At 37.3% G+C, this 144179-nt stretch overlaps 8 protein-coding genes across 21 annotated transcripts in view; 3 read left to right on the forward strand and 5 right to left on the reverse strand.

Moving 5' to 3' along the window:
* LOC148819413 (ferritin, heavy subunit) overlaps nt 1–650 on the forward strand; it is a 5067-nt gene extending 4417 nt beyond the window's left edge. Inside the window, exon 3 of the mRNA XM_088935142.1 lies at nt 1–650. This exon is cut by the window's left edge and continues 1097 nt beyond it. The gene's annotated coding sequence lies outside the window, so the exon portion shown is untranslated.
* A 4632-nt stretch (nt 651–5282) lies between these two features.
* On the forward strand, nt 5283–7503 carry myod1 (myogenic differentiation 1). Its single transcript, XM_088935224.1, has 3 exons — nt 5283–6026; nt 6163–6241; nt 6542–7503. Exons 1-3 carry the CDS (start codon nt 5517–5519, stop codon nt 6778–6780), a joined length of 828 nt encoding a protein of 275 aa, XP_088791350.1. The 5' UTR covers nt 5283–5516; the 3' UTR covers nt 6781–7503.
* Nucleotides 7504–15124: 7621 nt separating this feature from the next.
* tnnt3a (troponin T type 3a (skeletal, fast)) lies at nt 15125–31963 on the reverse strand. 10 transcript variants are annotated; one of them, XM_088935028.1, is made up of 15 exons: nt 31873–31957; nt 29158–29197; nt 28471–28484; nt 27163–27177; nt 25728–25760; nt 23535–23555; nt 22859–22877; nt 22549–22594; nt 22268–22384; nt 21010–21087; nt 20450–20563; nt 19993–20102; nt 19568–19658; nt 18832–18872; nt 15125–15438 (listed from the first exon to the last, which is right to left on the reverse strand). In XM_088935028.1, the coding sequence occupies exons 2-15, from the start codon at nt 29175–29177 to the stop codon at nt 15402–15404; spliced, it is 756 nt and encodes a 251-aa protein (XP_088791154.1). In that variant the 5' UTR covers nt 29178–29197; nt 31873–31957; the 3' UTR covers nt 15125–15401. The 10 variants fall into 10 exon arrangements, with proteins under 10 accessions (XP_088791154.1, XP_088791153.1, XP_088791155.1 ...); XM_088935027.1 differs by lacking the exon at nt 18832–18872 and adding an exon at nt 17685–17725 and having other exon boundaries at nt 31873–31949; XM_088935029.1 differs by lacking the exons at nt 18832–18872; nt 27163–27177 and adding an exon at nt 17685–17725.
* A 1003-nt stretch (nt 31964–32966) lies between these two features.
* Nucleotides 32967–42785, forward strand: prr33 (proline rich 33). Of its 4 annotated transcripts, XM_088934733.1 has the most exons (4): nt 32967–33133; nt 33602–33648; nt 34730–34832; nt 39614–42785. In XM_088934733.1, exon 4 carries the CDS (start codon nt 39623–39625, stop codon nt 42506–42508), a length of 2886 nt encoding a protein of 961 aa, XP_088790859.1. In that variant the 5' UTR covers nt 32967–33133; nt 33602–33648; nt 34730–34832; nt 39614–39622; the 3' UTR covers nt 42509–42785. The 4 variants fall into 4 exon arrangements, with proteins under 4 accessions (XP_088790859.1, XP_088790858.1, XP_088790860.1 ...); XM_088934732.1 differs by lacking the exon at nt 34730–34832; XM_088934734.1 differs by lacking the exons at nt 33602–33648; nt 34730–34832.
* lsp1a (lymphocyte specific protein 1 a) lies at nt 37374–82762 on the reverse strand. 2 transcript variants are annotated; one of them, XM_088934736.1, is made up of 14 exons: nt 82376–82761; nt 71788–71928; nt 66939–67299; nt 66179–66321; nt 62870–63122; nt 62146–62286; nt 60007–60048; nt 58613–58656; nt 55384–55465; nt 53543–53683; nt 52551–52649; nt 50515–50607; nt 50027–50135; nt 37374–38402 (listed from the first exon to the last, which is right to left on the reverse strand). In XM_088934736.1, exons 1-14 carry the CDS (start codon nt 82432–82434, stop codon nt 38377–38379), a joined length of 1734 nt encoding a protein of 577 aa, XP_088790862.1. In that variant the 5' UTR covers nt 82435–82761; the 3' UTR covers nt 37374–38376. The 2 variants fall into 2 exon arrangements, with proteins under 2 accessions (XP_088790862.1, XP_088790863.1); XM_088934737.1 differs by lacking the exon at nt 60007–60048 and having other exon boundaries at nt 82376–82762.
* A 25340-nt stretch (nt 82763–108102) lies between these two features.
* Nucleotides 108103–113219, reverse strand: LOC148819418 (troponin I, fast skeletal muscle-like). Its single transcript, XM_088935056.1, has 7 exons — nt 113107–113219; nt 112048–112080; nt 111253–111289; nt 110115–110243; nt 109633–109722; nt 109055–109228; nt 108103–108536 (listed from the first exon to the last, which is right to left on the reverse strand). Exons 2-7 carry the CDS (start codon nt 112053–112055, stop codon nt 108444–108446), a joined length of 531 nt encoding a protein of 176 aa, XP_088791182.1. The 5' UTR covers nt 112056–112080; nt 113107–113219; the 3' UTR covers nt 108103–108443.
* Nucleotides 113220–117000: 3781 nt separating this feature from the next.
* Nucleotides 117001–122954, reverse strand: LOC148819419 (uncharacterized). Its single transcript, XM_088935057.1, has 4 exons — nt 122861–122954; nt 121896–121979; nt 118757–118941; nt 117001–117849 (listed from the first exon to the last, which is right to left on the reverse strand). The coding sequence occupies exons 1-4, from the start codon at nt 122946–122948 to the stop codon at nt 117001–117003; spliced, it is 1206 nt and encodes a 401-aa protein (XP_088791183.1). The 5' UTR covers nt 122949–122954.
* Nucleotides 122955–132628: 9674 nt separating this feature from the next.
* syt8 (synaptotagmin VIII) lies at nt 132629–137297 on the reverse strand. The gene is made up of 8 exons (XM_088934919.1): nt 137168–137297; nt 136781–136953; nt 135846–135941; nt 135412–135579; nt 134138–134305; nt 133554–133671; nt 133036–133169; nt 132629–132868 (listed from the first exon to the last, which is right to left on the reverse strand). Exons 1-8 carry the CDS (start codon nt 137295–137297, stop codon nt 132629–132631), a joined length of 1227 nt encoding a protein of 408 aa, XP_088791045.1.
* Between the last annotated feature and the right edge of the window lie 6882 nt (nt 137298–144179).

Below are 144179 nucleotides of genomic sequence, written 5' to 3' on the forward strand. Positions count from 1 at the left end.
TGATTTTATTGAGTTGATATTTCAGTATAAGCTTTTGAAAAAAAAACAAGTGTTCGTATTCTTTTCCGACATGGTAGGGAACAGTGAAAACCTGACCAAAGAAACCCTTTCAGGGGACATTCCCGGCTCCTTTTAAGAAATATTTTTGTACGTATTACTTAAGAAATCTTATAATAAAAGTCTAGATACTCAGATCAATGAGCTACCAATACCAAATGTTCTCTGACTTGTAACACTCATAAAGGTTTTCTGCTCTGAAAACTACAGTTTACAGCATGTGTTGTGTGTGGGTTGTGGTGCATAAGAGGTGGAAGGGAAAACTTTTTATATCTTTCTTGTTTCAAGCATTTTTGTCATTTTCTGCCTTTGATGCAAGCATTATCAATCACATTTTTAAGCAAAAAGCAAACTTTTAAATTATTTTTGTTATTGATCGGGGAAGAATTCCTCATTTTACAGGGCTGGATTAAACTATTATATGTTAAAACACCATATTGTTTTGATCTGCAAATAAGCAGATTTCCTACCTCTGAGCACGATACAATGGTACAGTTGTGTTTGGAACAGGAAAACAGATGGTCATCTTTTCAAGTCTTGTTCATCTTTCACTTTTTAAAAAAAAATAAAAAGGATATGAAAGTACTTTAAAACCTGGTGTGGTTGTAGGATCTTGCTTTAACTTTTATTTATTTCTGTACTATCATTCACATACTTACAGTCCTATGTGTGTATGAAGCTTCTTGTATTTTGATGCTACTAACTAGAGTAAAGGAGATGGAGATTTACTATAAGTACACGCCTGAAGAGGAGTTGGAGACATAAAGCAACGTATATTACCAGCACAAACATTTAAGGACAGTCTAGTTTTGGATAAAAGCATTTCATACCCATGAAAGAAGTGAAGTATTCCAAGTATTTTATCTGGGATTAATCTGAAAGTACAGTAGTAGCTTCAGAATACTGAATTGTTGCACTTTAATGAGAGATGAAGAAAATGACGTTTAAGTTTTTAAACAGATTTTCAAAGATTTTAAAACATCTGTCTAAATTTCACATGGTACCCCCTGTCCCAAGAACACTGATCATTCCCCTCAGATCATCCTGTGCTCCTAGGACAATGGGCTTCTTGGTAAAAAAACAAGGTTTATCACAATATAGTGATTTTAGAACAGAACCTTTGTGTCAAAACTGTGAAGTGGAAAAAGTCGGACTCTTTCTTAATCATCCACCCATTTCTTTAACTATCAGGGTCACGAGGAGCTGGAGTCTATCCCGGCAAGCAATGGGCATGTCCCGATCATATTACACACAAAATTAGCATATTGATGTTAGGGACAAACTTTACAATTCCCATAGGATGGCAAATTGAATTTAATTAGGCTGTTAATAGGTCAATAGGCTGTGAGTGTAAAAACTGCCACTTAAGGTGAATACTTTGTTACACCTGGTAGAATAGCTACTTTTAGTGAAAAATATCTAGCCTATATCTACAGCCTGTAAAATCATACTTTCTTTTCAGAAAGGGTTTAAGTACTTCTAAAACAGGGAGCAGGAAGTGCTCCTTTAGACAAAGGGGTGTGGGAGTATGGAACAAACTACCCAGCTATGTTGATGGAGCCGATGCTCCGTCTTATTTTAAGAGACGGGTGAATGAAATTCTTGGATCAACAACTAATTTATAGCCCAACCAATACGTCATTTTTAGTTCTAACCGAAAACTGAAAAGCAATCCTAAAACAGATTAATTTCTGTTGATTTTTTTATGTAGGATTATGACGGACAGATAGACAAGGATGACCAAGACTAAAAATATTGCATAGGTGCAACCGCGTGAAAGAAAGCTTGGGTCTTTGATAAAGCAATGGTGATTAAATGCAATAGCTAGTATTAAATCTATTTAAATATGTAAAAAAAAACAATCAGAGACTGGATAAACAGTGGAATGCTAGTCTTTTTAAATGCTTTTATGTTATAAAGTGGGTTCAGTACAAAAGACAGCTCTATGGGTTTTATTCGCTCACTGACAATGCGATATAAACATTAACAGAACATGAGTATATGGCTTCTATTGCCGTAGACGTAAAGGTATTGACTAGGCGCACTGTCGTGTTTTACTAAAGTCAGATGTGATTTTCCTGAAATCTTGCATTCGACACAATTATAGTGATAAAAAAGTATCAAATAATCCGAATGCTCCTTAATCCAGGCGATGTTAATGACATCGAGCGAGTGGGTTATTGCATTTTAATACCGTTTAAATCAAAAGTTCCTTGTTCTTTATCTAGTTTTCTTTAGTGAGAATCTCACAACAGCTTTTATTCATTCGCATTTAAAAAAAATAATTTTGGGGTGTAATAACATTATAATAAAACTGCTTTATTCATTGAGGTGGTACTGATAAATTTATTGTTAATGAGCTTGTTTGTATCTTCTGTTTAAAAGTCCTTATTTCCTCTGCAGAACCAATTACACTGAATTCTGTTATTACTACTAATAATTAAATTTTCAAAGCGCTAAACTATTATAGAGGGGTTAATTAAAAAAATAATACCAATAAGTGTCATCAAGTGCTTTAAGTACTACTTGATGCCAAACTATGGGACTTGAGACTGAACTATACAGCAGACTCTTTCCTGTCCTCTGTTCACTGTGATATCCGTTTGTATACCGGGTCCGCGCGTTTAAGTCGGAAGAAGTTGTTGACTGCCCCTACCTAGACAGTTCTCCTTGTTTTCTAATTAAATTTCCCAGCTCTTATTAATTAATAATAATTCCTTACTCTTACGTTCCCAGACATTAGTGTGTTAACGTATGTGTTCCTGTAGAAACGGATTATTGCGAACACGAACACTAATAAACAGATCTAATTGCATATTTGTAGATGACCAGGTGCCTTTTGTTTAAAATAACACCCGACACACATGAATATGATTGTGCCAGGAAATATTAAGCAGCAACGTTTTGATTAAAACTTTCCTTCAAGCAGTTAATCGTTACATGACATTAAACGCTCACCGGCTTCAGATAAATATTAAACCTTTTTAAAATTTTACTGAATTGGGTTTGTATTGTTGAATCGCTGTAAAGTTTTAAATTTTTTATAAAGAACTTTGTAGATCTTGTATTTTTTTTCTTCATTTGTAGATTGGATAATTATTGGGTTATTAATGCTTAACAACTACTTAACTAAGCTGTTTCGTATTTAAAACGAATATTAGGAACCCCGTCTTTTGTCCTGAATTAAAAATGTCCACAATGAAAATAAATCCTTACTCATATATAAACTGTTGGACTTTGTCTTTTTATTATTGCTCTTTTATTTTTGCTCTATTATTTACGTTAAATCGTTTATCATTTTTTCTAGACGTAATATGTAAAGAAATGAACCCAAAAATGTATAGAATTAAAGGTGTGTATTTCCTAAGGAAATCTAATACAACGAAAAAATACATTGTTCTACATACATTGGTGCATTCGTTAAGCTGTGGCGATACACCCGAGATCTTGCATTTTTTTAGGATTCTATAAATTGCCTGCCTGGCTTTTAAACCTGTACATAAGAGAACCCTGACAGAATCAGGAAAAGAAACTTAAACCCAATTTAGCTCATGGATTTGTACTCTGAATGGTGTATGAGCTAATTAGCTAAACTCGATTTACATTCTAATGTTTGATGATAGAGTATTCTACAATAAAGCTACCTTTAACGAAATATAAATCACATATTCATTTTTAGAGTGATTTTGTGCTGGTTTATTCACGGGACCTTGCACTTTCTAACAGGCCAACAAATAAAAAAAAAATCGCATCGTGGTAAACTTTTAAATGAAAATAGGACCTTTGAAATAACTTAGGTTTCTCTGTCTGTTTTCAATGAGACAGTATATGGTGCTAAAACAAGTAAACTTAGGGGACAAATTTACTTTCCCAGATTTTTTTAATACGTATATACAAATACTATAAGTGAGGCTTGAGCTGTGCGGTAAGTGCGAACGATCTATTCGCTTTACGTCGACTCTTTACTGCCATCTAGTGGCGCATGATAAAACTCACTACCTGAGAGCAGAAAGGTGCTGGTCATGGGAAACTTCAAGGCTACAGTTGTTGTATCTGGTGATGTGGCATCTTTCTTCACAATAAAACATCATACAGAAATAACTTCGTTAAAATTTATTAAAATAATTAAGCTTTTAATAAAAAATGTAATCCAATAGGGTTTATATATCCAACTATTTATGGAATGTTATTTTGAAATTTAAAACCTCAAGAACCGTTCAGAAACGACACGCTTATGAGAATTAAATCTGAAGAGTTATAAATAAGAAGGCACCGTGAAAAATGTATGATCAATCTTGTAAAAAATATGAAGTGTCGATTTAAAATGAAGTAATGTAGTCGTTTAGCATATTTTATAACCCATGGGTGCTTGTGGTTATGAGAACACTTTTTTAAAAACCTTTCGAATGAAACATTTTAGTTCAAACATTCACGATTAAACCAGTCAGCAAGTTGATACTGTATATTACCTATTTGACGATATATGAGAGGGTGAGATCAACATTGCAAATAAGTAAAAAAACTACTCCCTTCTGAGAAATCTAGTTAGCTGTTAAAAGCTGAAATTAGGAAAAACACTGAAGGAGAAAACCATCTAAAACGATAAAGGACGACATCAAAACGTTCATGTTTTCCAGTATCGAAATAAATCCGTTAGTGAGATAAGCCCGGTCTGACGGTAAGAAAGAAAAGCTGTTCAGTGATTTACTTCAAATATTAAAAAGTATCCCTGAGCATTTCTAAGGTTAGTTTGTGAACTTTTAAACTTGATAATGTAGAAAAAGATTTTTTTGAAAGAACCTTCAATAAAAAAGGCGTAATGGCCAGTTCAACAAGTGTACAGAAGCTTATGCGAGCCGCAAAATAATTAGTGTATCTAAACACATCAGCGGTCTATTCTGCTTTATGTATTATTTTCTCGGGGGTGAGTTGAATAGATGGTTAACAAAAATGCGCTCCCTAAAACATGAGAAAAATGATGTTTTTATTATGAAATTCAAAAGTTTTGCGTGATCCCTTCATTACCCGCGGTGTTTTCTCTTTCCTGAACATTCTCTCAGGATGATACCGGAGAGGAGGGGAGCAGTAAACTCCTCCCAAGAGGCTCGACCGTGCCCTGCCTCTCTCCGTGCTCATTGGTCACCGCAGAGAGGTGTCCGACAGCCAAGATACGCCCAAGAGCTGCAAGTCCTCATAAATAGAGCAAAAAACACATGCTCAGCAACAGGTACCCAAAGGGTGCTTTAAGCAGGCAGTCCTGGAGACAAGCACTCACCATCCTTGGTTTTAAAGTCACGTCAAGTTCTACATTTAAGACGCGTTCGGGTTTTTTTTTGTAACATTTGAAGAACTGAAGTTAAACTTTACCCTTAGAAGAGAAAGGCAAAAGCCAAAGTAAACTTTTTCGTTGTTGTTTTTTTTTTGTTTTGTTTTCTGGAGGCAGAAATCAGCCCTTCACCATGGAGTTATCGGATATCACTTTTCCCATCACCAGCGCAGACGACTTCTACGATGACCCGTGCTTTAACACCAGCGACATGCACTTTTTCGAGGACCTGGACCCCAGGCTGGTTCACGTGGGCTTGCTGAAGGCGGACGATCACCATCACAACGAAGACGAACACATTCGGGCTCCCAGCGGGCACCACCAGGCGGGCCGGTGCCTGCTCTGGGCTTGCAAAGCCTGCAAGAGAAAGACCACCAACGCCGACCGCCGGAAAGCGGCCACTATGAGGGAGAGGAGGAGGCTGAGCAAAGTTAACGAGGCGTTCGAGACCCTGAAGAGGTGCACATCCACGAACCCCAACCAGAGGCTACCCAAGGTTGAAATTCTCAGAAACGCCATCAGCTACATTGAGTCCCTACAATCCCTACTCCGAGGTCAGGATGAAAACTACTACCCAGTACTGGAGCACTATAGCGGGGACTCCGACGCGTCCAGCCCCCGGTCCAACTGCTCGGATGGAATGGTGAGACGATTTTAACAATTTTAACATTGTGAGATTTGCCATCGTAACTTAGTGGCGCGTTGGTTTAACTGTAAACTTCGTGCGATTCATGTGCGTTTTACCGCAAGCCGAACATTTCGAAATTTCTGTCTTCCAGATGGATTTCGGCGGCCCAACATGCACTTCGAGGAGAAGAAACAGTTATGACAGCGCTTACTTTTCCGAAACTCCAAATGGTAAGTGTCAGGCTAGATCCAACTGACTGCAGCTGTTTGTTTTTCCTTTAGAAGGAGGGGATAGCAGGCTTGGGAATCATACAGTATCGTCTGACATTAGTTGAGATGTTTTATTGTGGCCTTCTAGCAAGTGTTGTAACGGGAATGCTGGTCTCAAGAATGACCATCTCAACACATAGGTATACACATATGTAAAGCACGAACTTAATCAGAAGGATGTTTATGCATGAGTACGTTTCAGATCACGTTAAATCAGTTCCGTTAGCAGCACAACGTCACAATTATTTCTTATATTTTCAGATTCCAGGACTAGTAAGAACTCGGTCATTTCCAGCTTGGATTGTCTGTCCAGCATCGTGGAGCGCATTTCAACAGACACCTCGACGTGCCCGGCGCTGCCCGCGCAGGAGGGGGGCGAAGGCAGCCCCTCGTCACCCCGAGAGGGATCCATCTTGAGTGAAGCCGGGGCGCCCGTCCAGTCCCCCACCAACTGCACTCAGCTGGCCCACGACCCCAACCCCATCTACCAAGTGTTATAAATGCGCCGGGTTTCTCCCGAAATGACTGACGAACAAACTATACATTCTTTAACGAACGATTATTCCTCTAAAGACGGTGGACAAAATTACCACATTTCTGACTAAACCGGGGAATGGTTGCCATTCTCTTCCTATAAATAGAAAGGTGTTCCAATGCCTTAAAGGCGACATATCCCTTTTCATGCCATTTCAGTATTAATTGATTTACAGTATTATATCAGATGCACTGTCAAAAATTAACAAGAAAATGTGAAAACTTACGTCAGAAAACTCTGGCGAAGAGAAATGTATTTGTGTCAACAAACAGTATTTATAGAACAGCATGTTTTTCCTAAAGGAGATTCGGGTCATGTGGTACAGATCCGTATCAGGGCTGATATGATAAGGGGTGCCATTTATTAATGCCATTATAAAGTGGTACCGCTCTAGATCATTTCATCTCGGAAACAAAGTCGTCTCCGCAAAGTATTTCCACTTTTTAAAAAAAACAAAACAAAACAAAAAGCCAAAACGAAACTCATCTGGAGAATGTGGACCATTTTTGTAATGTATACTTGTAAATAAGAGCTGCTTTGCTTAAAATGTTTAAATATTTAATGTTGCTTGTTTATAGAGTCGCTTGGTTTGTTGTGTCAAATCTTTAACTTTATATTTATATATCTTAAAATCTGGGTGAATGTCACAGTTTAAATAAAGAAACCAACACGGATATTTATATATAAATGATGTGGTCTGTTTTATCGTTTTTATCTTGTGAATTCTTTGTTGACAAAATCACAATTTAGGCAATAATAATAATTTAGGCAGTATAAAGATGAAGAACGAATAAAAGGTAATTGTTAGTACGGAACAAACGACAGTATATTCGTTATCTGTTGCAAATGCAAGGTGATATATTGCTTTTACATTATTCTAATTGAAATAATATCTAAACGTTTAGATTGGGGATACTCTGTCATGTACATAAAACATCAGAAGTAATATCAATTTTATTTTAAAGACACTGTACTGCTAACTGTGTTTATATGATTATATAAGTAACATTTTACACGCCATTCTTTTAATAGGTCGCCTGTTATTTTGGTGAACATGCACAACAATATTTTTCATTTTTTGCGAGAAGACAAATTTTTATCTTCACATCCGGTTTACAAGAATAAGTGGTCTTTAAGCTATGTGTCCGTTAAACTCCGTAGGATTTATCAACGATTCGTTTGCATGTAGCAAAAACTTTTATACTGTCCGAATATTTTGAGCAAATAACTTTAAAACACAGGGATATAGAAAGCAGAAAATGTTCAAATTATTTCGATTTTAGCTTAAATACGAATAAACTCCAATTATGATACAAAATAGCTCAATAGGTAACCTTCTTTGGAAAAGAGCAGTCATTAATGGCAAGAATATTCCCTTGAAATCGGTACATTTTGAGAGGGGTGATAGCAACAGTTCTGTCGAAAATCAGCTGTTTGACAGAAGACAGAACTATTTTGGAGAAAAAAAACTACTGAACGTTTTCAAGACAACTCGTATAGACTCTCGTATGCAATTCATATTCTAATCATTTAATATAATTTAAATATTAAAATTAAATATTCCACATAATTGTAATCCTGTATACACTAATTATACAACATAATTCTGACATTCGAAGCGTTCGTGAACAAACTGAGAAACAAAAACTATTTTGATCGGACACAAGGGTTAAACCGGTCCTCTCTGTCCATCTCATTTCAAGTTGCCCATATTAAAAGCATTAACTGAAATACAGTTCTGTGCCGATTTCCTGTGGTGTAGAATATGTTTGCATTTATTCAATAAATAACGTTTATCTAATTCTAAAATACTGAAACGGATACAATTATACATTTATTTAAACCACTATGTTTATGTATTAAGTTTTCCCTTACAAGGTTTATTTGCGCCTATAAATTTTAATATTTTAGAAATACCTTTAGGTTTTATAGAATTGACACAAGAAATAAATACATCGAATTAAATAATGTGTTCATTTATATAAATACTTTACTATATTATTAATATTTTAGCTGACGCCCTTATCCAGAGGGGAAACAGCACAATCTCAGCAAAATACTTAATCAACTACCATTACTGTAACGCACCGTAAAGTGAAAAGAAGGATTTAATGTCATAGGGCATAAAAGGCAAGGAATCGAATATAAAACCTTCACTAAAACGCTGTATACACCCATTGGAAACACACTGTAAAACGATAAACTTTAATATCTGTTTCGCGGAATGCTCTGTTAGCAGTGAGAGGGTGCTATTTTAAACATCGCCATTAAAAGATCTATAATTAGAACAGAATGCACTGCATGCTTTCGCAACTTCATTACAGCACTATATTCATATAGTGAGATATTCATCACTATACGAAAGAAAAGCCGTCCACGGAAGAAGAAAGGAAGCAGAAGGTTCATCAAATAATATAGTTGTGCATACATAAATTCCTTAAAACGATGGTAAGGTAATGCATATCAATTTATATCATATCTATATATGCAACTAAGTAATAGGATAGTCTAACCGAAGGGGTTCAAGTGGGTAGCAAGGTAGTTCAAGTCGGTCAGACTAGTCTAACCGAAGCTGCTTCACATCTTTGCAATATAACCTCAGCGTTTCTGTGTGAATTTGTATGGGCAACTCAGACAAATTAAGTGTTCAGTGAAGAATTGCTCTTATCTGATACAAAGTACAATACTGCATACCGTTGCAGGACTGACAGTAGATGAGGTTTTGCAGTCGTAGGGAATGTTGACACCGATATTGGTGAGGGACAGCGCCGCCTCGTGTCAGAACAAGAGATTGCCATTCCAACTGTTTTACTTGGAACATGAAGTGTATTAACAAGATTTCCAGAATAGTTACTATTGCAGGGAAGGTGATCGGCAAGCCACAGAAACAGCTGGGGGACATTTTTGATAGTGCGGTGCATAGGTGCATACACCACAACCTGGGCTTGAGCCAAAATGCAAGGTTCCTACAGAAGCCTTCTAGGGACACTACAACATTGCTTTAATACATTTTCCTTGAACAGTATTAGAAGTGTGTTGTTTCTAAACCTTTCAGCATACCCAGCCTGTTGATGTATCGGAACAGAGAAAGTCAGTGCTGCAGTCCCATTATAAAAACATTGCTTTGCTAATAGAGGCCTCTGTACTTATTTTAAAAATAGTGATGTTCCCCAGCAGGCTATGAGGGGTGTGTCTGGAGTGTAACACAAGGGCCACCAAAAGGGCTACAAGGATCAAATACTGTCCTCTCATGTGAACTTTCTCATGTTCTTGTAACACATCACCTGCATGAATAATAAGAAGTACAAAGGTGGGAAATTGAATGATAAGTGTTCATGAATGGAAAATCTGATTTCTTGGTGCAACATTAAGATAAATCAGGTTATAGATCAGTAAGTGCACTGCAAAGAACTATAAACCCCACAGCTTGCCAACATATTTCTAAATTCCATGCTGAAAACAGAAGGAAAGAAACACAACGTTTTGGCTGTGGAGCCTTCTTTAGGTGTGTGACCTGAGAAGGCTGACACAACTGAAGAAGGCTCCACAGCAGAAACGTTGTTTCTTTTCAACTCTTTTCAGCATGGAATAAACCTTTACTTGTTCCCTTGCAGCCTACGCACGCTGACGAAGCGACCTACTCGAACTATTTCTAAATTCTTTCATTCACATTCCTGTGACTCTCAAATACTCATAAGGAGTAAATATACTAACTGCGATTACACATATTGCCTTGTGGGGGAAAAAAAGAATCTTGTAACTCACTGGGGCTTCTGAAAACGTGCTCGAATTCTTCCACGTGTTCAGGTGGAACCAAGAAAAAAAACAACCTGGACCGTCAGTCTGTAGCCACGCTCACTCGAATGACGTCCTTGCAGGCCACGCCCTGCGCACCTGTCCGCCGGGCTCTGCGGGAGAGTTTATTCCGCGTCTTATGATTATTTCCTTTATTTTAATGTAGATTAAATTATAATTATGTTGTCTAAGCCTCGCAGGGGGAAGGGGGTAAAACGTACTTATGTTGAGAGAAAAATAGCATTTTTTCCATGTGTTTTCTTTTCCAACGCGATGGAAACGTAACTTGTGTTCCTTTTACATCTTATATAAACATCTTATTCATTTCTTCACACGTATCTTTATTGACATTTATTTTTCGTTTAAATAAATGTTCGTCTAAATTCATCTGTTCTTGCGTTTCCAGTTTGGTGTCTTCTGGCAGGCCATGCTTGGCTCAGCTGCTGGAATTATCCAAGTATAAACCTTTTTATTCGTTTACGTGTATCATATTGAAGTACAATATATACTGAATGTGATGCACCTTGTCAAAAAAGAGTCAAACTAGGCGATACTAGATTTCTCCACGGTAGAAATGGTTTTGACTCGACAACACTGTAGGCGTGCAGTTTATAGAAATCATTTTCGGCTAAAACTGCGATCAGTTTTTTTTTAATGCGCATAATACAGATTCAGAAGAAACCGTTTTGCACCACAACAATTAAACCCACGTAGCCTATAGAGATTTAGATTAATTATTCATGTGTTAACTAAGTTGTTTTGGAAGAATATGCTAATCAACATGGGAATTGTAAAACAAAAAAAAGTACAATGTGGTAATTTCCATATAATCGATACACTGTAGCTGTATTGATTGTGGTGTCTTCGGTAATCACACTTTAAATGTAAGTCTGAGTACTTCAATACCCTGTTGATCAGAAACATTTTCTGTTACAGCAGGCTAAGCGCTTTTTTCCAGCTGTAACTCTTTTAAAACTGTTTCATCTTCTGAACGTGTCCGTCAATACAGTTTGATCTAACCAGCTGGAATAAATTTCGATGCCCTGTGTTCGTAACAGAAACCGCAGCTAATATCGATGATTTCTGTTGTTTTGCAGGAAGTAGAGATGCGTTGGAGAAACAGTAACGTGCTCTGTGTTTTTCCATGTAGTTGCTTGCAAATCGTTTCGTACTCTGTTTACTTGTAAAAAAAAAATAGTAGTGTTAATGTAGCCGTACTTGAACTCTTTGCAATTCAAGTGCATATTGATTTTCACTTCAAAACCTGTGCATCTGTCGTACTGGAGTGCCTTGTTTTATATACGATTTTCGCTCAATAAATTAATGGAAGTTTGATTTTATTTCCTTTCTCATGCAGAGACACTCCACCCCCCGTACCCCCGTGGTCCAGAAAAATGTTGGTGAGTTTTTTGGCGGAGAGATTGTGCGAACAGTTTCTGAGAAGCGAGGCGATGGGTGGGCTCTCTTATCCTTGGAGTCACCGACTGAAAGGGGACACCCTATCGCATTTTGAGTTGGAAACTGCAGAGGCCACCCCCGTTCCAGATTTTCCTGCCAAAAAACTTGCATATCTCGGGTATTTTTCTGGGCGTTATCTCCATCCATCAATCAAACCTAGCCTAGCCAAACACGCTCGAATTCAATAAGAAACCAATAGGTCATTTAATAAGAAATCAGACACATTCCTGTCCCACTACTCTAATATTTAGAATATACGTTCAGCCACATAGGAATTCAATGCTACCTATAAATTTAAGAGCACGTACCACTTACAGCGTGTATCATACACGACTTAACTCCCTGCTTTGAACACCATTGTTACAATTATTTCCCCCTCATATTTACCCAATAGATGAATAAAAGAACCAGCGCCTTAGAGTTTCCTGTTTCTATTCAACAAAAGCACAACGAAAATAAGTTATATAGTTTGTATAAATCCTGCTGTTCTGGCGTTGAAATGCTGGGAAAGACGTGTTGTCTTATCGAGTTACACAAATATACATACATGTAGTATAGCGGGAGGTAATATAACTTAACCAGGAAGAAACCCTTTTTCATAACTGGGGGCCCGATTTTAAATTCATTTTGCCACCTGGAGACATAAAAAATTTAAGAATTAGTCAATTTAATTTTGACAATATTTTATAATTTCGGAGCGGAAAGCGTTATGATAACCTGAATCCGAAAGGGAGAAATTAAACATCTATTGACTTTATAAAGCAAATGTTTGAAGGTAAACTACAGCTTTTTTTCGTTAAAGGACCTAGAGATACAATATGTAAAAAAAAAACACTTAAATGAAAGATAGTATAAGAACGCTTAATGCAGATCTTTAAAACTTCAGAGAGCACGACCAAACGGACAGAACATTAATGCCGGCGTCCTAAAACACAAATTAAACCGAAAACAAATATTATTAACAAAAGTAGCAACGGCAGTGCATTTTGTCTCGCTTTCCTCGAACTGAGATTTTATTTTTTGCATTTAAAATAAGAAAAATAGAAATAAAACGCAAACGCACCTAAAGCCGCAGAAACTCGCCCCGCCGCCATCTTGCCGGGCGCACCTGTGGAACAGGTAGAAGGGGCGTGTCCGCTGAGGAAGGTCACTCTGGAAGCGGGCTCGACTCCCGAATTACAGCTGTGGATTCAGCTACAAGGCTTCAGCACTGACTTTATTGAAGATAAATAGATACTTTAACTCAACAAAGCATACATAAAGTATATAACGGCTAAGGATTAAGGATTGTATTAGACAACCTAATACAGTGACAGTAGTTCAAGTAGGTCGCTGCGTAGGCAGCAAAGGAACATGGTAGCGGGTTTATTCCGTGCTGAAAAGAGAAGAAAGTTAACACAACGTTTCGGCTGTGGAGCCTTCTTCAGTTGTCAGAAAGACGTCTCTCCCCCGAGATGGTTTAGCTTACCGCTGGTTGATCGTATCAGGAGAAATGTGCTGGCGAGAGACCCCTGTCTCTCCTACCTAGGACTACACCTCTCTTTCACTGCTTGTGCCACACCTGTCCTGAAGGTTTCTCAGTGGTATAAGGAGCTGCTTGTTAGAATCGAATTAAGAACTATTCATTTCTTAAGGACTTTCTTAAAGGAAAATGGAGCCCCCCAAAACGGCCGGCGTGGTAGAGCACAGCCACCTCTACAAACTCACCCCGACAGCGTAAGAGCTAAATCCGGGGTTTAGCTCTCAGACTGACGGGGAGCCTCGGGGCCCGTGTTCAACTCACGAAATTCACAGGGAGTCGATCCTTAGAAGTGTCCGATGCTTCAGCCCGCGGAGCCATCAGGCCGGCCACGCAAAGGATGCAGTAAATCTCTTAGTCAAGCCACGTTTCAGTTCCGTGACTAGGCTGTTCCCCCTGTTTGCTCGCTTTTCAAGCATTAATGCTACTGAGACGCTTTGTAAAGCGCTTTTCGAGCCTTTTTTGTGACTGCACATGACTTGTTTATCTTTTCGGATGACAGTGGAAAAAATAAAGTATCAAATTCGCAGGAGAGTTTAGGGTGCCTGTACTGTATGCCACTTGTCAGACGTGAATTCTGGGGGGTTAAAATGTTGATGTTTTTTATTTATTATACAAAATATCTGGAATTATTCTAAAGACAATTTAAAACTACATGAACGATTAAATTCATGTAAATGTTGCATACCCTAGCTGGTGTCTGGGCAGAGTATCCCTTTAATTCCTTTATAGTAGGTGTCATGACATGATATACTGTATTTCCATGGACGTTTGACAAGGTTTCCAAATAGAAGTTTAATCCTTCAGATTAAAGATTTGAAAATCAAAAGCAATACATGGAAATAGAATGTGAACTGGTGTATGGATAGGAAATGTTTCAAAAAAATAAATTACACCTTGTCCCCTTAAGGGCTCCGTAATAATGAACCATTTAATGAATAAAAAAACATGTTAGTAAAACCATTTGCTGTGCTCATTCTCAGTACGTTTTAACAAACCGTTATTTTTTAGAATAATTTCTTTCCTTTTCCTTCTCCAACATTGTTAAAACACGGTCCATCTCCAGTACAAAAAGTGTTACTCCAGTCTCGGCAAGCTACTATCCATCGCAGGGCACAAACAGACACGCACACACACTCGCACCAGGGCTAATCTACCAGTATGTCTTTGGACCGTGGGAGGAAACCGGAGCCCCCTGACCAAACTCACGCAAGCACGGATCCTTTGAGACGAAAAGAGCTAAGTTATTTTATCTTTAAAAATGTATATAAAAACATCTGCTTGTTTGTTTCTGGTGTTTACATGTATACATGATAGCATAGTAACTTTATTTCCAGCTAAGTTCAGTATTTCATAGAATGTGATGCCCACCTGACCATTTTATTCTTTTAACGCATAAAATCTCGGGCTTCTCCTAGGTTGCCACCAGGATCTGATCTTCTCCACCTATTCATTTCCTTCTTAGCAAAACAACAGAGCTTTCGATTGACTGTTTTTTTTATTGAGATGCAAACAATCATAGGGCTACAGACAGTAATGTAGAACAGTTACGCTTTTATTTACAAAAATGAGAACCATGCCAGTCCAGGATGGGAAGGTACAATGGCAGCTATTCTAAGACAAGAAATAATGGTTCTGCTGGACCTGTCACAACACCAAACAGAGAGTAAGACAAGAGTGTGAGCTGTTGCCATGCCATTGTTCTAGTTGTAATCTGGATTGCTGCGGCAGGCAGGTGTCCTCTACTGAAGTAGTCCAAGCTCCAAGCAGTGGGGTGGGTGCGGTCTGGGATTGAAGGCTGCTGGTCAGGCTGCTTACTTCCTGCGACGGACAGCAGCACCCTTCTTGCTGCTGTAATACGACAAGGAAGACGAGAGAGAAAAGCACTTTAATTTTCCTGTCCCCACTGCTGACAGACAGGATTCGCTCCCGAGAAACAGAATGGAACAGAAGGCTCACGAATTCATGGACACAAGAGGAGTGACACACTGAGCTCTAGACTTCCTTTGATCTCTGGCTTTTGATCTAATTTATAAGGGATAGAGTAAGGTCTAATTCCTTTAAAACCTTCACAGGATTTGCTGTCATTTTATTTTTCTTCTGAATTAAACATCTGCCATTCATGTGATAAAAACATAACCCACTCCACCGTTCTTGTACTATAAACAGAAGATATTCTGCAGTGATAAATGTATATCAGGAACATCAGCAATTTGCTCAAAGCCACCACTACAGTTTTCTACAATTAAAATAGAGTTTAGACTGTTATTACGTGATTTGTTCCTCTGTTCACATCCATAAATCTAAAGGGTTACCTTTTGTACTACAAAATATAGATCTAGAAAGATTAATGGATACCTTGGAACTAAACAAAGAAATAAAGATGTGGGTGAAAAAATAGAACAGTGAAAAAGACCTTTGTACAGCTGTGTGAGTCTAGAAAGGTCTGAAAATAATAGAATATGCCTGTAAAAGTAAATAATATGTACAAGACAGCCTCTAGTATCACCACAGAAAATCCAAATGTATAATTTATTATGGAAGTGCAATGCAAGGTGTACTTTTTGTTCGCTACTACACCTTTTAAGCGATGATATACTGTACTGTATGTGGTCCATTACCAATTCATAATACATATATAAATGAGATCTGCTTAGCTTATGATCCAAACATTTTATTATTTAGTTAAAACGATGCAAATTAATTGAACACTTTTCACATGGTAAAATGAATGAATATTTTTTTCTGTTTTTGTTCTGTATTTTTGCTGCTTTACTCCATTCTCCCTATGGCTTGATTGATCTATTACTTTTGTAACGTACAGTATTGATTACAATACTGTACAGTACAGTATTGATTACAGTTTTGATTACATGTTATGTTATTACACTGTTATTGTTATTGTGTTACTGTCTATTGTCTTATCTTCTGTTCTATTTATATACTGCACCTGAGTGACTAATTTTCACTATACTATGCACCTGTGTAAGTATAATGACAAATAAAGTTGAATTAAATGATCAATGCTTCACATAACAAACACGTACAGAGATTTGATAATGATTTACTGCATTAAAGACATAGTGAAGTCTCATACAACATGCTTGCAACCACTGAGGAATGAAAGGAACAGAAAATCATAAAAGTAAGCATGCTCCTTTATCTCAAACCATGCAGTACTTACTTTTTGTTTTACAGAAAGGGGTATTAAATACACCAAAACAAATTGTTGCATGGATCTGCCACTGACCTGTTGAATAGACTGCTTAATGTTAAGCAGTTTATTGTGATGGAGATTCATGCAATGTTTTTCTTCTGTGAAGAAAGAATATTCGCAACACGCAACTTGGCTACTGATCACATACCTTCTTGAAATCCCTTGTAGAAGCAGTCAAACACTTAACACTAACAGAGCCACCGGAGTTGGCAAAGAAAATGCATTTATGTCCAGTAGATAGGGGAATTCATAATGCAGGATTGTGGATAACAATTTATAACTTGATAAAAGCCAGCAGTTTTTTTTTATTACACATTTTTGTTCTAGATGTCCAAGTATTCAAATTGGAATACCACATTTTCTTATTTAAGATTTTAAGAGCTTTGCATACACAGACATTTCTCTTGATGTTTCACACAAGCTTACAAATAACAGACAGTGATATTACAGGCAATTTCCCAGATAAATTGCTGTATGCATTTTCTTTGACTGTATCCGTGAAAACACTGAAGCAAACACAAAACCACAAGACATCATAACAAAAAACATGGGCTACTACATTGTGTATGATTGTAATGCGATCTCTGTTGTACTGTGAGGTACAAAAGAGTACAATTCAGATTCTTCTGTACAGTCTTCCTAAATCTGCATTGGTAATTTAGTCTTTGTTTGTAGTCTTAAGAGATGTTTTATTGGTCGTGATATGCAGTATGCTTATTCAGACTCTTATCTCTAATAATCCAGATGCTAATTCAGCACTGAAGGATTTTGCTGTGTGTTTGTTTCATGTTCGTTGGGATGATGAAGATCTGTTAGAAATGTACCAGAGTCCCATGATGCTGTCAGATGAAACTGAATGGAATGGGGAGGCTCTACTTACTGTTTCTCCAGCTCATCAATTCGGTTTCTGAGTGAGATGACCTGAAAACAACATACGATTGCATTTACTCAGGAGAAAGCTTGGCTCCATGTGTGGGCTGGGCCAGGGAACATTACCTTATCACAGCAGCAACCATGTCCTTTCTGAAGACCACTTTCCACAGAGTACATCCTGCAAGTTGAGGTGGAAAACAAGTGCCCAGCCCTAAGCACAATGTATTTCCGAGATGAAACTTGTTAGTTTCTCATTATTATTGATACCTAACTTAAAATTAACCAGATACAGCAGTTAAGTGCAAAATTAGTCAGCGATGATTTAGACCCAACTGCCTTGTTTCTTATGAATATTAAAAAGTATAAGAAATCCATATAAAAAAAGACTCAGAAATGTCCAAAAAGTGTCTTTTGCTGTAGTACTCCTTACAGTGAGCTTTGTATTATTACTTAAAAATAAAAAGGAAGATCACAGCTATTAGTGGTCTCTCTTTTTAGCCAGTTTCTAAATGGATGTCCAGAGGGTTTATTAGGCAGATGTTTTCCACCTCTTAAAATAAAACACCTGGAACATGAGAATCCAGTTACTTACAGCTTCCTGTGGAGCCTCCTTAATGCTAGAGGAAGAGGGGCAAAAATTTTAGTCCGACCCCGTGGCTAACCAAAGAGCTCACTTACCGTAGGAGGAGCTGTGCCTAAACCTTATATACATGGGGCAAGAGGTTCAGAGGTCTATTATAAGGATGGGATCGAAGGAGAGAAGAGGAGAAATGGAAGTGGTAGTACAGAATTTGAACTGTTATCCTATAAGCCGGGGTCTTGAAGTTTAAAACCTCATGTCTGAATATGCAGGAACCTGGTCTGCTACTTTGAAGAACAAAGAAAATTCAGACATTGGAATACTTTTTATATGGGAAGTGTTTATACAATCGGAAGAGCATTGTCTTTCACCCCTTTCATTTTAGATGTTGATGTCTGTGGGACAAACGGGGTGAATTTCTTATCAAGGCTTCAGTTGCATGATCCTTGAAAGACCTCTTGGTGAACACTGACCTAATGCCCCATTTCCATGGTCACCTTGAAGTGGCCCATGCAGGCAGACCATGCGTTGCTGGCTGAGCCTGGTAGCTTTGTCACAGGCACTCTGTACTTACAATTTACTCAGCTCTTCCACCCTCTTACGTAGTGTTACCACCTGAGGGAGATTAAAGCAAAACTGGTTTTCACCACAACACTGGTTTGTGTCCCGACAACATTCTATTTTAGTTTGGCTCTCGGCATAAATTAGCACATAATTTGTGAATTGCGTTGCAATTAATTAGGTAATTAGTTGTTCTTCAGTCAACTCTCTCTTTTAAAGGTATAAAATTCCATCTTTTTAGTTAACCAGGGTCTTGCCAATGTATTACACTGCAGAATTACCATGAACATATTCTTTGTCCTATAGATCCACCAATCTCCAGCAAGGTGATTCCAGAAATTCAGCAGGCTGTCTTAGAAAAAACCCTTCCATGAAACGAACATAACAGACCATAAGTAAAAACCGTTGCACCATTGATGCTACTAATATTATTGTAGAGGTTTTAAAACCTCAGAGCCTCTAAGACTGGGGCGGCATAGTTTGTTGCTACTAATAGTTATCTGCCTTCGGTACCCACGGATCTTCTATCTTCATCATGGAATTTCAACTGTTAATTTGCTTTAAAAACACAGACTTCTGAAATCATCCAGGCGCTACATTAAAAAGCTGAAAGAAGCTGGGGAAAGAAAAGCAAACTTCAGGTCTTCATACAGTAAACCACGTGTAGAAAGGTCATGAAAAAAGAAAATACAGTCACATTTGCCTTTTCCTTCGGGAGTGTTAGAGCTCTGGAAAGCAGAAACACTCACCTCATACTTCTGTCTCTTCAGCTTCTCCGTAAAGTCAAATTTCTCAGACTCCAGGGAGTGCATCCAGTCCCACAGCTCCTTAGCTTTCTCTCTGTAGCAGAAATACAGCCATAGGAATGAGCCAGTCTGGTTTCATAGAGCTCCAAGAATGCTCTTTACAAGGAACGTGTGCCTGGAAAACCTGTTGTTTTCTATGCCATTCCTCTGCTTATGCAGCTGTTGCTTGATTTTAATATGATTTCTCTTCCTAAGTAGAAGTCACTTTCACTAAAGAAATGAATAGGAAAATAAACAGAAATGCTCAAGTTTTATATTAATCACTAAAATCCAGGACATTTTACATGGGGATAAACAAACAATGTAAACCATGCCTTTGTGAATTTTCCATATTTGCAAATCTGTTTGATCATTTTAGCGATTCTTACCTCAGCTTGTCCTCACTCAGATGGTCAATGTTCAGAGGCTTGCGTCTGTCTGCCAGGATCTTCTTCTTCTTTTCTCTCTCGGTCTGCTTTTTGCCTCTCTTCTGATCAGCCTAAATTTCCAAGAACAGTAAAGGTCGATGACGCTACCACGATGACGGTACCACGCTACCGCCAGCAGATGCACATGGCACAGAAACATTGTAAAACAAGAAACCCATGTGTGCCAAACTGTAATAGAACGGTTCTAGTCAGAGATATCCTGTTTCCTTGTGAAACTACTAATGAAACAATGAAGACCAATGATTTTAAAGTCACTAAAAATTATAATGTCATGGGGAAAAAATAGCTGCACATACTGCATTGTTGTTATCTAGTTCAACCCTGAAACTCGTCTCCAGTAACACTGAGGCCCACTGATGGCATGCTCAGTCTCTGTGCAGCGTGCGGGAACTCTTACCTTAGCAAGGTAGCTGCTGTACTGAGAGCCCATGTTGGTGAGGGCCTTCTTCTTCTTGGCATCCTCTTCAGCCCTCTTCTTCTGATCTTCCTCCTCTTTCCTGAGCCTCTCCTCCTGTTGGGACAAAGCACACACACATGCACAGTTCAATCAAACAGGCCGGAGGAAGGTCAAGATCCCCTTGTCAGTTCATTCTCAGGTTTTGGAAATGGCGCTGTATGCAAGATGACATCAGTATGTGCATGATTGGCTGCAAACAAAAGCTTAGATTTGGACCTTTCTTTGCAGTTTATGCTGGCGTTTTACTTGTTTCATCAAACGTTCAACTTCAGCATTCACTTTGAATACATGCGTATAGAACATTAGGAATACAACACAATAAGACATCACTGGAATTAATACATCATCATTGTATCATTATAAAAGACACTGCCTGATTTGTGCAAGCCACTGTATTATACAACAATAGATGTGCAAGTTGCTGTTAATTTGTAATGATAGGGATAATGCAGCAGCCCATATCAATTTCAGTAAGTGATTCCTATAGGCTTGTCATTCACCTCTCGTCTCGCCTGGCGCTCTTTATCCTTCTCAGCTCTTTCTCTCTGTTGTTCGGCTCTCTCTGTTCTGCGCTTCTCCTGTTTGAAAAGAAACACAGCAGGGTGATGTGATGTAGAACTGTGATGCCTCTGATTATTACAGTGATATTTACTAGACTGAAATGATGCAACATAAATTCAACATAGGAAAGAAAAATTCATGTTCATTTTAAAGCATTTTCTATTGTCAAAGGTAGTTAGAAGAGAAATGTATATGCCCGTGTCTGCCTGATTAAAGGACTGCATTTGTAGTCTGACTGACAGATGTGTGACTAAGAGAAATGACACGGTCTTCTGACCACCTGTGTCTTGTAGGCACCTATAGGCAGAGAACATGCATTTATGAGTCTGTTTAAACTTTGTACTGTACATAAGAGTAATCACTCAATTTAGTTTTGAAGTATATGATTTTATCTTTATTAAATGACTTTTTGTCTAGCCACCAAGCTCTCATTTCAATGTTCATTTTGTACAACAGTTCCAAGTCCATCCTGCTCTGTCTAGGTTTCTTCCTACAGTTTTTTGCCCTTGCTATATGTACTGTACTGTATATTGGAAACCTTGTTAATGAGTATATGTATGACTAGCTTGTTTATAACTACGGCAAACTTATTCTATGAATCTGCACAATGTTTTGACATATGAACATTGTTTCCCCATTTTGCCCCTTTTACATGAAGCTTATTAATCGTATTATGCCAAACATATCCCCCTTTCTTGTGCCAGAACTGAATTTCACCTGAACTTCTGAATACAGTGATAGATCCAGATTGTCTGTTCACATGGCTAAGGCAACCACTGTCCTCTAAACCAGGGGTGCAAATCCAAGTCCTGGAGAGACCCTGTGCTTTCTGCTTTTCCATCCAAAGAAGCTTTTAATCAGTTACTCCAACTCAACTTTTTAAAGGTGCTCCATATATAATTATACCCTTTTCACCTTTTCTACACATACTCTTTGGTATCAGAAATTACACTACAGAGGTTTTTGTTCTCCGAAACTCAGTAGAAACTCAGTAGAATCAGAATCAGTAGAAATTAGTCAGCCTCTGTAATTAAGAGCTCAGCTGGAAGGAAAACCTGAAGATGCAGGAGTCTTCCATAACCAGAATGGCAAACTAAATCAAATTAAAACATGAGGGAAGTGGGGCGAAATGGAACACAAACTAGGCAAAGTCATAACAAAAACATTTATACGGCACTGGATATCTGAGTCACTCACAATTCTCTCCTTCAAGGCAATAAGCTCCTCCTCTTCCTTCTTCCTGTGCTCAAAGTGAGCATCAATCAGACCCTGCAGCTCCATAAGGTCCTTGTTCTGACGCTTCTTCTGGATGTCCTGTGAGAGAGTGAGACAAATGTGATTAGATATTGCATTTCGCCATGGCTCATGCACTCTACATTTGGGTAACATAAATTCAGCTAAATGCATTCATGGGCAATGTATTCTACAAATGATGAAAAAGCTACACATAAGAAATGAAAACATTTAAATTTACTCACATCAAAGTCCACCTTCTCCCCCTCAGGGATCTTAGGGGCAGTAGGTCTGAGAAGTATTGATAAGAGTTCAGTTGAGTTTGGTCAAATACAACACAATTATAATAAATATAATAACACAAATATAACACAATTGCTGACAGTTAAGGAGAATCAGGCTTTATAGATGTTACTCAGATGGTAGTAAATGATGTAAATAAATGATGTAGTTTATTTTACTGTTTCATTAATTAATGTCAATAATGCAAATTGTACTTTCTTAAAGGAAAACATTTTTCCAGAAACCTAGATTTTAAGTTACGTATTTACTTACTTGTACTTTGGTTTCTCTTCTGTTAGATAAAAAAAACAGAAAAGGGACAAGAGCATTTCACAAAGTTATAAATCCACAGACTGACGACATGAATGTTGAGACTGCACATCCAAACCTTACATTTAGTGAGTAAATGCTATTTTGTGATAACTGAATGGTTTTAAAATAAAATGGCGAACTCTAAGACAAGTCATTTACAAAACTAATACACAACTAGTGTATCCTTTCATTAGGATAAAGTGTTAATTTATGTGTTTGGGTAAATTAATTGAAAACAAGATATATATTTGATATACTAATATACATATATTACAAAATCACACAAAGGGTGTCATATACTATATTTATATATTTCTATATATATAATTTTACCCAAATTGTAATCAATTAAAATACTACAAAACAGGAGGAAAACACTATGTCATAATTAGATATACCTTCAGTAACACATCTGTCTCATTGAGTAATTTGTGCCACAGAATTATCCACAGACAAAATAAAAATGGCTCCATTGTTCAGACAAGTATTACAGAACAGATACTGTACGGATGAGTATGGATGGATCTACCAGCATTTTACAGTATATGCTTTTGGCTTGACCCTCCCACCCACTTCCACTTGTCAGAAACGCAAGCACAGAGCAGCAAAGGATAACAATTATTGTGCCGCAAAATACCATCGTGTTCTTCGTCTTCGGCTGGTGTGCCGCATGTCATGCGAAGCCAGAAAAGAAAAGAAGCAAAGCAAGGAATAAGCAAAGTGATAACGCATTGTGAAGCAATGACAGCATTTCATATTCCTTCACCCTTTTCACTGCATGACAGCTGACCAAACCCTTCTGCTGATTTGAAGCTGTCGATCTTTATTTTCTCAGCATCAATTTTACTGGGCCACTGATTTGAACTTTTTTTTAACTCCCAATTATCCCAAAACATGTTGGCTTTCTAGCATAAGATACCTATTCGGCAACGAGCCGGTCCAATAGCTACATAAACCAGTGGGTTTGTAAGGATCTCTATTTTGTGTTAAGTCCTCTTTTATTATTGCTAGAAGATTCAGAAATAGGTCAACATACCTTCCTCTTCATAGGTCTCTGGATAATGCATGCAGCAAGCAATCAAAGCAGAAAGCAAAAAAAGACATCATTGGCGATAGGAAAGTCATTTGCACATTGCTCTTAAGACACACATGTTCACAAGCTAAACAATTGCAAAGGATAGCAAAACTGATTAAGCACTGACTGGGGCTGAGAGATATTTTAGCAAAATACATTTTGGAAAGAAATCTTTATCAGTCAAGCATATACAAATCATCAAACTGAATTTTTAACATCCCAAAAAGGATTGAATAAAGAACCATCTAGTTTAGAATTTAATACGGTAAATATAATGTTTGTTTTGTGTGCACATTAAAAAAGGCTATTTTTAAAAAGTAATGTATTACAGTTGCAAGTTCCCTACTCTTTTTGAATTCCTAAGAATATGTGGTAAAACATTTTTAGAGAATGTGTATTACATTACATAGTCACTATACACACAACATAATGTAGATCACTGTGGTTGATTGATTCTCAAAATTGATTCATATTATTAATTATACTAAATAATATATATATATTTAAATAAAGCTGTTTGTTCTAAAAATTAATCATTTACTTGGAACTGTAATGTCGTGCTTTTCAAAAATAACATTCCCCACTACTTGGTAGATTTGCTTATCCCAGTTCAGTCACAAATTTCTTTCTAATTAAATTTTTTAATTTAAACTGTTTGTGGTATTTGTCTTTGAAAAAGGAAAAGCAACGGAGACACCACAGTGACTGAAGGGGACAGAAATGCTTCCTGTCCCTGTTACGTTTCCCAGACGTGCAGGAAGAAATCAGGCTTAAGGGTTTTGACAGACCTCCTGCAGCACAAAATCAGGGACCATAGAATTATGCCTTCAGCCAGCTATGAGCCACAGTACAGACCCGCATTTTGAAAAGGAGTTCAAAGACAGAAATATGCTTTCCAAAAAGAAACTGAACAATTATAATGGAAAAGCCAGAATTAGCCATGGCAGATGCTAATGTTTGATCTTTGCCCTGTAACTCAAGTTTTTAAAATGGGGTCAAAAGCAGAGTGAATGAAAAATTTCAATTCACTGAAATTAAAAAAGGCTCAGGTGTGTGTTAATATGCAGTATATACATACAGTAAGGGATCTTGGAACATTTGTAAGCCAAATTAAATAATGTTTATGTGGTTTAAAGAATGGATTTTTTTGTCCCTCAAGCTGCTTATATTAAATCAGTGCAAAACATGCACATAATCAGAAGGTAAACATCACCAGGGATCACAAATAATCCACTGATGTAAATCTCTGCCCATATTTCTAATGATCCTTTAGTCAAGAAAAAAATAGCAGAAGAACATCGATAGATCTCCCTTTTTCTGGAGTTGAAAATGAACATTTCGTGTGGTAAAAGAAAGTGACGCCAGCAGCTGCTTATTAGAACTGTGGGTGACAGGCTGCTTTTGTGGCTTGGAACCTATTAGAATGAATATGGCCGTAGGGGCAAGCCACTTAATCATAAGGGAAAGTGCTGAAAGCAAGATTAATTTGCTTTAAAACTAAGTAAGTGTTTCAAAGTAAGCAGAAAGCATTATGGCATGCTGCTCTGGCAAACTGACTCACACTGTATGTAATACATATATATATTATTGATTTTTTTCTTCATAATCGGTTATGAAGAGGAGGTACTTCTGAACTTAAATTATTCAAAGAATAGAGTCGAGACATTAAGCTGACAGGATGGTACAGCTAATGGGTTCTAACAGTATGGATTCATTGTGGATCTCATGAAGGATGAATGAATACAGATCACATACCTTCATCAGCATGCACCTCCTCGTGGTGCGCTTCTTCAGCAGGTATAGAACATGCAGCAAGCAGTCAGGAGCAAAAATTAAAAAAAAGTTTTGTTTTTTTTAATGTGAGGGCAAACTAGATTTATAACACGATCACCTATCAAAAAGCTCGTTCACCAAAAAGTACAACCAGGGAAAGAAAATGCATCAGGCAACAAGGAGAAGGGGGTGAATACCCACTAGACACAAAAACGAAGAAACAAGGTCAGTAGAGACAGAGGGAAGATATTTAAAAAAATGAAGTACAGTTTCTTATGCACCGGGGATACGTGAGTCAAAAAGTTGCATCTTGCATCACATGCAAAAATGTGCTTTGGAGAGAAAAGAAAACATTGTAAAGTTTGTGGTTGTTGCTTCATGAAGGCATGAAGGTCATCCAGTCAGTGGTCACCCTTAACTAGCTTGTGTTTGACAGACACAAAAGTCACGAGTCAGGTGATTTCAAAGCAAGCAACTGTTCATCCGACACACTTTAGAACACACACCGACAAATACACAAATAAGCACACACAGGAACGAAAACTTGGGAAGAAACATGTCATGGACGGTTCCTGTGGAAGACAGAACAATGCAGCTATGATCCAAAAACACAATTGTTTTAGCGCTGTTATTTCCCTAACGTTATTTCTCTCTTGAGCTGAGCAGAGGTGGGGTGTGTGTGCGGAGCGCGGGTGAATTTTAAGTGGTGTGGGCTGTTCGGTCATCTTGGATACTCAGTGATTTTGCAGCACATGTCAATATGCTGCAGAAATCACAAAGGAAGATCTGAGATTACCTGAACATAGCAGAACACAAAGAGCGTGTAAACGGGCAATTTAACTTACTGTATAGCTATTAACAGTGCTTAATGAGCCAACGATGGTGTAAAACAATAAAAAATGTTGCAAAATTACTGTGGAGCTAATACTTAAACAACTTTCGATTATTACAAATATTTGTTTTATAATGCATTGCATTTTTTTTCTTATTGTACCGCAAAAACCAGCCTTGGATAATGCTGTAAGGCACATACCTAAATCTAGATTTGCAAGACGTATTTCTTGTGTGACAACATCTTTTGGGAAAGAGAAACTCCCTTTACTTCAGAGTTTAATTAAATCTCTTTTAAATTACGTCAGCGTAACTTTGTATCAAGTGTGTCTCCAAAAGCAGCATCACACATGAAATGCCATTTACTTTTGTACACCTTTGGCACACCGCTGCAGCACATGATGATACATCAACACCGGACGAAAGACGTCTTTTCCCCGACATGCCAACGTGACAGCGACAGAACACGATGCGTCACAAACAAGCAGGCTTTGTCAAACACGTCGAAAATTAAGGGTGAAAAAAAAAAGGGCAACAAATTAGTGTCAGTAGGAAAAGTAGAAATCACGGGTGTGTGTTCTTTTACCTTCCTCTTCATATTCTTCATTTTCCGCAAAAAAGCAGCAAAATAGGAAAATTAAAAAGACGGCACCTCTGTACACAATGTACCAAATAATGTCATACAACTTTTTACAAAAGCATGTTAAGCGTACTGTATATAAGCCTTGACATTCTGTTAAAAAAACACACTTGGAAGAAGACAAAAATAAATGTACTTTTATTTCTATTTTTTTTAAATCAAACCCTGTGGACTACAAGGCCTTAACGATAAAACCAACAGACACTCACAAAGAAGAAAGGCGCCTGCAAGCTTTAACGTTGAATCAGAAATGAATTGCTAGCGTGCAGTGAGGACTGTATACCAGCAAAGCCTTGGGATGTCTTAATGTAGAGGTGCAGGACAGAAAGAGAACAAGACAGAGACAGGAAATGTATGTAAATATATTCTAATTTCACTGCTGTCAAAACGGTTCCGTTTCAGAATGTGCCCCCTTGTTTCTGAAAGTCAAGGTAAACTGTACATAATACAGATTTTTATAAAATGAAAATGCGCTGCTCTGTTTCAAGTTTTGCTCTTTTGGTGTTTCAAAAACATGGGAGTCACTTCCTTTACACAGAACAATACTGCAAAATATACTGTACATCATAAATGAACAACTTTCTTCAAGCTATCAACAATATTCAGAGGAATTGCTCTCTCTAATTTTGTTCCATTTAAGTATTTATGTGGTTTCTTAAACAAAAAACTTTTAGCAATAAAAAATAACAACAGATAAATGTACTTTTTTAATAGTTCCACATGAGGCACAGTATATATTTATGTCTGGTTACTTACTTCAGTACCTGCAACTGTACACTGGCAAAAGTAAGGGCATATTTTATGATTTGCTGCAGAACCATTTTAAAAAAAGCTGAAATGAGCTAAAAAGCTTTTCTTTCAGAAACAGCAGCAATCTATGAAACGATTTCAACCCCATTCAAGTCAAGCCAAACCCGAAAAGAATATTTGTCCATCACCTTAAACCTTTATTTGTTCAGGAAACAGATGAATAAAACAATAATTAGATCAAATTATTCTGGGAAATATGCATTTGATAGAACACAGTATGTTAACTAAAGGTTATTGTTGCACTACATTTATTGTGCCACTAGGTGGAAACAGCGAACCTACAGTTCGTCAAAGGCTGTTCACAATTACAAAGTACTGTAGATGACCCATGGCTTTAAAAATAACTTAGGAATAGTTAGTATCACATTTCACTTCGGATATATAAGATTTAATTAAATGTATAAAAATCAAATTTTTATTCAAGACCTTGTGATGGTTACTTACCCTCCACGTGTTCACTGAAAGATAAAAGAACAAAACGTCATAAAGCGTCATACTAAAATTATTCAGTTTTAAAATTACTGAATTACAGTTTTAAAAGTGCAATAAGATCAATAATGTTGCATACAATATTAATATTTCATTTCAACAGTTTTTCAGAGAGGCTTAGTGTCTCAAGTTTGCACAAATGACTTGCAAACTAGTTTTAAAATAACCCAAAATATAAAATCGATTGGTATAATGCGTTTTTTCACCCAGTAATTAGTTTTGAGGAATAATCATTCCATTATAAAAACACTGCTTTCAAAAACAACCCTAGTGCATAAATAACAAATATGATCATTTTTATTAATTGGCTTCCAAGGTAAATTAAAAATAAGGCAGAACCTGATTGATTTAGGAAGCTTTGTCCACAGGAGATTTAATATTGTCATTAAAATATTAAACATGCAAGATTTAGAGTTTATATTTGCATTTACTACTGCACAAATCTAGTTATTTAGTTGATTCATAACTGTCTGTTTGCTATGTCGCTGGGCCACGAGACTGCAAATGTATTTTCTTACATTAGGATATTACAAAGTTATAGAATCTTATGTGGAGACCCATCCTGGTAGGACTATTGGAAAGACACATTTTTGTTGTTTCATATAATTTTTCTTTCTTTAAAAAAAATAAGACCATACTCACACTTCCTCTGTGTCAGACATGTTGACAGTGGACCTTACACCTGATAAGAGCAAGAGAGAGAGAAAGTTCAACTACAGAGAGCAGAGCTGTACTCGCCAGTCCTTCATTTATAGCCACAGGGATGCTGTCACCCCCAAAATTATCTCCTCCCTTTTTCAAGAGGAACGTGATAGGCTAATAACTGTAGCATCACGGAGTGAGTCCCAGAGGAAAAAAGAAAAGGGGGATCAATATAATCATATTCTCGGAAATTAAGATTAACATTTAATTTAATTGGGTTTAAAAGATTAAAAGAGTGGTATTCATTGTGTGTGTTTTTTCAGTGTTTCGGGGAAAACGATGTTATTCAACAAAACTTCAAAGCATAGATATGGTATCTCCATGCCAGCAAGTTAACATCAATACTCTAGAATACCCAAGTTAAGTAGATTCCTGTTTGGAAAATGCCACACAGATTGCACTAATGAAAATGCAATTATTAGGACATTGTTTATACTCAAGGCAAGAGTCTTTCAATGTGCATTGTAAAACCATTTTTGCTGGTAAAATGGTTCTAGGTCAATTTGACCAAAATTGGGTTTCAGCCTTGTAGTTATATTATTTCGCATTGAAATTTAACACCCTCCCTAATATGCCTATTTGATGACACATGAGAAGGAGCAGCTCCTTACATTTACAGTATCTTAAATGTGTGTATGATTCTTTGAGATGCAACTCCCACCAAGAACCCAGAGATCAAGGTCTGTGTTGTCAGATCTGAACATGTTTCTTGGCTAAATCTCATCCAGCAGATTTATGATATGAGTTCAAATATTCATATTACCTGCCAAGCTCATATAAATGAAGTATGGAAAAGTTAAAGGAGCCTTTTGTATGGATATTTTTAGGAGACCTGAAATAATTTGTATTGGGAGATAATCAAAATACAACTTTTACCTTAGACCCAAAGTTCATAAATTAATATAATGACTGCACCTAAGAGACTGACTTTACAAGCATTCAAACCCACAGACAGCTGTGGATGTATTTCAGAATTAGTCCTTGGATCATATTTCTCACCCTCAGCTTGGGTTCTTTCTGTTGGAATAGCTCTCATAATTCCCATTCCGTTTCCTTATCTGGAAACTGCTGCTCACAGCAAGAAGAGATGTGAAAGCCAGCAGAGACGATGCTTTCACTCGGCACGTTTTAAAAAAAATATTTGTCCTACATGAGGCTAGACATCTCTGTTGAAAACGTGATGTGAGCAAATGTGTGTAACAACAGGGCACAACTGTCACATAAAGAGCTCATCAAAGCCAGTGATAATGGAAAATGTATTGTAACATGGAAAAAAAATCAATGTGCAATTGAACCAATAAGGCATTTATGTCAAAGAAATCAAGATACTGATGAAGTGATTATAGTTACCCTTTGATTGCTTTGGAATTGTGAAATCAATGAGAAATAATGCTTTCATGCATTATTATATTAATTTGTTATTTACTACTAATATACAAAAATACAGTTTTTGTGGATCTGAATGTCTTAAAATGATACTTATTTTACTAAGTGTTACTCTTACCTGCTGTTTGAACACTTTAGTAGACATTTCTCATGTGAACATTGTACTGCATAACCCAAAAGAATACCTGTACAGATGTTCACCCCCATGCATTCCTTGGATTTATTACAAAACACATAGCAAGAAAGGTATTAATACATTATTTAGTAGCTGAATCACAGGAGAATTCTATACACCCCATTGTTATTAGCCCTTATTCTACAGTCATTATAATTGTATTATCAGGTGCTCTCTACTAAGCCTTCATTGTCATTGCAAACATAGATCCAAAGTCTGAAAAATAGCGACAAGTTCAAGGAAGTGATTTGTAAATCCTAGGCTTAAATACACCACTGATATACTGACAGGAGTTTTGGAACCAGTACAAATAAACTGATCTACAGAATGTGTTCTGTGACCTTGTAACATCATACCCAAGGGTTGGAAATAAATGTGTCCACCAAATGACATGAAGAATTTGATCCAGCAGTGACCATATACCATCTGTTTACTGTTTTCAGTTACTCCTTAACTTACACACACATCCATAAAACAAAACACGTATTCACCTAACCTTGTCTCAAGATAAAATGATATCGTACAATACGGACTGAATATATCGTGCCAAATGTACTGTATATACTGACCGCATGCAGAAAACATTTCCTCTTTCTAGCATTTCTGATTCTTATGTATTAAATGCAAAAACAATATTTCTCCATTTTTAGGCAGAACACATTTAAATAGTCAAATTTGGATTGTCGTTAAATTTATCAAATTTCAAACAATTCCTTGTCATAATGTTGAACATGCAGACATGTTAAAACAGGATCCTCTCCAAGGTGCTTGTTAAACAAAACAAAAATATAACTTTGCATCTAAATAGGCTCCTGTGGTGAACCAGAACAAGCAATCTTTTCATTTACACAAATCCAACTTGTCTTTGTGTTCCAGATGACACATTTGGATGATAACAAGGCACTTAGAGAATTGGTTTGCTCTGGGCCTGTTAATTGGAAAGTAGGTGCATCGTGAACCAGCCCCATTTTGAAACGAGTGGTCACAGATACAAGTGCATATTACAGGTTATTGGGAAAACAAGTATTTTATTATCTCCTGCCTACTAAGTGTGTTGCACAGAACCCCCAGACTATACAGGCTCTTTCTCTTACCTCCAACAAGCTGAAAGAAGTGAGCTCCCTGTTGGCGGAGACTGGCTGTAGGTCTGCAAACTTCCCAAGGTGATTAAGTCCTCCTGTTATAGTGATATTTGATCTCTTGAGGATCCTTATTGGCTGCAACTCCTTGAGACCCTGTGAGCTTGGGAGGGTGAGAGTGTCTTCGCAGGGCCACTGAATAAGGGAAGGAATAGATTATGCAAAAGAGGGAAGGAACATGTTTGGAGAAAAGCACCCGAGACTCCTGTTGCTATATTTGAATCAAACTAGGCAAGCAGAAAATTATGAAGGGTTTTGTTTTAGGGACCCGATGAATGCACTATGAGGGAGGTAGAGAATAGCTTGGCATAATTCTTGCCATCTGAACTTCATCAGAACTGGAAAATAATAATAACAACACACTTGATATAAATTCAGAATAAAATGACACCAGACTCTGAAAGCAACAAGGACAGTATTGTGTTTATGAACAAAAAGAATTTTTTTTTCATTTTTACACTTTGTTGTTGCATAAAACTGGAAGGTACTTGCAGAAAACCCTCAGGACCTTTGGGATAAATCCTTACAGATTTCCAGTGGTTGGCAAAAATCCTTTGTTTTTGTGGTGTACTCATTGTGAGGCTCTCAAAAGAGCCCTCTGGTATTCTTAAAGCAGTTTATATACATTTTGGCTTTTAAGATCTGTGCAGGCATTGCTTGTGGGGAAATCTACAGAACTGAGGCTCCTATAAATGTAACTGATATGACTTGAAAAATGGAATACAAATAACTAAAATGTTTTTTAATGTGAGTAAAACAGGAAAATGAAAAGGCTCCATTCATACAGGTGAAGCTTCACTAAAGTTCAAACAAACAAAGGGATTTGTTTCCCTTGTGATCCTGGTTAAATGGTTACAGGGCTGGTCTGCCTGAGGAAGCAGAACTTTCGGGGCAGAAAAGTCTTGGGAAAAGTCTCACAGCCACCTGTAGGGGCTGCTGCACTTAGAAATGAAAGTGGATGCAGGGGCTAGAATACCAGGTTAGCTAATGTGCTTAAACCTCCCCCTGTTGTAGCTGACAGTTCCTGTAACTCTGTCATAGTGGAACTTGTATTGAGCATGGGCTCTGGCAGTTTTTATTTTTGGAGTGACTCGGAGATTGTCCCTTCCATTTGTAGGAAGGGTGTAGTAAAGATCATGATGAGATTCCCCTTCTGACACTCAAGGCTGGGACTTGCAGACAGCAGCTAGTAACCCCCCAACCAACACTCACTCAGGTAAACAGAATGCAACTCAGACTTTCTGATTTCATTGCTTACTGCAGGTATTGATGATCTGGAGAAAGTGCAACCCCTACCTACCTACCTGATGCAACCTTACCAGCTGTTAGAATCTGACCCCCATCTGGGCTTTACTTGTGTGGGAGGTGCACTTGTTATACCTTTTTTTAAAATGAATCTGTTGGTGAAATGTTAGAAATTCAGTAAAATAGAACATGAAGGTGTTGGCTTTGTCTTACTGAGTGAATGCATGTTAAATGTTATTGGATAATTTGAATTGCATTGACCATGTTCTGTATTGGAACACTATATGCATACAATATGTTATGCATTTATCAAACTCACTTTAAAAAAATATGTAGTATATGAAATATGATTATTTCTTTAAAAATAAGTTTAGTACAGTATGTTTAGATCATGGCTTTATTTTTATTTGCAAATTGTTTCTTTGCTTTCTGTTTGAAGGGTTTTAAGTCCAAAGTGAGTTTATCATCAGTAATAATCACTTCTTGGTAAGTCATTTATCTTATCTAAATATAATCCTGTTAAATAATTGGCCTTATAAGTTGCATTTTAAATGACCTCTGTAGTTTATTTTCACTCAAAATGTTCTTTTTTACCTGCATTTCACAAAACTCCAACAGCCTAGTCGCTATTGTACTGAGTTTTATTGTTAGACTATTATTAATCTTTCCTCATTTGAATTTGTTTCCTGGACGTGAACCAGAATGTCGAACCTAGCAGTACCTTAAATGGATCGCCTCTCCTCATATATCAGGGAGTCATATTCTTTGCGGTTCTGTTGCTGTGGGGACTGACTCTTTAAAGCATTTGCAAAGGTGGCCTATCCTACAAACTTGAAATAGAAAACAGAAACATAAAGGGATGAAACAGAAAGAAAAGCACGTTCATATAAAGTGGTTGTGTCAGTTTATCATCTTCTATTCACAATTGGTCAGAAAGTGCAAGGTGGAAGTTTAAGATGGATTTTATGGGCAATTGCACTACTGTGCAGATATCAGTAAAACATGCAAAGTACTGTAATATAACTTGCATTTGAATTTAGTAGTATTAGTATTTCTGTACTTTTATGGTTAAAAACAGCTTTTCCAGAGTCCACTTTTTTACTGCATTTTATCTTCAAGACCTTTCTGGAACAATCAATGCATGCAGATAACTACATCGAAAGTCAGACTGCTAAATCGAATGATGTCATACTTCAGCTTAGGGATGATGTCATATTGTAGCTTGGTGAACTTTATTAAAAAGTAATAAACATAATAATAATAATAATAATAATAATAATAATAATAATAATCTATATTCTTACAATAATGTAAAACTCTCACAAATGTAGATTGCAGAAAGATAAATCATGACATTTGTTTTAAATCTGAATTAGATGGTTTATAAATGTTCAAAACAGTTTTGTGTAAGATTTCCAGGCTATTGCAAGGCACACAATAATGATCAGTTAAGAATAATAACTGTATGCAATTACTGACAGAGTTCCTGAGTGGCCCAGCCAGTCAAATTCTCCTTTCGGAGTGCAGGATGAGCTCTAAAGTCTACATATCTTTGGTTCAAATCCAGGCTATGCAATTACCTGATCAGGCGGCGCCCAGGTTTCATGTAGCTTCAGTGATGTGACACCATCAGGGGACTGCACATATCCCCTTTCACTGGTTGGGTTCCTGTGAGTGTCCAGTCTTGTAGAGGAATAATTGCTTGAATATTTTTGAATTTTGCACAAAGGCTGTTTTCTGCTTTCCTTCTTGATGGTACAGTAAAAATTTAAGAACCATAAAACCATAAACAAATGTCATCAGTCAGCTATATACAATAGGCTGCCTTTTTTTTCCATGTCCTTTAACAAAATGAGAAGTTTTTCACTTTACTGCAACAGTAAAACAATGCATCAGCATAATAAATTTACAACGTATACTTTCATGTCATTGTATAATGAGACATAAGGGGACACATTTGGACACTATGTGGAAATGCATTTAAAATTGAGAACAGGAGGCACTTTTTTACACAATGGCTTCTGGGAGAAGGAAAAAAACCTACTCAGCCATGATCATGTTGTTGAAGCTGGTACCCTGGCTTCTTTCGAGAAACGGCTTGTGAAGATCTTTGAGTCAATTAGCTACTAGCAAACAAATGAGCTACTGTAGGTGACCCAAATGGACCCCTTAAGTTGTGTTGCAAAAAGTTCTGTAACCTGCAGAACCTGCAGTCTTTCTTGTCCAATGGATTCAAATTAATCAATTCAAATGTATCCAATTTCATTTCGAATTGTGATATCGGACTCATTTGCAACTGACATTTGAGAGCAAACTGTTTAGATTACTGAAAAGAAATAAAATATCATTAGAAAAATCTGTACGAAGTTTCTGTAACCTGCTTTTCTCACGCAGTGGGTTCAACTGCAAGAAAAACTACTGCCACTGGCTCACTGCTCTGTTGATTACTTACTGTATAATGGCTAATTCTGAAGACAGATCAGTGATAGCTGAAATAGTGAAAACCAAAATACAATGTGGAAATATTCCAGGTGCATAGAACACTTCACAATAGATTGGTAAGTTAAAGTGATTGTCTACAAAATCTTTTGATCATTTAGATTATGATCTGAGAGTTTCCTGTGTGATTTACAAGAGACAGAAAACGATGCACCAAGTATAGGGCAGTTCATAGCAGTGAGGAACAGGTGATAGAGTCACATGATAACCCAAGGCTTTTTTCCATCTAAATTTAGGCTAAGGAACTTTCCAGCTACCCAGGAGACATTCACTTCTGCAAGTGATAAACATAACTGCTGCCTTGATTTTCCAATCTAGCAAACTATATGAGCTTTTCACTTTGTTAAAGGAAGGATAAACTGGGCACAGCTCAGTACAACTTATTGGTAAAATACAGTACATATAATTTGAATAACTGTAACTTTTATACAGTATATCAATATATTTAAGTGTATGGTTGATATGTGGTAGAAATCATATTGTAAATACACATATACTGGGCTGTTTTAGGTTATTTTTCATTGTGAAATCCAGTTTATGTTAATAAAGTTTGAAAAAGAAGGTTTTTAATCTCAGCTGAAACAGAAATCCCATCTGGGGGGATTTCTAGAGCTGCACCACACTTGTACACTTGAACTGTAACAGGAGGAGGATACACCATCTCAGCTCAGTCCCACTCACTAAGACCTAAAGATAATGTCATAAGGTGGATTTAGGACCCCTGGAACTCTTCAATCTCATTTCCCTTGGGGGAGAGGAGTATTGAGAATTTTCTATCCCTTACAATATTAATCAGTATGGAAGAAAAATCTTTGCCATCAACAAATACAATAATTCAAAATAGGAGACACCAGTAAGGCAAGTATTACTGCTCCATTATTGAAACTCAGTTTGTTGAGTACTTGTAAATTCCTAACACAAGCCTTATTAATCAAACATGAATGGCAATGAATTAGTCATTTATTACTGATGAAAAGTATAACACACCTAATCAGCCTTGTGTTTGTCCAGCATGTGCTGAGTACTAGTATATCTCATTGTATACACCAATACACCTTATTAACAAGGTTTTTCCACTGTGTAAATACTTTAATGCATTTTAGAAAGTTGTTTTCATAAAGCTCTATTAATGCAAAACAATGGAGGCTCCAATGAAAACCCAATACAGTCTGTTTTTCTGTTATTTAAAATACCAGAAAAAAACAAACATTTTCTATTAATTCCATGGTCCTGTGTTAAATATTTTGTATGAAAAGGTTTATAGTTTTTACATATTTATTTCAATTTAAAGCAAGTCCAGCACAGAACTGTCTTAATATTCATAACTCCAGTGTAAGTCTTGTAAAGCAAGATTATGTAAATAACAGAATGAAAGAAGTGTTATCACATTTTTCATTTAAATTTATCCCAATGTTCTAATGATTTTTTTTCATTTTCTTTGAGCATCAGTACCAACAGTGACACATAGAAATATATTGTACAATTAACAGGTACTTTTAAGAGCTGGAAGAAGTGAGCCAACTCAATGATTTGCTACATTCCCTCTCCAGCTCACAGATTGTATAATGGTTTCATTAATAGCTCATACGTTTGTGTTACAATCACCCATACACAGATCCAGAGCTGTGATTTCCTGAGAACCTACAGCTAAGGTCTGGCAAATGAATCTTTTCCACTACATCAGGTCAGAGAAAGAAATAAAAATGCTAAAATTGTGACAAACATTATTTTATTTCAAACAAGCTCCCAACTGTCTTATTGCAAAAGAAAAAAAAAAAACATGAGATAATGTGCACTTCAGTAAGAATGAAACAGCAGCCAGAGCTCTGTTTCAGCTTATAATAAGCAACATGCAAAGCAAGTCATAAATTTAAACGAAGAGTAGAACCAGAGAACATGAGTGAAAAACAAGAGCATTTAAAACTGAGAAACCAATAAGGGTTTGGGGGCTCTGGAACAAGTTATCCAGCCATACGATTGAAGTTGGAACACAAACGTCTTTCAGGGAATGGCTTGATGATATCTTTGGATCATTCTGCTAGAAACCAGACAAGCTAGGTGGAATAAATGAATGGTCTCCTCTTGTTTATGCCTTCATGTTCTTATGATTTACTTGATTTTTTAAAAAAATGTATGTTTAGTTTAACACTGCTTCCCACTTATCAGTCACTTGTTTAATAGGCTATAGATTTATTACATGGATAAACTATTGGTCTTACGAGGGCTTAGGGAATGAAATTCAGGGTTATTAATCAAACTGTAGTTGCTTGGGGAACAATTCACTAAAGCAAAAAAAATCTGTTACATGGTAGAAATACCATATATATACAAACATTTCCAACTATCCAGTTAACATGACATTCTCAATAAAAATACAAAACAAGACAATTTTACTAAGTGTTTTTTTTTCATTTTAGTAAATTATTTTAAAAACAACATATTCTCAGTCATAGCTTGTAAATACAGAATGAACAAACTCCTTTTTTGATTATGCTGGAAAAGTACAGAGCACTTTTGTAAATTGTATCTTGTAGACATTATTTTAATTCCTTAAAATCACTACTGTTTAATGTTAATATGACCTGACAGCAGAAAAGACAGTAGTAAACGAAACTGTACGGAGAGTAATACAAATTTGTTTTGTGAATCAATACAATTCATAAATTAAGAAAGACTTCCAATGCTTTTTAGGGTTCTGTACTAGTCTTCAAATTTTCACAAATCTTCTTGGCTTAATCCAGCTGAAACAAATTATGGAAAAAAGAGAACTATTAGATGATCAATTCAGTACTAAAAAAAAATCAACAAGACACTTCAAATCTTCCTTTATTGCCTTAATCCTTGTAACCACATTTTGCTTTATTTTCCCTCCTATAGAATATGTTGTTCTAAAAGCATGTTTGTAACAGGGATGATTTGGTAATTAACCTATTATGGTGACATCCCTTCACGGGGTTTTCAAGTGTATAACCATCTTGTGGCTTTTGGTGGAATAGCACTGGTGGCTTGGATTGAGCAGACCTGCTGTATTCAGTGGTAAACAGAGACCTCTTTTAAACAATTTCCATCCTCAGAAACTACACATACTCTATCTACTGTACATTCAGCTTAGCACAGTTATGGCTATGTTGGACCAGAGCACAAATTAGAGGTCATTGAACATTCACTTTGGCAAGGAGCAAAAACTGTTTTGAGAGCTCATGTTGGTTTGCATGTCACGTCCTCCTTTAGTGGAATGAACTAAGAGTGCTGAACCTTGGAGGCACCTGTATGGTGTAATTAGGGAAAACCTCTTTATTACTGTGGCTTGTGCAAATTTCACAAAATATTTCAGTTTGTTCAAAGATGCCTGATTTGTTTAACAGACCATATAAACTCAAAATGAAGTGCCAGCTTAAATTGCTTAAATTGTATCTGTCTGACTCATACAGATAGTGCATAAGAGTTAGTTCTAAACCTGTTTGTATATTATTAAATTTAATGAACAACATACAGCAATCTTACATTTGAAACCTTTTTAACAGAAGTATCTTTTGCAAATCAAATTTAAGAAACAGAATTTTCCATTTTAAATTGATTTAACCTCACCAACCACAGGCTAAATATTCATTCAGGACAGACTTGGCGTGATGCGCTGCTATACAGTTTCTGAAAGCTGATGTAGACTACTAACCATAGAGCCCTATATTTAGCTCCACTTGAGAGCATAAGAGTGCACCTAGTAAACTTTCACACTGCATGGCCTTAATAAATATCAAGAAATCATTAACGAAGCCTTTGTTAATTATAGCAGAGCTCTACGATTTTTAAAACAAACTGAATGACTCCTTTCTTTCATTGCCTATACTAATTCTGGAAATTCCTTGGTAATTGCAGCCTTACTTTGTGACACATTTATTAGGAAATGAGGGCGCAACCAGCAGGTGCCAATGAACTATCTTTTCTGTTTCAGGGGGGTAAAATGCTAATGGCTGTCACTTTAACAAATGTTAACCAACCAGGACTCCCTCAGCACTATCCTCCCCCTCTGCTGCCGAAGCCCAGCAAGGACAATGCCAGGCTCCAGAAACTGCTGAAGAAAGCTGCCAAAAAGAAGGTGGCCCCTCCAACATCGCAGACCCCTATCCCTTTCCGTTCCAGTCTTTCCCCTGTGAGTGAAGCTAGTCCTGACCTTGAGCACAGTGATCACTCAACACCACCTAAGACGCCAGAAACACCAGCCTATACTGGAGCCCTGCAACCCCCCAGATTTTTTGTCAAACCAGTGATTCAGCATGCACCTTCTCCTTACCCAAATCAAAGACCTTTCAGCTACAGCAAGCTGGGAAGATTTTCCCCACAACCTTTTACAACTCCAGGTCGTGCCTTAGACCCTCAAATCTCACTTCACAAACATGTAACAGCACCTGTCATTCAGTCACAGAGCACTATAACTCCAGGTCAGCAGCAGCACGCAGAAGCCATTGACACCAGAGCAGGAGGGGTAGCTCCAGCTCTGAGTTCAGCAATACCACCATATCCAAAGCCCCCAGACAGTCAGCCAAATGCAGAAGACAGCACTCCAAGTCTTGTGGATCCAAATGTTCAACCATATGTTGAAGCAGTACCAACTATCAATGAAAATATTAATAGACTAACATCTGTCAGTACAGCTACAAAAACTAAAACCCACTTATTTGAGGTTCCCCAGATAAAAGTATATACTGCTAAAAGTTCAACTTATGAGACAGCTAAACCACCACTATATGAAATTTCTGGATTTAAAACAACTTCCTATGGAACAACCAGAAGCAAAACACCCACTTTTGAAATTAAGAGAACTACAACACCTATATATGAAGCTTCCATAGCTAATATCCCATCAAATGAAGGACCCAGACCAAAGACACCTGTATATCAAGTCCCCAGGCCAAAAACACCTGTATATGCACCTTCATATGGAACCTCTCCAGCTGCTCACGAGGTCACCACAGTTAAAACAAGTGTTTATCAGGTTTCCACTGCAAGTGTACCTCCTTATGAAGCATCAAGACCTAAAACACCTTCTTATAGTGTCTCATCAACTGTAACGCCTTGCACTGAAGCATTAAACTTGAAACCACCTAAATCTGAAGTCCCCCAAAATAATACTGCCTCATATGAAACTTCTAAAATTTTGTCACATGATGCTTTGAGTCTTAAAACTCAAAATGGATTACCAGCGCCAAATCTACCCCCATTTGATATGGCAAGATCTAAATCACCTTCAAACGATGTGTCAACACCCAAGACTCTGGTAAATGACTCACCCAAGACTCCTTCACATGAAGTTCCAGGATCCAAGACAACTTCTCATGAAGTTCAGAGACCCAAGACCCCTTCATATGAACTGCAGAGACCCAAGACCCCTTCATATGACGCTCCTAGATCTAAACCCCAATATTATGGCATGACTCCAGCTTCAGTTCCTCCTTACAATGGCACCAGAGCTACCACACCCTATGGCATTTCAAGACCTAAAACCCCAACATATGAGGCATCCAGATCCAAACCGCATTTAAATGAACCACCCAGAACTAAAACACCTTCTTATGGATTCTCTCAAACAACAACCTCTTTGCATGATGTCCCGCAATCTGAAATGCCCTCTCAATCAGAACTAGAGAGGCCTAGAGCACCTTCCAGTGAAATGGCCAGATCTACAACTACTACAATTGATTCATCTACTTCCCAGACATGGACATATGGCTTATCTGCAACTACAACACCTTGTCACGAAGGCCCAAGACCAAAAACACCTTCTAATGATACATCCAGACCTAAAACACCTTCTTACGAAGCGCCAACAGCTAAAACACCAATGTATGAAGGACACAGAGCTAAAACACCAACACATGAAGTAGTTGGCCCAAAGCTGCCAATATATTCGGTGTCCAGAGCTAAAACTCCCACTTATGAATTCAGTAGAGCAAAAACACCATCAAATGAAGTAATTGAACAAGAAAAAACATCAATAGATGAATCTTCAAGACTGAAAACATCTACTTTTCAAACTACCGGGGAAAAACCCCCCATACCTGAAGTTTCAAGTGCAGGTACCTTCTCAGAGGTGAATGGTCTAAATAAAGTGCTCCAGTTGCAGTCAACATCTCAAGAAGGTGATGTGCTTAAAGATGAGGAGCAAAAACCAAAAGCTGAAAGCACAGATAAAAAGGGCACTGCTTCTGAAGAAAAAACTACATCATCAGAGACTGAACTCTCAAGTTTAAACAAGAATGGTCAAGAAAGCAACTCATTTCCAAAAGCAGAATCTCTGCTGAAGGTACCACAAAAGCCAAAAGGCCTAAAGTCCAAGATCAGTGGCTGGTCTCGGCTTAAGAAGCACATGGTGGTGGAACCAGAAGAGCCAAAATTTCCTGAGCCTGAATCTGAACCCAAAAAGGAAAATGCAGATGATAAAGAAGGAAAGAAAGAGGACAAACCCCCAACATCAGAAAACAGCAACGAGGCAGGAAGTCAGGAAGTGGAAAAACACAAAGACTCCCGGGCAACTAAAATGTGGGATGCTGTCCTCTTTCAAATGTTTTCTGCCAAAGAATGCATTATGCAGCACATAAACAACACCAAGAGTGAACCTGAGAAAAGAGCTTCAGAAAAGGAGGAGAAAAAGAACCTGCCATCATTTATCTATCATCTGCCTCTGCTCCTGTACAAACCACGCTTTGATGCCAGAAAGTTAAAAGAAGCTGCTTCAAGACCACTGACAAAAATCACTTCTGTGTTTGAGATGGGCTTGATAAATCGCAAACAAACAGATGAAGAACCTAAAGACTTTAACAGAAAGGCAAAAGGGTGGGATCATAAATAAAAAAGCTGTGAGCAGCTCTGACTTAAACCACTGAATTAGACACTATCAATGGAGGTCCTTCATATACAATGAGGCAAACACAGACTTTGGCATATTACTGATTAATTCTTGCTTGGAAAATCATAGCTGTTAAAATATTTAAAAGACAACCTTTTTTAAAATATCCTGTTCAAAAAACCCAAAATGAATAATTGTACAATTATCCCTCAAAGAGGCATAAAATAAACACTTGCAGCACTGAATATTTCAAATAAATGCCAAAAAGTATGTCAAATCAGATTTTTGTCATATCATTTACAACTGATGAGACCACCCATGCATTGGCAAGTGTCTCATATACTAACAGATACAGATATCTGCTGTTATAGACAGCTATTACGACAATTATTGTTTAGAATTGTCTACCAAGCCAACTGGTCTTCGGAAAAATGCCAGAAAAGTTGTTGAAATGAGAAAGATGAGAAAAAGGTTGAACTAATTCAATAAATAGCTCCTGGTTTCCATTCTAAACTTTTTCTTGTATTTACATCATGAAGAATTATTCTACTACAAGCATTAAAATTATGAAAGACAACAGGAACCACCCAAAAGAAACTTCACTGTTTTTGGCATTGTAAAATAAACTTATTTGTAGAAGAAATGTTTTATTGGGGATTTCAGATTTACCTTTCATATTGACTGTGTAATTATTTGGTGATGGATGACATTTATTCCATTAATAGGTTCCTGTACCCCATGAGCTCATAAAATAGCTCATAAAATATGGATACCCTGATGCCATTCTGGATCAAGATGCTAATTATAATTCAAATTCTGTTTCTGCTGATGAATAACTCTAAAAAACCCTTGATTTACTGTAAGATGACATCTTGCATTTTGTCTAAACCAAACTTCTCTACTGTCAGAAAAATAGTAACAAAAATCTAATTTATTACTGCAATACATCCTAAATGTTTTTTTTATCGGGGAAATATCATTTTTTTTTCCTGTAGCAGGAAATTCATTATAATGATGAACATTTATCATCAACTGTGTTGATCAACAAGGGGTTTACTGTGCAAGTCAGGGACTCGTAGCAGGTGTGGTTGAAACAATACAAACTGTACATCTGCATGCATTGCACTGCATTGGTAATAATGTCTTGAGGGACTCTCTCCCATTCCTCTCATAGAACCTGTACAAACATTTATAATTCACTGGTCTCTGAGCTCAAGATGCCAAATGATGTCCCAAATCATTCCACAGATGTTCAGTGGGGCTCAGGTCTGGCAAGTAGGACCTACTTGATTTAACTGGTACATTTTCATCTTCCCAGAAACCTTTTGTTTGAAGATGTGTACTCTCATACTGAAATACTGTCACATCAGGAAAATCCTGAAGCAAATGAGGTTTGAAGACTAAGTCAATGTAGTGCCATGCAGACAGGTATCTATCTCTACAAGCGGTGTGCTACAGTATACCAAATGGAAACTCCTGCCTTGACTATAACTCTTGATTCACCTCATTGATCTGTTGATTCTTCGCTGAAGTGGACTTCACTGCATTACTGGCAAGTCCACTGAGGTGGTGCTCAAAACACCTCATTCTGATGCACAAATGAATTTCGGTGACTACAGGGCCCTGTGTGGCTACTTGGACTGCAAATGTTAACATTTTAACGGACCCCTTACAGATTATACACAAGTTATTGTAACCTAGTGTTCCTGATGCAGGGGAATGGAAGTGTGAAATATGAAGGTAGAGCCTGAGAATTGTTAATCTTGGTGAGATTTGTGACTCACAGTCTCCCAGATGTCACTGACAAACTATTTGGCTGTAACATGTTTTCAGGTTAGAAATTTCTAACTCGTGACACATGGCACAGTAACAGTGCGCTGATTTAGTCCAGCATCCAAAATACCAATGGCATTAAGAGTTGTCTCTTGATAACTGGAGCATACTGGTTCTTTTCTGTGTTTACTATTCTTGATTTTCAGCAGGATTGACATTCTACAGTTTAAATCACCTCATCAATGAGCTCTTTCATTATTGAGATGATTATTAAATGGTAAATGCTACAAAGTTAATCAACTGTATCACAGTCAGTGAGGAAAAATCAATCAAAAGTATGCCAAAACATTTAATTAATACCATAAATCTGCACACTTTATCTGTTCTAAAAAGATACATACAGGAATAGAGTGATAAGTTTCTTTTGATGCTCAGTATGCATGTCATTATGTTAAGAAATATTTTCTACTCTTTATAAGTGTATTATAGACAGTAAAATTGTGGTGTTGATTACAAATTCAGCACCACAAAGGAAAATAACAGACCTTTATTGTTTCATGGATTGCATTTTAAGGGAAGATGAAGTCTCATGTCCAGCAGTAGTTAGCATTGCTGGCTAGCATTGGGCCCTGGGTTCAGTTCCTGGGGTGCTATATGCTTGGAGTTTGTATGTTCTCCCCATGTGTGCATGGGCCTCCTCTGGGTGCTCCTGTTTCCACCCACAGTCCAAAGACATGCTGTTAGATGAACTGGCGTCTGGTGAAATTGGCCCTGGTGTGAGTGTGTGCTTGTTTTGTGTCTGTCCGCGCTGTGATGGACTGGAATCCCATCCAGGGTGTAGCCTGCCTTGTGCTCTTTGCTTGCAGGCTAAAGCCCTGGCTCCCCTGTGATCCTGTATTGGACGAAGTGGTTAGACACTGGATGGATAGATGGAGTATCAGAAAATCAAATTCAAGTTAGTGAGAAGTGGATAAGGTTAGGGTTTGACCACTTCCTGGACATTTGTTTTAAAATGCCATTTCACTGTACACTTACACTCACTTGTTTTTTTTTAATAATATAAATTAAAGAAACTCGGCCAATTAATTATTTTTAGCATTATTTTATCTGTGAAATCGCATGAGGAACTAAAACAAATCAACCTCTCCTACTGAATGAAGCCTTCAGAGTCCACTAGTTAATACAGGTTCAAGGTTAGTCTAGATTGGACTCAACCCAAGAAAACAACTGAGTTTTCATGCATTATACCCTCTACACTGGTGAGAAACATTACATATTCTTATTTTTAAAGACTTGTTTTTTAAATTTGTTGAGAAACTCTTCATTAAGCTTGCTAAATTTAATACATTTCTTGCTTTACTCAGAGAGGTGTGTCATATAGCAATGTCTAATCCACAATGGAGATCACAGAACACTTTGGAAAGGTTCATATTGGTGTTGTAGATGTCTTTTAAATAAGAAGAAAGTGTTAATGTTGGCAGTCCTGGAATGACTGATTTTGAATTGCAGGTATAGGGAAGTGCAGTGTTGCAGGACAAGGTCTGAGATCAGAAAAACTGAAGCATATCGGGTGAAAAATGTATTGAGCCTCTGCATGCTCAATAAGGTGTGGATCTGCACAGAGCAATTGACAAATAATTGTTTTGCCTCTGGAAATTTAGAATGAAGAGAGACACACGATATATGTGTACATAAGATGGAAAGGCTCCTGTGAGTTATGGATTAAAGTCATTGTATGGACTCTAGATTGCTTTTCACAAGAAAGGCCTGATGGAACAGGAGAGCAAAGGATGTCAGTTTTAAATGAACGCTGCCTGAACACTCCTGTCTGTTGTTGAAAAGAAATGCTTTTTAACAGTTGAGGTTGAGTAATGTTAGAAGGTAGAATGAGATCCAGCACTGTAGAGACCAAAAAGAATTCACTGATAAAGACCTTGCACCAAAATTAAAAGCACTTTAAATCATATCTACATAGTGTAGAGCTAAGTTGGCTTAGGGAAAAAGGTGAATTGTTTCCTGGTGGTAATGTGTACAATTTTCTGGAACTTGGAATTAGGGTTGCACTATTTTACATATGTCTATTTTTCACATCACAAAATAACCAATATTCTTAGAGGACCTTTAAGGAACAGACACCGCTGTTGTACCTTGAGTGAGGTACTTTACCCCTGTTGCTCCAGTCCACCCAGCCTATAAAAATAGAAATCAGCGCTGGTGGGCATGATTCCCATGATAGAATGGCAGGATCATGTGCTCTCTGATGGCTTCACAGCTTGAAAACTGGGTAAACTCTGGCCTAATGCACCAGCGTCTCCTGTATGTGGCTCAAATGGATTTACCTTCCTACCTTAAGGAATATCATTTTTTGAATTGGGCAAGTTTAAAATCTATTATCAATGTAACATTTGAAAACAGGGTAAACTGCGTACATAAGGGACAAGGCCCAAAGATCAAATTTGTGATCTGCAGTCAGTATTGCAAATGTAATATGCCCTTCTATCAGATTAGATCTGATTCAGTTACAGATTTCCATTGACTAAAAATTAATCTAATCCTCAGAAGTGTAATAATTATTAGAAGAGTGAGAAAAAAGCATTTGTTAATTGTTCAATGATATACATCCTTTAGTTCAACAGGACAACAAAATTCCTTAAAGAGGAAACCAAGTACCATAGAATAATTAGTAGGTAGGTAGGTCCCTTTTCAGGCCATAAAAGCCCAGGGGGGAAGGGGGGGACAAGGGCCACTGTTTTTCTTTGATCATCCAACACTGGAGGTGGAGGTGATGTGGTCGGCATCACACTCCAGCCAGTCTATTACCCCTGGAAGGATTAACCCCCAGAGCTCATTTGGAAATAATAATAAAAAATCCCAACATTGGGAATTTGAGTTGAAACTTAGTTGTTAGATGAAGGTTTGTTACTCTTAAGTGTTAGATTGAAGACTATATTAAGTGTGGTTGGTAATAGCAAGATAAAATATCTCTATTGCAGAAGTAGACTTGGGCTTGTTGAAGGCAACAAATATATAACACTGTACCATTAAAGGTATAATGAATAAGGACTTAAATATAGCATAGTATAAGAACATAATTTAGCAATAAAGTATTTTAAATATTTTTTCCAATTTTACTTCAAAGCTATCTAAAATAAACTTAAATCCTTCACATCATAAGACAAAGTCAACTTCTATTCACAGGTCAGGTTAATCAGTTGTCAAAGTTGTGAAGGAAATTGATTTGGTTACCCATTTATTTATAATTATTTACATTTATTTATTCTATTTAAGAAGCTCATCATTTCACTTACACTAATAAGTGAGGTTTTTTTACCTGTCACTGTATACATTGTTTTCTTTAAGAAAAGGAATCTGAATACATTAGGGAAGATCTAATTTGCATCTTCAGGCCTGTCCCCATACATGTGTAAATCTGTAAGTAGTATTACCTTCAAGAACAGATTTTTTTGTCAGTTGTATATAAATCTGTATAGAAATATATGTATGGATATACTGTATGTTGTCTGCTGTATGTATGTAGTCTGCGTAAATTTCTGCAAAGCTACAAAAAGTGCACATTTTATGTGACTTGTATTTTTGCACAAAACTTAAATTGCTGCTCTCTGCCAAACTGTATTGTGGTGTCTTTTGTATCCTTTGAGACAGCTGATCAAGTTGGACAAGAAGGAGCAAGGTGTTTAGATCATATCCACATTCTGCCTGAGATCATTCAAATCTGCTGTGTTTCAAACTGCAGACCTCTGGAATTATAAAATGTCACCTCAGTCCACTAATGCCAACACAACGAAGGTCAAACAAAACTGCAAAACATTTACAATACATCAGTCTTAACCTCAGAAAAGATGCTGGCAGATATACTAAAAAATAATAGACTCAGATGAGGAGCAACTGAAACAGTGGAGTAATTTTATCATTACTGAACTGCTTTTCTGTTTCTAGTGCTTTGATATTCTAACAGTTTCCTGATTATACAGATATAAATGTGGTTAAAACATGTGACTTAAATTACATCTGAGAAATAGTTCACCAAGAATACCCAAAGCACCAAAGTTCAGTATAATATATTGGGGATATTTCATTTAGTACAAAATACATTCTGATCATTGATCAATTAGATAAGACTTTATTGATCCCGAAGGGAGATTGAGATGTTATTGAGATCCATCCTTTAAAACAACAGGACAGCTATATGTTGTCCTGCAATAGATGTTTTTCAAATTTTCCAATGCAAATTTCACAACAAGGTGCAAAACATTAAGATAAATTCTTAAGAGAGGCCTTGTAAGGACAGCAGAGAAGATATTGGACAGGAAGCAAAGTCAGTTTAATCTGCCACCGATTTAGATAAGCATTTTGAGATGAAACCAAGGGCAAATATATGAATGAAGCACATCTACTCCATCGTGATTCTACATCAATAATGTATCCTCCTTTCTGTAACACTCACAATTACTGACCTTGTCAAGATGAATGTTTTGTCTTTAAAGATATTATGACATTGTGAGAATACCTCTTCCTAAAAATAGCTTTTCTATAAACCAAAAATAATTTCTGCGAAAGGAGGTTAAGAAAACGGCCACGGTGTTTCTGGAACTGTGATATTACTGCTCATTATTACGTAACTGAGCAGTTGGAGCAATAATGACTAAAGTGCAAGAGAGGGATTCCAGTCATGGCAGCTGTGTGAGTTATCACCAACTCAACTCCCTCACGGCCTTAGCTTAGTGTTACTCCCGTTAGCAACTGTGGACAGATTGCTTATGCACAATTTAAGGTGTCATCACAGCAGCAACTTATTTGAGACCAAGAGGTTTCATGCAGGGCACAACAGTTCAACAGCTGCAGGCACATGTCAATGAGATTGCCAGCGCCAGGATAAGGTCAATAGTGGTGACCTGTGAATTCAATCTTGCAGCACATAAAGCAGGAAATGTGAATTGTGGAAAGTGTGGCTTCTAAATGGTTGAGGACTAGATTATTAATTTATTCAGCTGTTTATATATTTACTTCATACTATACATGCTACAACAGAAACAGTTACTAGTGTAGTCATTTTCTTATTCTACTATGCTTTTTTGAGAGTTTAATGATGTAACACGACAGAGTTTCACCTTCAAAGAGGAGGTATGGTTCTTTTTTTTCCCACATTTTAAGTATTGGGTTTGGTAAAATCTGATCTTGTAAAATTGGGAATCAATACACTGAAGTGGTACCAACAGCTAAAGTATTAATCTTTTGGCAAAAAATAACTTATACTATATTTTTTGTATTGTACCAGTGCATCATTTCTGTGTCAGGAATAATCATTAGTAGATGCACCTCTATTGAAAGTTTTTGCAACATGAACTACAGATCACCAGACTCTGGGAGATACTCATCTGCACCTTTATCTTGGCAAATCGGTTTACAAGCTTGCTTTCCACGGTTTTCCACAACTTTCTTCGCTTCAGGTGTTTTTTTTTTAATTCTAACGAAAAAACGAGCCAATGAATATAAAGGGAATATGCTTTGGTATTAACTCGCCTGGCTGAAGAAACGACAAACCTGGCCGAAGCTCAGTGCATCCACAGCCCATCCTCACTTACGAGGAATGAGCCAGGGAGCGGCATGGGTACAGGATTAGAATCTGATCTCTTCCCACTCTTCTGTTAAATAACACAGCTTAGTGAAATATTAACAATTTAGCACATTATACATTTAAGCAATGCTAGAATTGTCAAAACGTCTTACTTGATTTTCCATTTGTACATTCATTGTGGTCATTATCAGAGATCGGGACCTTCTCATATTTTCCATGTCCAGTAACAACAAATTTGTACCTTTTACCAGAAGGAGTACCCTAAAAGACAAAACATTAACATTTAGAACATTAAAAAGGTCTTTGCAGACCTTCTAAGTCTTAAATGTAACAACAAATGGTCTTTACTGAATTTTGTGCTTTTTCATTAACAAAATAAAAGATAATAAGAATTTTAAAACAAAATCAAATGTCAAAGGAGTGTTGACTAGACCCCTTAAGGTACGACAAGTTTCAAAAGCACAAACAGCGTACTGTACTATTCTATATCAAATCACACTGTTCATAGTTTGTATTTTATTCACAGTTGAGCTCAATCACAAGCAGATTAACTACATCTGTGAAATTACAGTTTTCATTAGCCTGTCTAAACTAATATGAAACTTAATTTTATATAAGAAAACAAAAGTGTGGAACTTACCTTCATGACTGAAGCTGTCTTTACTGATGAAGCAGAATCTCCTTTTATCTCCCACAAGCTTTTCTTGTGCAAAACATCACCCACTTTAAAGTCCTGAAATAACAAAAGCAATGGACAATCAGCTATTATAGCAATTTAGAATTTGAAATGCACAATCATGTCACATTAAATCATTTAGCAACTGTCAGCATCATAACATATAACAGTATATGTTGATTAGTCAGTGATGTAATCCTCCTCTTTCACGAGACAGGAAATGTGATTTTCTGATACTTCTAAATATGTTAAGACCTAGGGTGAGATAGTGGATGAGACAGAGAGAGGGGGTTATATACTGTAGTACGAGGAACAATGACAAAATACAAGAAAACAAAATAATACAACATTTCACCTTCATAGTTCCATAATAGTTAAGCATTAAATGACAACTTTATTTTGGTCCACTAATATTTAGTGATGACAGGAGACAAACAAATGCAAGGTTTCACACCATGTATCTTAATAAATGACAAAAATCAGAACTTTTCCACTGGGTGACAGGTTTCAAGAAGCAAACTGTAAAGTTTTAGACTGAAAACAGTTTATAACACAACACAAGACATCTTTCAGGAGCTTCAAAAGTGAAGCTACTCAGTAATCTCAAAACTATCTTTAAGCAAAAGGCATTTTCACTAAACTGCATTCTTTATAGTAACTGGTACAAAATATAAAAATTCAGAACCAGGTGAGCTTCAGATGTCTCAAACCTACTGTACAACTGAAATGCAAATTCAATGAAAAAATACCAGTAAGTCCATTTAGCAGCTTTTAATTCAATAATACAAGGTCTCAGACAAATCACACTATTCACTGGTGATATTTATGGACTATTTTAGAAAATTTTCAAATGTAAAAAAAAAATCAAAATGGTATATATTATATTTCATGCAAAAGAGTGTCATACAATCTACAGTGCCCTTCAAAAATATTTAAAATCTGGTTAAAACATATTTTATCAATTATACTTGGCTGCTCATAAGAAATAACTTGTCTTGTCTTCTTTAACTGTCATACCTTAGCGTCATTACAGAAACATCAGAAAATGACCTCACTCTTAGGCTTCCAATATCTACAATATCCCTGTCCAAGACCCACTAAAAAAAGGCATCAGCTAAAACATCTGGCTCATGAACTGCAGTGTCATTAAACCTACTTGATATCTTCAACCAGTGCAAGAAAGGATAACAGTAGCTCTGGATAAAAAAACAAACAAACTATTTTAAATTGAAAAAGAAATTTACCTTAAAGGAGATTAAGGAAAATCCAATACATGAGGAAAGTTGGAATAAGAAAACTGAGGAAGGAGAAAAGGAGTAAGAAAAGGAGGAAATCCATCAGATACACATTGTATGTGTAGTTTGTTCAAGGAGTTTGGTAGCTCTAAGCGGTGAATTTTAAATTATACTTGAAAAACATTACTTCAGTAGTAGTACATATTTTCAAGCACACCAGTTATTTAATAATTTTAATCATAATAAACCACTGTCTTAGCTTGAACAACTCAAGAACATAACCTCAGTAATTTCTACTACAGTATGAGTTAAAACCTTCAGAATCAGTAGGATACTGCTCTCATAATCATGAATCAATTAGGAAGCAAATGATGTCACCATTGTGAAATTTACCACTGCTAGGCTAATGCTACTTAGAAAAAGTATAGCTTTTAAGGTAAATGTTACTCATTTCTTACAAATCAAAATGCAACTATATTCAGTGGTCCTCACAAAGTCACACAAAAGCTCAAATGTGAGTCATTTAAAGTAATTTTTAAACACCAGTTTAGGCACACGTGATCTTTCTGTGTTACTCCATCCAGAACAGTTTTGCTTAATATGAATATGTGCACATTGCCACATTTTCTTGTGCATAAAAACATATCTATGCTTAGACACCCTTAGATCTTTTCACAAGAGCTCAGACCTTAAGTCAGTTTTCATTCAATGAACAAAGAAATGGCTGTACTTAAATTTTCTGGCCTTAACTGAACTCTGACTTACAGCTGGTTTGGAAGGGGAGTTCTTGGTGCTGCAGTCATCGGTTCCTTTCACCCACTGTGTGATCAGGTCAGCCACTCCAACCTTTAGTCCTTCTGTGTCCTGAGAAAGACAGAACCCATGTCACTGTAGAGTGCAGCAGCACCCCCTGTTCCTTCCATGATGTCTGAAGAATCAGGAATCAACTTATAATCCCACTGTATCTGAGCAGAGCAAGGAAAGCCCACAGTCATTTAGAGCTGTTAGATTTGTAATCATAATCGCAGAAGATCCCAGAAAATGTAATTAGTCTACTAGTAATTCTAGCAGCATTTCTTATGAAATTTGAGTTTACAAGTATTACAGCGAGTTTTGTTGTTGATCTTTGTTGTTGAATGTGGTTCACCGGAGTGCTGCTAATTGATGCTCTGTGATGTTTTTAATAACAAGATAAAAAAGATAGCTAGTGAAATGAAACGCCCAAGGCATGATGTCTTCATATGTTTATGCTGTTACTCACTAATTGATTAAAAACCTAATAAAAACTTTGGCACATTTACACTGTGATTTCTTACCTCCAACACGCTGCTAAACTAGGTAAAACAAACATGTTTTGGAACACCCACGTGCATCAGATGAAATTAAATATTTGTGGAAGTCTTAACCATATAGTCTCAGGGTAGTTATCCAATATAGCACTATTTGTCCTTTGCATAGCTTGCATGCATGGGAGTTTGTCTTACTTATGAAACCTAAATAAATCAAAGCAATTTTCAAATTAGAAACATCACTTACAACCCAAGACCAAATCCAAGTTGATTTGCGAATAGCGAGTGGAAGCAAGCTCATTTTCGATGTAGGAAAATTAAGAAAATTCTGTTAATTAATACAGTGCATACAGTATGTTAAGCAGAGCTGTACTGTTAAGTGTATATATACTGTACCTGTATAACAATTAGGATGAGTGATACACAACTAGACAGGGGTCCAAGAGAAATATCATTTCCACCACTTGCCTTGGATGGTGTTCCTTTGGCTGATGACTGACTCCAAGCTTCTCCTGCCTCAAACAGACTCTTCTTGGAGGAGATAGGCTCAGAAGGGCTAGGAATGTCCACCACAGCCTGTTTTGCTGCTCTAGTCTCTTTGGTGGAGCTCTTCAATCATCAGGCAAGTGACATACATAAAGGATGAGCAAATTAATGCAGAAATAACATCTGGCTATGTGTAGAGATATTAATTGCAATTAAATACCAGTAACTCCTTGCTTTTTGTTCTAAAAGCTATGTTGTCCATATCTATGTAACACATAACTAACAGAGCAAATGTGGCAATAGTCTTCAGATTTTCATTCCAAATGATTTGACTGTTGATAAGTAAACACTTATACTATTTGCTTTATTAGGCCTTTTTTCTGCATTCGATTTTTGTTTCAAAAATACCTTGATATAAGTGCACATTGTCCAGAAATGGACAACAGAACTTTCCTCCTGTCAGAATGCCCACACCTTTTATGAGGAATAATTCAGGCGTCAGACAAACGCTGATGTTTAAGAATGGATAACAAGTCTTGATAAAGAGATGTCTAAGTAATTAATAGTAATAGCCAAGATGAAGTGTAAATTAAAGACAGGGTACTCTGTGGAACCAGGCTGCAAAATAGCATAGCAATAAATGGACTCTTGCAAACCAATGGGTTGAGACTGAATATGCAGTAGATATTCAATAGAACTCAATCTATTAAATAAAATAGAATATTTTTATACAGTAAACATGTTTTTGCATACAATTTTATAATTGTATAATTGCTGCTGAAAGGTTGCTAGGGGTGACTTCATCTCAAAATACCACAAATCTAAAATCTTCTAAACACAGATGCACTGCAATTAAAAAACGCAGATGGTGATTTCACAACCGTGTAGGTCAGTCCCAAAAAAATATAATTGTTCCACATATACACAGATAAAGCTGTTCTCCAAACCAGGTGAAAACCTAGCCAGGGGGGCATACGAATACATTCTTGAAAACAGCACAATGATTGAAGGGTAAATCCCTTTGATCTGCCACTGCTGAAGTTACTGAAGGTCCTAAGACTGCAGAAACACTATATAATTAACATGAACTTTCACCCCTTTTAAGAACAAAGTCTTAGATCAATAACTCTATTGAAAAGACAGGAAAGGTAAAGGGTCACAGGAGAAGGAAGGTTAAGTAAGTCAAATGTTCATCGGGAGGATGACAACCTCGTATTTTCAGGCTAAATCTAAAATGGTTAATCATCTCAGTTCACCTCTTTGACCTCTGCACCAGTACAGGCAGAACGAAGTCCTTCAAACTTGCCCACTGCACGCTGCTCATCACTGGACTTGCTGCAAACTCCGTGATGCCTTACATAAAAGTTAACCCTGACTGGAGCAACAAAGCGTCTCACTGACAACACAATCTCAGAGGCGTCTGCTACTGTAAGTCTCAAAGTCATTATTGCATGGCAAGCTAAGGCTTACTAAATCTAACCCTCGTGAGAGTTACTCTAACCCTAGTTATCTCATCCTCGGTTACTTTAATACAAAGCCCAGGCTCAAACCAGCAAAGTCTGGACTAAAGACCACAGCTTGAAAACATCTTTGACTGGTTGAACCACTCAGAAGCCCTGGTGGATAACGTGTTTCAAATCCAATCACTGTTGCAAGAGTATGTCTAGAATGCACTGTCACCATCACAGTTACTGAGTAATTGTATAGAGCATGTAGACAGGAAACATGTCTTTGCAAGATGCATTAAAAAGATGAATCACTGCAGCATGCCAAGAAACATGGTGAGTTAAGTGTCTACGTGAAAGAAACACAGAAATGATTACCTCAATGGCATGAGTGTACAGCTCCAGCCTGTCATCAATCTTGGAGATAGGCACAGGGGGTTGTGTCTTCTTAACACTATTACTGTTTCAAAAGAAATTGATGCATTAGCAGATGTGCAATCTGACCTACAGTATGTAAAGGGTTAAGTCTGTGTCTTGAGTCATAAGGCATAAGTCCACCTAATGATTGTTCAATCCCATGCGTTATGGAATGTAGTAGTAATAAAAGTTTCAATATTATCTACAATAATTTCTGTTTAACCTTAAAATAAGCAAAACAAGCTCTATAAGACTGAATAACTGTCAAATGTTAGAAATAATAGTAATAAAAGACTGCAATTTGTTACCAGTCGAAATCAGATTAGATCTTTTGTATTAAAATGAAATGTCATGTTAAAATAAGAACTTGCTTATACAATTAAAGAGACCATAAGGACTACTTAGACTTAAAAGGACTTCTTATTGTTCACTGTGGGTAGAGAGAAATGTCTGCAGTGTATATAACTATATAACCATGTTTTATCATTAAGATTTTTTAGAAATGAGTATAAGCTTGAATGATAAAGTTAGACGATTAATCAGGCACTTGAAAACTCCATACTCCTTCCATAACGAATGTACTTTGATTCTAGTGTTAAGTGCTAAAGACTATGAGAATTTTTCCATGAAAGCAGTGATAAATGTGTTTTCTCATGAAAGCGCATGATGTAATGTCCTGCAGAGAATTATTCATACCCTTAAATTATGCAACTCACATAAAAAATGAACTGTTCCTAGTGTTTTATCTGTTTTTCAGAAGTTTGGTTTTTGATCTTGATCTCAACCCTATTAGAAAGGGTTCCTTTTTTTAAAGAGTGGTTGTTTTGTTATTCCCAGAAAGAGACGATGACTGAATTACAAACGTTATGCTGTAAAAATGCTTATCAGGCTCCAAAAAAGTCAAACCATTTATTTAGAAAGATGAGTTTTTCAGTTCATGGAAGGTTTTGTTAGCTTTTGTAAGCCTAACCTGTTACAACCATCTGTTTAAATCCTTTAGCTTATTAGAGCACTCAGGCAAAGCTTTAGCACTAGTTTATAACTACGGAATAGCCCAAATAAAATAAATCATTACACATTTCAAGAAGAAGGAGCAATTTCAACACTTGTTTTTATTTGGGTAACTCATCTGATTGAGAAGAATGACAGGCAACCCATGAGAAAGGGCCTGTCACAATGCCCACACCTTTTATGAGGAATAACTCAGGCAGCAGCTGCAAAGGCGAGGATGAGGCGGAGTGAGGAGTGTGGAAGTTAAATGCGGAAAATGAATCGGCAAGATGTGTGATAGCTATACTGTCCGCGGATAAGAGGAAGTGGGCGAGATTAGGGTTTGACCTCCTCCTGAGCTTGTTTAAAACTCCACATGACACATGTAGAAAAATAACAAGGAAACCTTGCTGTTTGCTCAAGGCTAAGAAAGTTGTACATGCCAAGATAAAAATAAAATCAAAAACATCTTAAGAAAGGAGAACATAAAAATTATAATCACAGAGCATCTTGAGTAATTCATTTCCTCATTCCTGATTATTGCTCAAGTAAGAATATTCTCAGTGACCAAAATATCTTTTCCTGGATACTATTCAATTCTTTGAAATAATGTTTTCATTTTCTGCTGTCTGCATCTTCCCATGTTCCTCTATAAGCTATGCATGAGTACCGCTCAGATTCAATCTGACAATGAAAAGGAAAACAATCCTTTATTGCTGAAAACACTGAAATACTCTCACCTGATGATGTCACTACCAAGGTATTTGTGTCTTATCCAGATTTGCCAGTTCAGCGCTGGAGGTCTTTATTGTTATAGCACTTCGTATGAAATGTTTCTTATCACTGGGAAATACATTTTTCCATGGAAACAATGCAATCAAAATTACAATGTTGTAACTAACAACAAAAAGCAGCAAAGCAGGGCTCTCAGAAGGAATTTTCCATGGGTTAAGGGGATCTTATTACACGAATAGTTTACCCTCCACTTTATAACAAAGAAAAAGTACAAGGTCTTTTAAATCAACTGATATTTTAATCATGCCCTAAAACAAACCAATTTTTCATTTTTCTCACGTTCTGCATATACAGTACAGATAAAAATTGGCAAACAGTGGTGTTTTCTCAGGGAGATATGGATTTCATAAGATCTACTATATATTAGTTATACATATTAGTGAGAGAGAAAAAATATTTGGGGTTTATAGTTACTAATGAGAAACACAGAGGAACACCACTATTTGTGCAGACCTGGAGACGGAGAGATCATCAGAATTCAATGAGACTATGCCTGCCTGGAGGCAAAAACGTATATACTGTAGGATCCAAATTATCCGTTAAGTCTAGCTGATTAATGGAAGTTCTTAACTGAAGTTCAGGATGGATGATGACAAACAAGCCAATTTTGTCCAGCTGTTCTAAATCATAATCATTCCCAGCATTAACTGTAAACTGTATATCACATGCAAATGCCTCTTTTCAGACTGTATTTCACTTCACATGTCTCCCTTCCACCCCAGCTCCAGATTTACAGCTGCCTCATTCTGTGAGGGGGTCCCAGCCTCCTTGTACTATGGCCAGGAGCCTGCCCCTAAACCAACTGGGTTAACCCCAAAGTTTATTATTAAACGAATATATTATATTATTGAATATATTATATTTAAAATACTCAACAAACATTTGCAAAATCCACCTGATTCTCTGGTGTTGTTAATCCTTTTGAAATACTTTCGATAAGAGAGTGAGAATGCAACTGAAACTCCGAGCAAAAATAAAATTATATCTCGAAATCAAACCTGTTAAGGTCACAGAATGCACAGATCAGATAGTAAAGGTTGTTATTATATCTGAGAACCAATCAGGAATTATGTTGATCGATAATGACTAAGTAGTACAGACAAACTGGAGCTATGCCATGGTTAAGAGTAATATCTTTAAAGGCATCGTAACAAGATAATGACTTAACATCTGGTTACAATGAACTGGTATAAATCACAGCTGTCAAAATGTGCAACAGGAAGCATGGAACAGACCAGTGATGACTTGGCCTTCCCTGTCAAGCGTTAGTCAATGTTGACTCAGTCTATCAGTCTTAGTAGTGTCAGGGCTTCTTCAGCAGACAGTGGGAATCTGGGATGCTTTTAAATCCCCGATATTACTAGAAGATAGTGTCATTTTCTTGTGCGTGTTCAGATAAACTCACCTTTTCTTCAAGGACCGATTCAAAGACTCTGTTCTCTCCGTTATCTACAAATAAAGAAGAAAACTCTCTCAGGTCACTTTTCTGTTTTCTTTCAAAATGTTTCTATTGTGCAATTATTAAACAACACCTTGTTAAAGGCTTCTATTATTAGCACCGATGTTCTACCCTGTTCTATCCTGTTAGAGGTTTTAGTCCAAGTTATACAGCTTTTCAAAATCATGTGTATCCCGACATCATCATGAAAACAAATCTGGCAACTTGAATATCAGACTACGTTTTTCACTTGCAAAATGCAAATAAATGGTACACTAATATTCCATACAGCTTTACTGCGCACTTTCAAGGAATATCTCATATTGTGTGAATTTTAAGATACCAGTATACTATATTGAAGTCGTGGAGTCACTATCGCATCTAACAAAGTAATTTTAAAGCACCGTTACAAAAGAATGTGACAAATCCCAGGTTTTAGACTTGTTGTTGAACCATTCTTTACAATGCTACCACAAATAAAATATAGCAGTAACACAATGCCACTCCAATGTTCATTTATCAGCTTGCGATTTAATGGTACTCTGACACCTTAATAATGTGTTATCTCCAACACTTGTTAAATATTTATATAACAAGTATGTAGAGTGTTTGTAAAGTGGTAACAGTATTATGACTGAATGCCTGAGAAAACCAAACAGCACTCTTCTAGTAACACTGGAAAAATCCTTCTTAAAAATTTGGTCCAACCTAAACAAGATTAACTGCTTATTTTCCTTCTAGCAAAAATATAAACATTTTAAACAAGGTTTTATATTAGCTACATAATGTTCTAAACATTAATTATTCATTAAAGATAAATATAACTGTTCTTTAATCCAAATGTAGAAAACTGTTGATAAAAATCACATTTTGAGCTTGAAATATGTGCACATTTTGCATCGTTATAGGATATTTATAAAAATGTCGAAGGAAGGCATTTTAGGAATAACCTCACAAATATTATTGTCATGTACTATGGTTATTACTCTTGCCAGCAGTCACATTATTAACCAAAAGAAACAGCACCCTTTCATGAAGATATGATCCATAGGTTGGAAAATATAGGACTTTCCAAGACAACACATGACTTAAGATTGGCTATCAACCCAGAGCTCCTTGGTTCTGTAGAAGAACAACCTGACAAAAGTAACAATCCTGAACAGAAAGTGTACAGTATGTATAAAATAAACATCGGGGGGGGGGGGATTGGAAAAGAAAAGGACATGCAGCCCTGTTACCTTTTTGAGCTCCCAAAGCCAAGCAAACGCCAAAAAGATTATGTGCAAGGAACATCTTAAAATAATGTTTCACTCAAGCTATAACATTGACTTGAATTCCTTAGCCTCTGAATCCAGACTCACCGAGTAAGTATTCTCTGCTGCCACCCTCTCCTCACTCTCATTCTGAAATTACACAGATAAGCACACGACAGAGCAGATTGAGGGCAACAGGAAAGTAGCCAAAGCCATAGGTTCACCGCTTTAGCAACCCAGCAGTAAATGTATATTTTAGAGAAATTATTAAGAAAAGAAAAGAAACTGGGAGACATTTAGTTCATTTGTTTTTCTTTCCACGGTGTTAATAGTAAATGTTAAAAACTGATACACGACTGATACAGATATTTTTAGCATCAATTTGCTTAATCTAATGCAAAAATATAACATTTTACTTAACTCTGTATTATGCAATTGATGCAATTGTTGCAATTTGCTTGTCCTATTATGCAAAAACTGTTTAATACAGATGTAATAACATGAGTCAAAAAGGCATGGAAATCCATAGTAACTGTGTAAAAATCATTTTATTAAAACTGAATGTTACTCTTATCACCAAAACAATAATAAAATACAGTATGTCATGTTATTTCCCAGTTTTTAATCAAATATCTGAAAAAATATTTTTATAACTCAGAAGTATAATCCTACCATATGTTCATGTTAGAATATAATTTTAGACTTGAGTGTGCTAGACAATCAGCCACTGGAAAAAATATGCTTGCTTTTCAGTTCCGTTTTTTGTATTTATGTATGTATATATGTATATATGACCTCAGAGCATATTTTTTTTGTATTTTGAATTATTCTTCCAGAATGTCTTGACTTTATTTTCTCTACACCTAGATAGATAAAAGGGAGCAAAATAGTTCCCTGTTAGTGGTATAGCATAAATGGCTAACAAATGCAAAAAATGATGGTCAATATCACATTAATGTATCAATGGTACAAGGAAGAATTGTGAATTAGCCTGTTACAGTGTTAGGAGCACAGAAACTTAATGTTGTTGTTTCTAAAGAGCTTGCACATGCAACACACAACATTACAAGTCATTTCCTAAGAGTTTATCATGTGTTACTAGAACAGGAAAGATGAAGTCAGCTGGTCAGTTCTTCCCCAACATTCTTTCAGTGCATGAAGAAATGCAGGAAATGTCACAACATGAGCAGATCAAACCCCACAACCACATCAGCAAAGCACAAGACACCATGCCATCCCACTCAGCACAAAATGAGAGCTCATCAGTCTCTGCCTGCTGCTGGTACAAGCACTGACCCATATGAATTACGGAATGTCTTCATAAAAAGAAGCATTTTTAGGAAACAATTTTCCAGAACATTATAAGCAGTAAGCATTGTTCTGGTGTTGAATTGCAGTGAACTCAGAGTGCAGAAATTAGCACTTGAGAAAAATATTTGATGAGTACGATCATTTAGTTACAAATATAATAAGAGTCAGACAGAGACAATAATAAATGGCTTAAATTAAGTATACGCATATATTTATTACATACCTCTTATTAATATATTATGTTTGTTGCTCAAGAAAGACCAAGACAGATATGCTTTATACAGTACTGTATGTCTTGATTTTCATTAAAAAACAAAGTTTTAATGCTTATCAAACTGATGTCCAGTAAGTCTGTGATTCTGTGTTCATTAACAATGTGTTCATTGTGGGATTGACTATTTCCATATAAGATTAGGCTAAATGAGGCATGTGATGAATATATTATACCTCAGTCACACTACCGCACTAAAAATTCTTCTCCATCCCAACATATAACTTACAGGATAAAAAACAATGAGTAGTTTCTGTTAAGACATAGAAAAAACAAAAACATAGACATTCATCCTCAGTATGTTAGACATCTAAAAGGAAGTTGTTTTTAAACATGCACGATCCTTGCAGCAACACGCTAAGAGCAATTACCACTATTCATCGCATTCATAAAAGTGATAGAAGTACCAATTAAAATGTTTATCGTTTTTAAATCCAGCGCTTAACACAATATGAACGAAACAAAAACCAATGGGCACCAAACCTTTCAGCTTGAACTGTAATGCTACACCCCAATGCTGTTGACCCCTGTTGCTACCGTTTTATCACCACTGTCAACACTCAGTACGTTTGTGATTTTTTCATATGGTAAACCTTGTCCTGCTGTTTCTAAATCTGAGTGCTGAACGTGATGAGGTCTTTCCACCGGTCAGAGGGCTAGCATACCTTAAAAGTCGGGCTTTTGGGGGTGAGGGGGCTGAAAAGCTCCTCTCCTTCAGCACTTGAAGTGCTGAGGTGTTTCAGTCGCTTCTCTGCTGCTTCCATCCGCCTCTTCTCGATCTCCTCCTTCATCCTCCGCCTCTCCTCCTGCGAGAGAATTCACTCTTAATCACGGGAGACGCCCCCAGGCCAGGCCACTCACTACTCCCACCCAGCAAACAGCCTGCAAACTACTTGCCAAGACACTGCAAACAAAAACAGCAAAAGCTTCTGTAGGAGCCGACATTTGCGAAGAACGGAAAACAAAACTCAGCCCCCATACACACCGTGCTTGATGATCAGTTCTTTTAAGAGGTTACGTAACCCTACATGACTAAAATAAAAGTGCAAAAGTCACAAAATAACTATAATTGATTAACCATTTATTATCCACTGCAATAATTAGTAATGAAATGGCCACGTTTCAACTCAGGAGCATTAGCAGAACCCAAGAATCAAATGCAAAGTGCAAGATGGATAATAAATTCATCCAGGAACTTGTGTTTCTCTACAAGTGAGATCTCCAGTACTCCATCCTCAAGGCTCCACAACTGGACAACTGCATCTAGTGCGATTATACAAACGATGAAGGTTCGTATAATCTGTGAGAAGCGAAATGAGAAGAATGAGAACAGCTGTCTGTTACACATGGAGAGCGGAGACTGGGGGCGCGGAGCTGCTCGGCGCTCACCTCCTCCCTGAGCTGCCGCTCGTGCTCTTCCTGCTCTCGCCGCTGCTCTTCCTCCTCTCGGAGTCGCCGGCGCTCCTCCCTCCTCCGGTTCAGCTCCTCCAGCTCCACCTCGGCCTCCAGCTGCTTCTGCTTGAGCTGCTCAAACTCCTGGCTCTCCTTCTCCTGGTGGCTGCGCCGGATCTTCTCCAGCTTCTGCTCGGTCTCCAGGAAGACCTCCTGCTCCTCCTCAGCCTCCTGGGACTGGCTGAGGCTCCTGGAGAGGAAGAGCACAGCGCGGTGAAACTCGAGGGCTGCTGCGCCCTGACACGCGTACACGAGGCTGTATGGATTTCTCTTCATTTCCTTCTCACGCCCTTTATTTTACTTAACTGGTTCCATTCTTTACCCCTCTGCTCCTACTATACTTAGTACCGCCATCCACAGTCTCCTCTGTGTGTTGTAATTGTGTTTTATCTTGTGTATTTTTTATTTAATGTTGTTGTCATTCTGTAAAGAGCTTTGAGAAGCCACCTTTAAAGGCGCTATGTAAACTAAAGTTTATTATTATTATTATTATTATTGTTCTCAGACTTTTTCACTCATACTGTAGCTGTTGCCAGAGAAGTCTTTTGGGGGCCAATCACAATTCTCTGATGCAATCCATTCCATTTACTTTCATTCATTTGGCAGGTGCTGTTATGCAGAGCAATTAAGAATTGCATCTATTAAAATTCAAAATTCAAATGGTACACATACTGTAACAGTAGCATAAAATGAAAATAAAACCACAAAAAGCAGCCAGTTCAGGACTGATTAAGTGCAAGGATGTTGCAAAGTTCCTATGGAGATTTAGTGCCACTCGACAGAGATGAAGTAACATAAGATTAGTATATATCACATTACAAACACTAGTAAGTCTTCCATATTTCAGAAGACACTTGAGTAATCACTTTTACTTTTTAATTATTGACCACAGCATTTCAGAAATCACTTCACAGTATTTACTTCCTTGTTTATTTTATTTGAACATGGATTACAGTTTCACAGAAAGCCTAATTTCCAAATAGTGAAGTTTAGACTTCTGGCTGATTTCCACAGAACCCAGACAGTATAAGTTCATAATAACTACACAGAGTTTCCTCGTGATCGGTAATAGAATATCTCCATGTACAATGCCACAGATTCAGCTATAAAGCTGCAAAAAAAGAAACTGTCTGGTGAGAAATGTTAAACGACATGGATTTCCACTTATCCCGTCTAAGAGGGAACACAATATTTTGTCACAAATAATATATCTGGGTCCTTGAAATGTAGCTAATGTTGTTTGTTACATTTGCTATGTTTTTTTTTTTAATCTTACATTTATTTCCCGCTTTGTACTCTGCAGTTCTCTATGAAAAACAAACACACCTTAAAATCATTGAACCGGAAAAAAATTACAGTTCCAGTTTCAGTTACCCCTGTCAATACGTGGGAACTACTGAAACAGTCAGTCACATACTGTATTTGAGCCATACCATACTCTTCTGAAGAAACTGTCAACATTGGTAGAAAGGAAAAAAAAACTACTTCTCTTGACTTTCTGCACTTTCACCAGTTTAATAGGCCAATTCTTAAGATAAAACATTGCTATTTACTTCTGTGCGTTTATTCTGACCTTTCACATGATATCAATACAAACTAGGTGCCACATGTTCACAAGGAGGAAAAGAGGAAATTGTTTAATAAATAGAACCAAAAACCACACCCAGCAGGAACTGAAAACACTTTGCCCTTGGCTGATATTTCATGAGCCCTGGCTCGCTCTTTTTTTCTGACTACCGAAAATTAAATAAAATGTATTAACCTACTGAATAGCATTTGCTAATAATGAACCAATATGCAATTTATTATTAATGATCAATTATTACATGAATATTGTTCCTGATGTGGGATTCAGTTACAACAAAAAAGAATACCTGTAGTAAATATTTAACTAAAGTTAAACAGCTTAAACAGCTACAGTATATTGTTTTAAAAAGAAAGAAGGCAATGTTTTGAAATACATATTTTGAAATATGGCACTTGCCATATTTGTACTTATACATGTACACAAACATGTACATATGCTTTGTACATGTTTTTCAAATTCTATTTCTTTATGTTTAAACTTCTGCAAAACTGTGTATTACTGTAGCCTTATAACTATAACACAGAAGACTGTTTACTTCCAAAATTGCGATTTAGATATTGAGTTTCATTTTGTATCATGGGAAACAATTCATGCTTTAAAATATACTTGCTGTTTGCTTCTAAGTAGATGTAAAGTTTAATAAAATAAAATTAAATATAAATAAAAAATGCACTGTAATGCATTTTATTCCCAAATTTTCTGTGCATGTCAAAACAATAGCTTTATATCGCAACTGGACAGTGATCTTCAACAGAAGCACAGCAACGTTGAATAGCGAGTTAGCAGATCTCTTCTAGAAGAACAGAAAGTGAGCACCCTGCACCTTTGGCAAAGTCAGTGCTGTCCAGGATATTATATTTCAAGTTGCAGTGAATTTCCACTAAGTTCAGAGAGAAGACAACGTTGTTTTATGAACTGCACATTAATCAATTCCTGAATAAAATCAGTCATACACTCAGTGGCTTAAAACATCATTTTAAATCTTTAGGAAATGATGGCAAACACTGCAACATGCTTGCGCAGTTCTTGAATTCTGTGCCCACAGAATAAGAATTTAATAGAAATTCCACTACCTGTGTCCGATGTGAGAGGAAGATGATTTTCTTTGTCCTGCCATTGCTAACTGGATCAAGAGTTGCAGCTGTGTCTGAGCACACAGGGCAACGCTCAGGAAGGATGTTGAGCAAAAGGAAATGATGAAAGAAGCTATCATTGCCCTTAAGGATGTTATATTATACTGTAGCCATATGATATGGTTTCTTTGAAAACAAATTAAGATGCATTTCAGAAATGGCCTTTTGCAATATTAAATAGTTAGAGTGATACAGAAAGTAGGGGATGAACATCAATTTTCATACACACGTGTACTAATGCTGTTCGGGAGGACCCAGGTTCTGCAATCTTTTGGTGTTTCCCGATGAACAATAATAAAAGCAAATACATAACTAATTTGATTTTTACAAATATAACTTGGAAAAAGTTATGTTTGTTAATAGTTTAAGTAAATGAAATATACTGTATTTATTTATAAAAAATTTTAATTTTTTGCATGCATCCTTCTTTGCCTCATCCTTCTTTTACCATGCACCATTCACTTAAAAACTGAAGCAAACCAGGGTTTGTCATTAAATACACAGTTGCCTGTTGTGGTATATTACCTCTGCATCCTTTTAGTTTGAACTAAATGTGATGTCACTTCCTCTTCAGCTGCAGCTCCATTGCTGTTGATGTGCCTCACTTCCTGTTGCAGGAAGACTTTGGATTTGTATGTGACCTTCAGCTCCTTCTTATTTTCCTTAACCTGGAAATCCAGATTCCGACAACTGTTATCTCCTGTGCTCCTGTGCATCTTTTTATATACAGATCATTTTTTTACAGACTGTTTATTCACAGAACTCAAATTTAGTAATGTCCTATGACACGATGGTCTCGGAAAGAAAGGAGACCTTAACAAAAGAAATGCTCTAAGTTCTTCTAACTGCAGCTTTGCAGCTTGACCTGTCATTTAAATGAGAGGAAAAACAATTACAATTAAAGGCAGTTTTTAGAAAATGTGAATTTTTAAAACATGTTACATCATTTGAGATTGATAACTACTATGAAGCTCCATATATTTATTTTTCCTATGCTGTGAAACAAATCTATCATTTAAAATGTCATGTGCCGTTTCTTCTACAGTCTCTTCATCCAACTACAGTTTTGAATCAAGCTGGCATCTAATTAAAGTTATGCTCTTCTTGCTTATTGTATTCCATTGGAACTGTAGATATACTGTACATTATCTATCATATAAAAATGTGTTTATCAGTATAGTTAATTAATTCATTATATACACTCATTATATTAGATAGATAATTATATAGAAGTTAATATAAGCTTTTTTGTTTGTTTGGAAAATCCACAAGTGAAAGAAATTACCTTGTCATCCTTTTCTTTCCCTTTGTCTGCTTCCTGCCTTTCTTCATCTTTCCACGGTCTCTCATGGTCTTCCCTCTCTCTCCGTCTACCGGCCCCTTCTCCCGACCCGTGAGCATCCCCCAGGATCCTCCCATCGCTGGCCTTCCTCTCCCAGTCACCACACTCCTCTTCACCCTCTCGCTCCCTGGTTTCTCTCCAGCTTTCCAGAGTGGGTGCAGTGCTGGGCGCCCTCTCCTCAGCCCCCTGGCACTGCTCCTCCAGTCGCTTCTGTCTGCGCCTCTCCAGCTTCTGAGTCCAGTCGCTGAAGCCCTCGTCCTCCTCCAGCCCCTCCTGGCCGCTGGACTTCAGCTCACTGTCATACCTACGACGGCAAATAACCAGCAGCTCCGTTTCAGCATCACGCTTTGGCTAAAGACTAATGCGGAACGTTTTCAGAGTGCAGACGTATGAAACACAGCCACAGCCATTATATGCATTTGAAAAATGCACAGATCTGTTATGCGGACAATTTACAACACAACTCACGCCAGCTAGGTCAAACAAGCACTGCAGGATCTGACAACCATATCCTACAGGGCCTGATGCAGATGCTGGGTCTGAACACTTACATGTATATTCACACCATGGGTAGGAATATGTTGTGGGACTAAGCTACTGTAAAGCTCTTTACTTCTTGGCTCAGACAGAAAGAAAAGATTTCTTTAAAACAAAAGCTATTGCAGACTGTCAGAATGGCGTCTGCTTTATATAATGTCTGATTATGAGTTACTTGCAATTGAAATCTCCTGCCCCTATGTGTGACAAATTTTATTTGGGCCTCATTTTAGATCTGATCTTCCATTCACACACAAGTGCTAAATAACCTTTTTCACTCTATTCGAAATACACGGGCGGGTTTGTGAACTCCTGGATCTCAGACCCCACTTGATTTATATGGTAAACAAGAGAGACTGCCTACACTAGCAGTGTCATCCAGCCTTAAGTGGTTTAAGAGCTGCTTCTACACCCACTCAGTGCCAATTCTAGCAGCACTGAAAACCACAATCATTCTATACACTGTTAATAAGCCAAATAGAACCCTTACCAATGGTATTTCAGTTGCCTACAATATTTTTCAAAAGCATGTAAAATATCAGTTTAATAATGAAATAATAACAAAAAACAGAAAAAAAGGCATAATGTGCACACTTCATTCTGTCAAAATGTTTTCTGAAGAACAAATGCTGGCAATACAAATAAAAAAAACGAAATAGCTGACACTGACATGGTAGACCTTCAAAGAAGCAAATAGCCATTAAATATTTTAAAGAATTACAGAAAATGCAAAACATTTTAAAATCAGAATAAGCAGAAAACACATTGGGAGGTTAGAAGAAAGATTGAACTATGATTTACTTTATAATGATACCTGGAACACATACCAAACCTTAATTTCATTTATCAAAAAGATAACACTCTTCATTACCATCTGTATTTAAACAAATTACACCCTGGGGTGCAATGTAATGGTAAAAATTCAAAGGACTAAAGAATTACAGCGCTTAATCATCTTTAGAAATTAAAAATATTACAGTATATTAAAACCGGAGAAGCCCACAGTCTGCTAATAGCACTACAGAATACCACTTCAGATAACACAATGATGCACTTCAAATGTTTTTTTTTTAAATAAAGAGCACGAAAACCCCATGAAAGAGAATTTTATTACAACTTCAGGGTACAGTAGGTTGGAGAAGCAAACAGAATGGAGGAGGCTTTTGAGCTCAAAGGTTTATGTAGATCTTAAAAGAACAAAACAGAACCAAATTACCACTATTAGTCATGGAATAAAAATCGCAAACAAATATACTGTACTAAGGGAGGCAATGTGAATTCAGTAACTGAGATACTTAACAGCCTCTCCTCGAATACACAGGAGAACGAGCCTGTACAGGCTCTATCACCGCATCACTTGATTGGCAGCAGGACTAGTCTGTCTGTCTCTTTCTCCCACATACAGGTACCTATAATTCGGCTACTGCTGTAAATCCACACTAGTGGAAATGAGAAACAGGATGAGGTGCAGTTTTTTAAAGACCTGCTTAGCTGTTATATACTGTAGCATGAGTTCATCAATTAACACTACCACCCAGACATCAAAAGCAATGAGGGAAACAGATGTTTCTGTTTTTGGAGTCTTTTTTCTACATCACATGGCCTAGTGTGAGGTAACTATACCGATGAAAGAAATGAAGCAACGTTCAGTTACACCTGATTACCTCATACCGAAGGTAAAAAAGTGGTTAGAGGCATTGGTAAACAGTGGTGACTGTTTAGACTTGTCACAGCACTTTTTTATGAGGGTGCTGACGTTGTCATAGCAGGCTTTGAGAAATAATTGGGCTGAAAGGAAAACCTCACCTGCGAAACAGACCATTTTAAAAGAATGCTGAATTGGTACAGTGGAAGAGGTTTAATATAAAACAAGGTGGAAAGTTAGAAACATTGTCGTCATAGGCACACGTGGCTCAGTCTTTAAACATTTCAGAATAAAAGCACCCCCAAAATTCTTTATCACTTAAAAGTAGTTGTTGGCTCAGAAATGGCTAAAGGGCAAATCGCTATATCCTCAGGAACATCAACATGATATTTTTAATGATGTGCAGGGTGCATTTCACTGTACTATATTCCATAAACCTTAGTATTTGAAAGGTGGTAATGTGTACCCTTGCCCCCGACAGTTCATTTTATCTCTCCAGGAGCTGCCCAATGGAATGCAAATAACATACCAAAGTGTGAAGAGTCATGTTTTCTATTTTCTCCTAATGTTACCGGATGGTAAATTATATGAAATCTGGCAGCTTCTTATAGACAGCTTGTAATACATACATGAATTCCCTATCATTTTAATTCCTGCAGGTATATGTTCCGATTACTATGAAACATTTCAGACAAAGAATTGCTGCAGCTACAAGAAATCATGTTTATCCCTCTGAAACAAATTATATTACAGAACATCTTGCATGCTTTCAAACACTCCAGGTCTTTGTGTACAATACAATGCATTGTACTGAATGGTCTCTCTGATTCCACAAAAATATACAAGGTTTTCTACAGCCATCTTAGTTGCAGACGAACTGATACAGCTATCACCGACTGAATTTGCAACTGAAAATACTAAGCACAAAACATACTAGTTACAGCTGTCCCATAATGTCATTAATTAATCTAATTGAAAAAAGAAATGAGCATTGCACAAAGATGCAAGACCAATCCTCTTTAACATGGGCTATACAGAGCCAGCGTTAAAAAACATTACGTACTGCCATTTCCTCAGTGGTGGTGCAGTAAACATTCTTAGGCGCTTGGGTAATGAAAAGGCAGCTGTGACTCCTCCACAGAAAGAGAGTCTGCTCATGTTCCGTGGGCCACCCCATTTAACCTTGCAGTAAACATCCTCACCCTGTGCAAGCATTCTCAACATTGTGCTTGTTTCTCTACAACACATGCTGCGCAAGTGCAGACTGGACCACCAGCTCAGAAGACGTACTTCATTTAGCAAAAGTGAAATAAAAATCCCAAGACAATCAAGTACTGAACTGCCCAATGAGTTAAAAATGGCATAATGTACAGTAGACCATGTAGCGCAATGTAAAACATGTTAAACATCAATATAACTAAAAGTTGTATGTTTCGGACGTATGTGCTATCTGAAATATCAACATTGGAATTACTGTAGGTAGTTTTTCATTTTTTCGTTTTCATCTTTTCATTTTCCCAAAAGAATCCACATTATTTTCGCCATTTTTGAAGCATCTATTCTTTTGGTATTGTTGCTAATTATAGTAGCTTGTGTTGCAATATTTGTATTTTTTTTCATAAGCACAATAACACACTTCAAACAGGGTAGTGGTTACATCACAGCCCTGTTCAGGTGGTTGGAGATGTATCCTTGATGTATCCTTGAGCCTCATAGTTCACAAACCCCCCTGGTTGCATGGCAATTTACTAACTACTGCAGTCCATGCCATTAGTTCTGTTTATGAACACTTCAGTGCACATGCTGTTAAAGTGAAAACACTAGCTTTGGGATTTCACACTCTGTGGAAATATAGACCCTAAAGACTTTAATCAGACAGCATCAGCTGTTTTACATCAAGACTTAATAAGTTAGGCAAACTGCAATCTGTGAATACTAGTTGCTCTGGATGACTAGGTTTAAGTATATTTCTCAAGATAAACAGTCTTTCTTCCAATTCTTAAAGGGAAAAGAATACCAATGAAGTAAAAGAAACTGAACATACAGTTAGCAACAAAGAAACATTAGCAATTATTTCAGCTACTGTATATTTATATTTGTATTCGGTAGGTTTTGTAAAACATCTGATGTCATAGTTAGCCCCTTCACCATTCCCTTAGTACCCTTACTCTCCAACGGGTAAACAAACTCATGGCTCAAGGCCATTTTGAAGTTATTTCAATATTGTATATACTATTTTAAAATGGAACGTAAAATATTTCTGAAAACAAGTTTCAAAAAGGAACCAATTTCAGTTGCACTTCAATTAAAGTCAGCCGTGATGTGAAATCAGTGGTACAGAGTTACAAATAAAAGGAGTGTGGACGTATGGAACAAGCTACCCAGCCATACTGTTGAAAACAATAACCTAGCTTCCTTCAGGAAATGGCTGGATGAGTTCCTTGGATCAAGTAATTATCCTTCATCATTTAATTGATCCATAATCAAGTAATTTGATCCTGGGATCAAGTACTATCAATAGGCTAGGAGGAGTGAATGACCTCCTCTCATTTGTAACCTCTCTTGTGTAGGATGCCTCACGCTGCCACCTCTTTTTAACCCATTACTTACTGACTGTGCTCGGCTGGCTGGCCGTCTTCTGAAACAAGTCCTCCCGCGCTGGAGTTCTGGCTTCGAAACGCCTCTCGAGCCCGTCGTCGACGCTCTCTGGCAATCTCTTCCTCATCCTCTATGCTCCTCTGTGCTGTCAGTCTGAGAGGAAGCAGAGGAACAGAACTAATGCATTGAAAAAAATGAAAATTAAAATAATTTATTTTTGTTCGGTCTGATACCAAGAAGAAGCATTCCATTTTTTTCTTTAAAAAAAAAAGCCACATAAAACATTAAAGGAAGTCATGTAAATCAGTTTTTCCAGACATTCATATAGAGATACGACAGAGAAGTATTAATATGATGGCATCAGCCAACAATATAAAACCCCATTCAGTCACATTAAAACAAGAAACTTGGCATGAAATGAAAAAGTGCGGAAATTTACAATGACCTCTGAGCACATCTTTCAAAACAATTGCTTTGAGATTTATTAGACTCCATGTTGCCAGAGGTGCAGCTGCTACACAATTTAGAGGTCGTTGTGAGTGAATACTTCCAAACAAAAGTAGGATTTGAATCACCAAAACATCTTTTCTGTTTACGTGGCTAATAAACACACTTTGTGAAGGCCATTCTTCAAAACCAATCAGAATGATTCTGCCAGAAACAGCATAATTCCCTAAACTAAAATCACGTCAATGACTCAGCAAACAAAAATGTTGTAACAAAACTGTTAAATTGAATTTTTTTTTTCTGTTGGAAAGCATATTTTATATATATCCTCAAAGTAAACCATGTTATCAAATCTGAGCACAACCAAACTATAAAGTTAAAATAGTTACATTGTTACAATTAACTGTATTGTTGTAAAACAGATAAAATATTAGATTCTTATAGAGCTAGAAAGCTAAAAAATATGCCTAGATTTTTGTTAAAGCAAAAGAATCAGAAATAACTTAAATGTATCAGATCATGCATAACAATGCAACATGAAATTCATGATTCCCATAAAACTAAATGGTTGATTCTTTGAGTTAGAAATAGAGTAAAACTGGAAACTGTTTTCAAACAGCACCTTTTCTAAATTATCCACAGAGGTAAAGAAAACTAGAAAAAGACTGGTTGGTCGAAATGGAAAAATATTCTTAAAAACGCAAGGGACAAATGTGCAGCAACTTGTCCTGTGAGGCATTAGTCCAAAAGCTAACAGATGTAAATTGACTTAATCCCACTAATACAGTCGGGGTTGACTGTCTGGGAGATCCTCGTGAGAATGTGATTGTTTTTTTCCTCCTAAAGATGGATTTTGATTTACGGAAATGACAGCGTAGGAGAAACTGACGCACTTAACTGTGAGAAGCTTGCAAGTTCATACCCATGAATCCCCTGGAGAAACGTTGCCTGAAGCTGTAATGTGAACATCTCATACTGTGCTTCCTAAACGTCTGCAATACTGAGTTTTAAGAGTCAGTGCATCAAGAACTTGTGAAATAACCAATGGCAATCATGTTTCAAAAGTATGCTGCAATTCAGATAACTAAAAGAAGTACAAAATACCACATGATCCTACTTTACTCTACCTTTTACAATTATGCATTTTTTACAGTTTTTAATAAATAAAAGTGTTATTTTCTACCATTAAAAGGTTGATTGCCATTTGTGACACTGTGGCATTTGTTTTCTGGAGTACAGGGCCCACACTGAGCCACTTCACATTAAATAAGAACACGGGGCTTCTTGACACGTTAACTCGACAGAAATAAAATGTGCACTTCAATACACGTTAAAGCCACTTCACAATGAAGTGCCATCCCGAGCAGGCTACATTTCAAGTGCGGTTGTTTATGCTGGAAACTCTAGAAACATGAACACGAATCCATTTTGTGCAAGTCAGCCTTAGCCTCTGTCTCATGCTGGGGTTCAAAAGGATTACACTGCTGGCAGCCGACTGCACCTCTAAAGTGAGATATATTAGAGAGGGCAGCTAAGTCTGGTCTCCATAGTGATTACTGCTTCCTTCCTATTAGATTTAGTCTGCAGTCTTTCTCACCAGCGTTATCCAAGAGCTAAGCACAATATTGCAGCTTTCATTTCAAAACTTTCAGGAGATCTTCAGCAATACTAAAGCCGGCTTAGGAAAGATATTTCACACAATACTGGATACAGCACAATACAGTGTATACTGGATATGATTACATAAGTGGTGTGCAATTATGGTTTCTCAGTTCCTTTGTTTTTTATGATTTGTGTATTAAAACTGTCATTTGTTTTATGAATAAACAGGCAACCAACACAAGATAAATTCAAGGACTGTAGCTGCTTTCAACAGCTACAACATCTATACCAATTTATGAATACACGAATATATAGTCTATATGATTTAGAAATAATGGAATTTCAAATCTGAGCTTCTAGGGAGACACGAAGTACTGTATAAGGATGCTTCATATTATTTGGAGTCTAATACAGAAGAAAAACCAGAACTCCTGCTAGAGCTACTCACAGTCAGTGTTGAGAGTATTGAAATAGCCAAGCCACTTCATTTTAGATTGTTACTTTCTGGGTTTAGTAATAAATATTTACAGTTTTGAAATAGATCAAAGTGGAGGTGAAAAAACAAAGGCAATTCATTATGGGGTTTTTTTTATTATCACAAATACTTTTAACATGCATTCATGAGTCTCCTGGGGTTTCAGTGTTACTTAAATCTGAATATTATTTGACTTTGGCAGTCATTGCAAAAGATAAAGGAAGAAACCATGGCAGAATATTATAAGTGCTGTCTGTGTATCCTCTGCACAGATGTTAGTAGCTCTAGCAACAGTAGTTTTGGTTTTCTTATTCACATCTAGAGTCATATTGAAATGTTTTATCACTTCCCATGCCTGGAATAGGAAAGCAATAGGAATCAGGTAATGTTTACTGTGTACTGTTGACTAAACACATTTTGGTCACTAATGCAGTTGTTATGAGTCCTGGAAACTCAGATTTCAGACCCCCTAATCATTAGAGGATGCTGCCTTGGTGCTGGCTTTTGGAAGTTCAGAAACAATGTTCATTTTGCACAGCAAAGGATCGAGGCAGGGAATTACTGTTAAATCTTCACTTTTGAGCTACAAGTGCTCTGCCCTGTTCCTCTTCTGTCCTAACCACTGAATTAGATCATTGCATTGGCACAGCGAAGAGTAAAAAAAAGGGGAGAGGTTAAAAGGTTGCGTCGCAGCTGTAATTAGGTTGAGGTTTGGAGAGGCAGATTTCACAAACCGCACATTCAGGACCTGTGGGACAGTTCTGGAAGTGAAGGACCTTCCCCAAAGGCAGCTGAATTCACACAGCTTTGTCATGCTCCATGGAATGACTGAAAGTATTCAGCAAGGCCTTTGTAAAGAGCTGTACTGACTGTTCAAGGAGACAGACCATAGTCAAGACAGACATGCCACAAGAAACCTGGAAAATATTTGCGTAGTGTAAGAGCACGACTCACAATGAGCAAATACAATATTCAAATGGGCATGTTGATCATTTCTTGTGCTTCTAGAATTAAAAAGCAAACTAACCAATTTCTTTGTGAACTACACAACCAGAGAGGCTGATTTTAAATGCAGTACGTGTGTGAATCTCTCTACAAAACTAAAATTATACACGACTAATTACAAAAGCGGTTTCAAAACGTTAGGTGCAGGTTAGCACCCCATCTTCCTGGCTTGGAAATGTTTGCAATCATTTTTCTATCTCCACATCCATAACAGCACATGTCCCATCATGCCTGCTTGGTGAACAAAGTTGAAACAAAACAGCACATTGTTAGAAATCCAGATGGTGTCACATTACGTGTCGCAGGAGATGATGATTAATAGGTTCAAAGTGGGAACTGCAAGAGCTTAGCAACTGCTCAGATGAAATGAAATGGGTCACCTCAGGATTGAGTCTTGGCAAGTGCAAGCTGGAAAAGATCAGCAAGGTTACTGTTTGAAGACCCTGTTTTACTGTTGTTTATGCATTCACTCATTTTAGGAGCTGGGTAAGCATTTATACTACTTTACTCACTACAAAAGGTTCCATTAAGTTGCAAAAATAACACTTGAAAATAATATGCATACAGTATATCTGTCTCTTTCTTATTGTTCAGACTTGTTTTCACCAAGAAGAACAGTGATAAATCAGGAGAGGCCATTCAGCTAGCTTAGTTGGTAGACAAAGGATTTCGTCTGGCCATTTCTTTAAGGAAGACAAGGTCTCAGCTTCAATAACAGGACAGCTTCGCCATATTGTTTGCCTTTTTTATAGCTTCCCCACATTGTATAGAAGAAGCAAATGATGCATCAACAGAAGTACCTGAATCTTTTTTTTTATATGCAGCCTCCTCCTATGATTATTTTGAATCCTCTCCATTGGCAAAGAAATATTTACTTTTTTATTTTTAAGAGGTATGTAATAACAGTCTTCCAATAGTGGGCCTGGAGTAAATGATGAAGGCACAAAGGAAAGAAAATCAGCTGCTAGATAAAAATGTGTTACTATACAATGTGCAGGCACCAACAGTCCAGTTTAAAGATATAGTAGTCTGCATTTTGTGGGAAGTGCGGCCTTGGAGAGCCTTGAAAACTGCATTATTTAGCATGAAGATTGGCTTCAGTACAACGTGCAAGATCTGGCACTATATGCTATTTTTCCAGTGCAAAATTTCAAGTTTGGCCGTTAAAGACTGCCAGATATTCAAAAGGTGGCTGTCACAGAAATCTCCACCAAGAAAGCAAGACAGGCAGCAGAGGGGTGACTGTAACTCTTTAGCTGAAGAAATCAGAATATTCCACACAGCTCCCGATCCCATTACATAGTTTAAATGAACTTTTTAATAATAACATACTTAAACTTGTTTTTCCACATGCCCACATGGAATTAGGAGCTGCACTTGGATATGATATCACTTTTACAGTTCTGCTGCTGCTAAGAAAAATGTACTATATCAAGCAAAATACTGCTATTTTTTATTTCTTTTCTTATATACCCAGTCAGAGAATGCATTATCTACAGAAGGGGTAAATCTAACTCTCTTATCCTCAATCACTAGATTCTGTTTCTCTATTTTGAATCTAATGAGCAAAAGATGAAGAGCTAGTTATTAGACCAGCCATCTGATAAGTAGAGATAACGGACCTCTAGTATTCAGCTGATGCTCAAGGTAATCTGGCTTTCCCGTCAACACTGGGGACACTATCTTCAGTGCTGAGTGTAGTCTGCCCATCTTGACAAAACTGTGAAACTGACTTGCAGTGTGACACCAACCTTCTTGATGAAGCACAAAGAAATTCAGATCTAAATTGAATAATTCCATCAGTCTGCTCTACATTAGAAATGTATTACATCAGTTATATTCTAAGGGGATGAGTAAGACGAAAACAACTTCAGAATTCTAAATGCAGTATTTTTAATAAAGTGGCAGGATTGTCAAGGTTGACAATGGTATCCTTGTTACAAGTTTCTGTTTAGATAAATGCAGTCCTTTCTGCATGAGGGCTAATGCCAGAATGTGCTTTTTTTCCCATTTGTATGAAAAGCCAAGTGAACTTTGTAACATAGATATCAGAAAAGACAAAAAACAAGGTTTCATTTACAAAAGAGATCATTGAACTAGAGAAAATGTCATGTTGATGAAGCCACAAACAGCTCACCAGGGAGTATTGAGATGAGTCACTGAATGTGCTAGAAGAGACTTTTGACAAATTAATGCAAAGAACATGATTTTACATGCATAACAGCTCAAAGTTACAAAAGACATACTTTAACCAGTACTTTGACGTACTGATGTACTTTGTCTCATTGTAATGCAAGACCCGTTTCATTTAAGTTATACCATCTGTATGCATTAGTTAACCCTACATGTAGGCACTCTGTTTCTTGCTGCTGTCATGGAGCAATTGTGATCCTGAAAATCACTAAGATCTGCTTTATCCATTACCCACTTAATGGATTAAATAATTACACCTAATTCTAAAGCGAGGTTACACTTTAAAAACAGGGATGATCCTTCATTATGAAGATTATTATGCAGAAAGATGGCAGATAAGCACATCAAGTGCATATACGCATTGTTAAACTTTTGCAAGAGGTTAATTCCAGGATGAAACAGAAATGAACCTTTCCACATTGAGATGAGTTTTATACTCGTGGACGAGCATGATTAAGTAGACATTGGTTTTAGCAAAGCACTCCAGTATAGTTAAAATAACGATGTGCAGCAAGACGACCTTAAAAAAACAACAACTGTTGTGTCATCTCCAAAACAATCTTCCTTCAAAAAAATAAGAAAACTCTGTTACATTATGAGCATGTGCTCTATTTTTACCAATCAGACGAGAAATATTTTGTGCCAATATCCAACATTGCACAACAAATACACATGGCTCTTAAAGATGCCAGCAAAATTGCTAGAGCACTTTCCCTCTCTTTCACTGAGCTTTGACATTGCTAGTGTGATAAAAGTTGGCTAACCCATGTGTGTTTTATAAGTGAACATTTTCTTACTTATTTCCTTAGCTATGAAAACTATTGTAACTTGTACCTTAAATGTCAGAGTCTTTGTCATTTTACACTCAGAAGGTAATGACATTTTTAAAATGGAGGTGGGAGATAGTTTCCAAATCACAAAGTAATCGCAGTCTCAATAGTACCATACTCAGATAGGTTGATTATTAATTGCTGCATAAAGAATAATTGTTAATTATTCATTAATAATTGTCACCAAGAAATACAAAGAGGTTAAATGCCATATATTATACCTTTGCATTTCTGTTAAAACATTCTTTCAAAGCTGTAAATATTTAATGTTGCATTGAAATTGTGATTGTTTGTTGTAAGTGCATCCAGTGTGTACACGAGAGTTTTTTTTAAACAACCCGGGAGTTAATCATTGCACTATGACTGAGAATGCGCCAGTGTACAACTGGATCAGACCTCATTTCCTACTGCCCCAGGGTTTGTAGGGTTCAACGGCAATCTGTAGGGTTCTCAAAATTCCATTGGCTTTTCTGTTTGTGTTTTATATATGATGAGATCCCTGTGCTAATTATTAAATTATCTTGTGTACAATTTTAACTTTATGCAGACTTAATATTGGGGAAACAGCAACTTGGATGACTGCAGAGTCAACAGAGAACACTGTTTTAGAATATTATCTGGATTACAAGCATTTGGCTTACATAATAAGCAATAATGTTTCACAAAGGTCATATGTACAGTAAGAGTCTGCCATACTTTTTACACCCCCCAATAATATTTCTATAACCACGTGTCTGGTTTGGAAACCATTGTAAGTTTCCCTTAATACTCATATTAAAATAATGTTACTGCTCCCCGGTCTATCTGTACAAAAACCTACCCTTAGGGCGCAAGCAGGTACGTTTAAGAAGTATCACCACTTTTCACTGCTGTTGGTTTTTATGTGGAGCTTGAACAATCTTTCTGCAGTAACCGTCTGTGGTTACATTTGTTTATTATATATTCCAAACAGCTCACCCTGTTTTGCTTTTATTTAATAAACAGGATGATACCAAATGTACACATTAGTTCCATATACAAATCAAGGCGTCTAAATTTTTTTATGGGGTCTGGGGGAGGGGGGGGTCCATGGATTTTATGAATACATGTCTCTGGAATCCTTAAATAATTTCATATATAAATAATCACTATTTGTCCACAAATACTATAGTGTAACAAACCTCAAATATTGTACTTTGTTATTAAAAACTACTGCTACTATATTTTGAAAAGTATAATGCAGGTAAACGGAAAACACAAAATTTAAGATGAGCCTCTATTTTCACAAAATTAATAATCTCCATGTGGCCTAGTGTGTGCTTTAACACAGATGTTCCACAAACACAAAGCAAACAAACCTTTTCTATAATGTTCTGTTGAAAGGTAAGCAAGGAATGTCCCAGACTATTTGTGTTGCCCGATTCCAAAACTGACAGACCTTGGTAGAAAATTCTGCTGAAGGATGCAAGTATTCTGAAAGTTTATTGTCCCTTCCTGTCAGCCACTAAAACCCACCACATTCCTTTGTGTCTTATCTCACCATTATCATAAACAGTAGGGACACTGCAAGTGAAGGGAGTTGGATTAAATGACCAGGATTGAGCAATGCCTAATGTAGAACAGCACTGATACTGGGTCAAAGAGGAAAACAAATATCAGAGAGGGCTTTATGTCCTTATCTTTAATGTTTTACCTCTGACATCAGTGATCACTTGCAGGGTTAAGATAAACAGATGCAAGGCAGACCCAGCATTGCACTGATTCAAACCAGAATCTAACTAGACCCAGACCTTTGGCTATTCCCCTAATTACACAAAATAGAGATCACTAGATAAGGGATATTTAGCACAGTAGTCTAAAAGAAAATATTATATAGAACCACAATTATGTATTTTAGGCTGGAAAAAATAAAAATATTACTTACTATAGAATAGTACCTCCATGAATCATTTTAGATACTGTACAACATGTAGAACTGTTTGTTTTACTTGAAATTTGGCTGTATAAAAGTCTCAATATGTGGTATTATTGGAATCGGCTAAAATGCTGTAGTTCCTGTTCATGCAATGTGGTAAAGCGACAATAAAATTATTTTTGCCAAAGCCTAATCGCTTAAGCCGATTATCCATTTTCAATATGATAAGTCCTATGTGTACATCAAGTGCTGGATTCAAAATCTGCAATAGCCAGTAAAAAAATGGCAAAACATCTACCAGGAGTAGCTACTGTGTTAAGGTGATGCCACCCTCTCCTCTCTTCCCTCAAAGCAAATGGTACCACACCTGCTGCCCACAGTTCCTTGAAAAGGAGGTACAGTATGTATTGTCCACAGGGCATATTCATTCCTTCTTGGGATGGATGTAAACTTAATAAAAACTGGAGTGATAATTTAGTACGAGTTGATATAACATTACTTCAAATCAGTTGGTATGACCACGAAATGATCAAATTCATTATCCTCTTGCTCTAGCAATGCTTTTCAACCCAGATAAAGTGAATCCCAGACTCTTGAGATGGAGGTTGCATTTACTGTACAGTATAAATATAGTTTATTCACTTTTTCACAGTGCATATAAGCGCATATCATTGTCTTATCTGTAATCTACACAGAAAGGATAACCAGAATAGAGGTCTCGGCTAGAGAATGCTTTGAAACTGGAAATTTCTAAACTAAATAGCTTGATATTACAATGGCCAAGCCCAATTCCTGTGCCAAAACAACACGAGTCAAATAAGAGAATAAAACAAATTGATATATTTATTAACCATAAGGATACTTTATTTAATAAAAAATAGTGTATAGCCCTTATGTCTCTGCTTCAAATACCATAATTTCAAAATGTTGATACGTATGAAGACACTTGTCTGTTGAGTAGAAATTAGGTCTTGGAAAGGCGTCTTCCAGGGAATCATAGAAAAAAAGATCAGAAAAAAATAACTGTAAATGCAGAAACTGATAACAGAAATATTGAAAGGATTTGTCTGAAGATTTGGAGAAAGACTTTTAAGGTGCTGCTGATATGGTACACATTCAGTTCACTGACAGGAGGATTTTAAAACAGGAATTGGTTCTATGTAGTTTCCAAAAAGTATTAAAACTAACACGTCTTTACAGTCTAGCCAACTAGAAGGCAAAGCATGCCAACAATTTTATCAGCTTCAGAAAAAAAATCAGCCTCCTGACTATGAGGTAAATATTAATGCCATTGATGGTAAACAAAAATAGCTTTCGCTAAAGGTATTAATGTATGAAGAAAGCTGAGGAATCACTGAATCTTTCAGAGTAAGCTGTCAGCATTACCCTACATTAAGGTCAAGAGGTTAATCTATAGGTTTTCAGATAAGGGACTCTGTTTACCTTTCTTTCCTTTCCTGGAATTTTAAGAAGAATCAGAAAGACAGATTGACTTAGCACTTTGTATGCTTCAATATTGTACTGCTAAATGTGTTGCGGCTGAGTAGAGCATCTTGAAAAAGATTTGAAATTAATTGGAAAGTTTTGCAGAAAAATCTGCATTGTGTATATTTTTTCAGTAATCCTTAATTATCTTAATTAGGTTTACTAATGAACATTCAGCAAGGGGTGAGAGGATATCCTCAGACACTGGAACAAATGTAGTTATTTCAATCCTTTATGAACTGTACATTACTCACCACAACCCAATCAAATTGTTTTAAATAAAGAAAGTTTTACCATATCAGAGATCATTTTTTAGGCTTGGTCCAGAGAAAACCCTTTGATTTCTAAAAATGTAGGAGGTAAAAGATGTTGGGAGAAATTCATCTAATTGAAAATAATTTCAGTGCTGTGATCACAGTTTATTGCTTTTGCACTTGTATTGAAATTTTTACTTAAACCATTTATCATATATCATTTGATATAATTTATCAACGTGCTTACCACCTATACTGGTGATTTACCTGTGTTTTCAGAGCTCTTCTTAGAACAAAGAGCTAAGGAAATGACAGCATTACGTTTCTTATTCAACTTTGCACATATTTCAAGCAAATTAAACAAAAAATGTAAATTTAACTTGCATTCATAATGGATATGCTTTGTTCAACTCACCTTAAGAGGTTCTGCAGACCTTTCTTGCTGGAATTTCTTCGGAGGATAACACTTGACATCTTTTGCTGAAGCCCTTTACTTTTTTTAACCAGAACAAAAAGCCCAGAGTGAAACAGCTCTCGTTTCACAGTTTATAAAAGGAGCCTTTCTTCTTGTACAATCCCGAAGAGTGGTGTGAAGTTTCCAGGAAGGATCTTTAGGTTTTTTTTTTCCTTTCTCTCCCTCTCTTTCAAAGACGCGCTTCCTCTGAGGTCCTCTCTCCTGCGCTGCCTGGTGAAAATGTCAGGAGGGAATCTTTCAGCGGTCTTGTTCTTCTAAGCCAGGCAGGCTTAGTCACTGCCCTGCCTCCCCTATCCTGCATGTGGTTCTCATTGAAAGCTTCAGAAACCTGGCCAGCATCACTTCCCTTGCCTGGGTCTGTACAGACTGCTGGTCATGTGACTTTCCCTGGGGGAAAAGTAAGATGATACCAGCAGCCTCCCCCCCCCCCCCCCCCACCGCCACCACCACCCCACTAGCATGCATACAAAAGCATTGGCAGAAACAATTGGAAGCAGTGTATATACTACAACAAACAGAAAGCCTGCTGTACGTGAAGGACAAAACCACAATTAAAACATACATCAGCAGAATTTCCCCCCTCAGAGCCCAGGCAACCTGCTGAAATGCCAAAGAGATCAGATTTTTTAATGATCTCTTTAGGCAGACTATTTCACACTTTTTTCATGTAGGGAACTCACATAAAAAAATGATCATGCAACACTATCAATAGATCTGCTTTTGTTCCTTTTTTAAACATGTCACTTTTACTCCTTATCAGAAAAAAAGTCTATTTTACATGCAGGGCTATGGCAACATTCATATTCTTTATATTTAATTTCAATAAAGAATTAAAGACCTCAAATTTCCTATTGTGGTTGTGATTGGTGTTAATGATCAACTGAAGTAACAGGAGGTTGGATTCATACGGTACTCTTTCATGTGTATAACCAAGTTGTTGTTTCTTTTGGTCTAATGAGTAAATGCAAAATCCTAGATTTTTCTCTTTTAATTCAGCTTTCAGATCACCTCAATACCACGTATTTACAACTTTAATGTGCAGTTTTGTTTTCTGCATGTAAACACGTAATGGGCTACTGAAACAACATCTCCAGCTATTTTAGATCTGCAAATTATTGACTTTACCACAGTATTGATTTTCTCAAAAGAATATATTGTTCATGTGCATACATTACCCTCAATTACTAAATCTCTCTATTTTAATCTATCCTGCAGCACTTTATCAAAATCTTTGTAGATTGCATGAGTCTATAGTATAGTCTGCCAGGCTCCATATGTTTTACAATAGGTGAAAAGTGGACTTTTAAGATATGATGCACAAACAAAAACACAAGCATTGTGTGGAAAAAATAGTGATTTGAATAATTTGGTTATACAAGAAAAAAAAACATCTCCTGTGTCATAGCAAATATGGTAAAGGCAGATCTCCGATTTCTTGGCAATATGAAAGGGTTGGCAGGAAAGATTAGATTCACACCCCCTAAAATGAAAACTCTTGCTAAATGATGTATAATACTCAGCGGTTTAACTACAGCTGACATAGGAAACTTGATCAACTGTTATATGGTTTTGATTTATGTGAATGTTTGAACTAGAAAAAGTAATAAGAACTGCTGCATCCAGTCTTTAATTAGTTTGTACATTTATTCACAAGTGGATATTAAAAATCCATAAAATCTGTCTTTTTTATCATGATGACAGGATGTTTATTAGCAACACAGCATAAGCCAATACTTTTTCTGTTTTTCCCCCTGCTGTACATTTGTGAGGACTTGGACACCAAATGTGGCGGGGGACATCAACTGCTGTTCCAAAAACACAAAGAACTTGAAAGTTGTTTTTTTCTAAATGGCCAGCTCCATAAACACATACAGTATGTGGCAAATGTAGAGTGCCACTTAATCCGTTTATGTCCCCAAATAAAACTGTCCTGTGCTATAAATGAATGCAGTAAGGTCTCAATCTACTGCAGAGACCTCACCACTGAGAGGAGAGGAAACGGCCCTTCAACAGCAGTCAAAGGTCTTCAGCCAGCTTGCCTTACACTGGAAACCATGCACGTCCTTTTCCTGTGTCTGTGCTAAAATCTCTCCCTCAAGGCCAATAACACTCCACAAACTAGTTACCATGGCGAAATGACAACTATTCACTGTTGTAGATGCAGCTAATTCTTTAATGATTACATGTAGGACTATTGTTGGACAAAGAAAGCACTCAGCTTTCAATGTACTCCCTAGATTAACGGTTTCCTCCCTCCCTTCCATGCAAGCTGTCTAAACTGCCAATTCCCCAAGTAATCATGCTAAAGAAAACAGAAGTGGCCATGCAGGGCAACACCAGGCGGCTCTAAGAGGTCTTAAGTCATTAACTGATTTGAAACTGAAACGGCAAAGTGGGAGAATCAATTGATCTCTTCAGCTATGGATGACTCTAAAACCTCTAAAAGCATAGAAAAAGCCGGTCACTTATTGCTTTCCCATACACAAGTGGCTCTTTACAAGTTACTGTAAAAGATTTTTGCACAACAAAGAGTGGCATAACATGTTAACAATAATGTAATTATAAAGTCTCAGTAGTCAACAGACTCCAAAGGCCCACTTAATGTCACTGGGCATTTTGCCATACTGTAAATAGGAGGTATTTTAAGAATTTTGGAGTTGGCATCATCTACGACAGTGTTCTCCAGAGCAACTTTCAGGATTCAATCCAGTATCATAGACTGAAATATCTGCTAATTGTCACAGCATGGCAAAGTTTATAGATCTAAGCAATTAAATTGATGAAAATTAAATGAACAGGTGGGCATTCCTTTTGTGGTTCTCTTTGTGAGAAAACGTGAGGGTCACGTCTCCCATGCCTTTAATTTTTCACATTGTTTTAAAGTTCTTAATGTAAGACTTCCTATAATCATTTCTAGTAAAGATATCAATTAAATGAATGTTGAAACACACCTCACACGGAAAAGGCTTTATTTTCATTGTTCTCTCTGCGATATCTAATCCAGGCCATGGCAGGCTGCCCGGTCATGGCCACTGTTGAGAAAAAAGGGGGAGCGATCATTACACATGACTTTTTGTGACCTGCTCTGAATTAGTAAAAGGAACCTCAGTTCATTTTAGGAAAACTTAAATATTAAAATTTTCCTGAACTACAATAAACAAAACTAACAATAACAAACTAATGTTTTTAGAAAAAGTGACTTCCTTACATTTGCCTGCGATGGACTGGCGTTGCCTCCAGAGTGTTCCCAGCCTTGTCCCTGTTATTTGCTGGGATAGACTCCACAACCCTGAATCGGATGAAGAGGATGGATGGTTTCCCCTAAATCTAATGTTCCACCATGACCTTTTTTTAATCAAAATACATTTCAGAATTTAAATTGTTTCAATCAAAAGAAAGAGATTAGTGCCATTTCTGTCTAAATATCAGTTTGATGGCACTTTATTTGAGCAAATAACTCATGCATCTTAATCTGTTTCATTAATTGTGCAAAGGTTTTAAAAATGGCAAACTAAAAAGGCCCAGGAATGTACCAAAGGGTAGAATTCAGTGGAGACCAATTGCGTGTGGTGCTCGCAGTATTGCATAATTAGTACTAGCCTATACAAGGACGAATATCGTAAACAACAGATTTCTAATATTGCAAACAATTGATATCAGTAATACATCTCGGAATATGATACGAAGTTGTAAAAATAAGAACTATAAAATTGCGAGGCAGTCATATGGCGGAAAACACTTTCTTTTTAGCCTTCAATGACAACAGTTTTACATTTGCTATACTGTACATTGCATAGGATTGCAGTTGTGCAACAGTTAAAGAAATCCAGTGGAGTTGGTTGTAAACTGGTTAAACCTACTGAAACAAGATCAGACAATGACCCTATAAACAGCCTTAAAAATATATTCCAACCATTTGTTTTTCAGGCAAGCATGTGCTTCATGCAAAGAAAAAAAACAATTTTAGGCACTTCCTGACTTTAATATGAAATACGAAGAGGCAAAGAAGTACCACAAATATGCTTTTACGATCTTATCTAACAATGATAAAGGCATATTTAAAATATATACAGTATACAGTTTATTCCTTACATTTGTTTTTTTCCATTAAGGGCATTGTTCAGAAAATATTTTATATTCATTTCAGTTGAAACACTATGGTTTTTAGATAAAAGCTGATAATTCAGGTGTCCTTGGTGTTAATTTTTCTGTGAATCGGGGCCATGGTCTTTTCCACACCTCAATGCAGGGTTGTAAAAGTAACATTGGAAATTGCCTTATGGTATAACGCCCTGAAGTCATTAATAGTGTATGCTACTGTGGCACTGAAAAACAAACCAACCACTACTGTACACCCAGTTTTTTTCTACAGTGTAGTCATCTTGAAATAAAATTAACCTTTGAGGCAGTAAATATTTCCAGTGCAGTATTTTATTTGGTTAAAGCTTACAATTTACAAATACCTTACTATTAATAGTCAGAAAGGACCTAGCAGAGAACAAAATAGTGTATGGCCTGAAGTTGTATCCAATATGTAATATTCATTATCTCCTGCAATATTTACTTTCTGAAACAGCCAGAGTTGCTTTATGAATAAGTTGTTGTATTTTAATAAGGTGTCATTCAAATCTTATGTAAGTTACACAAACCTGTGAACTGAATTTAGAAACTAATTTTCTGGAGGCCACTAGTTAGTTTATAAAAATAATCTATACTGCTGTGCAAAAGTTTTAGACATCTTAGACAAAATTAGGAATTAAAATATATAGCTTACAGTTTAGTTGAGTTGAGAAGGAACTAAGCCTGTTATTTATGAATCTTAAAATCTCATTGATCAGAACCTTCAAAAACATATCACATTGAGGACAGCTCAAGGTAAACTGAGTAGACAACGTTGTAGTAACTAAACCATCACACTTATTAACAAAAACTTAATAGGACCATAAAATCAAAAGGCTGTGGTGGGCTGTAAAATAGTGATCTTTTAGGTTTAACAATAGGCTTAAAAAGTCTAAACTTTTGATAGGAAGCACACCTCTGAAAATGCACAATGTCTTTGACACTGCCCCAGGAGACATCATGGAATATGACATTAATAGGTGTTGTCAGCTGTGGCATCATGGCAACACCTTAGATTAGGAAAGAGAACATGTGGTCTGATATCTTCTTTAGGTCAGAATTAATCAGAATCAACAATATCCGCAGTCCTCAATCCTGAAACATATATCAAGTATAAAAAGACAAAACAAATCACCTATTGCGCTCCATGCGTAAGGGTGTTATATTGATTTTAGGAAAAAATAGAAAACATTGTAATATTTATATGTAATTTGCATGCTACTACTCATTTATTAGTGTGATGTTTGACATCATTATCCATTATTAAGTGTAAGTGCAAAGGAAACAATAGATTTGATAGCATTCAAGTGGTATGGCATCATTTAACAACATGACAATAAAGCAAACAAAAAAGTAGAAGTGGCACACACAAACAAATTAACTAAATTAGAACTAAAACAATTTCAAGGACATAAAGTGAGTAGCATATACTTTGTGCCTCATATCACCTTTTAGTAAACACTGACCTTTGACCTGACCTGCAGGAATGTGAGCCATTAAAGCTGTTTTTCTGCAGACATCACCCCACGCCCTCAACTCCATCTGCTCTCTTTATCATCCCCCGACCCCAGATTTCAACACTGGCGTCAAAGATCTCGAGTGGTGGCACATGGAACATACTAGCTGCCTTCTTATAAAAACGAAGGTGAGCCGAGATCTGTCATGACATGTGAGATATATTGTATTGTACAGCACATTACAAAGGGGAGGACAACAGCACAGAGTATTATAGAAAAGACCTTGTGCAAATTTTCATTAGAACATAGATACAAGATTTCTGACCTTGGATTTAATGTTTCTGGAGATAGACTGTAGACTTTTGTCCCATGTTTGGAGGATTGCTCTACGGCAGGACTGAATCTCTGTGTCAAGGTAGCTTAACATTTCTGTGCTATTTGAGTTGTACAGTACATGAGCACTTAAGAAATGGAGGACTGCAGTGTCCACTTTGACCTCTTTAAGATATCTGACTACTACTAAGAAAAATCAGTCCATGCACTGTATTCATTCATTTTCTAACCACTTTATTCAATACAGGGTTACAGGGGAGCTGGAGCCTATCCTGGCAGGAGAGGGCTCAGGGAGGATACATCCTGGATGGGGCGCCAGTCCAACACAAGGCACACACAAACATACACAATAACAGAAGGTTTGCCTACCAGTATGTTGTTAGCTAGGGAGCAACTTAAAAAAAAACATCCGTCAATAAAATGTGGCCATTTTTATTTGCATCAGCCAGGTGGGAGAGGCTGTAGGTTTTATGTAAGAAACATATTTATGCAGTAGTGTATCTGGACATACTACTCTATGGCAAGTTCCCCTGGGACATTTTCATTTTCACTTCAGGTTAGATGTACTGCTTGTAGGTTCAAAGATTTAGGAGTTGACTCCTGAACCCATTACATTCTCTGTCATGGTACAACACTAAAACCACTCGCTGTGAGTAATAAATAATGCGCTACCATCAACAGCAGGAGACAGTTCACATTTCGTTTCAGCAAGAACAGCCTTAAAGGAGCAGTTTTCAGACCAAAACCGTAGCTATTCATGCACATTTAAGATACAAACAAATCTACAAAATAAAAGGTTCCTGAACTATCCACAATATTTACTACTGTATGACAGAAACTCAACAGAACTAAATTAAATGAGTTAGGCAAAATTTTTTTAACAATGCAGTTTCTTAGCAGATTAATAAACAGAATCACAACTGAATCCAGCACATTTACTAAGAGCCTTGGAGATATATACACATGACTTAAGAAGAATAGCCAAATGTTATTATCAGTGGCAAGCATGAAAAAATTAATAGGCAGGCTATTAGCTTTACTGCTTGAAGTGGGACCAAAAATGCATGCATGAGCTAACAAGAACTGAGCGCATGGGGCTTTGTCTTTTATAGCTTAAATGTTTTCAGATTTATTAAACTCATAAAGACTTTAAAGTCTATTTTTTAACCTTACTATTTTTTTTTTGGTAAGCCGACCTTTGTTCACAAGAAATAGTACAGGGATGAACCATAAGTGACAAACCTTCTAAGCAAAAGGTTTCCCCCCCCCATTGTACAGTGCAGGAAAAATACCTCTTTTTATCTGCAGTGATTAATGATTATTTCCCTCCATGATGTATCGTAGTGCTTACCAATAGCACATTCCACTTGCATTAACTATACACTTTATCAATTCTGTGCCAAGGTAATTAATAGGCTTACAAACTATCGTGGCAGTCCAGACACTGGGCTTCACTGTTATTTCACCTTGTTCTGTTTTTTTTTTTACTTCTGATATTCTGTAGTTATCCTGGCAAATACCCATCAAAGCATGACTATAACACATCATAATTCAATATGCTACTAGGAGCCATTGCCAGCAAAACAGAAAAGGAATATCTGTCTCCAGGGTGTTTCAATAAATAGGGTAACAAAACCTCTCGTGGTTGAAAATTAGTCACTTCAGCATAATTGAATCGGTAGAAAACAGTAATGTCATCAAAAGCACCTCAAACATGGCCATCCTTCGTGAAATGTGGTCACAACGGTGCTATTGTCACACTTTAGAATAGTTGCAGGTGGTCAGTTCTTAAAAATGTCCAGTGTTGCTCTGCAAGGGTGTTAATTTGCTTCATAAATGCAACAGATCACACACCTGTGAGTGTTCTACAACTTTACAGGTGGAAGGTGCTGAATCACCCACCTCATATCTCTGACTCAGCCCCCAGTGAGTTTCATCTCTTTGGTTCCTTAAAGATGTATTCATCTAGCAGACTATTTGCAACTAATGACAAAGTGCAGCAGACAGATGCATCTTGGCTCCAGAATTTAGACAGGTTTCTACAATGCCGTACAGTATGTAATGTGTTGGTGCTCTGGTGAAATAAATGCCTAGACAGGTGTGAAGACTACAAGGAAAAGTGATGTCATCGTGGCCTAATAATTGGGCATACCTTTATTTATATACAGACTAAAGCTTTACCATGGAAACTTTTATTTATAGAAACTCACTGTAAACTGTAGATTCTTCTCCGCAGACAGATTGGTAGATAATTTAGGAAACACTGCTCAGGCTTGTGCCGTTTGAAAGAGGAAGCACAGATGGAATATGTGGACATCAATTAGCTCTGACCATTTCAGAACGTGAGAAAAATCAAACCATGTCTTACCTGATTCATGCTCTATCCATTCAGCCATTTTCTAACCACTTCTTCCAATTCAGGGTCACGGGGGGAGTCAGAGTCTATCCTGGCGAGCAACGAGCACAAGGCAGGATACACGCTGGACAGGAAGCCAGCGCAGCGCAGCGCAGCTCAACACACACACACACACACACACACACACACACACACACACACACACACACACACACACAGGGACAGAAGCCAATTAGCCTACCAGTATGTTTTTGTACTGCAGGAGGAAACCCACACAAACACCTGAAGAACATACAAACTCCACACAGACAGCACCCCGAGTCCAGAATTGAACCCAGGGCAGCAGTGCTAACCGCTACTCCACAATGCTGATCATTCATGCTTTATTCCTAAAGAAGTCTACAGCACAAACATTTTCTAGATTTGTGAATTGAGCTGAAAGGAATAGTAAAACAAAAACCAAGTCTTGCAAGCAGCAGGGCGCTGTAGTTCCATTGTATAATGATAGAAACATTTCAGAAAACGAGCTCAGCTTAAAACCAGATGTGCTGATCCCAACAGCATGTAACACAAATCTAAATTGAACAGTTGTGCCAAAGAGATTTAATTTAAGAAGTGGCAGAGACTCACATCGAGAAAATGTGAGAGAATGGGATTAAAACAGTACTGGCAGGCAGACATCTTGCCATGTTACAAACCTCATTTCTTTTTTAATAAAAAAAGAAACATCCAGAATACAATGTATATCTTTCTGCTTCAAAGTACCCCAGCCAGTCAGTTAAGTCTGAGGGCAGCACTGGTTCACACTTGGCACAGGTATTAAAAAGAAATAAAATCAGTTAAACTTAGAAATTTTAAAAAGACTGCACTATCGGCTGTATTTTGTTATTCTATAGTGAGTCACTTAACGGTCTTGGGGAGAAACAGACCATAGACTAAATGGTCCCTCTACACTCTTTATACATGTCCATCTACAGGGGATGCTGGAAGTCAAATAATCAAGGAAGACCCAATATCACTTTAAACATGTTTTTTTTTATTTAACATAGAAAGCTGTTTGAAGGAGTGCCTTCTGAACAAAAAAAAATTGTCTCCCCCCACCTCACCACTTTCCTCATATTCATCCATGCTGTAGATGTTGAGAGGGAAGTAGTCCATCACAGTTTACAGCTAGTACCACTGAGCAATCTATCGGGGACTTCTGACTGCAAAAACGGTTTTGTAGCTTCAGTGGTGACAAGCTGTCAGCATCATTCTTTATCCATCAGGAGTGTGGGCTGACTAAGCAGCAGATATCTAAAATGCTGAATAAACACTTACATACAAACAACTCTACAGCTATCACATATCTGCCATTCTTTCCCATTGCAGGGTTATCTTCAGGATTAAGTTCTCATTTTAACTTTAAAAAACAAAGATGAACAGGCACTTGCCCATCTCCGCCACCCCCCAAACCATTTCTAAACTGTTTCATAATTGCAATGTAGAAGACTGCACTCCAATAAAACCTGAGAAATCCCAGATAACGTGGAAACCATCAGTCCAAAATTAAAACACAAGAGAGAACTTTTTCATATAGAACACATTCCTTTAATTTGTTAATGTGCTCTTTTGTAGCTTACCCACTTAAATGTCCATAATTCTGTATAGAGAAACTCCAAGTTATTTCTGGCTACCACACTATAACCTAGATAAAATCAGATATCTCATCTGTATGCTTCTATAAACACTCAAAAACACCATCAATTGTAGTTTCAATAGAAAGCCTAACCAAAAGTTTTGTTTGTTTATTGGGACAACACTGACCCTTTGCTCTCCACATCTCTGGACCATCCCATCCCACATCACTTCCACATTTGCAGTAACCTTCTTCTGTGGTCTCAGCTCTCCTGTTGGTCAGCTCTCCAGGAAATAGGAATCAATTGCAACAATCCTCACAACTGCAGGTCTTCCCAAGTCTAGTCTTGCACACACATACAGTATACCTCACCACCCTCTTAATGCTGCTCCCACAATCTTCTTATCAAGCACTCTAGTACTCAATGTGATTCAGTTTTAGCTGTTAGCTTTCTTTCTGTCACTCTCCTCGATCGCCCATCTGCAGTTCTTAAGGCACAGGGTGTACTCTGGAGCCTAGACTGCTCTCCTGCAGCTGTGAGGAAGAAGATGCACTGCTACCAGCTGCCAGCACCTCCTAGTAGTCCTGGTTCAGCAGGCTCATCTCCACTGGGCCTGGCAATCTACCAAAGAGCCCACCTGTCCAGAGCCCATAGCACCCCTGAGTGCAGACTAAGCTATTTCATTGTCGGGCCTTCCTAGACAAAGTCCTACAGGCCTGAAAGTCTTAATAGCCATTGCAATTAACACTACAGCTCTAATTCCTTCTACAGTAGACACTAGACACAGACTGAAACTTTTTCTCCCCCCCACTGGTATTATAAGCCTCTTAATCAGCACAGAGGCGCGCCTAATTTCATGCAGAGCCTATCTTGTCAGCTCCTTATCCACATGTGGAATCTCACTCCCAGCAAGTGCTGAAGACTCCCTCAGACCAGCTGTGCTTCATTCTGCAGCTTTTCTCACTTAACAGGCAGCCATCTTAGCTCAAGGCAACAGCGTTGGGCCTGGGTTTTGAGCCAAGATGGAAGCTTTCTCACAGAGCCATCTATTTCTACATACTTTTAAATTATTTTTTTTAAATAAAGGGTATTTATAATACATGTACTGAAATAAAACAATATAACTTATTACTGACTCTTGCAAAATCTCAGAGGAATACTGTTAAACTGCATATACTGTTTTTCTCTCTCTTAAAACCCATGAAGTCATTTCCTCTCTCCGTGTGAGCAGATTAAATCATGTTCTGTAAACCTGCAGGTGACTGGAGTGACATCTACTAAATGAAATCGTACAGTAAAACAGGATTTTAAAAATCATTTTACAAAAAAAAGGCCCACGTACTCAGAATCTGAAACAATATATGAAGTCCACCTAAAATGCCTAAGTGTGAGATGTGTGAAATGAATGTCTGTACAGACACTGGGGGCAGTGCTTTTGTTTGCAGGAATCAATCAAATCTCTCACACCTCTCCAATGTGCTAAGAATACTATTGACCACATCCCTCCTGTGCACTGGAAGGTCATATTTTCTCCTGGTCCAACAGGTTAAAAACAGTTTACATTTCATTGCATTTGAGTCTTAAAGATGTGTGTGAAAAATCAATAAATGGAAGCATGTGAATTTCTGTGCTGTACATCTGTTCAAGTTCTGACCTCCTCTGATTTTACAAGTTAGCAGGGATATTCGCAGCTGTGGTGAGTTTTATAGCACTCTCCCAAGGGTTCACAGTGTGTACACAACTATGTATACAGTCTAACTAATACCACATTCATTTAACTTTGGCACAAGCTATTCAGGCGTGCAAAGTGCCTTTAACCATTTCAGGTAAGAAGCGGACTAAGTAAAGTTTGAAATCTAAGACCTAATGCCGTAAAAACTGTAGGTACAACTGATGCTGACAAAAGGCTGACAACTTGATAATGGGCAGTTTTCTCATCCTTTACAATGAATTTCACCACAAGACCACAACCCTTCCCAAGTAGAATGTCTTTATACATGACAGGAAGTTCCTCAGATATTCAGTTTTCATTCATTGGACATTCAAACACAGCTAATTTTGAATTTGCAGCTATTATTTTAAACTACTGTACGTATATGGGGATTATCAGATACATTACGTAGCATGTCCAGTAATTGAATTCACTCCAAAAGAAAAGTTAATTGAATTTACAAGGTTTATAAAGTAAATGGAATTTTAAAATCAGTTTAAACTAAAATTCATATTTACCATAATGCAATTATGCATGGAAACAAAGAAAGTCATTCTTGGAGAATTTTTAGAATATTTAGTTTTGATGAAATTATACATTATACATGTTTGTAAGAACTTCCCAGTTAATTGACAAATTTCAGGAAAAGTTTCCCTTCACAGACTCTTTACAAGGATTGGGGCCTGGGGCCTGTCTCAGAGGTTGGAGTAGGCCATCGGTGGGATGTGGTTGGTTTATCTTCAGATCACTAGATGAAACCAGAGAAAACCCATATGAACAAGGAGAACCTGCAAACTCCACACAGAAGGTGCAGCAAACCAGGACCTAACAACTGTGAGGCAGCAAAACTAACTCCAATGCCAATGTATCCACATAAAGAAATCTATTTTAAAAATCCAATATAGGCAATAAACTGATTAAACAAAACTGAACTTGAAACAAGCCCAAATAAATTATATGCTTGAACAGATTTATTGTGTTTCTAATCAGTTTTTTAATGGATAAAAGCATATTTGTTTTTAATTTATGACTTGGGATTCATGGTCTTCTTGGTCTTCATTTTCTTCACCGGAATCCAGAGGCTCCAGACATAGTGGCACTTCCTTGTGGTCTGATCACATCAGGTCTTAGAAACTAAGGATGAATAGGTCAAGGCAATACGGAAACGGGAGACTTCTACCCTGGACATCCTGGACAAACCAGGATTCTGCTGTAAATGGTGTCTGTCAGTAAGTGGCACTCTTCCCCCGAACCATGGACTGATGCCCCACTATGGCGACAGGGTGCACTGGACGGAATGAGATGCAGCTGAGATTTTAAGCCGGAAATCTGAACACTTGGTCATTAAAGATTCCATGGCACGTTTTGAAAGGCATAAGTAGTAACGGTAACGTTCTGGCTAAGTTCCATTCTCAGCCTGTACAGCCTTGGCTAGCTAAATTTCCTCATTAATACAACTGGGGAACTAATTTCTTACTTCACCACCTGACTTTGCTATGTAATGAGGTTGCTGGAGCTTAATGGCTGCCACGTGTTACCCAGGTGGAAGCTGCACTTCAGTAAAGTGGTTAACCTTCTATATGTGAAATACTTTGGGATTCTATGTTATAAAAAATGCTATACAAACATAACCATATATTCAATATTATGAGTAAAAATTAACATTAACAGAATACTCTTTTTTTAGCACCACAGGCATTTAGAAAAAAAATACTTTGCAGTGATGAGATTTATCATTTGAATGTCAATGTTTAAGTGCTAGAATATGCTTTGATATTGAACACTAAGAGAACACGAGATATTAGACAGCAGTAGCAGTATCCGTGACATAGTGATTTAAGCTAATTTATATACTCCTTGTACATATAGAAGTACAAGAAAAAAGTAATTCAAAGAAGACATTTCCTTTACTTATGTGGAATTAAATGGAGAGTGAACTCTGAGACTTTTCTGTGACTCTGAGCTTTTTCACATTTTACAGGCCATTATCCCACAAAAGCAAAATTAAGCTTTGTTAAAGACCTACACCAGATGGTTAAATTAGTTGCATCAATTATGTATTTACTGTAATTTCTCTAGGTATGACATCCAGTTTTGCTGTCTCTTCCCAATTCAAGTAGAACAGTGTTGATACAGATAACTAAATTTATAAATCAAGGAAAACGCTGTAAACAGTCACCAAGAACTCACTGTGCATCTGATCACAATATTGTACTGACATTTACCTTATTGGTGGATCTTCAGGACGCCCAGCATTTCATGTTTAATGTAAGGATAAAACAAAATGTCGCTTTTAAATAACATGTTTAAGTAAAAGTTGAATTGACAAAGTTAAATAGCCTCACTGGATTAAAGGTTTGTTACGTGGCTATTTTACATTTCTACAAAGTGGATAATTATGAATAGCCTAACCAAAGTACAAGCATTGCCCCTAAAAACATTGTTCACAGAGGGGATGCTGGATTTCAGGAGGTATCGAAGGAAATGTCTCAAAAATGATAATTCACAAAACCTTTTCAAATATTTTTTTCCAAAGACACATGCAGACATTTCATAACATTTCTAACAAGCTCAGAAAGGATGAGGTATCAGAGGCCTGGCTATGAGTCAACAATTAGAGATCATGTTATTCATCTATAGCACAGACAAATGTCATTAACACATGGTTCCAGGTAACAGTAGAAAGCAATGGATATACAGTAGATCTATGATCACACAAAGGTGTTGATGTGGCTTCTGTTTTTTGTACTGTAATTGTCTGTATGCCTTTGGCTATATTCAGATGAATAACTTTACAAGAGATGAAAAATGCATCAGTAAATGGCTTTACGTCACTTGGTGAGGGCAGGATTCTGCTTATTAATTGAGAGAGAGATTGCTGGTGAGTCTGAAATGAAGCTCCCTGCCCTTAAGGCTTTATAGTGTCACTCAGGCTTCCTTTCTCAGAGCAGACAGCCTTGCATTTACATCATATGTAACAAATTAGAAAGGATGAGAAGTCAAAGATCACGTAATAGATCCCACAATCTGCAAGTGCTCAGGAATGTAGCTCTATGTTTCCAACACTAGTGTTGTGAAAAGTTCCTGGGCAGAAGCTTGAAAACCCACTTTAGCTCTTACACCCTATGCCTTTTGAAAGAAGAGCTCCCATCATCGGATAAAAATACTTTAGTAAAATGTGTTTATTACATCAGTAAAGCCAATACTAAAATTTGCAGCTGTATCAATATAAGGATGACTAGGTGGTTCACCTACAATAACATTCTGGTACTAATATAAACACAGAGGGTTCCAGTCCAGCTCACTATCCCTACTGGCCAGTATGGTGATTCCTGGCTTCTCCAGCTGGTGTTTTTCCAGGAAAGGTTATTGACAGTCTGGGGCCAGAAATGTCTGAAATCTACAACACCCACTCCCTTTATCATAATGGGAAGCTACAGGACATCTTCACTGAAGTTGTAACAGGAACATTTATCTATCTTATCTATTTGTTTATAAACAGGACCACTTCCTGATTCCTGATTGTTTTCAGAAGGGGTCCATTCCACAACATCCTCTTCAGCTCAAACTTTGAGCATGAGTAATTGAGTATGGTTATATATTTCTTTAAAATACATATCTGTAATTCTTTATGGTCATAGTTTCACTTTTATTTCACTTTTGGAAGATATTTTAAAAAATCACATGGAAAGAAAATTTAAATTTAGGGTGTATGAGGCATCTACAACACAGGACTATTGAAGGACTATCGCTACTCATTCAGGCAATTTTCTCTTACATTTCGGTAAGGTAACACAGAACACAATGCATGTGTTTTATTGAGACCAGGAGTCAGGAATCACTTACTCATATCAATGTGAAATATAATGATTTGTACCAGACGCACAATCCTTTTGGACATCAGAGATTAAAACTGGAGGCTGGGCAATAATAATGTAAATCTCTTGTGGAAAAATATCAAGTTTCTATTTCCCCCTTAAAGTCACCCACATCTGAAATTAATCTTCCCATCAGTCAATTCCTGTTCTCTTAAAACGCCTTGTCCATTACTGTTACTTAGGACTGAGCTTGCTTATGTTTGGTTTGGCCACCAAAACTCTTTTATATTCTGGAAAATGCCTTTAGAGTGTAATCGCAGTACACATTAAACTATGACTTATTATTGTTTTTCTTCAGTCTGTGATAAAGGTATTGCTAAAATCATTTATTTGGCTTGAGAAGAAGCAGATTTGTCCTGGTGCCTTGTGAATTCCAGAAAGCTATTTTTTAGAGCGCAAGAAATTGAATTGATTATTTGTTCTTGTATATTTTAAAATAAACTCGTTCTGACTTCTAATAAAGCTCCCATTCAGTGCCATTACTTAAATGTTTTGCTGACAGTGTTTAACGTGCCTACAAGGTCAAACAAGGATCATCAATATTTCTACCCTTCAGTTACCTGTGCATGTTCTGTCAAATTGCATCTTTTCTGCTGTTTATTGCCCTTCCCAAATGTGTTCGCTGGCATACATTACAGCTTATTAAAATACAATTGCTGCTTGCAATAACATTGGGAGCCAGAGGGTTTTTGTGCGCATACTGTACATACAGAGTACTACACCAAACCCTCTATAAAGATTCATGAGGCATGCTGAAAGTGAGTGCAAAAAGACACAGGAAAAAGTGTAAATACATAAGGGAACAAGCTCAAGTACAGTAGCTGGTGTTTCATAGCTACCCGCACCATGATGTAATTTTTTAGTGCTGTTTCATCTCTCTCCTGCAGCAGGTGCCCTAGCTCACTCCTTGCAATACTGACATGGGGTCAATACTAAAGATAAGGTCCCTAGCCTTATCCTCACAGCTGGGTTGCCATTCCCTCAGCTAGGTGAGTCACACCAATACCAATACTCTCTGAATACTTTATCCCTCTAGCACATTTACTAGGATCTAACAGAGCTAAACTCAAATCAATTTAAGATTTGTGAACAACATATAATGTCACTATAATACATTTCACAAGTTAGGATTTTCATAGATTCCTAGAAGAGACATTTTTTGTTTTGTCTGTCAATGAGGCATGTACACATCCAAAACCTACATTTGTTATGTTCTCAGACTACTGAGAAGATGTTGTTGAAATGTCTTGAGACAATTGCCTACTATTCATATTGGAGTTACATGGAAAAAGCTACGGTCTGTACTCAATGTGAGTTCTGTTATACAACAGTCAGGTTCCTCACTATTCCAAAAATTGTACATTTTTGACATTGAACACTGGGGTTTTGTGGTATACTTGGGGAGGGAAAAAGAAAATGAAAGCCATATTTTCACAAATTTAGTAACATCTGTGTACTGTACATTACAGATGTGTGTCAAATGTCCTTTTGCCAAATCAGTGATTGAACTGATTAAAGAAGGAAGACCACCATGGAGATAACTTGACAACAAAGGAAACAAGCTTTTTCTTTGAGCGTACTTCAGATACTTAGTAGTTCTCAGCATATGTAATTGTAGCACAAAGAGACGCGATCACATGATTCTGGGTGTATATTCTGCAGTACATGTAACGAATCCCCCATGAAGAGATATGGGGATCCTGTGCAGACGCAGGAGTAGGTAGGTGTTGAGGCAGGCGAACAATCCGGTATATAAGGCGAGTCCGTGGTCAAAAGATGAAAGGTGGTTCGAAATCCAGGAAGTACAAATAGTGGCAAACAATCTGAAACGAGAGGCGAGGTCCAAAGCCAAAAGGGAAATCCAGAATCCAGAATCCAGAATCCAGAATCCAGAAGAATGCAAGGTACAGAATAAACACCACGTAGAACTCTCAAAAAGTAAACTCAATACCGAGCAGCAAGAAGCGGGTTTGAATGGTTTAAATACTGCAGCCTGCCGCACGGTAGGGCGTCAGGTGCTGAGTTAACACGTGCGGCGGCGCTTGTAATTATCATCCCGCTGCTGGCACTGGTCAGCTCTCTTGGGGCTGGTCTGGGCAGGTTGGCGGTCGTGACAGTACAGACCTGCGTAGACAGAAAGCTCTAGTTTTACTAGTTTTAATTTAAAACAGCACAACAGGTGGAAGTATGGGATGGCCTTTTTTTGTTGTTTTCACAATCAATCAATTCTAAATAACTATAACTGAGCACTTGTTAAGCACTTACGCAGTTGGGTGCTATAGGTACAAAACCTAAGGAGAGTATTCTTTCAACACTGAACCCCACTGTCCCCTGGGGCAAAACACAGCAGACAGACATGAAGCAGATGCTCTGACTACCAGGTTGAAAAGCACAGCGATCCTGGTGGATGGAAATTTAACCCGAGCAGCACCTAACACAAGCATGTGGGCTGCAGTACTAGCAGGCAGTTTACTGTGCGATGTCAGAAAGAAGAGAACACCACAGGAGGCATGTAAAATAGGATTTGCTAAATCGGAAAAAAGAGAACTCGTGTATGAAGAATGAAGCAAACGTGCTGAATCTCCAGCTTCAGTCATTTGCAAGTTCTATAATTCTTAGATACAGTACATGAAATAATTGTAACGAACAGTTCTTTCCGGACCCTATGCGGACGACACAGTCCGACTGAGTGGGGAAACACTGGGGAAACGTCATGCAGGAAAACGGGGCTGAAGACAGGGGGGCGTGTCCAAGGTGCGCTGGTGCACGGGGGAGGTGTGGCCGAGGCGAACAATCCAAAAGAGTAGTCCGTAGGGAAAATCCAAAACACACGAGTAAGTCCAAAACCAGGAGATCCATCAGAAGAAGGATTAAAAACCACGAAGGCCGGGTCGGAACCGGCGGACGGGGAACAGGAACGGGAACAGAGGTTAAAACCTTAACGGGACCAGGCGCTTCCTGGTCCCGGACTCGCATGATATGGAAATCAGATGCAGAGCCCGGAAGAGCGTCAGCGCCTGGCTTTTAAGGTGGGCTGGGAATGGGAAACAGGTGCAGAGAATAAAGTCTTGAGTGAAAGGGCTGGAGCACCCTTTAGGAGGGGGGACTATAATCGTGACAATAATGAAATTGTTTTCAGCGTGTTTCAGCCATTATCTCTAGCATCTGAGGACCACATTTGTTATATGTAGACCAATGGCTATGATTAAATTCAATTTTTATTCATTCAGGGGTACAGTGCTGTTGTCACTGTGACTTCCCCCCACTATGTGAAAGAAGATAAGAAAATATAATTACAAATACAGTATGAACAAGTGAATTATTAGACATTATGGTTTTCCTGTAAAGGTCACTTTAGAATAGGTACAATCTGAAAATACTAATAAATACTACTACTGTATCTATACAGTATAATTTGATTATATGTACAGTATGAGTTGGGGGTTTTTTTCTCAGACCAACAATCTGGTTGGTTTTTAGGTTATATAACTCTAAACGGTAGGTGTTCTGTGTCAAATGAACTTTATGAAGTTTTGTTTTGTTCAATACAATATATTGGTAGACAATAATTGGATGGTATTATTTTGTATAGTACCTACAGACATACTGTTTTTTGTATTTGATAAGCTTGGACATTCTGTGAGAAGGGAACTAAGCAAAGGTGCCCCCTAATGGTTCCGTGAGGAATTTTAGGAAGACTATTCTACATTCCGTGTTCCTATAGGGTTGCTATGGTATCTTCCCATTACTAACACAACTTATCAAACTTTTCACTTCTCATAAACAATATATTTTTAAAATTTATGCTAATTGCTAAAGCCACAGCTAGAAAATCGACTTCAACATAGCAAGCAATGTAGGCCACAGCCTTTGTCTCTCTTACCATTATTAAAAAAGTACTTTTTTGCAAGTTAGGCTTTAATCATCTAGGAAATTTGCACACAGCGGAGTTCAGCAAGATCTCTTTAAGAAGTTCGACCAGTTTTAAATGTCAATTTCACCAATCTGCATATCTGTTTTGTCTGTATGATCTATGGGACAGCAACATACAGAAAATTCAAAATGTGTCATTTTAGTTCATATGAACGCAGAAAAATGACAGTTGTTATAAGCAGTGCCATAAATCGGTGAAGTAGTTTTCAAATTCTAGGGCCAGCTATGTCCCTGAGGTCTGAAAAGGACATTACTCTAATTGCATACTTACACGCACATAGGATGCCAAAACAGAGTGGATAGAGATAATAAAGGCAGTACTTCCTGGTGAGATTTCTGTACCATTAGGAAAAGGAGCTTATCATTGAAAGCTACCATCTGTGGAGTTATGACAGAATACCTCTAAGTTTACTATTTAAGTTTTCCAAATGAAGTAAAAAAATTGGAAGTTCTTGATGATGCATCTGTATGTTTTCACAGATGCAAGGAAAAGCACAATATATCGTAATGTTTCATTCTCCAGGACATCACATTATCATCGTTAAGAAATCACATTGTCACTGTTATGTAGGTGTTTTCCATCTTAGAAACACATTTGCACATTTCCTATACTACATATAAGAAATAACTATTCATTTTGAAACAATCTGTGGTATGATACTTACTGGAATTAATACTACCACATCCAAGGCTTTGGGGGACAATGAACTGGAAGATTTTCAAAAATGGTGAAAGAACTTTCCAAAAGAACTATAGAACACAAAGAGTTAAGACACAACTTTTCTGTGAGAACTCAGACTCCCTTGGGTATTTTGAAATTCCAGTTCAATATGTGTCTTTCAAACAGTCTGACATTCTCAGGCCCTAAACAATTATTAGGCATTGCCATTGGTGAAAGTGAACACGTTTTCAGGAAGCACATTAGCTATTTAAAAGCCACTAAAATATACAGTGTAGACCTTGTAAGGTAATGTAATGTCCAAGGCAGAGAATTTGAAAAAGAGTACTTTTAGGAATTTTACATATGGCCTAAATTGAAATATTTAGCAGACAAAACATGAATAAAAGTACAATTTCACCCACTGAATTATAAGGGTTGAAATAACATAGTTGCAATGTTTTCCTGGTATCGTCATAATGAGAATATTTCCAAGTCATAGTTTATAGAAAAACTCTTCACAGTCATAACAAAGGCTGAATATCAGGTTAATAACCCTACACATTTATATACTGATTTAGGTTGATCCCGTGATTTAAATTATGATGGCATCAAAGAATTTCCTTGAGGCCTCCTCTGTTAAACACTAAAGACATTCAGTCCCTCCTACACCTCTCTGAGCTTATTCCAAGACGGCCATAACTTTCTAACTTGAACACAGTATCTGGAAATGCTTTATTTTGGCATGAAATAATATTAATACTTCCATTGAATCATCCATTATCAGAAAGCTGCTTATTCCTGGCAAGAGTTATGGTATTCCAGAGAACAGGGTAAGAGGTGAGGCTATACAGAAGTTAATAACTGAAGTTCAGGAGGGATAACAACGACAAGTCAGTCTCACACGGATGTACCTAATCACCATCCTCACAATCACCAAGCCTCCTCATTCTGTGGCCTGGAGGCTGCCCATTAACCAAGTAAGTTAAGCCTAATTATCTCACCAAGTATTCCAAACATTCCCAAAGCATTCAATTCTTAGATGTTGTTGTCCCAAGTGAAAGTATGTTACTTAACAAATATTCTGAAGGAACTCAAATGTTGCACTTCAACTCCCTTACGTATAATTACTGCCTTGCTGTACACAACTCTGTGCCCATATTTTCTATCTCCTTCCCTCTAGCCCTTTTAGAGCTCCATGTGAATGCAGGAGAGCATGCAAACTCAATGAATTCCACCTAATCACTGATAAAGGCTAAAGTGCAGTAATGCCAAATCCAAATTAAGAATTCATGAGTTGCACAAATACTTCAGGTCATGTATACTTGTCACTACCCATTTTGAAATAATAATGCAAAGCCTTGATTCATGGTCCAACAAAGAAGGATTGAATTCTTAGTAAGGCTGTAGTTTTAGACTGTAAGAGTGCACATGTGACTCTAGTCAGAATGGAGAGATGTGGTTTAGGTATGGAAATGTTTGGAATCTTATTTAGTCAGCATTATGTCAGGCTGACATATTGTCACCCATGGTTCTTCACACAGTTACAGATTCAGCAACAGTAAAGTACTGGCGCTCCCACTAGACAAATTGTATCTCTTGGAATAGGAGGTATGAGGCTCCTATTCTGGCAGCTCTGACAAATCAGGTTTGTGTTTTTTCTAGCCTGGTAGTGTTATGTATTATGATGCAAAGCAGAGCTTACTTAAACCCTGTACAAATGTAAATTACTTTGAAGATCCATGGGTTTGCTTTCATGATTTGAATTTCAAAGACTGTTCATTCATTCAGGGCTGAAATTCACATGAGGTAAGATAACTACGTTAAGTAACAAATGTACAATACATTCTTATAAAAATAATCCTTTGAAAGCTTTTTTCAACATCTTTATAAATAACATTTCCCCCTAATTTTTCAAGTTGTCAATGTTGGCACATTTCACAAGTCATTCTACGCTATGTACTATAATTCTGTTGTGAAAAGGTAGCTGGGGATGGCTGCTCATCAGGTTTAATGTTGAAGTGAAGAAAACATTCTTAAACGTATATTTCTATCCCATGTAGGGCTTACAAAAAGATTAGGCAAGATCTCCTATAGACATCCAGTTTTGTAACAGATGATGCCTCCTGTGATTAGATTAACTAAATAGGAATGCTCTCTGTACATATGACCCTATATCACACTAAAAACAAGCTTTCCAAAATGTGTATTTCAGAATCCCATGTGGAGATAAATCACAAATCTAGCTCTAACAGTCTTTTTAATTTTAAAACAAAGATCCCGTTTTTGTCATTTTGTCTTTTTCTCATACATTGTCTTAATAACCTTCACTGCACCGGATAAATGCTAACAAATGTATTCATTTCAGCTTTCCTTTCCATTAGGTAGCAGGCAGTTACATTTTTTATTATTTTAATTTCCCCTAAGAAGTCAGAAACTTCCAACTAATCATTACTTTAATGAAAAACATTCATTTTTTGTTTTTTTTGTTGAAACAGATTCTTTCAGTCTCCAGATGTGGACAAGCTGTAGAATATATCAGCTCTTGGTGTAAAACCAGCTCCTGACAGTCTTCAGCTATATTTAAGCTATATAGTGAAAACGCTTTCATCACAGAGGTGATAAACAGATAGACTGAAGGATTATAACCTAAAACAATAAATATGCCAAAATCTTCCTTTAGACACCTTTAAAACCTTCCTAAAAAGTTCAATATTTCTGATACACAGAATGTTTTCTCATTTATTTCCATTCCAGGAAACTTCAGTGCTACCCTTCAGAAGTATTTGGTAACTTCTTTGTAAATACAATTAGTAGTGCTGAATAGCATTATTAACCCAACATTGTCACCTCCATTGTTTCTTGAACTCTACAGCAATTCAATTGTACCAAAATGAACTTTCCCCATACATGACAGGATGCATATGATAATTCTAATTTTTGTTTTTATTGTTCATCATTCATAGTAAATCCAAGACACATGCTCCACAATTCAGCTTAATTACATTCTTTCCCACAAATGATTACAGAATATCTAATAGCAGTCTGTCCTTCCTAATTTAACACTGATCTGCCTTGAATGGTATCCAGTTTAGCCGGTCACTCCAAAGATAGCACTAAGGCATCCTTCTTACATACTGGGATCCCTGCTCTTCAGATATACTTAGCAAGCCATCTCTTTACTGGCTTATATTTGAACTCCTTGGAGTAACTTAAGACCAGAAGACATTACTGACTCACTGAAGGCTGAGAAAGGATGTTCGAAACAGAGACTATCCTAACCATAGAAGGACAGCCAAGAGTTCCCACAGCCAGCTGGTGCTTCATTGGAAAAACACTTCATTAAACCATAACCATGTGGAGTAAAAGTCTAACAACAGAATACTTCAATTCCAGTTTCTTAAAGCACATAAAAACCTGTGTAGTAAATTATTTTAGGATTATTTTGACATACTGTAGACTTAATTGAAACCAAAAAAGTATCTATTATCTATTAAGTATTACGTTTGCTCAGATGGTTATGTTTGAATCCTATGTATCAAATATATAGATCAGCCTTCAGTATCATTTTGAAATAACCTGAATGTATAAATCAGTTAGCACTTGGCTTCTTAGTATCACAATAATATCTGTATTAACACCATAAAGCTAAACATCAAAGATAAGAAGATTTAAATAATGGCAAACTCAGGCTGTGTTTAAGCAGTAGTTTATGGCTTGTGCTGTATGGTATTTGTTGTGTAATGTACTCTTGTGATTAAAAATGTAAACTTTATGTTAAAAAAATCAACAAATTACTAAGATACATTCAGTTTGGACAAACCCCACCTAAAGAATGTAAAAGAACCAGTTATTTAACTGGACACATACTGTATCCATCCATTTTCTAACTGCTTCATCCAATATAGGGTCGCAGGGGAGGCGGAGCCTGTCCTGGCACTCAAAGTAGGACACAGCCTGGACAGGACGCCAGGGCAGGACAGGACACACACACTCACAGCAGGGCCAGTCCATCGCAGGGCACACACACACACACACACACACACACACACTAGGCCCAGTCCATCGCAGGGCACACCCAGACACACACACACACACACACTAGGCCCAGTCCATCGCAGGGCACACCCAGACACACACACACACACACACTAGGCCCAGTCCATCACAGGGCACACACAGACACACACACACACCAGGCCCAGTCCATTACAGGGCAAAAACAGACACACACCAGGCCCAGTCCATTACAGGGCACACACAGACACACACCAGGCCCAGTCCATCGCAGGGCACACACAGACACACACCAGGCCCAGTCCATCGCAGGGCACACACACACACACACACACTCGCACCAGGCCCAGTCCATCGCAGGGCACACCCAGACACACACACCAGTTTTTTTTTTCAGAAGCCAATTAACCTGCCAGTATGTCACAAGAACAACACACAAACTCCACTCAGATCTTGTAGCACCACGGGTCTGGAAATTGAAGCCAGTGCCCCAGCACTGCAAGGTAACAATATTAACCAGTGCACCACTGTACCTCCCACCACACTTTATTTTAGGTGATACATTTAAATAAATGAAATTGATTTTAAATGACTTTTTTGTATTCCTCGTAACAGATTGTTCAATACTGGCAATTATTTTGAGATAACCACATACTGTACTTCTCTGTTCGATGTGCATTAGCAGACATAGGTGAATCTACAACTACTATTGCACATTTTGCATGAGTTTTCTGTGTGTTCCCTGGTTTCTTCCCAAGGTCTCATATTGCTACTTGTTATCCAAGTAGAAACCCTTGTGTTTAGAACCGAGAACATTTTTTAGAACATTTAACCCAGTTATGGGTTACCCAGGTGTTAACATTCAGAAATTAAAATTATGTTGATATTTCTGTCATTCTGAAAAGTACAAAACTGCAATACAAGGCTATGGGCCCTCAGTTAACATACTCAAGGATTGTCCATTAATGAGAGGAAAACGACTGTTAAAAGCTCCAATCTTGCAGTGAAATACTATCCAGGTATTTTTGGCAATTTAAGATTTGAGTTACAGTTGTAATTGTTTTGCATTTTGAATAGAAACTTACCTTTATCCAGAAAGCTGTATTGTGCTTCTTGGTTTCCTATAGGATTTTAGTGTTAGTGTTTCCTCACACATACAGTAGGAAGAAATATGACCATTGTTGTTTAATGCTAATACCATCGATTGATTTAGTTTTAACATGACCTTTGGCTCTTATTTTTTTTAATTTAATCAAAGACAAAAACAGGGAATTATTACAATGTAGGGCAGCTTCCAAGGTGTAAATGTGTTCTTTAATGACAAGACCCCTAAATGGTGAATACCATTTTACAATGGATTCGTACTATAATTCTCCTTCTTTTCTGGGTTTTTGGACAGTATAGATTTAAAAGGAAAGATTAAACACCAATACTGATTGAACACCAATAATTAATTCTGACAACACAAGGAAAGTTAAACTAAAATAAAATAGCAGCATATGATGAATACTTATTTGAAGATGCTGAGCAGGTTTGTGAAGTGTCAGAAGTAGCCAGGGCAATAACAGATCTCTGGTCACAAAGGCTTAAAAATGAAAGCTTTCTTTAAATTATTTATTTACATAAGACATTTTTTGGCATTAAAATATATTTCTGAACAAAATATATTTTTGCACAACAGCTGGTTTCCAGAGTGATGAGTTTTGGTAGTGCTATGGCAACACTTGGGACCCCCAAAGTTAGACAATGGCGACAGGCAGCAAATTCCAAATCAGCCTCTTGCTTGTCCCCTAAACAAAGTCCAGTAGAGAAGCATCACCATATGCAAACAAAAGACTGGGAGAATATGTTTAAGACAAAAAAAATGGAGAGCACTGTTGACCTACAACATGTCTTAAAAACAAACAACAAGCCACTGATGATCTGTTTAGGCCTCAGCCTCAAACATCTTCTTCCTGCCTTCCATGCCAGCCTTCTCCTCGATGTTCTTGCGCCAGTCACCGACGTCACGCAGGTCTTGCTGCAAGAGCGCGGCAGAAACAACAAAGAGGTCAGAAAGAAGGCCGAGAGAATGCGACTCACTTTCCTGGCTAAAGCTAGACTCAAGACTGCTACCGAAAAAGTTCTGTTAGGTACAATCGATCAAAAAAGCAGCAGTTTTGTTCAGAATTACTTGTAAAACTGCATAAAAGTATTTTTCTGTATGAATTGGAAGAAATAACAAGAAATAACAAGAAAAAACAAGTGGTTTTTGTGATGTGTTATAAATGTTACATGTTGTAATGTGTTACACTGTACACGTGCAATATTTTACTTATTTTTTGTAATAGTATAATGTGCAATGTTTTTCTTTTCTTCTCTTCAGAGTGCTGCGTGTCCATAAAAAAATTCCCTCAGGGGACAATAAAAATCTTATCTTTTAAAGCCACATTCATGTTGGGCAGTGAGATGTTTTGGCTACTGATGTCCCTGACTCTTGTGCTGTTCCATATTGCGCTACCTTAATTTTTGCCGCTCAGCAAACCAGAATGCACTTACTTCCTTCTCCTCTTTCTTCACTTGTTTCAGGTTAGCTCTCAAATCCATGGAGACCTTGTGCTTGGAGCCTAGCAGCGCCTGCAGCATAGCATCAGCTGACATACGCACTTTACGCAGAGCTGGTTTCTTGAATTTACCCTTCAGGTCAAACACTTTCAGATTCAGGTCTTCAATCTATCAGAGAAGACAGGATGTCTGAGTTCATCCTCGCCAACAACAAACCATGCTATCACATGCTCTAAAATGTAGGTGGTTGTTTTTACGTATGCGTCTTAATATAGTTTGTTGCTCATGCAGAGTTTGCACAATTTAAATAAACTATTTTTGTATAAATCAGAATGCAGTGTAAGGAAAGTAATTAGTGATCAACTTAAGCACTAAGGATCTTTATGGAAATGTCTTGATTATTTTTAAGATGTTCAATAAAAAAGTTCAAAATCATTAAATTAAACTATGCAGCTGCAAAAACACCTAAGGCTTATTAAATGTCTTATTAAATCTCACGAGTCAAAGAACATTTCAAAAATATTTTTGTTAGAGCAGTAACAAGTATTATTATTAATTATTATTATTATTACCTCCTTGGCAGACTTGTTAACTTTGGATTGCAAGTCATACCTCTCCTCATCAACGACATCAATCTTGGCGTGGAGCTGTTTGCACAGTTCCTGGTGAGAAAAGACAAACATTTCAGCAGATATTCAAGAGTTAGATCCTGTAACTGCCAGTATTCTGATCTCAGAAAAATCTGAACCCATTTCATCACATGAAAGTGGCCTCGAGCTACTTGGAAGAGAGAACTATTTCGGCTCTACCTCTCTGAAAATTGCCATCCATAGGGCTCCACATAATTCAGGTACAGAACATTCTACTGTTTTTTCAGTGATGCTGAGGAGGTGATTTCTGTTCAATACAGATAATTCATCAAATCACCCAGAACTTTACATGTACAAAAGGTACACCGAAACAAACGATTCGGCTCTTAGATTCATTTGTAAAATGTTCTTGTGGTTCTTTATGCCTCAGCTGATACAGACAGCATTTAGAGTTTGCAGTTCACCTGCAATTCTTGAAGGGATCCACCCATGGAGAGTGGAGGGCAGTGCTCTTCCAGATACCTCTTCTTCTCTGCTGCTCTCTCAGTTTCTTCCTTCTCGATTTCTGTTTTAGCAATCTGAAGCATCAAACTCTGGAAGCCAGAATGATGTGCATTTCGTTAGAGCCATATCAGACAGGGGCAGTTAGATAACTATATGCTTTTATGAGATATGTGATACTCTCAGCTAGTCTGGATTTGACCATAAACCACAATGGACTTGCTAGCTTCTATGGGGGCGGAGCGGTGACTCTGTGGCTCAGGATCTGCGCCTGTGGCTGGAAGGTTGCCGGTTCAAATCCTGCAGCCGGCAGAGGAATCCTACTCTGTTGGGCCCCTGAGCAAGGCCCTTAACCCCAACTCCTCCAGGGGTGCTGTACAATAGCTGACCCTGCGCTCTGACCCCAAGCTTCTCTCCCTGTCTGTGTGTCTGTGTCTCATGGAGAGCAAGCTGGGATATGCGAAAAGACAAATTCCTTAAGCAAGAAATTGTATAGGGCTAATAAAGTGATGTTATGTTATGAAATACTGTACACCATACAAGAGGTGGCAGTCTGCTTCAGGCCTTTAAGATCACTTTATTAGCCATATACAATTTCTTGCATTAGGAATTCATCAACCACTCCAGGGTAAGGGATGTTATATCAAGGAAGCCACTTGAACACAGAGTAGTTTATGAATTTTTAAATATAAACATCTGTGACTTGGTGAAGAAAAAACATTGAAAGCAAATAACACGCTTTTTAAATTACAACAATACCAAAGATATTTGGCAGACGTAGTGTTATATAGTCCCCCTACCATAATTCATAATACTTTAACCAATCACAGTGTGCTGTTTTGCAAGGCTGTGATATATATATATACACACAAGGGGAAACATATGGTGAATAAACAGTATATATTATTGCATTTTTTAAAATGTGTTTGCCTGACAACCATTTTTAAATTCTGTTTGAGCATTCACCAGACTATATCATTCAGAGACTTTATACAACTGTACTGATTTTCTAAATATGGCAGGAATACAGCTCTGTACAATTTAGAGAAAGAGTTACCATCAGGTTTGTTTCTTGAAATTAAGTTTTGAAAAGTACCCTACCTTCAGATGCTGTTTTCGGCTGGTTGACATCTTTTTCCTTTTAAGTTAAAAAGATTGAAAAAAACAGCATAAGTTCATCACATTTCACTGTTCAGATAAGTTTAACAAAAACAAAAAGTGTCGAAGAATCAGCAAGACATTTTAAACCCAATTTGCTTTGAGAAATCAAGGAATGGACAGATTTTATTTCTTGAAACTAGGAATTAATGGCTTCAGAAGCACATGAACTGCCAACTTCTGACCTTTGACCTGCAACTGGAGACAGAAAAAGGCCTGCTTTTTTTTATTTTTTTACAATGCATAGCACCACTGCAATCTAGAGAAAAGTGTCTTCACCTTTTTAAATATTCTTTTAAAAAAACATGATCCATGTCACCACCAAAAACAAAAAAGTAAATGGATATTGTTGTCTGAAACCAAGCAAAGTTTATTAGATAGGTGGCCTTAATCTGAATAAAATATTCGATGGATTGGACATTTAAAATAAAGATTACAAGTATAGCTATAAACAACATATTTCTCTTGTTTAAGCATTATATAGCAAACTTCATATGTCCTCTTGGAATTTAACTAACTTCACATCTCACCCTTTCTTCTATCAGATTTTGTTCTGAGTTAAACAGAAACTGGGAGAATTGTATGGAGGGGAAGTCTGACTGTTTTGTGAGATACAATGCCTTACAACATTGTCCAGAAGAAAGTAATTATCCAAAAGACAGCTAAAGAAGAATGGTTATAATAACTGATACTCTGGAGAATACAGAGACTTGAAAATGTATACAGAGAAATACTTACTCCGACATTTTGACTTGATTTTGTTTTCACAACCTGTGATAAAAAATGGAAGAAAACAGTTTGTGTAAAAAAAAACTATACTTGTATTACAATTCAATTAAATGCCTGCTTTAAATGTACTTCATAAATATAAAGTCATTATTATATATTACACTGGCACATTATGACATTATAGACCTTTGGCTACTGATTACTTGAGTCATTTGCCTTTACGAACAAAATCAAAATGAGGAAGCACAAAACCAATAAATTATAAAGCAATAATGTTAACAGCTACAGTACATCCTAGCATTCCAAGGGGGGCTATTTCAGATCCACAGCTTGGGCACCTTAGAGCAAGAAAGTGCTTCTAAATTTGGGCAGATGAAAGGGGTCAGCTGTCTTGGACTGTCTTTGCTATGGCAGGCCTGCCTCTTGGAGGCATTACAACCTGACACCATGACAGGTGGCACCACGTCTGGCTTCTAGAAGGACATCTTTGACATTTTTAAGACCATTAAGGCACAAGACCACCGCAGGCCATAATCGACGCTTCTAGAATAGGGTGTGTATAATCATCCAAAGGACCTGGAACATTTAAAAATGCCTTTTATTTTGACATTCAAATTCTACACACTGTAACGAAAGCAAAGGAATACATTCCAAAAACAGCTTTATTATTAGACATTATGAGCCTTCACGTTGAAATGCTGAGCAAGTGAAACTGGCGAAATTTCATTTTGTGAGAAAATTCCCTATTTTCAAACCATCAGCACCAAAGCAAAACACACTGTGCTCACTGTAACTAATACACAATTAATTGAAAACAAATTTTAAATAGGCAAAAACAAGTTCTTCTTTGCTTCATTCCATTCACTAAACCAAACTGTGACTACATAACGGCAGTACTCCAGGGCATCACTCTGTCACTGTAGCTGGCCCTTCCTCCTGTATAACACTACAAAAATGAAAAACCAGCTTGCACAACACATACATCATCAATATTCTCCACCGGTTGACTGTAAAACCAGGGCAGGGCAGTAAAAGCCCCAGTACAGTAACTGAAGGTTAAAAACTCACCTACGAGCGAAGAGCAGGAGCAGGACAGACCTGGTGGAGGGATGGAAACGACTGGCAAGCCACAGGCAGCTGAAATGCTAAGAAGGTATAAATGGCTTCCTATGATGGCTCAGCAAAACCCCACCTTTCTGTTTATGGAAGTGGATTCTTCCACTAACCAATTGCATGGCAGACCCCTGAAATACAAGCAACCCCCTCTGTCCCCTTCATTATAAATAACCCTTCCTTCAAGATGTCTTCTAAGACTTCACGGTGTGCCAAAATAAAATACTTCAACAAACACAGCGATGCATCAATATGGACTGGTTTTCAAATGCACAGCGTTTTAGTTTGAAAACCATGACTGGGCAAAAAGTAGTAGGCTTCAGTATAAGGAAAAAAGGAAAAATAATGGCATAGCCTGCGAAACAAGAAAAAAATATGTTATATAACATGTATGTATAAATATATACAGTATATAAATTTAATATTTACATGTTATTGTAAACTGTCTTCAATCAGTGGTTTGGTTTTAATTCACATACAATCCGTTAAATATCCCGAATAATCCCTGAAATGAAGAATTTCAGCACCACCTTATGGTAAAACATAGAACAGATCACAGTGAACCACTTTGCCTAAACTATTAAAAGAGCACCCTTTTCAGTACAGAAGTCTACACTTGTAGACCACTATAAATCTGTATAGATAAAAAGGACCAACTTTCCTATGACAAAATGTGGGTACACTGTAGGTCCAGTTCTATAATGTTAGGTGTCAGTCTTGAGTGGCACCATATAATATTTAAATCAGACAAAAATTAAAAACTAATGCATCTCCAGAAATTTAGTAAACTAATGATCCAGAGCATGAAACTGTCCACAGGCTGATCTCTGATGGCCAGTTTTGTGTTTTACATCTGGCATCTCGGGAAAGGAACATACAGGCAGCAAAATCCCCTGACCTTTGCACTCATGTTGTGATCTAAACTTGTCCAGTGTTTATTCAATTGTTCTTTGCTAACCATGTGCCTCTCTGAGCCAGGTGGAGAGTAGCTAAGGCAAATCTTCTCCTCAGCACATTTGTCACAGGGTCATGATGTGTGAAAGACAGGAGATGCCTGGATTAGCAGTCACCCACTGGTATCCAAGCCTTTGAGCATACAGTATATAAAGCATAGGAGTGATATCTGCACATGCGACTGCAAAATAAGATGAAAAAAGGCCTAAGCCTCTCTCATTGTTTTCCATTTTTTTCCAAAAATAACACTACAGAATTAACTTACTATGAAAGGGGAACCAATTCAGCACTTCACTTTTAATGTTTAAAATTCCATATATAAATACATGGGCCTCGTATGTATGATACAGACAGTACATTGCTTCACAGATTCCATAAAGAAACATCTTTCCAGTCCAAACGAGGACACCAACACATTCCGTCTACAAAAATCACCTGAGCGTGGAAGTCCTTACACCTAGCTACCGTAAATGACATGAAGAAACCTGCAGCAGTTCATTTGAAGGAACATTATAAACAAGAAAGCCTACTTGAAAATAAATCTAAGGAATTTTTAGGAAAACTTAAAATGTGTAAAACACCTATTCAGCATCAAAAACAGAAATATGATGTCTTTCATTGGTCACCACATTTTGCATTGTTAAAAAATTACTGGCACTATACAGACCACTTTATTACACAGAGTTTACAATATTACAATACCTTTGAACTGGATTGAATCTGCACCCAGGCATTACATCACAAGGCATTTGACAGAGGAAACTATGCCATCAGTGTCTGGAGCATACAGCATCAAGCTCCAAATCTGAAACTGCAGCTGCATACAGCATGTGTCTGTGTCTGAGCACAAACACAGGACAGATATAAAAAAGGCACCAACCAGAGCAGACATTCTACACACTGTGAAGGGAAAAATGACATTAACAGTTTCACTGTCGATGTGCTCAAGGTACCGGTAAGTCAGCTACAAAATCCGGGGATGACAATAAAATAAAACTAATCATAAGATAAAATAGATAACCATAACATTCTATTGTTTGCTCATTAGTATTCCATTGTATAGCCAAACCTGCAGAACCCTTAAACTGCAACAAAACTTTTGTCATGTGAAGAATGTGTGTGAAAATAAACTAGAATTGTATCAGTTTTGGGGGCAAAACACTCTTGCTCTGTTTCTCATGAGAACAATGCCAAGATATAGTCTTTATTGAACAGTACTTTTAGCAGATTATTGACAAACATGGTCCATTTCGTCTTATGTATTACTCTGATGTCTAAATTTCTGATTTGCAGCCTTTCAAATGTTAATACAGAAACAGATCAGCACTGAAGGATTTACACCTCTGCCGAGTGTCAGGCTGCAAGCAAGCAGACGAGCAGCAAGGCCCAGTAAGGTTTCATTTCAAACAAAATCTATAGGCAATATCTAAATCGGTGTTATTTCACTACTACATGCCCTATGTCTATGATAATTTGCTTATAATCAACTAAACACCCTCCTTTTTTCAACAACATAGTTCACAACCTTCCACCTTTGTTTACAGAAATGTTCCACTTGTTACTTCATCTGCTCGGGTTCTTATAAATGAAGGGGCCATTAAAACACACAGGTGACACATCTATACAGCTGGTTTGAAAAGGTTTTCTGCCACAGCAGCACTTCTCCTTTGAATCATAAAGTGTCAATGCATCCCAATCATTTAAAAACTTCTAAAATGCCTTAAAATAAAGAAAACTTTACTACCAAGATTACATTTTAACATTGACATGTAAAGGGTTGAATCTTTTTGTATGGCAGGTCAGGTGTCTTTCTTTATATAAATATTCTAAGGCTCTTTCATTAGAAAGAGATAACAGGGGGTTCTGCAGTTCAGAAATCAACTTCCAAAAATACCAATTTTGTAAAAAGAACAAGAACCGCTCAGTTAAAAGTCCCTCAGGCACCGATGCAGTGAATACACAATAGCAAAGATGGACAGGGGGTTCAACCAGAAGCTCATCCTTCTCCTGGAGTACAATGAAGGAGCACTTGAGATTAGCCATCACTGATGTATGATCAATATGACTGGAATGACTGGAACACGACAATCTTTCTAACATAGTTTCCAATTCTTATGTCTCCATTTTTAAATGAATTTGGTATTGTTCCATGACAGACATAAAAATCCAGAGCTCAGAATCCAATATCCAGATATGCTGGTATAATTAATCATTTACACCAACTGAGAAAAAAACTGCCAGGCGATTAGAAGTGTCACAGAGACATTCTTGGTTCATTTTACCACACATCATTTATGCAACACTGACTACTAGATCAGGACACACTGGTATGCAATTATAATAAGAATTTAAATTGACGTCTGCATTTTCTGTCTTCAAAAATAAGCTTTCATGCAGTCTCAGGATCTTAAAATGCCCTCTGAACCATGTCCTGCAGCTCAACAACCTGGTCAGCATTTAAGTCTTCTACCTCTTCTTCCAGCAGCCATGTCTGACTGACATCACCTGGTCCCCTGAGATCACATATATGAAAATTCCCCTGATAGGTGTTGTTAAGACAGTTCATCCTCCTGTCCTCAAAAATGTTACAGCAGGTCTTTCAAGCCTACTTACTTTAAGTCTGTCCTGTAATAAACTAAAAGGTAGAGTCATCATTTCCAAATTGATCTGGACTACCAACAAATGTTCAATCTCTTGGTTTTTAATCCCATTAAAAAGGTTGTCACAGAGCACACGGGCTCAAGTCAGTGATGCACTCTAGTATATCCATTTTAAAAGCAAACATTTTTAGTGCAGGTCTTTTTTTACCAGAGAAACTCGACACTAGAACATCTTGTTCACTATAGCTGAAAAGAGGGAAGCCTTCAGTTTTTCATTGGAAAAAAAAAAGCTATGTTATGTCCAGGCCATTTTCCTGGAAATGGCTTGCTTGAAACACTCTGGGTCCACATTGCACCCTGGCCTCAGCAACCTCTCCAAGTTAACCAGTATGTTCTGATGACACTCTTGAATATTGACAGGGTATTTGGCTCTTAGGAACTCGTAAGCCGCAATCAGTCTCATGTTCTGCTTAACCATGAGGTACTGGATTATACAAGTGGGAGCCAACGAGTACCCATCCCTGCAGTGGATCAGAACCCTCTTTCGCTTCTCGGTCGAGGCGTTGATGCACTCGTTGATGTCCTCAAAGCAGCGCTGCTTCAGGGCCTCCGTCTCCCCATTGCACAGGCCACTGATGTCCACCTTGAGGCGTGACCAGCTGTGCTTGGTGCCTCGAGAGCAGGTACAGGGGATGAGGCACATTTTCTGCTCCCCCGGTAAGCTGCTCATGTCAATAATGCTGTCTATGTTGTTCCGGCAGAGGATACGCCCACTATAGGCTGCATTGAGGTTGCCAACGTAGATGTAGTCTGTGACTTTGGAGATGACCGGCTCGGAGTAGTGGAAATGCTGGGGGATGCTCTGCTTGGCCTCCAAGGTGTCCTCCCCTTTGCTCCCTCCTCTCCTGCTGCTGTTGCGGAGCTTTTTCGAACCCGACCTGGAAGGGAGATTGGAGTCCGACTCAGAGCTGCTGTTCCAGGGGGGAGAGAACAAAGAGAAGCGGCTGGAGGACTTGCTCTTCGTCAGGGTCTCGACGGGGCTGGGCAGACTGGAGCTGCTGTTCGAGCCCGAGGCACAGAAGAGAGAGGCTCTCTCCAGGGAACCGGTGCTGCTGGCTGCTCCTGCACTGTGTGCCTGCTCCATCTACAGGGAAAGAGGCTCGACAGATCAGCTCATACTCCTGTCACACAAGAAGCCCCAGTTTTATAAATCAAGCAGATTACAAATATCACGGCATAAATACTTAACACAATGGACGAAGCTTTCCTTGCCGTTTCTAACAATAAATTAGAACTAAAAATCAAAAACAACGTTGAACAGAAGGCATCTCATATTTGTCCATATAATCAAGAACAGTAAAGTGAGATTTAAATGTGCATTCTGGACTTTAACTGTAAACAATGCGGCTTGTTGATGTGAGATCAGGAAGTAACAGTAAACAATGCTTACAACAACGCTAGAACACAAGAAGATTACGCAAGAAGCTTATTGGCTTATCTAGCCAATCGTGGCATTATGTTCCCATGGCTTAACTTCAGCCAAATGTCCTGGAAGTTGTTCCTAGACTCCCAGAATCCTGTGTACAAAGAACTGTCTTGGACTTACATGGAACTTAATTTCCACTTATGTCACCTGGATCTTTTAGAAATTTCTGACCTATTCAAACAAATATTGTATAAACTGTGTACCACTGAATGAGAATTTGATACATACTGTATTATGGGGAACACAGTTTTACGGGCAGTGATGGGACACACCACGAGGATACATTCCTAACATAAAATATCCTGATGCTGGCATCCACTGGTAAGTACTATTGTAGTCCAACGGAATGTGTTCCCCATGGCTCCAATGCTATGTGTACCACATCTCACCTCTCCACAGTGGAAAACTAGCACCACAGAACTCAATAGAAATTGCAGTCAGCTAGGCTTACAAGTTTCCTGCCACACCTCTCCTGAGAGAATTACACCTCCGTTTGTTTCACTCTGAAACGAGAAACGAGCCCCACTGCGGCCGGGACCCCCCACCCCCCGACCGGTGGGAGTACCTGAGCTTTGAGGTTGTTCTTCCAGTCCTGCGTCTCCAGGGCCCGGAACCTGCCGCTGCTGTCGGACGACACCGACAGGCAGAGGGGGCGGTGGGCTCGCACCCGCAGCTGGGGAGTCAAGGCCATGCCTGCTGGCTTCTGCTCAGGCTGCTCGCTGCTACTCATGATGAGGTTCGGACAGGAACCTGGAACGAAACCGCAAAGCGACCGCAATCGATGAGAGACTCCCAGGCTTACCGGGCATAGCTTGACGGCAATCCCTGACAAAGTTTTGGTTTATAACCTACTCTGTTGTATATTTAAATTATTATATCACTCCATATAAGGGTATTGCATAGATTTTGCTTAGTAAAAGACCTATCACACTTCATACAAAAGCATATTTTAGGTTTCAAGCCATTGCTGACTAAATTAAGTTTAATTGTAACTTGGTGGGACACTTATTAAATGTTGTCTTTTACCCATAAGGCTTTAAGTAAAAACTACTGCTAATAAACAGCTTCGCCAGAAGGAGTAAGATGAATTCACTCAAGAACAGTTCCCTCAAAACTCACTTACTGGGATGAAAACTGACAGGAATGGACACATACTGCATCGGAAATCTGAATTACATCAGCTGAAGGGTTAGATGAGAATATTCATAACCTCCCACCAATACACATTTAGAATATCAAGTCTATGGTTGTTACATAAGCTTTGTTTAACTGCAGTAAAATATTCTAATCAACAGCAGAATGAAAAGCATTACAATAACACATTACACGCAAATGTGCACAATGTGACCGGGGAGGCCTTATAAGAACACTGTAGGGGATTACTGGTCAAATAGCACAACTGTCATAAAATATCAAGTGGGAACATGCCAATGAATCACAGCTGTAAAACGTAGACCTGGAATATTTGCGATGCAAATTTTAAGTGTGGGTAGCAAGAACTGGTGATTGAACACAGAAGACCTTGATGTTAAGCAAACTGTTATTTAACTACATTAACTATAGAGACCTTCATAATCTCCAGCTCTGCTTCTTATGATAATGATTGTGAGTGAGTGTCTCTTGGCTTTTTTCACAATCTTGAGGGCACATCTCATGCACAGTTCCCTTCAAATCTATTTTTTTTAAATCAGGCAAATAGGTTGTGTTTAAGCTCAGGAATCAGGAGAAGAAAACAGCCTTAGAGTTCTGAATAACTTTTGAGCTGCTAAATCTGTAAACCTGTGCATGTCCTGTTTGTACTGTATAATTATTTCCAAGCTTATCTGGAAAATGTATGCTTGTAAAAATACCCGGAGGACAACAGTGATATTCCCTGTCTTGGATCCATTTTACAATGAATTTCCGTTATAAGAAGGTGGTTAAACAAAATAACTAATTCTTCTAACATAGCATATGGATCTTGACATTGACTTTATACTGCGTTCAAAGGAAAAGAAAACAAAGAATAGTACAGAAATTACTCAGGCCTCATTGAAGGTACCATTATTTTTTACATAGCCTCCCAAATCCAGGTTCATATTCAAGATTTTAATGCAAAAACATCTGGTAGCAGAAATCACATTTGCAGCTACAGCTGTCTGCACAGGCACTTTACCCAACTTGTACATTTTCACACATCATGTAATAAATCCTGTTTCTGTACTTATAATATTCAAATATCAATACACCAAGTTCTGAAGTGCCTACTATCTTGATAGTAAAACTGTATGCTGTGATAATGAAAACTGGCATCAAATAGCTTTTTTACAAAGTGCTTTTAATTACCAAAATCACACAATTTCATTTTTTTCTCCAATCTAACCCAAGATCTTTGAAAAGAACCATAGGCTAAATCATTTATTGAATTAAGGGTGTTAGTCTCTATTTACTTACAATCACAAATTATACAACTCAATATTGGAGAATGCACTGTATTCTCCTTTGCAAGATTTATATTACCAATGAGTTTGAAGGATAAAACATTGAGCATTGGGATTATTTATTAATTTTATTGTATTCTTAACCCAAATCAAAAATGAAGAATATTAATGCTGAATACAAAAGGTAAAACATAAGTGATTATTGTGATTGAAATCATGGAACCCATCTCTGAAATACAGTTTTCATGTTGCAGCACGGCAGTAGTTAAAGGTATTCCAACCAGGACTTAATATTTTTCATTAAAAAAGTATTTGATTTTCTAAATATGGAAGTATATTTGTAGTGCCTTAAGTAGCTGTGTGGTGCTGTTTTAAAGACTCCCAGTCATTCTGCATTTTTAAAATCTAGAATAAAATCTGATGTCAAACCAACAAATGACTAAGACCTTAATAAATTGAGACTTAAAAACTGTAAAAATACCCATCACAAACCTAAATTCATTATAAATATAGTCTTACCATCAACATGATTTGCATTGTTTCCTGAAACTATGCAGGACCAGTGTTAATGCCTCTGGTAAACTCTGGTATAATCAACCACATTCAAATGAGATTAAAGACAGAATCAAATGTAACAGTGGGCCCAGGCTCAGAAAGGACAAAAGCTTCTTTCACAGTGCCTTGCTAATAATTAACACAGCATGTCTGTTGTGACTCACAACAGGTCACAAGTCAGTTAAAAAGTGGGCTAGGAGAACATCAATATTTGCCAATGTCACTGAAACTAATTAGAAGAGATAAGATGCTATCCTTATGAACAGCCCATCTGTAAAACAAGGTTGTGTTTAGTTGTGCTCCTCTTAATTTGATTGATAAAAGCTGTGACCACAACTAGCTTCACTTCCACATCATCAGTGTAACAAAATAGGTTGTGTTCTGACCACCATGGCCTTTAGCTTCTGAAGCCCGTAACTGCCAAACTCTTCTTCTCAACGATTTAAGATTCTTTGTATTTTTTCTCACAATGATTCCTGGAAACTGTTTCCATACGAAAGTTGCAAACCCCAGCAATAAGGCCGTTAAAAGAGAAAGGAGTTGCATCAAACAGTGCAAACAAAATTAAAGATGTGAATTTTTTTTTTGTTCAATTTACCTGTGTTTTTCTAGGTTTTTGAAAAGGTTTGCAGGCCCGCCCTATAGCAGTATTGTATGGGAATGAACCCATTCACAGCGCACAGTTGTTTCAGACGAGCAGCCACAGGCCCAGCAGGTGCTCTGACTTACCAGTAGCGCATTCCGAACGAGCAATGGATGGCAGTGAACACGCGTGAATCGTTAAGGTATTATGGAGATGCTTAACAATCATGCCTGCAAAACAAGAGAAAAGTTCTGAGAGCCTTCAAATTGCATGTAGCTTTACCACGCATGTACCTCAACCAATTCCACAAGAGTTATGACAATGCCTGACAAAATCTGAAAAACAGATGCACCGGTGTTGTGAAGGCTTTTGAGGAAAGCGGAGGAGAATGCGTAATGAATGCATTTGTTTTCAGATTTTGCAAACTGCAAGTTGTTGTACATATGAGACAAATTGAAACATTTTAATATTATGTTAGAAATTTCACACATACTCCAAGTCAACACAGAATTATTGAAAATACTGCAAAAATACAAACAATTTCACTGGATTCCAGGTATAAGAGCCTAGAGCTCACATGCACTTGAAAGTGATCAGGTTTGTGCATCAAGAAATTACATTTGCCATTGCAGCAATCACCATATTTTAACTACTAGCCAACAATAAACACTAATTGAAACAAAGGTAAGCTTTTGTAATTTATGTCAGCTTCCATATTGTCTTTTTGCAAACAAAAAAACTCACTATATATGCACATCATAGGAAATAAGTCATTTTATATCTGTCAGCGACATGATGTTTTACCTAATTACCACCCACTGGTTTCACCTGTAAACATTCATATAATATGTTTTAACAGAGAACTCATAATTAAATTATATTATTTTTTACAGGCAGTGAGAGTGTCATTTACCAATGACAAGCTATGAAACCAGTTGTTTAACCACCTGGAAAGGAAGTTAAAGATTTCTGTGACAACACACTGTTCATACAGTGTATTTTTCCATGTAGGAGAGATCAGATATAAAATGCTTTCCAGAAAACTGCATGATTCTTATAGTCAAGGCTTTGTCTTCCATAAGGCTTTTTATCTAAGTGCTTCTTTAATCACCTGTGGTGCCATTCTTCTTAGATTGAAACTTTTTATCCAACAGCTTAAGTGCTATAAAGTCTTTGTTCCATTTTTCTATGGATTCCATCTTCCGTCCTCCTGTAAACATAAAGAAGAGTTCGGGTTTTAATGTTTTGGTATAAACTTGCTTTTAAAAGAAATTGAGATTGTATTTTTACAACCGGAACACAATCTTAAAGAATAAAAACACACTTATATAGGAGTTTGGAAAAACTTCACAAAAGATACACGAATCAGTTAAGGAATACATCTTATTAGGACGACAACCTTGAATCTTAGAAAAAAACTACAAAGATCCATTATTTATCACCTTTGGGCATTCTAGATTGTGTCTTCTTTGTTAAAAAAACATAACACACTTTAAAGAAAGGGAAAAAAAGTTAGGAAAAAACAGCACTTTACTGGAGTAGATCAGTAAATAAACGGGAAAGTCTTTTGTTGATCATAGGCTCAACCTAATGGGGGGCAATTTTCTTATTACTGTGCTTTAACCCCGTTAAAGAGTACTCTAAGCATCAAACAGAACTCAACAGGTAATCAACAAAATACGCATTCAAGAGTAAATACTGAGTTATTGATCTACATCAGAAAAAAACCAAGAATACTCGTTACCACGACAGCTACCGAGAAAAAACCGTGACAATACCGACAATGCAGAAAATTTCATCAGTCTCATTTTATCAAACAAGATCCTACAAATGCAGTACCTGCAAACACTGGCTGTGAGCACATTTTATGTATTCTACAAATGCAGCTCTTAGAAAATTACATTTTGGATTTATTCTAAAAAAGATGCATAATGTTACAAATGTATAATACGGACGGTACGAATAACTTGACTCCCACGCAACGTTCAAAAATAAATGGGCACATAAATGCCATTACAGAAATCACATTGCTGATATTTCTATACTCTTCCAGTACATATATCACACTATTCGCTCGATTTTCCTGTCGAAGTTAGTAAAGTATTAATTAACTATTTCGTTAGTGATGCACAAAGGAATTAATATACCAGTCCAAACTTAGCTACTGCAGTACCATTATCGGCTGTAGTGATAACGCAGTGAATATGGCCATATTTTTACAAATTGCATGCACAACATTTGTACGTAGCCCTATAAAAAGCGACTGGAACACATATTTCTCAAATGAATATGGCACCTAAATAAATCTTTTTGACCTTTCACAAAATAAATTAAGCACAAACCCTCTCGCCATTCACTCTTTCTATCTGGACACAGCTGGAAGAAGCTCACGTGGGCAACCAATTCGCTCAAAAAACCGCGACAGGAGTGGAATGCCGGTAAGTGTAGTTTGAATCGGCAGTAGTTGTAGGCTAAAAAGACGGTGTTACAGATTTGTACAACATCCATACTGTTTTAAACGCTACAGTTCAAAATACACCGGGGACAAAAAGATTTAAACATTTTTTTTACTACATAGGCCACATGCCTCAGCCACACTGCTTCTGTTCCTACCAAAAACCCATCAGTAAAATAACTCGGTGACAATGTGCAGTACAATATCAAATCTACAAAGTGTTCTGAGCATTAGTAGAAATACATCACTCAGCTGTATTTACAGTTGTTAGGGTTTTAAGACAATACGGTATACATTGGATATAGATTAAATAGAGTCAACGGTATTTAAATTATTTGATCATTAATAAGTACAATGTTAACATATAAGGAATTTAGAGGTGAACCCTAGCATTACAAAATTATATTAAAAGTAGTAGAATCTCTCCTATTATTTTCATTATATCCACTTGATTTGTTGTTGTTTTTTAATGTTTGGTCTCACTGCTAAAAACCCCCGTCACACACTGGGGCAACTGGGGAGTAATTAGGAAGTGTACTGTAGGCAGACTCCTCTGAACTGCCCACCTCACACCTGGGAACAAGTAATAGGTTTATTCCATGCTGAAAAAAAGAAGAAAGAGAACACAACGTTTCGGCCGTGGAGCCTTCTTCAGGTCTTCACACCTGGTCCACTTATCCTTTAACTTCATAGGCACCACAGCCCACCGCCCACAGCCCGCCTGGAGAAGAGCCACTCGCCTGTGAGCACCCAGAGGCCAGAGTGAGCGCTGTGCCGCCGTGAGAGTGGAGAGCCCTGACTGGTCACAGTAACTTTACACACTCTACACTATTCTCTACACCTTATTACGTTTTAAAATTATTTTCCCTCAGCTTCATGTTAAAATGTATTTTCGTGCACTCCTAACCTGTAGCTGTAATGTATCCTGTACTTCTTAAAAGTTACTTTCCCCAACGCTGGATTTGATCTGTTGAATGTCAAGCCTGGTGAAAATCAAGAAAGTAGAATGCCCTACTTATTAAGAGAACAATTCCTTTGTGCCACTACTGTGTTGGAGGCTGGACTATGTCAACACACTGACACTCAACATTAGAGGTTGACAGCTAATTACCTCTAGCTTAACAAGATATTACAGCCAAACATGCTTATTAATCATAGACTACAATCTGGGCGACCACAAGTCACCACTCTCTGGGACTAACACCAAGATTGATGTGATGATACAAGTGTGATGGTCAGGATAGGAGAATCTCACCCACCATTCATCCAACCATCCATTTTCTAACTGCTTCTTCCAGACGTCCACCTGTTGTTGTGTTTGATTGCCAACTTGACTGCATGGCTCTACACACTGTATATTATGTCCTGGCACCTTACTTGCTGCTCTTCCTGCAGCCTTATGCTGATGTGACAACATTCCAGCTGGAAACATGTGTCCTTATGTGACCACAACTTTCTCACAAAATAAGAGAGAGACAAGAGATCACTTTATTGGCCATATACAATTTCTTGTATTAGGAATTTGTCTTTTCGCATACCCCAGCCTGCTCTCCATGAGACACAGACAGGGAGAGAAGCTGAGGGTCAGAGCGCAGGGTCAGCTATTTATACGGCGCCCCTGGAGCAGTTGGGGTGAAGGGCCTTGCTCAGGGGCCCAACGGAGTAGGATTCCTCTGCTGACCACGGAATATAAACCAGCAACCTTCTAGCCACAGGCGCAGATCCTTAACCACAGAGCCACAAAATGAGAGGTTGCAACTGCTCTCCAGATGTGAACCCCACTGAACTGGCAGGGCAACATGTGGCATCTAGGATTCAGAGACCGGTCAGCAAGAGAGGCTTTACGAGAGGAGTGGGACAGAATGCCAGCAGACATCACCTGTAACCAAGTGCAAAGCATGTGTTGCAGATTTACAGTTTCATTCTTTCCAGTCATTCACACTTATAGCTTGTGATTGTGACAGTTGACCACCTCTTGATCAACCGTACCCTGTTGATTAGAAATTTTCGTCAGAATAATTAGCATATCTGTGCCATGTCTGTTCAATGTCAGTGAACCTGCTATAAATATATACCATATTTAATATATGCAATACGTATAATAATATACACAATAGTAATAATATTGGTTATAGGAAATCATTCAGCATATACTGTACCTCAAGGATAGTTTACAGAGCCTTGCTTTTTATTTTATTGGTTAGTGTAACCAGAACTTTACAAAATACCAGTATATAAAAGAATTTCAAATGTCAAATATTTTGAGTCAAAAAGGGTTTTGTTTTTATGCCAAGCTGTAAATAGAAAGGGGGTTTAGCAATTATTCATTTTTTCAAGGCTGTGAGTAAGAAGCAAACATTGAAATGGCTTTTACAGACACTGAGCGAACAGTACCTCGTGTGGGCTGTATCTAGAACAGGATTGTGTGCAGATGAATGAAAAATTCTCATCCTTCCCTGCTACTGAGATTCGACCGTCATTATCAACATTGATTTTGAAGAACATTTGAAGAACATAAAGGCACAGTTCACCTTATTAAGAAATGTACACATTTTGTGATTGTTTTGGGGGGATATCTTAATGGTACGCCGCAGTACACAAAAGTTGCAGTAGAATCAAGTATGAAAACATACAAACAGAATAAAGTGATTTATAGAAGGCCAGATATATTTAGCCAGTTTCGACTATGATTATTTTTTTCATAAAACCTTTTATTTGAAAAGAATACCTTTATCATTTGTTTTTTTACATCTAATTCTTTTATCGGAGCCTTGTTATTTTTAAATTACACTGTATGTAAAGACTGCCTTGTGTAAAGCTCTAAATGTGCATGTGTTCTTTTCTATTAATTATATTGTTACATGAATTTTCCATCAGAGGAAAAACAATGCAATGTATTAGATGTCAGTCAAATTAATTTACAACAAAAACTTTTAAATACAAAAAATAACTTTTTTCTTAAATAATAGTTGTAAGCTTCCTATAGTAATGTGTGTTTATAAATAACAATTTTAAAATTCTAGAAAAAATGGGATACTCTAATACTGTATTTTCATTTTTTTTCAACAAAGTACCATACTCATACAGTATATATACAGTATATAAAATATAATACATATCTAGTAAAGTTAATACATGCATTTAGAATATAAGCACACAATTAGATTAATTGTCAATATACTGTATATACTGGCAAACTAGCTCTTGCCAATGAATTAATTCTGTAGTCTCAAATTTGTGTTAATATGGTCAGTAGCAAGACATTTTTGTGAATATATTTCCTAAAGCGGCATTAACTCCAGAATGCATGCTTTTATCAACACTTACAGTATGTACACAACATACTACAGAAAAAAACATCTTAACTTTCTTAATTATTGAACCAAAAAATTAAAAAATGGCCTCACCTTGGTATGCTCAGTTAAGTAGGATAATGTCCATATGGTTCATTCACACCATAGAGCTCTCAGTTATCAGCACTGCAGTGAGACTGCTCTGTATGATCAGATTAATGAAGAAACGATTGAGTGCAATTACTTATCTATCCTCTCTATGGCACACTGTAATTGGACAGCTTTAGCCCTTTCAAGGTATCCTGGTTACAGAAGCCAAGGGTGATGTCACTGTTCAATTCTAGTGTGCTTAGGGAGCATATGGTATACTTTCCCTAGAAGGAAGACTTAATAAGCAAAGCAAGTCAAACTGATTGTGTTAACTATAGCACTGATGGATGTTAAAGAGTACTGTAACATGTTGCCGCTCTTTAAATTTACTATATCTTGCATGGTAGCACTCTTATTTAAAACTCATTTGCACAAGGCATTGTCTTTTTAGACCTACCAACACTGCTAATGTTGAATATTGTCCTTTTTGTCCTTAATATAATAATTCTGAACAATTAATTTGAAACGTGTTATTGTGTTCCATGAAAGTAAGAATGTCTTATGTATTATAAGCCACTTTATAAAAACATTTGGCATTCTGATATTATGCTTGGATTTTTTTACTTTGTAGTGAGACACTGCAAACAACCTTTGTGTCAGAGTAAATAAGTAAATAATAGCTCCATGGCTCCATTGGACAAAGAGGTACATTGTAGTGTCTTCCTCATCTCTATGACCAGGTAGTGAGGAAATATCTATTAAGAGGGGAGTGTGGTGATCATATCCAATGATCCAATCGCAAAATATTTATTGCATAATGTCATTCATATCTCTTTAATTTTATTCATTTGAAGTTGTTGCAACAGTAATTCTGCTCAGTAAGGGGGGAACTGCAGATTCAGACATTTGGCATCTATGCTTGGCTGAGGAGCCAGTGGAGTGAAGCTGTCATCTATGGAAAATCACTGAATGTCTTCAAGTCAGAATGTCCAGTACAATTACTATTATTAAGACCAGTTTCTGCTGGTCTATTTCCTTCATAGTAAATAGTAAAACAGACATGTTACAAAATGAATTCACCGTATTTTAGATAATAACCTCAAACACAAAAAAATGCATGAAATAAATTAGGTTGTGAATGGGTTGTTAGGTTGACATTACTTTTCCAGTGATGTAGCAATACTTTTTATTTTAAATTGTTCTGCAATATTAATGTAATGAAAATAAAAGATTAACACAATATACTTATGTGAGCTATATTAATACAAGCTACAAATAATACAGAACATAGAAAAGTCTCGATTTTTTTGTAAGGTGTGGAAATTCTGCCTTCACATACAGTAATGTGCAAAATCATGTAAAATGACACTCATTTATGCAGAATTATGCTGTATTTATACATCTTTAGTGATAACGATACCACTGTTTTACGGTGAATGTAGATATGAGAGGGTGTCAGATAAATAATTTAAAGAAAAAAACGAGACTCCTATTTGCTATGCAGCAACAAGACATCAGAGCGTGACATAATTATGAACAAAAGGCCTGATGAAAAATTTGAGGCATCTGATTGATGAAAATCGAGGCTGCTCTCTAATGTCCAAATGTGGAGGGAGCAAGCTTCTACACAAAGCAGGTGGGTGGGCCTGCCACCTTCATTTGCATTTTAAAAGACAGCAAGAACCACAGGATCCTTTCATTTGTCAGGTCCTGTCTGAGGTCTGGCCAAGCCACTACACATCCTCAGAGGGAAACGGCACACAGTAGATGTTGCCAAGACATCAGCAGAGTACCTTTTCATCGGGGTATTGTCTGGCTCCTTTTGAAGAGCATTCGTCTCCAAGATCCTAAAGCTGAGAAAACAGACACTTGAGATGTGGGTCGTGAAAGGAAAGGTTGCAGGGGGAAACTAGAGTTAGACGGCACTTCACAGATTTGCTGAGAGATATTCAGGTTGAAGGCGAAAGACACGAGTGAGAATTATTTCCTAATACGGTTAAAGGATGATACTGTGTGAGCATTTGCTGCTCATTCATAGATCTAGGACCTCAGAACATAGAAACTGTGTGTCCATGCTTGAGTATAGAGACCTACATGTGAAAAGAATGTCAGAAAACCGATCACTCACAAATGAAGAAAGGAGTATTTTTTATTACCAACTGCAGTAGGTGAACTGCATTCTGGAATCACCGACATACAACTAAGCCAGTACTTAGTGACCTCCTAAACATGAAGACTTCAGCCCATCTATATTTTAAACTAGAAAGCAAAAGAGACAGCCGTGTAGTGTTCTTTTTTGATTTGCATTAAAATTATTCACTAACTAATTTAAAAAGTCTCCCTGCTTAGACTTATTGTATCCACTCCAAATGTTCATTCCTGTCTTTTGTAACTACGAAAATATTACCCTTCTTCTCCAGTTAACCCCCACAGAGTAAAAACGTGCCGATGGGTTCACTGGCCCCGGAGTGAGTGTGCCTGTGTCTGTGTGTGCCCTGCGACGGACTGACATCCCATCCAGGGTGTATCCTGCCCTGGACCCATTGCTTGTCAGCAGAAGCTCTGGCTCCCACTAGGACTGAATGGGAAGGAGTTGTTATAAAATGGATGGATGTGTAAACGAAGCAGGTGTGATGTCTAAACTGGTCTCTGCTTGACACTAGGGTATGGGCCCATGTGGATCTTGAGACCTGAAAATAAGGACTTAAAAACAAATTCCATGATTATTCCAACACGCAGTGTTGTCTTATTCTTTTCCCTAACATATTTCATGACTGCTCCTATTTTTCTTCAAAACGTCTTTGAGCAGTTATAGCCTAGAGCCTTGACTTGAATGTTTATATTTTAAAAGGTGTTGTATATCAAATGCAAATTTATCAACCATTACATTTAAAATATGCAAATCTGCTGTGGCCTCCTGATCCTCGGGCTATTCCTCTCCCACTCCACTGGAATTCAGCAGGCTGCTGCTGGGCAGACAGATGTTTCTGACAAGGACAAGCAGCAGGTTCCTTGTGATTTTCCAGGTCAGTGTGGGTGAACAGAGTGTTCTGAAGATCAGAGCAGCTGCAAGCCTGACAGGATGACTCACTTCATAAAGGTTGCATCTTTGCAGTCACAGAAGCCTGACTGAGTGATGGATTTTCTCTCTGAGGTAGTGGATGAAAGCTCATGGTTCAGATTATCATTGCATACTACCATTAAAAATCCAAATGTTAGGTTTGGCCGGTTGTTTCAACATTGTGACTTCTATGCCTAAATTCATTAATGTTTTCCTCTTTAATGATTAACTTCTACTAAAATGGTGAAAAAAATAGTTGTTTGGTTTCAAAAGAAAAAACTGAGAGAGATTTACATATATAAAGTTTGTTTTACAAACATAAAAACTAAAAAAATTGGGGAACTTTTCATTGTCAGGAAAACAACAAAACAAAAAGTTTACTGCATTAAGTTACATTAATAACACCAAAATAGTCAAAAATCTTCAAAGCATATAACACAGCAGTTTTAAAAAGTTTTAAAGGTATCTGCTGAGGATTTGTGTTAATATTTCAGTATGAATTTTTTATGTGTAATATGGTGCTTACAGGTTAGGACTACTCTGATCATTGAAGTATGGCTAAAGTTATCAATTTGACAAGACCTATCAATTTGTATGGATTTAAATGTCAACGATGGGACAGATTAGCATGTAGAAAGTGATTTTTGAAACTTTTAATTTCTGACCTTTTTGATAGATAAGTGTATTGTACTTAACGTCGCTGATTTAAAGTATTTTAAAGGTTCTGCTATGGATCTGTTTAAGACTCAACACTTTTCCTCCTTTTTTGTGGAGGTTACAAGTATTTCCCCCAGCAGTGCTGGATCTGTCCCCAATATCCGGTATATTTTGATGGAATGGAACAACTGGAATGTTTGGATCACTTGCCTTCTAAAAAAACCAACAAGCTAGATGGGCTGAAATGAATTTCTGATTCTTTACAGAGCCAACTTCACATTTGTAGAAATGTTGTCATCTCTTTCACCTTTTGTGACCTCAATCATCACTTCATGACCATCCACCTCTTACACTAAAACCTCTTCAAAGCACTCTAATCAGCAAGATGCCACTTCCTCCTCCCCCGGCCATTCTCAAGGCATGAACCGTGATTCACAAAACCAGGGATAAAGGAATTCTGCCCTGTTCTAATGGGAGAAAAAGCACCATTGAACTCTCTACCTCTCTGATGTGCTCTGATGCTTCATAAAAACTGAAAATAAAGTCTATAAAATATGTTGCTTTGATTAGCAGAAACTCTGTCATAAAGAATTCAGGAGTTCAGGAAACCAGTATTGATGTACTCTATCTGTATTATTTAATAAAAATAATTTTATCATTTGTGTTTCTAGTGATTCTAATCAGACTTTAGCATTTAGGTTGCATAGATTTTATTAACAGGCTTTGTTGTGAGAATCTACAATCGATGGCAAATGAATATGAAATATATTAACCTTTGCATTCAACATAATTACCCATGACACCTTCTTAGTGTAATAGTGCAAGTGCCTTTCCATACAGCATGTGTACTATTGCCATTGCAAACAGAAATTACCATCCAACAAAGTGAATATTTTTAAAGATTCTCTATACCTCTGTTTAGTCAAGTACTGAGTTTTCTCTCACCTTGAAATGTTCTATACTGAAAAAAGTTTAGGGTGTGTACATATAACACAAACTACAGCTTGAATTTAAATTAAAAAGTATATTATGAACGGAACTAAAAAACTAATAAAAAAACTCAGATTAAAAGTGCTCATTTATGATAGCAACATAGGAATCGTTCTGTCAGTCACCTTTGGTAAAGTTAAGATAAATTAAGAGCACATTACAGGACAAGTGTTTCTTGATTCAGTTGTGCACCTTGCTGACAGACAGACTGTATATTATTTTGTTTGTAACATGTGCTTGTTTGCCGTAATGTTGACGGCAATAATATAAGTGAAACCTACAGACATCTGTTATGCCACAATGTGCTTAAACCATTGAATATACTACAAGTCTTTAAAAGTTTTTGTTTGCAAATGGTATTTTCAAGGTGTGCTTCAATGCCAAGGTAGAATCAACTTGCTCTGCGGACTGCAAGGAGTGCCACTGGGCTACTGGTCTCCGAGGGTTAGACAGCATGTCTGCCCAGTGGCAAAGCTGGTTTCCTGTGGCATCGCAGCCTAGGAAAATCTTGCCAATTGCTTCATTTTTAGTCATCTTGTCATGGTCCCACACAGAGATCACCAGCTGAACTTTCTGGAAAAGAAATATGATTCTTTCAATGGAATGTTTTTAAAAAATGCATTTTAAGCATCTCAGTATTACCAACACGTACAGCACAAGTATAGTAATTGCAGCACGTGGGTTTGTACCATTGATGAAGTATTAAATATAGCGTAAAGACAGACTGCTGTGAATCTTACTTGTATTTGATTAAATGACACTTCAAAGGTGAAAGATTCATTGAAGTATGGGTTTAATGTTTGCTTTTTCACTGTTGTTTTCTTTCTCTTCCACTTCTTCTTGTCCAAAATTAACTGCACCTTAACATAGGGATCTTAAAAGGAAAGCAAAAAGGTTAGACAACATGCCGTCTAAAGTCTGTTTTCTAAGATTAGCTTGATCTTTCTAGATGAGTATGTTAGTGTTTGAATGAACTGTTGAAGGTCTTTTCCCAGTGTTGATCAACAGTATGTGAAGACAAAGGTACAGAAGGCTTGACAGCTTAAAGAAGTGTTTCAGAATTGTTCTGCCTTAAACAAACTTGACACCTTAGTTTTCAAATGAGCTCTAAGATAAATAAATTCCAAAGAAAGGGGTGTACGTTCTTATTTAGCTATAACTGTTAACGTATCAACCAGTAATTTACTGTATGTTCTTAGAGTTAAGTAATGTCCAAGTGTATCTTAAACTGCTCTTCCAATAGTGTGATTAGATTCACCTGATAAACCTCCTGTGTCCATTTTTTTCAGGTTCTTAGCCTCCAGAATGATAACAGTCAGTTTGCTGGAAGTAGGAACATAGCGCAAAGAGAAGCAGATATCGCCAAGGTTTTCTTGCTGTAATACAATTCAAAGAAATGATTAGGTACACGATGTTCTCTGTACAGTATTATAAAATAAATGCAGAAAATTGTAAGGTTTTTTTCAGGAAGCATCTCATCCATTTTTAGCAAGATAAGTCAAGGACCTTTTTAATGAAATTTATAAATTATTTATTATTTAGTATTTATTGCATACTTTCTTACATTTGCAGTTTACAAGAAAACTCCAGAATTGTAGAATACTGGGGCTACTTGTGTAAACAAGAGGTCCCTTTGCACCAAGTCCCACAGCCACAAACAAGCAGAGAACATTTCAATTCTCATTCATATCCTCCAGCTCGGGCGCTGACAATTCCTACTGTAGTGAATAACCTTGGTTGTTACTGTAATTAAACACTTATGGGAGGAAATAAAATAATTATTTTAATTTTATTATACCAAAGTACAAAGAAATAAATGTTTCAAGGACTGAATGTTTCTACCTCAAATTTGGATGCCTCATTTAAGTCTTTCCATTCTTCAATCACATGATTCCAGTCAACAGTGCTGAGCTGCAGTCTCAGTTCACCAATGATGTCATGTTTCGAAAATCTGTTGAAGTCGTAAACTTGCATTACCAGTGTCGATTCATTGAGCTCAGAATGAGGTACCTGAATTCCACCAACAGAAATAGGGATAGATTAATTACTTTTATTTTATAAAGACTATCTAGTGTAATAGAAGAGAAAATGGAAAACCATTTCCAAAAAATATTGTTTGACATTATGGTAAATACTTTATATAGAGAAGATCAGCTAACAAGATTGTAATTGAGCAGGATACATGGAGTGAAAAACCTCATATCAGTTTTATTTATTAGTACTCTAGTAAAAAAAATATCAGTATTGTTAGTGGCATCGCATTTATCATAACAATACAGCGTAATGCTTTATGGGAAAAAAATATATTTTCTTTTAAGTACATTTTCTTGGTTTCAGCTACAGTTGTGATTTGCTCAGATTCTTCATGAAATTCTTCTCTTTCGATAAATCCTTTTCACCTGAATTGAATAATTTCTGTGCTCCACCTTACAGGTTTTACATAACTAAAGCCTTTCATTAAAAGTGATACATGCTTCTATTTTCTGTTTTAAATAAGATTTTAAAAATTAAAATAGAAACAGGATTGCAGTTGTATTTTTAATATGGCAACAGAGCCAAATTATGATTCACTAAATAAGTAATTAAATTAATATTTAAATAAGTCTTTCAGAATTTGAATTTAAGACTCCCTGTAATTATTTCTCTCCTTTTGTTTGGGAAGCACACTCCTGTTTTTCAAACACCCACCCATTTTCTAATCTGGTACAGGTACAGGGTACAGGGTCGCAAGGGAACTGAAACGGAGCCAGGCAAGCAACAGACACACGGCAGGATACTCCTTGGACGTGACGCCAGCCTGTCACAGGGCACTCATACACAGACATGAACACGCTCACACCAGGGCCAGCTCCCCCAGGAGCCAGTTCACCTTCTATTACTGTGTGTCTTTGGACTGTGGGAGGAAACCTGACCTGAAAGAAAAACGTCACACGGACAGCACCCTAGGAATTTAACCCAGGACCCCAGCGTTGCGAGGCAGCAATGCTAACCACCGCACCACCGGGCCAACCATTCTGAAAAATAATGCGGTGGATTTAGATAAAATAGTTTTGTGAAAAAATGACGATTTCCTTATCTGCGCATGAATACCTTTGAGAACACTGTGTGGCTCTTACCTGGAATTTGAACTGCTCGTTGAAGACCGGGTTGAGAGTTTTCCTGAACACTTTGGTCTCGTATACCTTTGACTTATTGGGAAGCAGGTAGAGTTTGACATAGGGGTCAGACGTGCCACCAAGGTCCATGGCTTTTAGCTCTGCTGCCTCCTTCACACCTACAGTGAGCTGAGCACCAAGAGAGATGCACACATCAAGCATAGCTGGTGTCGGTTTGATTGTTTTATTTTTCATTTTGGACCTTTGGCATTTCAGATATTTGTATAGACCTTTATGGGTTATAAGGTGTTTGTATGTGAATTTTCAGCATCAATACTGAGGAATTGTCAAATATACTACTATATTAATAAAAATTAAAATGTAGGTGGTAATTAATAATAACAATATAATAATTACAGTGATATACAGTATGTAGTTTTAATAGGGAAAACTACCTCTGAGCTATGTGTATTGTATTCCAAAGAATACAGCAGTCTTCCCTTTGGTTTTTCTGCTGAACCGTAGTCTATATCATCCACATCCGGCTGCACCTGCAAATCACAATTTGTCATTTAAAATCTGGGAAGTAACTGCAGGAATTTAACATCTTTGCAACAGCTAGTAAGCAGCAATGTATTTTCTCAAGACACTGAAAACCATAGTCTATATCAGCTGCCCATTCCAACGGACACTTTAACACAGCACCATAGAAACAAAGTCCCCAATGAAGGCTCCCACACCTTTTCCAGGCAGCCTGAAGGACTCCCAAAAGATACATAGAGATCAACATCACTGCAATCTGTATGTAAAGGGCATCATTTAAACATTCTGTCCCAACAGTTCTTAAAAACACTCTATATATTTAGGGTCAGTAAATTAAATGTACTGTAGTGCAGATATTTTTTTGGTTCTTACACTGGCATCATAAGATATTTGCATCTACAGTATAATCACATTGTGAATATTCCAAAAAGTGGGATGTTTCCAAAACACAACTGGGAAACAAATGTTAGCCGTATTTATTTAGACTGCTGCTCAGCCTGAGAGAGCTACCCCAAACATCGCATCTTCCGTCAATACGCTGACGTCAATGCATAGGGAGACAAAAAGGAACCTGTCGTCGCTGCTTAAAAGCCAAGGAGGCAGCAGGGGCTTGACCCACAGTAAAGCTGTGCAGTTTTGAGCAGAGCAGTAGTAAAGGTCACACTGAAAGAGTGGAGAGACACCGCACTCTGTTCAACAGCACACAACCCTGGTCAGAACACAGGAAAGAGGAGGCCATTCGGCTCATCTAACACAATTAATCATAGTCATTTTTTAACCAAGGATCTCCCTCAGCCGGTTCTTGACAGGCCCGAGGGTGGGGGCTGAAGCGCTGCACTGAGCTCACCAGTGCGGCTGTGGTGGCTCCACTGACACTCTTCAAGCTGATCTGCTCGTCCTTTTCCTTCTTCTTCTTCCTCCTCTTCCCTCTGCAGCAGCACTTTACGCAAATGCACAGGAGGCAGATCACAAAGACGAGAGCAATCAGTGCTGCTATTGCATAAATGGCCCATCTCGGCACTGTAAAAAAAAAACATATAAAAATATAAACATAGGGGTAAGTAAAAACATTATAAAAGACCCACTTTCCATATGTTTTCTTTTCTCTGCCCCTTTTCAAAAGAATCCAATGGGATGACAGAAATAACTTGAGACTGTACTGGAAAACAGAGAAATCCTGTAGGACTAGGGGAGACGCAGATGGCGGGACGGGGAGAGGCAGTGCACTACTTACATGGGATCTTGTTGAGCCACTGGGTAATGATGTCAGGGGCAGCAGTGGTGGTTGTGTTAAAAGCTATGGAGGGTGTTACAGTGGTATGAGTGTTAGTTTGGTTTTTAGACAAGGCAGTTTTCGGAACCATGATTTCTGCTCTTAACGACAACACCTGAAAGAAAACAACACTGGGATTAAACCTTTACAGTTACAGTTATTTTGAGCTCCATCCCAGTCAAAATTATTTTTAGATCTTAGAGGTCCTTAAGGCCTGAGAGTGCCCACTGAGACTGAGAATCCCTGGAAAACAAATGGAAAGCTTTTATCAATGCTTGTTTTGTAAGCATTTATGGTGGATCTGTTGATTTTTAATATTCTAACAGGGGTATAATCTCACCAATAAAATACATTTTATAACTTAAATTATTGAATGTGGCCTCCTTAAAAGCAGTCACAAAGCCATAAAAGGCTGAGAGTATTGGAACAGCAAGATTCAGTGCAGTGGAAACTGAATCAGACGTTTACAATACAAAATATTGCGTTCTTAAACAAACAAGACAAAAATATCAGATAAGTTCTACTAGAAACAATTTCATTGATCTATGATGGGTGTTTCTAATTATACTGCAGTAAATTCAATTACAGTCCTCTAACACTCTAATGGTTAGAATAAATTCACTGCTTAGCTATGAATGCAATAAATAAATTCTCGTGGATTAAGATTTCTATAGCCATGTCTTTGTTGTGACACAAACTACCACTGCTGAAGTGTGTTCCTTCATGTGTACGATGCTGTTTGGAATTCCTTGGGATAATAAATTCTTTCCAGTTATAGTGATTATTAATCAAAGCACATTTTAACCTCTTATCAATATACCTGTAGGTGTTCTCTAACTCTTGCTGAACTTTCTGAAACCGATACAGTACATGCTGATAAAACCTTTTCTCCCAAATGTAAAGAATGCTAAATACCACAATACAACTAGAACTACTTTTTACAACTGTGGTAAAGAAATGTGGCACAGCTGAATTCTCTGCAAGAACCCAGAAGCAAAAATGCACTTAAACTCCCCACTTTCACAGCCACAGTTCCTGTAGTGGGATTTTATTTGCAGCATTTACTTTCAAACATTGTTGCTGTCAAAGAGAATTGACACTGACAGGAAGCTTTGTCCCCTCCAAGGATAAACAACAACATGGAGAGCTGCCAGCTGTGCTTGTTGGCTGTTTAAACAGGGTGTGTGTCAAACTTCAATACTTTTCCTTCTCTCACTGCTACAGTACATACAAATGAATGCAAAATGTCCTTCCACTTTTACTATAATTAAGTAGCAAAATGGGCATTCCATAACCCTATTTATTGTATGTACTGCTTCTGTACTGTATTTATCTGTGATATTGGAAATCCAGATTAATCATTGCTTTTCAAAATGTCCTTTACACTTCTAGCAATTCTAGTCAAGCCCCAGTCATCTAGGACTTCAGTGTTTCAGGACAAGACAGGAACCGGGCATCATAAAAAATACTGTATGTACCAATTGAATCAAATCTTTATTCACACACACTATATGAAAGCTTACAGTAGCTGAAATTAAATTCCGATTTACCTGACAAAACAACCATCCAACCAAACAAAATAATTCATACTTCATACATTTATCCACCACTGCACCTACAGGTATGTAAAACAATATATAGGACCTTACAATACATTGCACGTGAGACACAGGAACAAAAAGTTTCCATCTTCAGTGGTACGAAAATAAAAGTAATTTGTAAAAATACACTGGTATCACCATGTGGGTCGAAAGAGAAAAATGAAACTCTATAGAGGTCAGTTCAGTAGTTGAATGTGCACGTCTGGCAAAACTAAAACATTCAATGAAATTAAAAATGTCATCAAGTCCACCAATTGTACAGTAATGACAGGTCATACCACATCTACTGTATACAATATTACTAAAACTATATACATTTCCACACACATTTAGCTCTGGCCACTGATTAATCCTAATAATTTGAAAAATTCACTTACTTGTTAAAAAACAGACTAATGTAGCGGAGCGCAGAGGGCCGGCTGTATATCTTATTGGGTCTCGGGACCCGGCTGTCCTCTATATTGTTCGGCGGACTTCTACATCACAGGGATCAGGCAACAAGGAAGGAAGTGATTTCCTCTTGTGAGGAGCTGGTAAGTGGCTGGCATTGCAGCCCATACTTCAGCACAATGAAACTTCTTGAAATCTGTGGAAAACAAACTGCACTGTGCTAATGGGACTTTACAACTGCACACAGTGGCTTCACAGTAGTGACTTAAATCTCTTTTCAGTCATGTAAAGCTGATATGCTTCTAAAATAATTACTATTGTTGCTTTTTATAACCCCTGTCATGTCATGACTCCCTTATCTGAGATATGCACACTGTACTGTACATCTATACTGAATCACCAGAATAGCAATGACATCTAGCTCTTGTGAAAAGGAGGATGCAATCCACACTAAAATCTTTTTATAAGCAATTAGCTCAAAGTAATATACATATTCCGCATAAAAGCACATTACACAGAAGAAAAAATCAAGAGAATAAAAAAGTCAGGAAGGCCAGGCAGACATGGGAGAAAAACAAACACTGAGAAATTCTGTTCTGAGAAAATAGGATTTTAAATAACTTACAGGGGAACTGCAACATTATTTTTATATCCTGGGGTTAGAAAGAATCGACACTGATGAGTGCATTTCAAACCACAATGAAAGAAAAATGTAAACAGTAACGTGTAAAACCTGCAATTTATTTCATCACATACACAAAATTTCCAGGTACTGTATGAGCAGCACAATATTGTTGGCATTGTCTGCGATTTAGAAAGAAGCAACAACTTCTAGTGATCTGAAGCAGCCCTATTACATTGTAAGCACACAGGCTTGTGAATACATCTTTTTTAATCCAATAGGAAAATTGCTCTCAACTTTGAGATGTTTTTGCCACAAATACTACTTGATTTCTTGACTATAGAACCCACTGTGTCCATATGGTCTATAATGAGCATGTATATCACATCCCTACCTTTGTCCCTTGGCAAATTATTTTTTTCTTGAGTATAAACCTGTCACTCTCATCATAGACTCACAAGACAATGAAGCACAGAAACCCACCCATTTAAAAAAAGGACTGATAAAACATGCACCACACACCCCTTAATTAAATTTACATTGTTACGTCATTCTTTGATTTAGCAAATCTGGGGGAGAGTATGTTCTATTGAAAAGGACAGAATGTCTTTGGTTTTTGAATTGGTTATGTAATGTTTTATATATATAGTGTATAGACACATTCTCCACTCGTAACGTCCATTTTCAGACTATCCCACAATTCTTTTCAGAACTTGCTATAGCTGTCCTCATCTAGCTTAGCTTCACTTACTGCTTGATTTCTTCTGGTTGTTTTACAGGTAATCCTTATCCTGGCCATTTTGATCCATTGAAATATACACCAATATTTCCTTGGTACAACATTTATCTTTTTTTTCTTTTTTTTTAATTTAAATTCAATGATTTAAACATAACTTGATTGAAGCAGCACACACTCTGTTCTGTTAGGTTCTCTATTTCCCCACTTAGGTACAAATGTATTTGTGAATAGAATCACACAATCTTCCCAAACAATACCAGGCCATCTTTGCAGTTAGTTTTATTCAGACTTCCATTTCTGTGGTGATAGAATTCACTGAGGCAACGACAAGGCTGGGGAAAATGGTTTCCTCTGGTTTATTAACTTCATTTTCTCTAGGATGCATTTGATATTAGTTAGTTTTCTTAAGACCTTTTAAAAACAGTTAAAAAGAAATATTCCCCCCGGTGTGGTACAGATCTAGTTAATGTTGCCTACTTAAGGAGGATAAGAGTAGCGATTGAAAAAATGAACTTAATTGGGATAACTTGACTTTATACATATTTATTATACAATATTTATACATACAGTATAGAAACGGTAGTGGGTGAGAGTAGATTTTGACCTCCTCCCCAACTTCTGTATGAAACTTCATTCAGTGACCACCTTTGCCCCACTTCAGAAACCACAAAGGGCAGTCCTTTAACCAACAGCTTCACTAACTAGGCCAGGTTTAGTCAAATATAATGACTGCTTTGTATAGTTGTACAGTTTGCATTTATGTTTCACGACAATGTTTTTACCCATTGAAATTCTAGTCTTATGTTTATATTTTGAAGATAACAACACCTGCAGGTCAAAAGATCTAGTCTAACAAACAGGTTTTATGGCAACTGCATAGCTGTTTGTACCATCTCCAAAATGAGGTAACTGGAAAAACAATATTAAAATGCTAAGTGCTACAAGAGGCTCTCAGTCTACCTTTCATATTTGAATTCTATTTCTACTATTCCTTGTTTAAATAAAACATGCAGATTGCACCTATTATTACACTCACTGCTGTGAGTCATCTAACCCACAGACAATTGTGTTTTACATGTATGTGAAATATACCTGTGTTCTCTGAACACAAGAAGTGTCACTTGTAGGCAAGAGCTCACAACATATTAGACAAATGTGGCCACTAGGCAGAGGAGACAAATGCTCCTGGCCAGTATTGTGAGAGAAATATGAGTGAAGGAGATACTGTATGAAACAGATTAAGTGAGTCTTCCAACACAGGTATGCTGAACCCCAAATAGTACTAAAGGTTTAATTTTTAAGTGTTTAAAGTAAAAAATGACAACAAGGGGCAGGAACACATCATTCTAAATGCTTCACAAAGGGAATAGTATCTTTACAAGAACGTGGAGGAAGGTTCCTGCAATGAACTGTACTTTTCATTGGTTCTAAGGCATAATTTCTGAGTTACAGATATTTTCTAGTTATAGATCATGAGTCCTAGATAGCGTCACACTGGTGACTGCACAGTACAGAAACTGTCACATTAGCAACTTCAGCAGAGAACCAGAAATGCTACATATATAAAACAAACTGCAAAATCACCAAATCTGTTTGTTTTTTTTGCACAGTCTCCTAGTGCCCTGCATTGAGGACATGAAAGAGAGGCAGTGCTGTTGTGTTTAAACTGATATACTGTAGCTAGAGTACCTTTAGTTTGCTCAGTAATTCCTACAGTTGATAAAGTTTTCCATAATAGTATAATGTAAGGTGTAGTCTGTTCCTCTATACTGAGAAAGAAGGAGGGCCTGCTTTAGGTTTATATTGCATTGACAGTGTAAATGCCTTCTAGGTGTTTCATCTGGAGTTCTTGGGTGGACACACTTGAAAACAGTGTAAACAGTGTAATATCCCTGCCACATTTCACATTAAAGCACCTTCAAAAGCATAATGCAAGTCCTACACACCTTCACTCTTAGGGGTCAACAGTACAAGCAGCAGATATGTTATTATAGTCGAATTTGTTCTTAATTTGTTTTGTGTTTTCATAGTTTTGGGGTTCACAGTTTAGTTTAGAAATCAACCACATCCCAGATATGCAAACAAATAAAAAGGAATTAATTGCCATTCTGTAAATGAAGGATAGAGATTTCACGTCACATTTTACATGTTTGGTTTCTAAATTAGTTTTCACATTAGATTTCTAATTCCTGTGCTCCAGAACCAGAGGAGCGTTTCTGACGATTGCCTGAAGAATAACTAGGTCGGATCTACCAGACAAAGCCTCTAAAATACAGTCATCTTTGATTTATGTTCTACAGCATCCCTAATAATGAGAACAAATCTTTTTCAACCTTGTGTACTTCTGTACGTTATTACAAATAAATTAAATACGGTCAAGAGACCTTAGTGGTAACATTGTATTCAGACTGACCTCGGACTCCACCGGTAAATACTGAATATTTCTGGCGGAACACAGTCTTGCTCTGACCTAAGGCACGAGTCCACATTGCACTCTGAGCAAGTCTGCGAAGTTCTACAGTACAGTATGTGGTTCACTTCAAGCGCGTCTTGTAGCACTGTAATTCCGCACATCATTCTGTGCTTACAATCTTGACCACTAGAGGGCCGCTCAACCATGAAACCCCCAAAATTCAGCCGTCGAGTACATCCGATCTATAGGGAATAAAAAATAATCCTGCAAAGTTGTCTTGAGGTCCGAGTCGAATTTATTGCATTGAAAGGAAGTTGTCCTTACCAAAACAGATTAGCCAGGCTGTCGTTATCTCCATAAAATCAATCATTTTAGCAGGGGAAGTAGTTTTCTGAGCATATAGTACAAATCACCATTTTAGAGATATTTAAAAACACACACATATGTTTGGTGTTATATTACATCCTATTTTGGAATCTGTAGTCAAATGTATAATAAGTCATTGCATATTGTAAACATTTCAGAACCTAATCTTATATTCACTTCAGACACCTTGAGTACACACAACTCTTCTGCCACAGCTCTGCAGACATGACCAGAAGCCATTTTTTAAAAACCAGATTCTCATTACCAAGACAAACATAAACCAAATTAGCTTTCAAATTTTAAATGCAAAATGTATAGATACCCGACCACCTACTCAAAAAAACTGACTTGTCTCATAACATGAAGTGCAGTGCTTTTCACCTCCTGTATGTAAATATTTCCCTTTATTACAGGGGCAGCAGAAGCCAGTTTTACCACAAATAGGAAGAAAACTCATTCCAGAAACACATTCACTTATTTACTACTTTTATTGTTAGAAAAAGAATATCTCAAGTTTCCCCAAACTTAAATGCCCAACGTTTTCTGAATTGACATTAGAATCAATAGTTATTTTTATTAAATGTTCACCCATTTTAGAAATTCATCTCAAATGCTTGACTATATACTCTTAACAATTCAGCCACACAGAGAACAATAATACGAAAAGAGTTAAGTTACATTCCATTGTCTCTGGCAACTGCAGAACCATTCTCAGTTAAGAACACACACTTATTCTTTGTAGGCCTAGAGAAAACAAAGCATTCGGGTAATAATAACCTGACATACGTTTCAGATTTCATTTTAAATAGCAGCAGCCCCTGCAAAACTTTTTGCTGTGAAAC

The sequence above is a fragment of the Atractosteus spatula genome, chromosome 16, assembly GCF_055471065.1.
Source record: "Atractosteus spatula isolate fAtrSpa1 chromosome 16, fAtrSpa1.hap1, whole genome shotgun sequence".
Taxonomy (NCBI): Eukaryota; Metazoa; Chordata; class Actinopteri; order Semionotiformes; family Lepisosteidae; genus Atractosteus; species Atractosteus spatula.

Coding starts and splice junctions, on each gene's coding strand:
- LOC148819419 (XM_088935057.1), bottom strand. CDS start 122,948: ATGGAATCCATAGAAAAATGGAACAAAGACTTTATAGCACTTAAGCTG. Junction 118,942..121,895: donor TCGTTCGGAATGCGCTACTG/GTAAGTCAGAGC, acceptor GTTTCGTTCCAG/GTTCCTGTCCGAACCTCATC. Junction 117,850..118,756: donor AGAACAACCTCAAAGCTCAG/GTACTCCCACCG, acceptor CTTTCCCTGTAG/ATGGAGCAGGCACACAGTGC.
- tnnt3a (XM_088935028.1), bottom strand. CDS start 29,177: ATGTCTGACACAGAGGAAGT. Junction 20,103..20,449: donor ACAGCAGCTACCTTGCTAAG/GTAAGAGTTCCC, acceptor TTGGAAATTTAG/GCTGATCAGAAGAGAGGCAA. Junction 18,873..19,567: donor TGAAGAGACAGAAGTATGAG/GTGAGTGTTTCT, acceptor AATCTCCCTCAG/GTGGTAACACTACGTAAGAG.
- prr33 (XM_088934733.1), top strand. CDS start 39,623: ATGCTAATGGCTGTCACTTTAACAAATGTTAACCAACCAGGACTCCCT.
- myod1 (XM_088935224.1), top strand. CDS start 5,517: ATGGAGTTATCGGATATCACTTTTCCCATCACCAGCGCAGACGACTTC. Junction 6,027..6,162: donor CCAACTGCTCGGATGGAATG/GTGAGACGATTT, acceptor TCTGTCTTCCAG/ATGGATTTCGGCGGCCCAAC. Junction 6,242..6,541: donor CTTTTCCGAAACTCCAAATG/GTAAGTGTCAGG, acceptor TTATATTTTCAG/ATTCCAGGACTAGTAAGAAC.
- syt8 (XM_088934919.1), bottom strand. CDS start 137,297: ATGGTTCCGAAAACTGCCTTGTCTAAAAACCAAACTAACACTCATACC. Junction 136,954..137,167: donor GTGGCTCAACAAGATCCCAT/GTAAGTAGTGCA, acceptor TTTTTTTTACAG/TGCCGAGATGGGCCATTTAT. Junction 135,580..135,845: donor ACAATACACATAGCTCAGAG/GTAGTTTTCCCT, acceptor CTTGGTGCTCAG/CTCACTGTAGGTGTGAAGGA.
- lsp1a (XM_088934736.1), bottom strand. CDS start 82,434: ATGTCAAGTGTTATCCTCCGAAGAAATTCCAGCAAGAAAGGTCTGCAG. Junction 71,929..82,375: donor GGTCTGCAGAACCTCTTAAG/GTGAGTTGAACA, acceptor GCTTCCTCTCAG/ACTGACAGCACAGAGGAGCA. Junction 50,136..50,514: donor AGACAGCTTCAGTCATGAAG/GTAAGTTCCACA, acceptor TTTGTCTTTTAG/GGTACTCCTTCTGGTAAAAG.
- LOC148819418 (XM_088935056.1), bottom strand. Junction 110,244..111,252: donor GCCGAAAACAGCATCTGAAG/GTAGGGTACTTT, acceptor TCTGGCTTCCAG/AGTTTGATGCTTCAGATTGC. Junction 108,537..109,054: donor TGAAGAAAGAGGAGAAGGAA/GTAAGTGCATTC, acceptor GCGCTCTTGCAG/CAAGACCTGCGTGACGTCGG.